Here is a 144,179-nt window from a genome sequence, read left to right on the forward strand (position 1 = left end):
CAGGCCCTGCCACTTGGAATTCTTTGCATTGGCCATGGTCAGGACGTGCCGTTTGGCCCCAACAATGGCAACATTGATTTTAGCGCCATGAGAATTTTGGTTGAGCTGTAAAAACTGGGACCGGGGGGGAAACACCGATCTTTGCCTTTCCCAGGAGGGAGTTTGCGGGGTGGGGGAAGGTGAGTCACTGGCAGCCAATGGGCTCCAGGGCTCTGACCCGCTGGACCTCTGGCCTGATTCAATCAGCCCAACCGTCATTAGCCCATCATTATCAGACATTATCTCCCAGGCTAGGCAGGACAGTTATCCCATGCCAATATGGAAATAAAGAGCAATACACACTTCCTGCTTCCTTTTGCCCGCCTATATACCACAAGTGGAGACTGATATAATTTGCGCCGTTGTCCCGCCACAATCGGGCCTTGTTTACGCGCATCATTTTAACAGGGTGGGCCGGTGTTTTGGGGAACTGATGTTACATTGATGTCTTGTTGCTATGGGGCTGGGGCTGAGGCCGTGGCATAAAGTCATGACCTTCCTATTTGGCTGCATAGTAACTTATTGAGTTGATACAAATTACCCTGCTTTTCTATCTACCAATTTAGCCGCTGCTTACTGGGCAGGGGTCAAACCGAGCCCTTTCATGTGGCCGTCTTTTGAAGTGGCTGCAGACCACTGTGAGACTTTAGCACCGAGCTTCTTGATGCAGGGGGAGGGAATGCAAAGGGAGGAGAGGGTCAGTCACGAACAATGGGTCCCCCTTAGAAAAGCCTCTAAGTCTCGGTAGCTAACTTCAAAAGAGCCCCCGGTGTCAAAGCCTGTGTTGTGGCTGGAGCTGGACACGCTGTTTCCCTGGATATAAATGTTTTATTAGAGGGCACACCTCCTCAGGCTCACCCCGTCACTGTCAGAGGTGGGAGGAACAAGGAGACACTGTGTAGCCCTGAGAGCGACATCAAACATAATGGGATCGCATGCATACACACAGCCAACTAAACGTTATTCATCAAACACTAGAATATGTGGACAGATCTTGCCAGAAGTGTCGCTTTGCCCATAGAGAGGAACTATTTTAAAAATCCTGCAGTATTAATGCGAGGGATGTGCAGGATTTGACACAAGTGATCAGACACAAATAATGTGTGTGTGCCAACAGGAACATCATTCAAAAGCCTTCTCTTAATTAGAGTGCGTGTGGAAACGAAAGTCGTGACAGTTTTTTTTTTGTTTTTTTTTTGGGGTCAAATATCAAATCCAAGCATAATGAGGAAATGAGTAAAAATGATCACTCACTACATGCTCACACTGATGATTTGAGTATGTAATATTCAGCATCACGTTGCCAGACAAATATCATGATTTACTAAAAGTATACATAATTCATCGCCAATCAGTCTTATCACGGCTCCCTATGCAGGCTCCAGTGTTATCCCAGAGAAGATGGATGTGGGAGCAGAGCCCTTTGAGATCCAGATGGTACATTCCCAACAATAAGGTTTGGGCTTCCTTTGGAAAATGATCCTTTTCCTGTGTGTGACACTAATGTATCATCGTCAGCCAGTAATGAGACGACGCCCCGACACGAAAATCTCCAAAATACATTTCCTTAGTTCAAATGAAAAGCAACAATGTCTCAGTTTAGATTACTTTTTGCACTTTCTTTTTTTTTTTAGAGCTTTTTGCTTTTGCTGACCTGCACATAATCGGATCATGCGACACGCTGCATGACCTTGGCACAGCAGTGACTTCTTTTCTACGAACATACGAAGAAATGGGGTGAAAAACTGAAATGTAGGTCAGATACTTCGCAGAATGCAGCAAACCCATTCTTTACGGTTAGATCACATTCTGTGTTACCAGGGAATGCTATGTACTATACATGCTTGCACAATGTTTAGCAAACACCAGTGTTCCAGCACACAGTTTCTTTGTATGCCGTGTGTCATTTACTAAAACATCGATTTTCACTGCACAAATATAATGGGTGGGGAGAAGAATGTGAGGCTTTTTTTATTTTATCAGCACTTACCAGTTAAAAACCATTTCAAAGAAATATTAAGACGCACAGTGTTCTCTTCTCTTGTCTGTTTGTTGCATCAATGGTTAATGGACCTGACTGTCCTTTTTCCCAAGTTCATTAGCAGTTTGATAACGATAGTCAGAACATCACTTGACCTCTTCTCTGCATCTCCTTTCTCCATTTATAAAGTAATATCACATAAAGATATAGCCATTACAAAAGTCTCACTACATACTGCATCTGCTGCCAGTAACAGTAAATTACAGCGGCACTTTCTACTCTCCTCCTCAGCAGAACGGTTTGGAAATTTCAAATTCTGCTCTCTTTTCCGGGGGCCTTTTTGACCCCTCTTATGCATGCTAGGGTTAAAGTCGGAGAGCGGAAAAGAAATTTAATTTGTTGACAATTGCCACCCATCTCCTTTAAACGGCTTTTAATTGATAACGGCAAGGGAGAGCGGTGAACTTTAAATAGACATTCTAATTATCGGCTTTAAGAAGCAGGGGCTTTTTGGGAAATGTTATGGCATTTGGAATGGGATTAATGGGCGAGTGAGGCGCTGGCCACCCCGCAGCTAAATGACATTAAAGAGGGAGATGAGTGGTGCTGCTGAAGGGAGCAAACCCACTAGTCACAGGAGCCAGGGCGCCCACTGCCTTGGGCACACACACCGTGGGGTAACGTGGAGGGGAGGAGGAGAGGAGGGGGTATTACATTATCCAGCTCTCCTAGACTCCACCGCACACATGCAGACACAGACAGACGGATAGGCCTCGCTTCTGCAGGGGGTTCGGTGGTAAAGTTGCAAGTGGGGTTGGTTTCAATTTCAATTTTTTTTTTCTGCAGATGAACAAAAGCCTGTTAGAAAGACTTCCTGACTTTAAAAAGTACTACAGATAGCAGTAGTAATTGTTACTTTTGGATGTCATGGAGAATTCATCAGAATTCATTATTAAAACTACAGAATGTCACCGTAGCACATTCAAAGTCAGTATTAATTCCCTTTTACCATGATTCCTTATTGCCAACAATCAGATTTAATTTTAGGAAAGACCTCTATGAAAACCTACATTTTTCTGATGGGCTTGTATTTTGGGAGAGTGCAATGAAGTCAATGAGTGCCATTAGCTATAAATCTGTACTTATATTTATTTATTTATTTAGATAGAAAATTAGTGACTTACAACTTACAACATGGGGTCCCATGCCCGTCCAACTGTCGTATTTCAAGAAATAAAATAGTCCTAAAAATATTTTTCTTGGTTGAATTTTACAACTTTGAGGTAAATTTAATCATCTTACATTTGTGGGATACCTGGGTGCTGCACTGTATCCAACATGTCAGAAATAAGGCATAAATCTATCATCAATCTATAAATACAAAAATACTGTATTACTGCACAAGAAGGCAGCCTGAATTTCCTCTAAATTCTACCTTGTCCTTCTATGCCATCTTGGCCAATGACAATGTATTTTCCAGTTGACAGTTTTTTTATGTTTTGTTGTTAATATCTTTATACATTTCTCATTTTTAACATTTTAAATGCAGCACACACACGGCCTTTACACAAAAAGGTTTATGATCATCGCTCTAATCAGCCAACATGCTGATGCTATCAAGTGCTAACTAACTAGCCAGACTTGATGAGGTCTTAATAAGTGTCTTAAGAACCATAATAACCCTAACTAATTTAGCCTGCCCGACTCTCAGTGGGTCTCAGCAGTCTCCAGACAGAGATCCCACTCCCCTGTGGTCCTAAACTGGAGGCCCTTGGTCTGGTTTTGGGGAGGTGGGAGGGGAGGTGGCTGGCAGCTCCAGCCTGGAGGTCTGATGGATCAGTCGAGGGCCGACTGTAGGGGATCGAGGCCGGGCCTGAGGGTTTAGCATGGTACAGGTTCAGGGAGGAGGAGGAGGAGGCAGTGGGATTGACAGTAATGCCGGTGAATGATCCAAGAGAGAAGGAGACATAGAGATACTGTATGTGCATAAAAAGTGGGAATGTGTGTGTGTGGGTGTGTGTGTGGGTGAGGGGGCACCCTCTCGTCCCAAAGAAGACAGAGGAGAACCTGAGGACAAGTTCGGGTCTCTGACGTGCGAAGGCCCCCAGATTGTTCTAAGTTAGTTCTCCTAATGTTGTGTCCTATCTTTTCAATCTTTTCAAACTTTTTATGTCTTATGTCTTTTTATGTCTGTTTTATGTGTCACATCAGCAAAACATTTTTTTCCCTGAATCCAAAATGATTCTATGGCATGTTGTGATGGCCAGTCAAACAAAATATGCCATGTGTTCTAGGCTTAACCTACTTACCTGCAGAATTTTACATTGCCCTTACCTTACTTTGCAGAGACTTTTTGAAGTCAGTGGCCCTGTAAATGCATACAACATGAGAATTACCCAACCTTCAGTTCTTTTACCATAAAAGCCATTTTAATCTTTAACCCTCCATTCCTGGAGGAATGAACAGAGAAGGGTCTATGCGTCTGTGCCCCCCCCCCTCTCTCTCTTCCCTGAGGACAGGTTAGGCTCTCAGGTTGGTACTTGGTTATTCCCCACTGTGAAGCCATAACCTGAGGCTCTGTGGAGAATGAGGCAAGAGCAGAGGGTGGCCAAAAACTCTTCAGGTTTGGCAGTTAATGTGAGCTGGCTAGTCAGTACAAACTGTTTAGGGGTTTGGAAGTAGAGGGCTGAGCAATGAGGAGAAAAATGTGATGGTGGACTATGGACTAAACATAAACTAAGACTTTAACTAAGTAAATCATGACTTCTTGGGTATTGTATCATCAGTATTATGCACTGTAAAAAAGAATGTTAGGCTATGTCAAAATCTTCAACTTCAGATTCTGAACTGTGTCAATACAGAAGAAAACTCTCATCCCACACGGAGGGGCGATAGAGGAGCCCAGTTTTGGTCCTGGGCTAAGAGGAAAGTTTCAAACAAGAAATAGGAAATTTCAAAATCACTGCTCAAAATCACACCTCATACTAAATTGCGTCAAAATAGTCCTCACATTGTTGACTAATGTTGACATGACTAATCTTTTCACGCTTTTAAACAAAGCCAACGGGGGTGGAGGGGTGGTGGTTGTGGTGGCTGTGGGGGGTGGGGGGGTTTGATGAAGGCCCAAATTTTGTGAGGGCCAGACTTGGCCTCCGGACCCCACTTTGCTCGGCCCCGGGCTAGAGGATGAGACCTGGGGAGAGTTGAGATGAGGCTGTCACACTTCCCACAGATCAGTCATTATCACTAATCCAGTCACAGCACTGGGATCAGCACCAGGCCCATTCATCTAGAACCGTCATTAAGGAGCTAAATGAGAGCTGCCTCCGCTAATGAGGTAATGAGAATTTCTGTGTGTGTGTGTGTGTGTGTGAGAGAGAGAGAGTGTGTGTGAGAGAGAGAGAAAGACAGACAGGAGAGACAAATAGAAGCAGAAATACAAGCGGGGACAGAGACAAAACTAAAATCAGTGAAAACGACACGCCACTTCAAAACAGAGACAAGGGACAGACAGACAGGCCGGCTGGTAGAGAGACAGACAAGCAGACAGACAGACAGACACATCTGAACCATCGTGAATCAGTTTGTGGCTCTCCCATCGGAGCAACTGTATCATTCTGTACCATTCAGTCTGTGTCGCATAAAACACCGACTGTGTATCCCTCACCCAGCTCTGTTTACCGCTCTCCCCCGCCGCACGTAAACAAAAGCCCGAGTTGTGCTTGTTCGCAATTGCTCTTTAATTCGAGACAGCCCTGCCCAAGCGGCGGATACACGTACGCAGCCCTTTTCTTCCGTTAATTGCAATACCGCCAGGGTAAACATTATTGTCCTCTCCGCATTTCTCAGCTATACTCCAGGCCGAACCAAAGCGCCGCCGGAGCCGTGTGAAGTGGGGATGTCGTGCTTTGCTGTGTAACATAAATCAATTATTTATGCCTATGAAGCTTCAAAATATTTATCTTGCCCCATGGTACACGGGGTAGAGGCCTCACAGAAAACAAATAAGAGTTTGTATCAAAGGCGCACGGGTGTAAACAGCGCAGTGGAAAGACAATGTACGACCACCCGAGGGAGGTGGTGACGCTGGTGAGAGACGTTTGGGGAAAAGCCTGTCATTGATTGGCAAACACACATCAAACAGAGAGCACATTACCTAATGCCTTACAGACCCACGTGTCATCACACAGAGGCTGGGGAGCAGCAGCAGAGATGCTGGTCAAAGGTTCAGATCTGATCCCCTCACACATAAGATCCCCATGCACATGCATCCTGGGTGATCGGATTGAATGTGCGATCACCCGAACTAGCAGCAGACACATGTGATCGCCAATCCACATTGATCCACAACTATGTAAACGGTAATAACATTTTGCACAGATCCAGTCAAGGAGCACATGCAAATCAGACGGACAGCAGGCAACTCAGATACTAACATACTGGTCAAAATGGATATACAAGATACTTGTGGTTGGTGAAAAAGCAATACAAGGTGTTTATTGTCAGGTTTAAACAACATTAATATTACGAGAGTAAGCAATGTCAGATGTGCAGTCTTCATATTGGTGAAGAAAAGAGAGAAATGGGATTTCAGTGTGTATCCCAGAGATGCATTTTAATGCCAGGTGCAGAAGTGATCCACCTAAATCACATCTGGACATTGTCAGGATACAAGGCACACGCTAATGCCAGGTGTGAAAGGGGTCTAAGGTTCTTGTTTGAAAGGGATAAATGAATGCACATGCATACATGCATGTAAACACGTATACACACACTCGCACATACACAAACATTCTCATTATCATTCAACACACAGTCAGCCTCAAACACACGATGTCCCTCAGATTCCCTTACACCTTGTTGGTACACACACACACACACACACTCTCCAGTTCTCTCAGGTCTTGAGGACTTCTTAGTATGTCAGACACATGCTCCTAGGAATACAAACACAGGCTGCTGCCAGGCTGTTAATTGTATCTCGCCGTGTTGAAGTGAACGGTGTAAGACAAGAGGAGAGTAAACAGACAACAGTAGTAGTCTATGGGGAGCATAATGATAATGAGGTTCTCTCAGTCTGTCCCACTAATCCAGGGATCAAACCCACACAGCACTATCACCTCCTCTCCCTCTCTCTCTGTCTCCCTCTCTCTCTCTATCTATCTATCAACTAATCTATCAACTCTCTACACCTTTCACACACTTACACAGAAACACACTCACACACTGGCAAACTCCCACCTATAACATCAATGTGAAACCATACATACATGCAAACACGCACATACGCATACGCAGGCACAAATACACAAATATATACACACATTTAAATTGAAGAAATTCTCCAATTTCCTTGCTGTGTTTCCTGGAATGTAGATCATGGAAAATGTTGCCTGAGCTGCTGGTTCCACCTACTAAACAATTGCTTTAAGTGGATAAATTGATTTCCGTGGGCAAGTTACTGTGAAATTGACATTAAAACAATAGATACAAAGTGCTCTGAGTGTGTATAGCACATTGTGTGTCTGTATCTGTTTGCTTTGTCTATAATGAAATTGGTGGAAGTCTGCGTCAATGAGCATGCTCACCCACAAACCCTTTACCTGCCTCCTGCCCTGCCTCAACGCATTATAAGGCTAAGCGAAAGCAGAACGTAAGCTAGCGCCTCATCTCCACACTAAGTGTTTACAAATTGTTTTTTTCCCCCCGCCCATAAGCGGGCCGGAGGGGAGCTGCTGTTGATCTCTGCGTGACACGCCGCCCTTATGGTGTTGCACATGGCCCGCCATTAATAAACAAATGAAGGGCTCACCCTGGAGGTCAAGGGAGCTCAGCTGGCCCATTTGCGGCCACGATCTCCCCGGCTCACGGGGATCCAAAATGGCCGCCGCCGCGTCTGCCTGTCAGACGGCTGCTAACCTTGTCTTTGGGGATGGGCCGGGGGGGGGGGGGGGGAGGTAGGGGGAGGTACACACAAAACGGGGAATGCAGTCAGTGCCCTCCCTCCCCGTGCAGCAGCGGCCCTCCGCTGATTAGTGTGAGTGACAAAGTGGAGCAGAGAGTCCACTCAGGCCTTCATAATAAATCTATCAGGGAGTAATAGAATTCCATCAATCCTCGCCCCTCGCTCTCCCTGCCCTCCCTCCTGCTCCCCACCCCCCCGGGGGGTCACCATGTCGGGGTGTGTGTCTGTGTGGTGGTGGTGGTGGTGGTGGGGGTCCAATCCTCTGGGATTGTACAACTGTTATTATTCAATTACGCTCCCTTTTCTTCTCAGTTAAAAGACCATGATATCATTATCACTTAATGAATATATATAATTGGATCTTGGCTGCCGCTTCCCCCTGGTCTGATGAATACCGCTCACTATTCATTCGGCCCCTGCTCATCCTCCTCTTCCCTGCATTCATTACAGCGGGCTGTGGAGCTGGAGATGATGATGATGGTGATGATGATGGTGATGATGACAGAGGGAATTTGAAATTAGCTCAGTGTTCATTCAATGCTTAGTTAAACACAAAGGATAATAAAAATGAAACTCCAGAGTTTCTGGACGAGTTGTATCGGCAGTATTTTGGGCTAGCTGCGGGATTATAAACTCTTAGATGGACAGAGAGAGAAAGAGAGGCGCTGGGAGATCAGATGCTAAAATGACATGCCAGATGGACCAATAAAGACGGGACAGAGAGAGAGAGATTCAGGCTTCTAGATATTCTAAACGTTGAACTAAAGGTAACTAAATGTTTGTAGATAACCCTCATGCACTTACAATAACTGCTTTGTCCATGCTACTATTGCAATTTACATGTTTTGCCTAATAACCCCAATGCCAATTTACAATGCAATCATTTGCAGAAACTCATTAGTCCCTGGATAGGGTTTGTGTTTCATCTCTTTCTCCTTGATGGCTGCACAAGAGGAAATTGTTTGGGAAAATCCTGCAGTGCTATTGCAGAATAGATGGAGGATGGAGGGATTTCTACAATGGCTACCACCATAGAAGGCACCTATTTAAATCACTAATGTGCCTCCTGGTTAGCATGAGTCTGAACAAACTCCCAGTGGACATTAGGAGAAGAGGGGAAACCATGATAGCCACAGTCATGGCCATCAATACCCACTCAATCTGCCAGGAAACAATGAGAGAGGGGGGGATAAAGATGGTGATGAGCAACACTGAAAACATTGATTTAGCATTTGTCCACTTCATTTGAAGTGAGACAAGGGGGTGACAGGGAGGGGAGGGCTGGGGGTCTTTGAAGAGGCAAAAGCGGGGAGTGTTTAGCCTCCTCCCATTCAGATGTTGCCCTCTTGTTGGAAACCAAAAGCAACTGTCCCTCCCCTCCGCATTGTTGAGGGTAAATGTGGCATGGCGGGGGCCGAGCATGTGTGTGTGTGTGTGTGTGGTGTGTGTAAATCAGAGACGGAGAGAGAGTGTGTGTGTGTGTGTGTGTGTAAATCAGAGATGGAGAGAGAGTGTGTGTGTGTGTGTGCACGTTGGGGGGGGCACATACATGGATGAGTATGGGGCGTACATCGTCATTAATCCTGCTTAAGGAGACAGTGTTGGCAGCGTGGCAGCGCCCCAATCCAGCTGCTCCCCCCCATAGAGACACTTCAGACCCCCCCCAAACCCACCCCGCTCCACCCCCCCGACCCCGCTACACCCCCCCTACCCCTCCTCGTCCCACCTCGCCCCTCCATCCCCGACCCCTTCAGCCGTTCCGGCGACGGCGACTCCGCTCCCGCCCCCCAATTTCCCACCCCTCCAAAACCCAGAACCCCCCCCCCCCTCTCACTCACTCACCCCATTCCTGCCATACATCACTCCAAATTAAATTTACATTAGGCCCTCCTCTATCAAGGAACCAGAAAAAGAGAGAGAGAGAGAGAGAGAGAGAGAGAGAGAGAGAGGGAGAGAGAGAGAGGGGCTGACATCATTACCCGGCAGCATAGCACATGACCGTCATCTATTAAACCCTTTTATACACATGTCTCTGGATTTTACCAAAGTTCATGCATACCTAAGTGCAAGTTTGTGTTAAAAATTAAAGGCTCTTTTAGGAGGACAAAGGAGTTTCTGAACTGTTGACTTTGAGAGGGGCTTCATTACCCCCAACCGTGGGTGTCTGGCGTCGCTATAGACACTCCCTGACTCTCTCCTCTCGTTCTCAGCCTCTCTCTCTCTCTCTCTCCCTCCTACCTCTGTCTTCCCCCTGCCTCTTCTCTCTTCATTAGGTGGCATTGGGCAGACGGTCTGAATATTAGTAGACTTAAAGGAAACATTTTTGTGTCGGTATTGAGGCCATCCTGGTAGCTCAATGGGCATCTGCTTACATGTGACCTTCCGGGTTTGAAACTGGCTTATTGCCTTTGTGGCATGTCATGTCTCTTCATGGTGTATTCTCCAATACATTTAGAAATTATACAGAAAAAGTCTTTAGAAAATCAGAAATGACATAATAAGGCCTACAAACATCAGAAATGACATAAAAATAGTAGGAAAATTCTGGGATCCACATATTCCAATCTTTCAATCAGTGTCTCAAAAGAAGCCATGGCTCTTTAGCATCAAGAGTTTGGACCGTTGGGTGAAACAATACAATATTCAGTTTCTTTCTAGAAAGATTTTGCACAGCAATTACACCGAACACTTGGTGAATCTGTGTTTTGCTGTGATTTGGTGTAATGTAGTCTTGTGTTACCTTTTTACTGTCAAATATTGAACACTATCATTTGTGCCGTGTTGCAGTTTTATGGTGTGTTGTGTTGTGGTGTGTTGTGTTGTGTTGTGTTGTGTTGTGTTGTGTTGTGCTGTGTTGTCGTGTTGTGTCATATTGTGTTGCACCACATCGTGTTGCGTTCTCTCCACTCAGTCTCTATGAGTGATATATTAGCAGAGAGTGTTTCCTCCCCTCACCGTTGGGGATATATTTGCGTTGGAGCGTCTGAAAGCAGCTGGAGTGAACCGGCTCAGTAAAGGCACCTGAGTGCTGAGCGCTTACTCTTTAATTGCTTCATTATCGTCTGCGCTAATCCCTCTCCAATTTCGACACTCTCATTTTCCACACTAATTTGTCCCGGTCCCTCTCCGGCTCTCTCCTCTCGCAGTCCGCAGCGCTATGGCACCTATTTGCTTTCCAAGGCAATGATAACAATTAATGCAGCAGTCGGCAGCGCTTGTTTCATATAAACCTGTTTTAGTCGGCTAAACAAGGGGCTGCTGATAAACAGACTCCGGAGCCAAGGTGCAGAGCATCACAGCACCATTTGTCTCTCTAATTATGCTTTAATTACAACTGTGTATGCTAATACACTAAACATTTGCATAGAACATTCACACAACTTTCTGCTTCTCTTTAGGAGTGCTGTAGAAGGAGGAGAGAAAAATAGGACCCGTGCTTATTGAGAAAGGCCTGCATTGTGTTAAATTGCATAGGGGAATTGCTTAGAATTAAAAACAATGCCACACTGTTTTCTGACAAATTGTTTATTTTATAATGTTAGGTAACAGCAACAGTAGTAATGATTCCAGAATTAGGTGGCAAATGTGTCATTTCTTAACTGTGCCTCTGACAGACTTACATGGGAATGTTTTGTCAAATCAACCCCACTGCATTACGATGTCAAGCCCCATCCTTAACACCATAAGGCACCTATTTACTCAATTAGCAGGTTCACAGAAACGTGTGATGTTACACACTGCATATGTCACAACAGTGTTATACATGATGTGATCAGAAATTACAACGACCAATCAGCCGGTTGTGGTCTAGAAAATATTCGCCTGACTAACAGCTTTTTGTTTTTTGTCATGAAAATTTAAATTGCTTAATTTTCCACATATCCCTTCTCAAATCATAAATTCCCTTTGTCCATTCCATTCTATTCTATTCTATTCTATTCTATTCTATTCCTTTGACTGTATAGACCCCACTCTTCGCTCCAGTGAGGCGTTCAGCCACACACCTAACTTAACTACATGTCATTGAGTCATTAACATACAAATGACCTGCACTTATCCTGTGATCAGGACGCCCAAATGCCACCAAATGCTAAGGATCCACCATTCACAGATAAGTAACCCAGTGAGTGCTGGTAGGAAACTCCTTGCCGTGCCATTTTGGCTAAAATCAAGGCATTTAATTAGCTATTATGAGAGGTCTTCGACAGTTAGGGTTAGTGGTAGAGGTGGTGGTAGTGATGATGATGGGGGTAGAGTGGTGTAAAATGAGGGTTCACACTGAGAGGAAACACACACACACACACACACACACACTTGCACTAGTGGCAAATATGACACATAGCCCACTGCCCTGTTTTGTAATTGGGGTGGTCAGTCCTCCTTTATATAGGATGATCTCATAGCCACTCTGTGACTCAGTCGCCCCTCAACAACACTGTCACATGAGACCCTGACCACTGTTTCTGGGAAGAAAGCACATACACAACAGCCCTATAGCTTATAACTTACAGGAAGGCAGTGGGGAATTACACTGACACTGTTGCTGGGCATGAACGGTTTCATTCTAAAATGTTATTCATCTTGAAAAACAAAAAATACTTGTTTCTATTTTATTTGAAAGTCAGAGCTGAATTCAAAAATATAATTCCATTGTCAAAAAACGCCATCATATTATAAGCAAAGATCTTGAAACAGCAAACAATTAATATTCCACAATGAGTTTTGTGCCAGCAATTATCAATCATCTTCTAAGACGTCAAGTTGAATATAAGTTTGTTGAATTGGTGGAATTTGTGTTTTTGGAATAAAACCCATAAAATTTACTGAAAAGCACTTCTATATCCCATTTTTTTTATATGCATTGCACATGGTGTTACTGACTGCACATCAGCACATGTATTCATCACAGAGAAACAAGCATAGCTAATCTAGATATTTAGATACTGAGGACATTCGCACCCATGTATTTAATTTCACAGCTGATTGACTATCAAATTGAATGCGGACTGGTCACATCCACAGCAAATACCTCCGAGCTCTATGGCTCATCAGCATTAAAGTGCATATACTGTACATGATATTGTGAGTTTGAGTCAAACTGCCACCCTACTGTTGGCAATAAAGCAGGATTTCTATAAGAATAATCTTTTAAAAATTGTATGGCTTAAAAAATAAATCCTTGCCCCAACATGTACCTCATGCACAGTCTTTTATTGTGTATTTTTTGGCACCAGTGCCCCCACACGAGTCTCCATGGGACATTGTGTGTGACACTTGGATCAATATCTATTTGGTGACCTAACCCCTCTGTCTGTCCAAGCAGGAAATGTACCAGCTACAAAGTATTTCATCTGGGCCGGACCGTGCCCTCTGACCCTGAGTGCAGCGAAGGCCCCCTTCTCTCCACGGGGCTCAGAGCTCCACAGCAGTAAACACTGACAGGAAGTTGTTGCACACTTGTCACAATGTTGGTGGCAATTGTCACCTACCTCTCTCTTTCTCTCTTTCTCTCTCTCTGCCTTCTCTGTCTGAAACGTACTGCACATGCCCCTTGTTGCTTTAATACAGAGCCTAGTGGAAATGTAGCAGCAGTTTTCCTTAACTGTATTGATGTCTGATTTAAGCACAATAAGTTACATTGCATTGGTTTGAAAAGTCTACATGTCTTCTGGTCTTCTGGTGCGTTCAGATGCTGGGTGGAAGCTCCGACATCCGGGATTTCAAAATCAATATTAAAACATAGGCATTGTGAAGAGGATGATGTGGATTTGGCTTCTTCTTCTTGCTTTATTAAAGTTATGATAGTTAATCTGGCTAACTACCAAGTAGGAAATTTGTTTTTCCAATTTATCAATAGCACCTGAATGCATCATTCCTCTCTGTCAGAGAGAACAGAATGTTCATCTTCGCCAGAGAAAAGTCACTGAAGAAATTTTTGTTTTATGAACTGGCTAAATTCAAACATCCAAGACTTCTAAACCTGGGCACGAATGTTAGCTGGAGCAGCAGAGAATTTTAAGGTAGGTTTATCACCTGAATGTTTGAATTTAAAAAAAAAATAGGGAAATCAAATACATATTCAAAAATTTAAAAAACATGCAGTGTAGTAAATGGTATACTAAGAATCAAGGGTGCAAATAATTCCTCTTGTGTGTGGAGCACAACAGCAGCACAGCAAGCATATTGGTCTACTTTGGCTACATCTGTATGTTGTGTCATCAGAATTGAGATAGCAACACTGAGGAGGACAAGACAAAAACAACAGTGAAAACCGCACAAATAATATTTCCCCCTCACATCATCTGTCTGACAGAAGGCAGCAAAAGGAAAGGCGAAAAGGGAGAAAAAACAGGAAAAATCTTGGCCGGCCCGCCAATCTTTCATTCGCTCAGCGCTCATCCATCCCGAGTGCACCTCTTAATTTGGTCCTGCCACAGACTAGGAAACAGAGACCTTCAGCCATTGGAAACAAATGATCCGACCAGGGAGGGGCAACAACTCACGGCCAACAGTTCCCACTGCAGCACAACTCAACTGTTGGGGTTTACTTTGTGTTATAGCGGTGGTTTTTAAACTTTTCCTCAGAGGAACCACATTTTTCTGCCGGTCCAAAACCAATTTTCCAGGCAACTGTGCAGACCAACAAAGATCTGACTGTCTTCTGACCATTAACCTACTAGATCATAATGTTTATTCGGTCTTTATAAAGGAACTGGCGAGATTCCGTAGCTAATAACTTACCAATTTCGCCAGGATAATTTAGGACCGCTTTAATCAACGAGCCATGGGTCTTGTCTCAGACTCTCATAAACTGTGCTACTCAGCTTCGAGGTGAATGATAGGTGGATGCTTTGAGAGAGAGAGAGAGAGAGAGAGAGAGAGAGAGACCCTAGTCAAGTTTTGGTTGGTTCGGTACAGTATGTGCTGTGTATTGTGGTGTAGTGCTGGGTGGGCAAACGGTGACATTTGTGACTCGACCGATGTCAACCTAATTTTACAGTGAAACCAGAAGCCGGCGTGTCATCCTCATGTGAGAGTTGAGTAAGAGGCCTAGAATACACTGGAGAGCTGATACGGGACACACACACACACACACACACACTCTCACACACACACACAGGAAAAGGGAAAATCAAAATAAAGGGATAAGGGGATAAGGGTATATATAAGGATAGATACAATCCGCAGAGCCACACACAAAGGTGCATAGGGATGGGACTGTATCTACACACACACACACACACACACACAGCCAGATAGTTCTCCTGGGATTACAGTGTTGTAGATCATGCCATACACCATACGGACACCAGCCCACGGTGAACTTTGTGGCTCTGAGGGATCATGGGACAGATGCCAACTGAATGGACCATGTCAGAGCGAGCAGCGTGAGGACGTATGAGTCCCCAGTGGACATTTGGGACTTGAGACTCTTCAAATGGACGGGACTTTTGCATTGACACAGGCATAGCCATTGTAGCCACTCCAACCACTGCATCTATCCTGCATTAGTGCTGTTCACACTATTCTTCAGTGCAGCAAGCATGTAAAAAGTGTGAAGATGATCTGTATAGTAACTTCAAGTTGGTCTTTTTTTTCTGTAGAGTTTGTGTTTTCACATAGAGCTGACTATCTGTTCCTTTTGTCTCTTACCTCTTTGCTGGTAAATTCAGATTTCGCTGTAGATGAGACATAAAATCAAACTACAATCTTGTACTTCATGACAGCTCTGTTCACTGCCAATTGAATTTCAGCTTAAATTGAAATTAAGACTAGCGACACAGACTTTTAACACAACAAAGACAAACAAACAGGTCTTTCGAGACCTGTAGAGTCTTTTGTGCAAAAGCAGTCGCAGCCTGACAACCTCTATTCAATTCTTCCAGTTTTAGCCTCAGCCGGGATAATCGCATTTGCTTAACTGTTTAGCCAGTGATAAATAAGTTGGGTCCCGAATTAATGCATCGCTGTAAAATGTCACTGATCTGCAAACACAACTGGCTGCCCATCATGTGATTGGATGAGAGCCGCAGTAGGCCATTTTACACGGCCGCTCGCCTCTCAGATGTCATGGTGCTGGTGCAACGATAACTCGATTGTATTAGAGTTTTGTTTGGACAGCAACCTATAGAGGAATTCCTGTCAGATGACTCGGGTTTCAGGCAAATACAATTTAAGATAACTGGAAGCTTCTTTGAAATAAATCAAATGTTTACGGAGCGCCTAATGTGGTAAATGGCGAGGTCTCTCAGGACAATAACGCGGGTCACGGAAGTTTGTGCACACTAGGTTCACTGTACATGGAACTGAACTCTGTGAAGTGGCCCGTCGTCGTTTGAAGTAGGTCAATGAGGAGTTATAGCAGTGAGGGGCATTTTCACTTGGCTAGATAAACTAATCGGGTTGAACTCTCACTTTGACCTTTCTGAACTTACTGACTGCTTGCTGACATGCTGTTTTAAAGTCGGCTATATATGTTGAGTCTGCTGGGGGGGTGAGAATTTGTGTACTTGTGTATCCAAGCACCAACTGTATGAAGTCAAATTCCTCATGATATATAGATATAACCAACTTCTTCCAGGTTCTAATGCACTCTTGTTTGTGTAGGTTTGTCTGTTGAAAGTGTAGTACCACTTGGTTTAAGAATGCATATGTCATTCCTAAAGACACATGATTTAAAATGTATGCACATGAATCACTGCCTCCCAGAGCTATGGGCACCAGATTTTCCTGGGATTCATTTAACATCACTACACTTATATGGGTCCACAAAAACATCCCATTCATCACATTATAGAGGTTTTATATCTTGATGACATGATGATGTTTGTTCTTAGTTATGAGATTTCCGACGCAGATAACTGTAAATGTTCACAATTAAACACAGTGTCTTTGGAAATCTTTTTTGCATGCCTGACTGAAACTCATGTGGTTACATATTCAAGGAAAGCAATCGTCATAATTAATATGGTTATAAATTGATAAGCTAAACCATGCTGCGGTGATACAGAGATGAAGTGATGGATATGGAATAAAACACATATTCACAAGTAGAATGAACAAGCTAGTGATAAGCTCATGTACTATTCTGATATAGAAATGATGAATTAGCCACAGGACCACTGGTTGGGTTGAATCAGATTTTTTTTTTCTTTATTATTCATTGTTAATTGTTAACCATGGATAGAGAGCTCTCTTAGTTTCCCTCTCTCCATTCAGTTGACATTCCTGATGGGGAAAATCCAGAATTCCTAATGAAGTGCAAAACATGACATATGCAGGGAGAAATTTTGGATAGCTCGCAGCTACAGTCCGGCTGTGTCCGCTGCAAGAGTCTGTACCGACTGCTCAGGCACCAAAAGAGCGCGGAACAGGAATGACATAGGCTGCGAAACTTGAAATGTATGTAACTTCCTCAATATTATCCTTGACTGGCTTGCTTTGTCTCAAATGTGTGTCCAAACCATGTACACAGATGAATGACCCAGCAAAGGAATTCCTGCTGCAACTCAATGAAATGGCTTATGCGGGGCAAATTTAATATGTGGTTTTGCTCAGACAATACCGGGGTTTGAGCGGCTCTGCTATGCCCCGGGGCCGGGTGATGAAGAAGAGCAACACAGAGGAGAATGGGGCCTTTGTGAGCTTCCGAAAGTTTGAAGGCCCCTCGCAGGATGCAGGAAAACAGGACCCGAGAAGACGAGACCCTGTGGGGGAAATAACTAGGGTAACCGTGGCATAAGTAAGACAGAACACAATGTAACAACAGATCCAATTACTGAGAAACAACATCATCTACTCCTGGAGAAATGAACGTTACATGCAGCCGTTGCAGAAGTCACGCACTTCTTTTTTACAAGCTTGCTGCACTGCTGCTGCACCGTCGTTCCACACCCAATGAGGAATTGTTCAGAAAAATGCCACAACACTAAAGCACCATAGAAACAGGGTGAGATGTTGGAGTGGATTTTGTCAATGGCTAACACTGTACACAACCACAAAGATGTATGAGGCAAGGTACAGTACATAAGTATTCAAGGTTTTACATCCACAAGCGTTATAATGTATATCGTCATTATTATTTTGTGCCCATGATGTTATCGTTTATATCCTGAAAGAGAAAGGAAGGTCCCACTGTAGCCTCTACCTTACCTTATTGAAATGAAATAAAAAACACATTCCAGAAGCTTCAACCTGAGCTTTGTGTAACTAACCAAACAACTGTGTTGTACAGGCTGTTTTATGTTTTGCCGTAGTACACATCATTCCCCTTTGAGCATGAGCTTGAACTTCTACTGTGTTGCAAAATTATGCTAAAAGTGTAGTTTTGCACATTAGACAACAACAGTGAGACAAACACAGAATGCAGTTAGTGGTGAACCAAGAGGCTTATATAGTAATAACCATTGCAGAATCCCCCCCATCATATATCTATTGTATCAATCTTGCATTAGTACTGCAGAGGCCACAGCTTTCTATTGTTTCTCAATTGTTGTAAAGTAAAACTCAATAGGCATATTGTCTCTCAAACAACTTGTCTCTCTCAAAAAAGATATGGTGATATTGATTAAAAAAAAAAAAAAAAAAGCAGAAGAGATTTATGTTCAAGACTGGCATCATTTATTTTCCCATTTGATCTTAAATGTGCATTAATAAAATCCTACAAATGTCACAAGCTTGATAAAAGCATCATGTAACAACATGGCAAGCAAACTGTACATGCAAATGCATGTGCACACCAACTCTAATGTCCCATACAAACATCTTGTTGTTTCATCTGCTCAGGCGGCCTTTGATTCAACGCTTGGTACCCATGGTGCATCAACAAGACACCCTAGGGAAAAACGCTGGGTGCTGACGCCGGCGCAGAATTACCAATGGATTCTCTGATTGCATTTTAGCACATTAAGCTCTTTGTAAACATTTGATAACATTCAAAGAAGGCGTACGGTTGTTCCAAATTAGATTAGCCCCACTAACGCAAGTCATCTGACAGGAATACCTCTAATTTCTAGTATAGATTGTTTTCATGCAGAATTCTAACATGATAATTGAATTTGCTGTTCTGAGCTCCTTTTTCAAGTCTTGTCACATGGCCCCATTAGCCGTTTAGCCGGCCCTTTGGTTCACTCTTCTTGAGTTGTAAGATTACAGGCCAGGGGAAAGCGGGCCAAATAACTATTTGCCACCACACTTTGATGATTTTATAACATGTTTAAATAATACAATTGCCTTGATTCTCCATGAGTTCCTGCAGCTAACCAGAAGCCACTGGCTGGAAACAAAGTCAGGCAGATGTATATTTACAGTCATTCACAAAGTTTAAAGGAACATGCTGGAATTTATTTGACCACTTTAAGTATTTACATACATTCTTTAACAGTGTTACTTGTAGATGGATTCCATAGCTTCAATATACACATCAAACCCATGTTCAGCTGTCACATATCCTCCTCATATCGAAAAAATAAGACAAGAAATGTCAGAGTGAAACAACGTCTTAAATCAAATAAATCACTAAGCAAACAAAGTCAGTAGTGGGATGACAGTGTTTCAATAGGGAACAGCATGCCGCAATTATGGATTGGGCCTTGAACAAGGCACTGTTGACAAAGCTGAGGCACAGAAACAGTTGCATACATCATGTTCTCTGAATTGGGAATGCAGTAACTGCTATCTTAAATGAATTACCTCAATATGATCTGGTCTGTAGATGTCAGAATGTAATTGATAAAGGTACTGTATGTATATCCATGAAATGCATTAATACAAAAATGTGCCATAATATGATCTGTCGTTGATTAGAAGAAGCATACATCCTGTGCACAGACTCATAATTGTTTTCATTACCTGTTTTAGCCAACAGATGGCATATGACAATGAGCTCAGCACAACAGATGCAGATTCCAGGACAGTGGCACACACACACACACACAGATGTGTAAGTTTGAACATGTCCCACTGTTGCATGCTTGCTGCTCTGCTGTACTAACACAGAATGGATGTATGGGAACTTCTACAATGGCTCCCACTGTCTATGAAGATCTTAACATGTGACTAACATGTTAACACTACACTAACTACTTAACATGTGATCTAAAGAGTTGTGAATGGGCTATATAGATTAATTCATACTTACCACTATAAGAGAATGCTATGATATGTAGCCTGCTATATCTGTCCACACCAAAGCAGGCCCTAGACAGATGAACAGAAAAAATAGATGAATAATAGAGAAACAAAACAGTACTCAAAGACTTTGTTGTTTATTCTGGAGACAGTCAGTTTATCATATTCGATGTAGATGCTTAATTAATTCAGCTTCCTGTTTGATGTTAAATGTGTATTCATAAAATTGTAAAAAATCATAAACACTTTAGAAATGCATCATGTAAAATTGTGCACACCACACACACACACATACTGGGCTCTGCAGAGGAAATCAATCTAAGGTTACCAATTACCACATGTCAATACCTTTAAAGGGGAAATCCACACTAAATTAACTACTGGTGTTTCATCTCTGTATCTCTATCTCTGATCCTGCCTGACTCTCTCTCTCTCTCTCTCTCTCTCTTTCTCTTCTACACACACACACACACACGCTGTGGCTTTTGTCTCTCTCATTCTCTGGATCGGTGTGCAGCGTGCCAATGTTGAGTTGGCCAAGTGACCAGCGGAATGATATCCAATGTGAGCCCGCTGTCAGGTGTCATTACCCTTCCCCATCCAGCAGAGAGAAGCAGTCACACGTGCCACCATCTGTTTCCAGGATGCACAGGCCAGCTCGCCGCAGTGTCCTTTCACTTTATGTTGTCATCATCGCGCATAATTCAGGGGCTGTGATGTGTGTGTGTGTGTGTATGTGTGTGTATGAAGGGGGTTTATATTATAGTCACCTATCTACCTAATTTCCTTTGAGATACTATGCATACAATGGAGGCCAGAGCACACCCACCTTCTCTATTGTCCCTACACCATTGCATGAGAGAGTGGCATACAGTTAACTAGGGAGTTAAATTTGATGGAAGACAACACTTAACCTCCTTAGCAGCCTGTTGTTAAATATATGCACAAATTAATATCTGTGTGTAATAAGCATTGTAATGGCACACCACATCAGAATAGTCTGAGTGGGACATGATTTCAGAGCTGTAAGTGTATTTCCAATGAGCTTGTCCTTTACAGGAGGAAAGTGCAAATATGCTGGGGAATGAGAAAACTGAGAGGCTTGCAAGTTCTGTGCGGGAAAGCCTCATAACAGATGCACATCCCCCATTTAGTCTGTAATACATTCAGAGGTATAAAAAGGCTATAGATTACCATTTGAACTTATCAGGGCACAATAGCCCACAGTTCTGCATGCAGAAGGCTAATGGTACATTTTGACGCCGATTCATATGCAAAAAAGGGACGGATTTTATTTTAGTCCAGCATTCCCATAACACTCTGAACATTGTGGCCCCTGTGCAACATATTCCAAACAGCCGCCCCCTTCACTCTCATGCCAGCTCTGATTCATTCTAATTTAGACATCCAAGCAACAAGACCCCCCGTTTCCTCCGACAACAGTATCTGCTTATGATCTGCCTGGTGGACAAGCACACAGTCCCCCCCCCCCCTCCCCCCCCAAAAAAAAAAAAGTCACGGAGCACCATTTGAAAACGCAGCGTCTCAGTGTGTGGTGAAACCCCCCCATTGTGTGCCAGTGGGTTGGACTGGGCCGGGTGTCCTCTCCGTCAAATCAAAGGCGCTTCCTCCGGCACTGTGGCAGAGCCCCACTGCCTCTGGAGCCACTCATTATTACATGCGAGGGGGGACTTGTGATCTTTTTAATTATTCTGCACTTCATTTCTATCCCACCATTCAAAACGCAACACGAGAATTGATTGCCTTGAAGATCCATCTTTATAATCTCCCCCCAGGCCCATAAATTATCCAACTTTGGGGCAGGGTGGACGAGGCATGCAGGCACAAGCAGATCCCTTTCACAGCAGCGAGTGGAGCCACACTGCAGTGTGTTGGGGGGCTAATTGAATGGACTGCTCTTTGGGAGCTGAAAAGGGGAGGGAAAAAAAGTACACTTGTTATCTTGTGAACCCTCAAACATGTAAGATAGGAATCTCTTGAATGTCAGCGGCAGAAATGGAATTAACAAGAGATCTTTTTATTGTCACAGAAGGTCATTAGGCTGCCAATCGGGGTAATTATGGAAATGATCTCCCCGGCTCTTTGGAATGTTTTCCCGCTTCCATAAGGACTCGAGAGCGTTCAATCAGCCTCTCTCGTGGGAAAGTTCAGCCATAACTGCAAGTGTACCAGCAAAATCAAATTAAGCAAAGAGATTTCATTAGTATTTATAGCCCCGAGGCATTTGTAAAAGTACGGAGCAGCGAAGTTATGTGGGACTGTGGAGGGGAGAATTATTGGTTAATGACAAAGGCCATACCTAGAAGACATACACATGGATAATGAATAGGAGGCATTGATTGCATCTTTAAAGAGAATTCTTCAGGGGATGTAAAATATTGATGCTCTGACGCCTGACTTTGGACTCCAAACATGGTGTTAACTTTGTTTGGGTGTTAACACTGTTTGGCTGTTAACTTTATTACTCAGAAATGTTTTATCTTGCAGGTACGGGTATAAGTAAACACAATAATGTGGGCAAAATGACCTAAATTAAAATTACATTAAACTAAAATCATCAAGACTCTATATGCTGAATATATAATCTTTGGTGTCTGAGGCAGCGTATTAATATGACATTTGTAACCCTTGTCAAAATGTATATGTTTTTATAGGTGTCGAAATGTGTGATTTAGAAAATAATTATGGATTATTTGTGGCCAATTGTAGTATTTTTCATTTGTAGCCTATAACAAAAACGCACACCATTCTTTGTGAGAGATTCAGACCAAAATGAAATCAAGGCAAATAGCTGTGTGCAGTAAATTATAACACCTGATTTGAATCAGTAGGCCCATTCAGTCCACTTAACCTCAGAGTAATTGACAATTTAAAGGTCCATTCCTTAATTTCAAGAGACAGCACAACCACTTTGATTAGGCTGTGGGACATGCACTTCCCATTGGAATAACAGACAAGGACACTTTAAATAACATGAATAACGAATAGGATGCAAGCTATACATTAAGGTAAAGGGAGAAATATTATTATGGTTTGCAATGATTTAAGTCCCTTTTCATAAGGTAATAACATTAAGCCTGCGTGAAGATCAGCAGATAATCGTGACATATTATGGGATATTTTTGATATTATGTTGATATTTTTTATCTGTGGAGCATTTCAGAATATATTGTGAAATAGGCTCGGTTATAAACTTTTTTTTTCATAGACATAGCCTAGATTTCAGTCAACCATATAGGATCAAAACCACACTCTTTTCCAAGTCTAAAGATTTTCCCTCATCATCATCATCATCATCATCATCTTCCGCAATTCCTACAATTGGGTTCGGGGAGAGGTAAAGTGTTTCTGTGAAGAACTTGACAGATTAGGGGAAGGAATATTATGGGCTTGGCAGGCACCAGGATATGGAAGGTAATTTGCTGTGATGTTACATATATGTATGCATCAATAGGCAAGAGGAGATTGAGTTCAGGGGTCACGCAGAATGACAGTTTCCTTTCATGTGAATTACAAGAAATGCTGCCTCAAATGCAAACATTAAGATTGGCGCTGGGCATTCACAACATGAGAGCAAACGCGATCAAACGGTATTTTCAAACTGGACACCACTTTGGGAAACCATATCGTGACAGTTTTCCTTACAGTTTTTCTGTCTCTATGTTTTTCTGTGTCTATTTGCGTATATTCTCTGTCTCTATTTGGGTCGTCAATTCGCTATATCAATGTCCCTGTATCTAACATCACAAAATCTTCCAAGCCTGGTAATATCCATTAAATTTAAATTAAGTGACAATTAAGTGACAATTACTGATGACTGACATGATCTTTTTTTATATTATTTGATGTAATTCAGCAAACTATCTTAGACATAGGCTACAGGGAAATATTTGGTCCTGATTGTGATTTTTAGATATGTCTTCCAAACTAATTTCTGTCGATTTTTGCTTGATCCTGTCCTCCATTATAGTGATAAAAAAAATACACGATAGGCCTAAATATGGACTCACAAACTAGGCTAAGGTATAGTAAATGACATACTTTGCCACAACCAATTGACACCCATGGCTGTTACCTATTACACAGTTTACTGGCATTGGATATAGACAATTGTTTGGTGCAAAGAAGGGCTGCATGTGTTTGGAAATCGTGTTAAATGCCTACTAGGGCCAATTTGCACTGTTTACAGCCCAAATCACTTGTACTCAAATAACACTTCCCGTCGTGATGTACTACTAATGTGCAACTTTCAGCCCTATCTAAATGACAATAAAGCCTACAAACTGGGTGACATTGCACATACTTAACAAGTACACATTAGCATGGTAATCCGGCTCACATTTAGCTGGAGGTGTCAATTTCCCACCCCGGCACCAGCGCCACCACCGTCCCCGGGCTCATGCAGCCTCCCTGGGGCTTCCCACTGACGGACAGCCTCGGACTGGACGGAGGGACGGATGTCTTGTGGAGAGACGCTCAGTGTCTTTAATAACAGTTTACTGAAGATAAATAAATACATGAAATAAATAAGCAAACATGGGATTGGGAAAAACATTTATTTGCTTTGTGATATTTAGGCTACGGAAAATTAATATCCTATCCTAATAATGATCAAACTTCACTTCACCTCAGGTCTTAGCCAAATGAGATCAAAACGAATTCATAAGCAATGAGTCAATTCGATTGGAAATCAGTCAGTAGAAATCAAACAGAGGCTATGTGACCTTACTTCATCAAAACCACAATCCTGGATTTGGTGAGTAGCCAATATGAATTATTGGAAAATTACTGGAAAAACAGCAGCATGAACACTTATTCTTTACTGATGGAAAATTACTTTTCACAACCTTCTCGTTCTATATTGTAGAACAAAATATTGGGCTTTTTTTCCTCGTTGGTTTACAAACAATAGAAATCAAACCTTACAGATTCATAACTGGCCACATAATGTAACTGCCATTCTTAGTATCCAGAGAACTGTCAAATAATTGTCAGTAAGAGAAAAACCGACATTTTCAATTTCTTGTTTGTAAATCTTTAGTGGGGCCTTTAAATTCCTGTTTCATTCGTTTAAGTTCGCAGACAAATGGGTTGATTCTCTTATTTTAGTCTCTATATTCGATAATTTAGGTTTCGCCTTGCACCACAAAAGCCTTTCCAGTCCAGATGTCCTGTTAATAGACAGCCTATAGGCTCTGTTCATAATTCCAAGGATTTGGATTGCTAAAATGATGGAGAAAATTGGCCAAAACAAAACTTCTGAATAATTCCATGGTGAAACGTCTAAAGAGCAGAAAGGGGCCTGACAAGCCTGGAGACTTGAGGCTAACACATTCTATTTGTGCATGAAAGGAAAGCATTATTAGTTCAGAAAATACAGATTACAGAAGCAAAGTCTCCACCATACCACTGATATGGTCCCAATAGCCTCCAAGCCCTGGTATTGCTTTAGTAAGGGTAACTGGAAATCAAATACCAATAGATATACTGTATGTATATGCTTATAGTTATATATACAGTAGGCTATATCATATTGTGTCACTGGCAATGCTTCCAGTCATCTCCTATTTGAGGTGTAAATAATAAGGTGAGTAAATTATGACCTCCAGCATATTAGGAAAACAACCACCAATATATATAAAATCAATTATTTTCAGAAAAGCACCAATTTATGGTTTTTTTTTTCCTTTTAAAGATGCCATCATCATATAATTCCTACCAGTGGTAATACTTACTATGATGTGTATGCTAGCTACTATGAATTTAGGTCCTAAAGATTTATGCCGCCTTAAAAAGGTGATAAACAAACGTCGAAAAGCTGCAAACGAAAAGCTTGGTAAACTGAGTTAAGGTGAGTTTACCCTCCATTACATCCCAGTCTGTGTATCGCCTGCCTAAGCAATTGTGTCGTTATATGCAGGCGCATCGAATGGATGGGACACCCAACACACACCACACCCACGCACGCGCGCGCGCACACGCACACACACACACACATACGCACACACACACATACGCACACACACACACAGTGTCTTGTATTTTGGCCCCTTTGTGCCTTGTTGTGACGGAGGTTTCTGGCTGCTGGACTGATCCTGCAGCGGGGAGGGTTAAAATGAGCTCCATCATATTGTTTGACAGAAACTCGCAGGTTGATAGAGTGGATTCTCCGAGAGGGGGTGAAAATGGTGATTTCCAAAAAGAAAAAAAAAGAGGATCAGCTGAGATCTTCAAGCCTGCCTGGTGGGTCTGTAGCCTTCAGAGAATCACAGCGCCGACCATGAAAAATCCAATTAGAGAGGAACATTTCAATGAGAAGTCTTGTTTTTTGTATTCCTGGGCGGTGTGACGCGCTGCCTCCCGAAGATGGGAGGCAAAGCAGTTTTCCGGAGAATAGCTCGTTTTTATTAAATCTGACATGCCGATCATTTGGCTACTGATGTAAAATAATTAACATAATAGCCGTAATTAAAAGCGCGCTAACAATGCCATTAATTTATCATACCGTTTTACTAGCTGCTGCCCCCGACTGCTCCCTCACCTAATTAATTAAATGAGTTGCCTTTCAAAAATCTGTTTTTCCAAACACCTGATTTCGTTTCATTTGCAAAAAAAAATGCCAGTTTTGCACGGTGCGATTTATTTTGGATTTGTATTTTTCACGCCATTCACCTCATGTCTTTCCAATATGTTTGTATTTTGTGCACCTGCTCTTACTGAGAGGATTTGGCATATGATAGAAAATAAAATAATCACTGAGCCTGTATTATTAATTTGAATGAAATGTCAACACTGGGCGCTTTCACAACACCTATTTTCAAGTTAATAGGGATGCATTGTAAATTTTGCCTTCTATTCCTGGTGGGGCGTTTCTGCATTGACGTGATAGAATACCAAAAATCAAAGAATCCCCGAAAGGTCAAATGAGGGATGGAACGATCCAGAGTGCAGAGTCTCACTGAACTACTCGTACTGAGAAACTTGTGCAACATACCAAGTGCAGGTCTTTTTTTTTTTTACATAACTTCTTTGCTAAGATTGAAAGGTCTAGAAAGGTGAGGGAGCGCGGAATCACCACTAAAGTACGATTAGGTGCAAACGCTTGGCTGAAAAGAGCATCGTCCGCGTCTCCAAAGAGCTGTTTTTAGTCCAAAATGCATCTTCTGCTTGGTGTTATTATCTCTTCCTCCCCAGACAGTGATACCTGGAAATGTACCAGGCGCTGTTGCTGTGCGGCATATGTATTAAGGCTATACGTGTTAATATGTGCGCACTTTTACAGCCATCTTTCCCATCCCCATGTTTTCTCACCTAAAGCCCTGTACCTCACACACAGAAACGCACTGCAAAAAATCTCCATAACAAGTCATTCAGTCTCATATTCATATTCTCTCATATCCAGCCTTAAAATCGTATTTTTCTGAAAACAAGTGAAAAATTCCATAAGTCCTCCCTGTTTATATTTTCTTGAAATAAGCAGCATCAATATAGCGTCACTTGATTGAAGAAAATTTTTGAAACAAGTCGGTTTGCATTGGAAACAAGTGAAATTATCTCATCGCCATTGGCACATTTTTCCTACTAATTACTAGAAGATGGATATTTTTTCAGTGCTCTCTCTCTCTCTCTCTCTCTCTCTCTCTCCCTCTCTCTCTCTCTCTCTCTCTCTCTCTCACACTCAACCTTTCCCACCCTTTCTGCAGTTTTATTTAGTGGCCAATTACACTAGGCAGAAAAGACATTCAATTGGCCTATGCCTATCTGGGCAGGTGGCCTGCTGGACAAACAGAAACCGTCCTTCAGCCGGAGAACGCGGGTTCAAATCCCCATGTCAGCAAGCCTCCGCCCTGCTGACGTGTCCTTGAGCAAGACACTGAACCCCCCCACCAGCTCCAGAGTGTGCGTTCTGTCTCTGACCCTGACCTCTGACCTCCCAGGGGGGCACGAGAAAAGAGAATTTCCCTACAGGAATCAATAGAGCATCACATTATTATGATGATAATTATTTGTTTCGTGACCTTGCTGGTAGTGACCTTGCTGGTAGTTTGCAGTGATCACATGCGGTGACTGTATCCTCTCCATCACCTGTGCTGCCGTGCCCCCCCCCCCAAATGGTTTCATGCCGGAGAGAGTTGGCTTATTATACTAAAAGGTTTTGTCGGGCTAAGCCGTGCATGTGTGCTTAAAACGTACATTTCATTAACAAACTGCGGAGGTATAAAAGCGGATTTATGAGGCTTCAAAAGATCACAGGAAGGACGGGTTTGAAACCCCCTCTTGGTGCTGTTGCAGGCAGGTTATATCAGCAGTTACGCCGCCTTTCACACAACACTGCAACTCTGGGATTTTTAAAGGCGAAGGAGGCTGGCTGCACCTGTCTCCACACACACACACACGCACACACCAACACACGCACACACACACAGAGAGAGAGAGAGAGAGAGAGACAGAGAGAGAGAGGAGAGAGGGAGAGAGAGAGAGAAGGGTTCTTTGGTTAGTGAAGTAGCTCTATATAGAACCGTAATGACCGTTTCATTCGTTAAAATAAGAAAACTGGCAAATCAGAATAAAGAACCCAGTGTGGTTCTTAAAACGAATATTAATATTGCTGATTTGAAATATTCCATACATTCTTAAAAGGTTCTTTGTAGCACCAAAGATGGGTTTTGCTGTGGTGCAAAGATAAAGAACAATTTTATGAAGCCTTTTTGTTAAGAGTGTGGAGCCTGCCATCCTGCCACCCTTAACAGAAAGGGTTCTAATACCAGAAAATGGTTCTTTAGGCTTGTACCATAGCAAAAACCATTTCTGGTACCTTTAGGAAATGTTCCAAATCAGCAGTGTTAAAAGAACTTTTTAAGAACCACATTAGGGTATTTAACACTATTTCCAGTTTTCTATTTTAACACTATCCCAACCAAAGAACCTTCGAAAAAAAAAGCTAATTTTCCTGGGTGTGAAATACTGACATGTGGACTGAAAGAGCCTGAAAATAGAGAAAATGTGCCTGTTATGAGCCTAAATAGACATGTGCATTCCTAAATACACGTGCGCCATGCGTAAAAGGATAAAAGTTGATCTCGAGCCCAGTTTCCTCTGGTTTCATCTGCTAAGTAGCTCGTATCGATGGACCTCAGATCACACAGGTCACCGAGAGATTAACACAAGGCAAATCTAATCGGAAGCCATGTTTCCCTCTTCTCACCCAGACGCGCCATTATTAATGATATCATTTGATTAATCCGACTTTTATCCCAGAGAAAAAGGAGCGGAGGTGTCAGAGGTGGCGCAGAGGAGCCCCCTTTACAGCGCCAGGGGCAATTAAAGGATCAGATTTACCCCCAAAACTCTTTCATTTCATTTAAATGACTTCGAAAACACAAAAATAAAATTTGTGTATTTTTAAAGCGAAAAAATATCAAAATAAGATAAGAGATAATGTAGAGATAAGAGATAATGTAATTAATCAAATTACATTAGACTTATAATATAGATACATTACAGTGTACATAATTATAATAATATTATTATTATTAATAATAATAATAGTCTAATAATAATGATAATATTGTATTATTATATTGTGGTCAGAACTGGCAAAATGGTACATCAGATTTAGTTGGACAGAAAAAAATGACATTGTAAATGACACATCCTAAATTAAAATGTAGTCTGCTGCTACAACTCCAAACTGTAAAGCCTGCTGTGCGTTTTTAATGGAGACGAAAAGAGAAGCTTTTAACTGAACAAAAGGCATTATTTTTAGTCATTAACTGCATCAGATTCCCATTTGTAATTAATTCATATTTTTATTTGTTCTAGCAAAGGCTTGTTAGAAATTGGCTAATTGACTGTTGTCGATTAAATATATTTTCATTAGCCTACCAAAGGGATTCCGATAAAAAAAAATCAATTGAATGTTACACTGTTTGTGGCTCAACGGAATATATCTAGGTTGAAATTCATTTTTATAAATTACACATTTCCTAGAAGATAGCATAGTATATTATTTGAATGTTAGCCAAAATATGAATGACAATTCTTTTTTCAGCCTTCCCAAGTGGGATGGAGCAACATTTTCTCACACGACGCAGGAAACCTTTCTGGAGCTCTGTATCGGATTCGACATCCTCTCCTTGAGAACAGCCCACATACACGGCTCACCTTCATGCTTGTGAATGAATGGTCTCTTTGCATTCGCCCGCTGCCGCATTTCCTACTTTTTTCAAATGCTAAAAACATGCAATGATTGGGGTCGTTAGCACCTCTTCCAAACTCTTAAAGAAACGCTTTATTCCCTCCATTCATTGTTGCTGCTGCCGCTGCTCAATATTCTTCCCACCTTCGGCTAATCCTGCAGGAATAAATAGACTTGAATTCATGCTTTGCATTCGCAACTTGGATTTGCACGGTAGCCTGTAGGGCTGGAAGTATCAAGCCATACATTTCAGCACCAAATAAACGAAGTAAAAATTAAAAATCCTTAAGCAGCGTCTCCAAAGTACGCACAGCTGAAGGCTGCACCATGCCGGGCCACTGCAAATGAAATGTAAAAAAAAATCCCCTATCATGTTGCATGCAAAATGTAAAAAAAAAAATAAAAATGAATAACCACATAAAACAACTAAAAAAGAGGATTCAATTAACTTAGCTGTCGTCGTTTTCATTCTGCAGCTTTCAACACAGTTTGTATTAGCAAAGTTAAGGTTTGGATTTTTTACGCAGCCGTGTTAATGCGCATCAGATCTTTCAATCATGCAGGCCAATTTTCTCTCTCCCCCCTCCTCCTCCCTCTGCCACCGTTAAATGGTCTATGACGGACGAACACAGAAATCAGCGGAAAGCAGCATTGCTGTTGTCCCATTGTTGACAAATCCATGAAACAACTCCAGTTTGCATGCTTTAACAGAGAAGAGAGGAGGGTGGAGGGCGGTAGGAGGGGGGGCATCTGGCGTCACCAAACCACGTGTCCTGCACCGATAGTATATCTTATACTGAGAAAAGTAATCTATCAGACAGTCCTTTTAAAAGCTCCGGCCTTTAAAAGCATGTGTCATCTCGACTTGGCACTCCAAATATCACTCCTATAGGAAATATACGGACTCGGGACATCGGAGCGCAAAAGCCGCAGCACTCACCGTCTCCAAAACAACTCCAAGGCAAGACGCGTCGCTTTAAGGCCTGCTATACTCACTGAGTGGAGAAATATTTGTAGAAGTTGAAGTTTCTCTCTGGCTCGACTGGCTGGCTACCGGCTCCGCTGACCTGCATTTAGATTTTGGGCGACATCCGATCTCTTGACAGGGGCGAACTGCGATCCTCCAGAGCCGCCGTGTGTGCGCACAGACCGCACTGGACTCACCTACCCATCACACCCGGTTGCTCGGTTGTTTTGGCTCCGGTAGACTTAAAAAAAAAAGTGTAGGTAAGCCGTGAGATGACCCTGTCTGGAGGCAGCGACAGAGCCAGCGACATGTCCGGCCAAACTGTGCTCACAGCGGAGGACGTGGATATCGACGTGGTGGGCGAAGGCGACGAGGAGGGCATGGAGAGAGGGGACAGCGACTGCGACAGCCCGGGGGGAGGCATCCTGCACGACCTCCGGGGAGGAGGAGGCGGCGGCGACGAGGAGGTGGAAGAGGAGATCGAAGTGGAGAAGGAGGAGATGACGTCCGGCGGAGGGAGCCCGTGCTGCGAGAGCTCCGGGGAAGGGGAGACGGGCACCGGGAAGGGAGAGGGTCACGAGAGCGCAGCGTCGGGGGGCGCGATCCAGAAGCCCAAAAACAGCCTGGTGAAGCCGCCTTACTCCTACATCGCCCTCATCACCATGGCCATCCTCCAGAGCCCGCAGAAGAAGCTCACCCTGAGCGGGATCTGCGAGTTCATCAGCAATCGCTTCCCGTACTACCGGGAGAAGTTCCCGGCGTGGCAAAACTCCATCCGCCACAACTTGTCCCTCAACGACTGCTTCGTGAAAATCCCCCGGGAGCCCGGCAACCCCGGCAAGGGCAACTACTGGACCCTGGACCCGCAGTCGGAGGACATGTTCGACAACGGCAGCTTCCTCAGGAGGAGGAAACGGTTCAAGCGGCACCAGCCGGACGTGCTCAGGGACCAGACGGCGCTCATGATGCAAAGTTTCGGGGCGTACAGCCTCGGGAGCCCCTACGGGCGGCACTACGGGATCCACCCGGCCGCGTATGCCCATCCCGCCGCGTTGCAGTACCCTTACATCCCCCCCGTGGGTCCCATGCTGCCCCCGGCCGTCCCCCTGCTGCCCTCGGCGGAGCTGAACAGAAAGGCGTTCAACTCCCAGCTGAGCCCGAGCCTTCAGCTCCAGCTCAACAGTCTGAGCACGGCGTCCATGATCAAATCAGAGCCGTCGAGCAGACCGTCGTTCAGTATAGAGAACATCATCGGGGTGTCCAGCGCGTCGTCGTCCACACCGGGCGCTCAGACTTTCCTGCGGCCTCCGGTGACCGTTCAGTCGGCCTTGCTGAGCGCGCAGTCCCTCTCCCTGACCCGGACCTCAGCCGCTATTGCGCCCATCCTCAGCGTGCCGTCAAATATCATATCTGGACAGTTTTTACCCTCAGCCACGGCAGCAGTGTCCAAATGGCCTTCTCAGTAACTTCAAACATAAAAATATAAACTCTTATTTTTATATAGAGACATTATTACTGGGGGAAGACTGAACAGCACGAATCAATAGGCAGCACTGGACTCTGTAGCCATGTAAAGACTATTAAAAAAAGACAGAAAAAAAGAAAAGGAGATATTTCTGTACAGGTAATATTTGTAAATATTTGTAAAAAAAAATAATTTTACCTGTTTGACTTTTACCTGTTTCTTTTTTTGTTCTTGTTGTTTGAGATGTAACATCTGTGATAATTATTTTACATTTTCTTTTTGTATTGGAAGCTCATTACAAGTGGACTAAATAACCGACACAGTTTTTTGCTTCCTTTTCATACAAGACACAAAAAGCTCTGAAGAAATAGACTGTTTATAAAATAATAATAAAATATATGTAATTCTATGTAGCTATATTGTGTTGTAAACTGAATTCATTTGTAAATAAATCTAAGAAAGAATTTACATCTATTTTCATTAACATTCTTAAATGTTTGCTAACAGATTTCATGAGAATTACATTTTTGAAAATAGGTTTGTTTATAAATAATGTGACACGCCATGTACAAAAAGGGAAACCAAGGAAATTAAATTTAGACAACCAGAAGTATATCTTTTAAAAAAATATATAGATTAAAAATAGGCATAATAGTATTAAAGGTAGTCTGTCTTCTAAATATCATATAAATTGAGTCAACCATTATCAGGCTTACCAATTATTATTATCAGCCACTTAGCCCACGATGTCATTACCTATCTTTTTAAAACTGTCGTTGATTTTGATTTGTAGTAATATGATTATAATTATATTTTCCGAGGAACATATTGAGAAATGAAATTATATTTCCACGGCAGCAATTATAGCCTAAACTAAGCCAGTCAACCAAGGCTGGACTATTTAGCTTGCATTGGATTTTGGCCTGTATTATAACTTTATCATGTGATCTTATAGGTTTTGGAATTACTTTTTAAAATGTAGACTATTTAGAATTGCCATCAAGGGACTAAATAATCACTAGGAATTAAATAAATAAAAAAAACATTGAGAGGCTATATCCCATCGATTCAAAATGTAAAGCCCCCAAAACGAAGGTGCAGAGGGAAGAGGGCTTATTATGTAAAATGAAAGACAAGTCATATCCATGGATGGAGAGTGAACTCACCTAAACTCAGTATACACACACATTTATTTGCGGAATGTTTACCCAGCTTTTACGCTGACATAAATCTGTCTGGCATAAATTCGTAGCAGGCCGATTATTATTAGAAAGTAAAGTCAACTCGGTGTAAGTGATGTAAACCTAGAAAAACAAAATCATACATTAACGCTTTTCCAGAAAGCCTAATGTTTTTCTGTTCATATTGGTGCTTGCTCGCCTCATGCTGATCCCTGACTGGAGGTCACGCTTTAGCCACCTTTTAATTTCCCATTACATCACTGCTCGTATCGTTTTACAAGATATTCGACTTGCTCGGCTACTATAAAAGTAACACTTAGTTTCGCAGTTGTGTCTGGCTAATCACTTTTACACAAACAGCAAATGGTGATCAGGCTGGTGTGTCTGCGGTCTGTGTGTGTGTGTGTGTGTGTGTCTGTGTGTGAGGGGGGTTAGGGTCTATATTTATCTGATCCCCATGGGAAAAGAGAAAGGGGCCCTCTCTCTCTTCTTGAATTCACTTTCAGACACCGAAGAAGGTGCTGATGCTGCAAAAGCCTTCTCCAATGTCACCGTGGCCATTCCGCGACTGACTACAGACATATTGTTTATTATTATGATTAGTATTATTAGTAGCCTATTATTATTATTATTATTATTATTATTATTATTATTATTATCATCGCCATTAATATGACTGTAGTAATAATTTAAAGCATTTTCATGATTCATTTCATCAGTATTATTATTCCTTCATGTTTGGCACTGCAGCCTATCTGCTGTCGTTGATTCCAGGTGTATAAAAATAGAAATTGGACGCTCTTTTATAGCCTCTTGATATTTTCTTTCATTGTTTTTTTTTTTCTCCGCTTCTGACTCTTAATTTGGAAGCATGCGCTGGGATTATGTATGCTTGAGCTAATTCATATATGGAAGTGAACGCAAAAGGAATTAATTGAGTTGGAATTAAGGAGATATTTTTATATGCCTTTGCTAATAATGATTCAAATCAAATATTCACTCTTATTCCTACTGAGAGTTTAAAATGTTTTATGTCAGTGGTTGCCAGAGTGGGGTCCGGGGACCAGCAGTGGTCCTGGAGGGGATTTCAGCTAGGGTACAGGTTTAGAATTTTGTATAAAGTCATATCTAACAGCAGTAGTCTTTTCATATGGGGTTCATCTGGGTGCAGTATCACCAAATGAGGGTCTGTGGTCCCGTCTATCTATTTGGAGTCGCTGTCATATAACAGTTTAGGAATCTCTGCCCTAATAATATTCAAAGTAAAGCAAACTCCAAACCACAGGAAACAGCAGAAGACAACATATTATTGTACTTGTTCTTCGTTAAAAGATAATTTTCTAATCAGCTTTTTCACCTTTTATTCTTGGTATAGCAGGTTGACCCAGTGGTTAGAGACTGTCCTGTAATTGGAAGGTCTCAGGTTCAATCCCCACAACAGTCAAATTGCCTTTGAGCAAAACACTGAACCCCCTACCTGCTCACATATTGTGTAAGAAAATCACATGAATGCTTAGCTGTAATTGTACCTAAAGTGTGCTCACCAGTGATGTTGCAGGCTGACAAACAGCTCCTCGAAGGAGAAAATATTCAAGCCGCTAGGGGGCGTTTATTGACACCTTGGGTCTTCATTACAGGAGAAAAAAATACTAATACTTTACATAGGAAAACCTCAGGTGGAGGGTAAAACCCACGTTGAATCAGTTTATCCCCTTCACTTGCAGAATAGAGTTTATCCACCTTTTCAGGCTGATATACATATTTACAATTTAAATTCATGCTACTTCATATCAAACTGATATGAGTAGCCTATAGGCACTTTAAAGAGGGGGGGAAGCAAAAATTTATTATTTTCTGAAAATCTAATTCTGATTTCACTAGTGATAGTTTGCCTTATGATGATCATCAACTGCAGGTCTTAGTTTACCCACTTTTTAATTTACCACTACGCCACTGATCACAATACGTCCACGCGGCTATATGAGTGCTTATGTGGGCTTAGATATTATTTATCCTGGAGTAGGGACACTGTGAAATTGCTGAGATTCGTCGGGTTTTAATGACGGGTCTATTTTAGCAGCAGCGGGTGGGAAAGACTCGACTCTAACCGAGTGCAAGGTTACAATAGATCCCTGCTTAAATACACCTGACGCCAAGTAGACAAAACACTGATTGGGCATTCATAAACTGAAAACAGTGCGTCGCTATTATAAAAGACCAATTCACATGTAGGTAATGACTATTAAATTACAGAATTTTGTAAAGAACTCCCTTAATTTAATTGGTTAAGTATGCCCAAGTGCAATTTAAAGCAACATATACTTATTACTTTCCTCCCACAGATATAGCCCACAGAAAATATAGCCTACATTTAAGATAACTGTTCAAATTTATAATGAATTCATGCCTTGGTTTATTTGATCAAAGTGGATTATATTTGGATGTGGCGATAGCAGTGAGACAGTTTGTACTAAACTGTAATAATCATCTTAAATCGATATCGAAAACGAATGAATTTTGTGGCGTTTTAGTTTTTTTATCGCTGGCATTGATGTCTTACAAGTTGCTGATTGCGCGAACACACTCATCTGCGGAGCCCCCCCCCCCCCCCCCCCCCCCCCACACACACACACACACACACACACACACGATAATGACCTGCACCTGCTTTTGCACAGGTGGGGAGCAGCCTGGATTGTGGTTGCGGTTCCCACAGCTCTGTTGGCAGCCAGCCTATATTAGTTTCAAGTGATAGTCTGTACCATTATAATCTATAGGCCTACTTTGTGTATGTGATTATTGACTTGAACTACAAACTGAATTTATGAGCAGATACAGAGCGCGCGTTTGCGAAAATGTCTTTGGTGAATCAATTTGACGATTCTGGTTTTGATTGAAAGTGTTTCTCAAATTAAACTTGAAAAGGAAATATGAATGTAGGCGAAAACAAGATCATGAGCATTTTAACATAAGATAAAAAAAACATAATTTTGTCATATCCAATAAATACATATAGGCTAATAGCCTATTAATAAATTTGTATCACAGTCAAACGGAGACAGACTGGACCTAAATGCTGCAAATACAATGTGGCCAGGAGTGGTTCCTTGTATGCAGTTAGTACAGATTTTAATATCGTAAACCCACTTATCTGGTCCTAAATATTGTTAACTTGTACTGGATGGCAGGGTCACAGTCTATACCTCCCAGCCACCTGTTCAGCTAGGTATAATTCAGTGTGCATCTATCAGTCTAATTGCACTCAACACTTCAGGACAAAAGCCCAATGCTGTTGCCCTTGATAAACCAGGCATATGATTTTTTTTTTATAGAAAGTTACCAAGCGATGGAGAATTTGGAGGCTTGATATGAGGATTTCAAGCTTCAGAAGAACTATATCTACAACACTAAAAAAAACTCAATCAGTTGCAGGTAGCTGATACAAAGTGAGGCAAATATGGCCTTCCATAGGATTATTTTTGCCATCCAAAGGGCATCATTTGCTCTTTGATTAACTGCTGCTTATTATCTGAGTTGTGATTTTGCGATAACAAATGTATGCTAACAAAACTATTGATGATACAAGACTTGGAAGGCTATTATTTATTGGAGACATTTGTAAATAATCAATGTGCAGTGGTGTTTTGCCAGCTTGCACCACACCACCCATGCTGTATTTCAGCTCCCTGCCATGCAATGCTGTACACCAGATGTAAGTACAACTGCATGGAATGGTGAAGAGGCAAAACCTTTTCTTATACACAAAGTTTACCAGGGTGAAGAATTCCATATACTTTGCTAACAATGCCAGCTCCCTTCAGATTTCAGCCTTGTTTTTACTGTAACAGAAGATATGCTGTGGCAACAAATGTCACCTCTCAGATACAGTTACTAAAATGGATTCACTTCTGCATATCTCCGGGAGCATCACTGGCAACATTTTCATTATGCCCAACCCAAGTGAAAAGTAGAGGCAAAATTCAGCTGTTTATGCAAGAACATTACAATTGCTGTGGTTAAATACAGCCGAATAATCTCTCAGTGTGATTCATTTACTCTCATTGCAAATGAAATGATCTCATACAAACAATTCAGCCAAATTGAAGGAACCCGCTTGGGAATTGAAACTTCAAAGTGATTGTGTTTACCTGTAGGCTCTAATTGGATTATCTGCCCAACCTGACTAAAATGCAATCAAAGAGTCAGCGGTTTACATGCTTGAGTGTGTTTGGGCAACTATTTATAATCAGAATCAGCTGCCTTTTGAAGTGGGCAGTGCTTCCCCTGTCTTTTTTATAATTATCATTCTGCAGGCCGAAATTGGTGCATGACACCCATGCACACGCTGGAGGGCATCTAAGAATGAACAGGGCTTGTTTGGGAACGTTGCTTTCATCAAGACGAATAACGCTATCTAAATCAAATCTCTTGCTCTCCATTCATAAACATAATACTAACTCGTAACCAAACACCCTTTTTTTATCTGAAATGTTATTGTCACAGGCATACAGTCACCGGCAGTGTGGATTGTTAGGCTGACTATGTTCACCTGTGGCCAAATAATCCATCAATAAACCTAATCTACCCATATACATTTATTTATTATCTGTTTCCGCTGCAGTGTCCAAGTGTCATAGTATCAGTGTGTAGTGCAGATTCACACTCAGGTATGCCATGCAGGAAATTAAACATCTACCATTTGGCTATAGGGTAATGCTTCCTCACAAGGGAAAATATTTCAGTTTATCATATCTGCTACCTTTGACCTCCCCCCTCAGGGAAAGTCATCCCCATTTTCAGACTCACTGTAACAGACTGGATTTGAATCTCAGTCACCAAACGTCCCTGGCCAAAGAAGAAATTAGAGCTCACAAAGCTTCAGACACCGCTGATAGTCTAGTGCTGTCTGAAGCTTTGTACAGCACTGGTAATCTAGTGGTAACTGCTGTAGAAGTCTTCCCACCCTGGAACTGCACTGGATTAATTTTCCAAATAATTAATCGCTGATCTAAGAGCGTCTCTGCAGTGAAGAAGTAGAAGTGGGACTTCTACGATGGCTGCGTCTCTTGGATTCATAAACTAGATTACACACAGATGGATGTCAGTGTAAGATTAGAAACCCTCCTTGATTTTTCAGTGAAAAGCTATCTTGTGGTTATAGGTCTTTACTGGTCCTCATGTTAAACAGTGTTAAAAGAATGGCAAAACAGCAAAAACATTAACTTTGGCTTGCTGCACCAAACTTGCCATTTTGACTGCAGGTAGATATGATAGACTACAGTGGCATTGGCGAGCAAGGCCTGAGCCTCCATTATAACTAGGTCATCCTCCACCACAAGCTATAGCCTGGGCCTTCTCCTGGGCGCAGATCACAGACAGTAAATGTAGGTACAGCAGTTACTGAATATTTAAAAAGGCATAGAGATGAAGCAATAAATGACAAAGTAAAGCTGGCGTGCCCGGGCATTAATAACTAATGGCCGCCAGTGAGTTATAGGCCGCTCTCGTCGTAATGAAAGTGTCATTGCAAATCAGCAGTTGTCCAAGGTTATTATTATTTATACATAATTGATGCCGGAACCACAAGGAACGTGTCTCACCCAACAACTCCCAACACCTTGGGAACAAAGACGGTCGGTGTCAACAGAAGAAAAGGTCACAGAGGAGAATGCGCCCCTGGGCTGAGATTTACATGAGGGGAGGGGAGGAGACGCTGCTGGAACCACAGATCTGAATAAGCAGGGTTACAACAAACTAGTTACACATAAGCCCACTGACACTCTATTGTTGTCTGTACGCAGTGGATGCTGCTATGTCAGTTGCCACAAAGATAATGCATAGATGACACATTTAAAATTAGGAATTAAGTGAATGAAGTGGCCAGATAACATCTTGGGGATTCCAGAATGTCTTATGTTTTGGGCTAATAGTCCGGATATATAGCTATATCATTATTATTATATTATAGAAGATGGATGTAAATACAAAAGTTGACCCATAATCCCTGAATTCAAATGCACCTAAGGCCTGACAGACTAAGGCCACATATTTACAATACTGCTGTGATAATTGGAAATTGGAGAAATTTTCCACCAATGACAAAAAGAATGGTATTCATAGTGGAGGACTAAACTGAAAGGTTCCATACCATTTCAGTCCATGGTCTATCTGTAGGCTATGACTTTTAACAATATTAGCCTATGCTGTCTCTGCTTTATTTTCTCACATTAGATTGTAAGTAATGTGATGATGGAATGCTCATTTGTAGTTAAATAAAAAAAACACTTCTACAACTTTCAATCTATGAATTCAGCATCAGAACCTATTTTGTCCCTTTTACGTTATTGTTGTATTATTGGAAATATAGACCATCAAAAAATAATGCATGACATCCATCAATCCATCATCAATATTAACTGAACTGACAATGCATTCGATGTAACTGGGTATTTAGAGCAATCAATTTCAAGTTGCAACTATAAACGAAACGCGAACAGTGTTGTAACTAAACGTTTATTTGGAGCTTAAACGTTATGTTAAGACTGATGATATGATAACGCTGTCCTCTCCTCAGGTATGAAGCCATCGTTCTCTGATGTGGAAATTTCCCCCTCCAAGTTTCCCTGAACGCCTCATGTCGCTCCGACGTAACGTAAATGCCCAGTAACCAATAGGAGCCCGCTACGGGGCCTTTGTCGATGACGTATTCAGGAAATGTAAACAACCGTCCAAACTGTCAATGAACAGATTTTAGCTTTTCTTTGCCAGCAAATAAAGCGCAACTCTAAAGGCATGGAAACCTGGAGTCTCGTATCAATTTGCGTTTTGCTTGGTCTTACCGTGAGATGGGGCGTTTCACTAAATTCTTATTCAGGTAGGAAGTGTGTGCAGCATAGCGTTAGCATGTTGCACCATTCAGAGACTCGCTGAAGGCTTTTTGATACATCACTCCTTGTTTCCCTGCAGCTCGTCTGATTTTTTCTTATCATAAAGTAATGAAGGCAAGTTTGCACCGTGCTTGCTAGAGTGCAGACGGTAGCATCCAGGCTTGTGTGGTGTGTGACTGCAGACGTCGGTTACCGTGATAGTAGACATGTCCAGCTAACTTGGTTGGTCGTATGGATTCTCATGATGTTCATTAGTTTCCCATTCAAAAACACTAACATTTGAATGTGTTTTTTCTCCAGGGGCAGGAAAACCACCCATGTTCGGTGACTATGAAGCCCAAAGGCACTGGCAAGAAGTAACCTACAATCTCCCTGTTCAGGAATGGTCAGTCTAATCCTCCATGCACCTTCTGTTCAGTCAAGACAAATATTGAAATATTGTCTTGCTGTGGGTCTCATATTTGAGAAGTCAAAGTTCACCCAGGTATCCAAGTAGGCCTACCTCAAAATGTATTGTGGGAACCCACCAGAAGCATTATGACCCTTGAGGTGGGGAATGTTGTAGTAGTGGCCAGACCCAACACACACAAATGCAAATCTAAAGCTGATAAAGGCACAAATTAGTGATTTAATCATGTCAGATGTCATTTTTGAAGTCTTTGCACTATAGAGCATCATGCTAGAGCCTAGGTACGCAATTCCAGGTTTTTGTGCCTCCCCGGTGGTTAATGAGCTCATTAACTATCCTGGAGGAACAAAAACCTGCAGGACGCCAGACCACGAGGACCAGAATTGAGTACTTTTGCACATCCAGAGTATCCTGGTCCTCGGGACTCAGAGCCCTGCTGATTTTCATTCTAGCCAACTAATCAGTGGCTGATTTACACCTGGGATGCCAGGTGAATACAATTAACTGCAATTAACTACCTGGTAGGATAGAAAACCAGCAGTACTCTGGGTCCTGAGGACCAGGATTAAGAACCACTGGTCTAGAGCATCAAAGCTATCCAGCTAGTCACTGTCTGTGGGGCAGTGTAGCCCAGTCTGAGACCATGTAAGCCAAAATATCTTCATTGGGCCTCGGACAGTGCCCCCTTTGCTGAGTAAATGTTACATTTGTATTCCTCCAGGTACGTCAACACTACTGACAATGACTTGAACTACTGGGGTCTTGACTACCCTCCACTGACCGCCTACCACAGCCTGCTCTGTGCTCATGTGTAAGTCCTTATCATGGACTCAACCTTATCATGTTAGCCTCACTCATGTCAAAAAGGAATTGAAATCAGATTATAGATCATTATTGACCTCTTGGCAGCCAGAAGAATTAAAGGATCAATAATTTTGAGATAAATGAATAAATACATTGTGTACTTATGTACCAGTGTGTACATGTCCTCTTATCATAATGTGTCAGTAGTCATTTTGATGATTCAGGTTCATCACAGCTCGATAACGCAGCCCCAGGGCTGAGATCCCCAAAAGCAGCAGCGAGGCTAAATATATGCAGGCATAAGAACCACAGTACCCTCTTCCTCAGCCTAAGTATATTGAAATATATTGGTTAGTCACAGTCTCAGTCACAGCTCAGTCTTTCCTTTAGCAGGGTCATGGTTGTTTTATGGTGGTATCTCTCTCTGTCCTTACCCTCCTGGCTGCACATGGCATCTGAAAACATTTAAAAACTAGTGAAATGCTGCAGGACGGTGTATTACATGTTCTCCTTTGACAGAAAAGGAGAAAAACTCCATGCCACACTGCTTGAAACCACTGCTTTTCATTTTACGATCTTTCTCAGTTAGGATCAAATGCAGTCTTCCTGATTCTGGTGTCTGTGTTTTCCTGCAGAGGCAAACTGATCAACCCTGAATGGGTGGAGTTACACAAATCTAGAGGTCATGAAAGCCTGGCACACAAGTTATTCATGAGAGCCACAGGTACAGTATGATATTGATAATTCACTTGTATAGTATTACTTGTATATATCACTTGTATATTTGTTAAACATGGTGTCAAAAGCATTAACACTTGCTTACATGATTGATGTATGGATTGATGTTTAGCCGATTTATTTGGTGTCATGCATCCATAGGTTCAGCCATATAGGCTCATATGATGCTATTTTTCATAAAAAAATATCAGAACTATCAGGAAGATGTTAGTATGATATTAATGTATTATGCATCATGAACAGCATAGTGATCTTTTGCCATACACAAAGGATTCAGTATGATTTGCTTCTTTTCTCTGTCTCAGTCCTTGTTGCAGATTTGTTGATCTACATCCCTGCTGTGGTTTTATACTGTTTTTACCTAACTGATGGTTCCTCTAGGAAGAAGGTAAGACTGATGTCTAGTATTGCAGTGGATCTTAAATTGTTTTCAACCGGAGACCCAAATGAGCATTTTATTTCTCTCACCCTGGGACCCAGGCTCGTTAAAACAGATTAGAAACGCTCATCATGTGGAGACTCAGCAGCAATGGACATGTGATCCATTTTTGGTCCTCACTCATAGTTAAGGACACCAGGCTGCACTGCATCTGAAACTTACGAACAGATGCATACTCTCGACTAATCAAGTATTATTATTGGTAATAATTTGTTTTTACCTTGAGACCTCAGGAACTGGACACCACTGTCATTCTTAACAGAACCACATATTTCATAGGCTTCTCATGTCTATCCTGCACTGTACAATCTCATTGAGATGTATTGAGGGGATGTAGCAACTGATAATATCATAAAATGTCCCTCTCAATGGGTCAAAAATGTAATAAAAACTATTCATGTAATAACTTCCTGGATAATGTAATAACATCCCATTATTACATTAATCGGCCATTATGATAGTGGCTGATTAATGTAATAATGTGATGTTTTTACATAATCCAGGAAGTTCAACAGGTCTTACTAAATTTTCAACCAGGGGACATTTTCTTACATTTTCTTATATTATCAGACAGTTATTACATTATCAATTGCTACATCAGACCATATCATCTTTGTTTACTAAAAGGCAGAACTAGAACAGTTATGAGAAATATTGTTAAATATCTTTATTCACAATCTGAGAAACACATTGTATAAAATATAGAACAATATTTGCTATCAATGCAATTTAACAACAAAAGATCTCTCTTTTACCATCACAACATGTGCAACAGTTCACGGGCTGCACAGACTTTTGAGCATGATGTTATATCAATTATAACACTGGACTGTAATTAGATTGGAGCTAGCTGCTTAGCATCAACTAACCAAAACGTTCTTCCCCAGGTTTGCAATCTCCTCTGCTTCCTGCTCTACCCAGGGCTAATTCTCATTGACTATGGGCATTTCCAGTATCCTTTATAAACAGATACAAGTTATATTATGTATTATGTGTCATATCATTATTGTAGTTTGCAGTGATGAAGTTGTGCTAAATACTGGTGTTCAGAGTTGCAGCTATTGACTTTAAAGGCCCAGTCCTAATAGAAGCTGTCCCCCATAATGCATCTAAACTATATTTTCTTACAGCCTTTAATGTAATTCATTCTCCAAGAAAGATTTATTTAATTTGGTATTCAGTTGTAATGCTTTGATTTGATTTGAATTCATTGGAACTGTAGTACATTAGTAAGCACATAAAACAAATTACTAACTTTATTTCTGCCACCATATCCTTCTGAAAGGCTATAATAGCTTTTGTCATTTCATTAGTTTATTGCACCAGCAAGCCATCTACATAGAAACACCCTTGGTCCGATATTGACCTTAACCCTGTCAGGTACAATGGGGTGAGCCTGGGCTTGGCCCTGTGGGGGGTGCTGGCTCTGGGTCTGGGCTGGGATGTTCTGGGCTCCCTGGCCTTTTCCCTGGCTCTCAACTATAAACAGATGGAGCTCTACCATGCCCTGCCCTTCTTCTGCTACCTGCTGGGCAAGAGTGTCAAACTGGGCCTGGGGCGAGGGTGAGTTTGGTTGTTTGTTTGTTTGTTCTTTATTTCTCTGTCTTTTCTCTGTTGTTGCCTTTCTTTCCTTGTTTCTTTCTTTCTTTGGCAGACACACTTGTTCAGAGCAACTTGTAATCATGTGAGAGAGACAAATTAACGAAATAAAATAACAGAGGATAGGTAGATGGGATTTATTTGTTATTTGTTTATTTGTATTTATTTTTATGTTTTTCAATGTATAGTAGAAGGCAGCAGGTTTTCTAAGTATTCTTTTGTACAGCCAGTGATATTGATAACTCATGTTTCAATCAAACTGATTAACTATTATAACATTCACTGGTACAAAATATCCCAAGCCAGCATCCAGCCTGACATATGAATCTAGGGGTTTTATGCTTTTCTCTATTCAATCATACTTATTCAGCAGTGTTGTGTTTTTTTTTTATTTTTGGTTATATTGTTAGTCATTCTGCATTGGAGTGTCAGCCAAATGGTCAAACTGTAAATGTAATGAAATCTGTAAGAGAGCACCGTCCCCAGGCGAGCCACAGAGTTACTGAGGTAATCAGATTGGATGCCGTTACTAGTGTGTCCAGTGTCTGTTTATCTAGTAACAATGTACCAAGGGCATTTAGTAGCAAATGGAGAGCTGGATTAGAAGGGCCAGGGGGAAGATATGTCCAGATGACACTCTCGCCATGCCCAAACTCCTCAGCTATTCCTGTGTGTGCAACTTAACCAGCAGCTTCACAGTTACAGCTGACAACATACCCTGACCTACACTAAAGACTTTCAGCTGATGCATGGCTTTCACTGCATTCCTCAACAGACGGTCAAATCCCCAATTTAGGACATGCAGACAGAACATATTAATTGTTCATGCAATATCAGTAGACATAGACATGTAAGCTGCGTGCTATTGTCAACGTTTGGCATTTTAGAAAGTCCTCTGTAATGCGTTCCTCTCTGTGTGTCCCTCTTCTCTTCCACCATGCAGGCTGTTCCTGCTGGTGAGGGTTGCAGTAACAGTGTTGGTGACTTTTGCCCTCTGCTGGCTGCCCTTCCTGTCTGACCCCAGCCAGGCCTTGCAGGTTGTCAGGAGGATCTTTCCCGTGGCTCGGGGGCTGTTTGAGGTACAGCAGACGTCCTTAAATGTCAACTCAGCCTGGCACCCAAAGCTTAGTCTCCCCCCTTATCCCATTCTTCTCCTAGTTTTATGAAAAAAAAAACCCATTTGTACTCTTGTTCCATCAACATAGAATAAAAAAGGGTTGTTAGTCAGGCATTTTGACAACCTAAGCCTAAACTCAGTCCTATCAATTAATGTTGTGATTAAACTTTGATATGTTTCTGGACTCCCATCAAGAAATATGAAGCATGAGGCAGTATTGGGCATCAATGAGTAACTTTCTTCTTATTGACATCTGTTTGTGGTAGCTCTTTTGGCATGGAAGATTGTTGTGTGCATGCTAACCAAGTGCAATGCACAATTGGTCTTTGAAGTCAGTGTTTTGCTCATCAAAGCTCAGGCTGGAAATCACCACAGCCCTCCTGATATGATCGTATCACACAATAATCGCATAATCCGATAATAATTTGATGCTTACTGTGTGACTCACTGTGAAGTATCAGAGTGTCTTTAAAAGATGAATGCAAGAGGCCGTAAGCAGTGCTTACTGAAAGCGAGGCACAATCTATGTGGCTCTCCTCTTGCACTCCGTGTGGCCTATACACTGTCCCATACTCTCTCTGGGGTAAACACCCTTCCACCCTCCAGTGCTTAGCCAATTGGAAATGGATACCCCGCAGGATCAAAGAAAACAGAGGAATAAAATGGTGAAAGGTCAGGAGATCAGTTTCACTCTATCTCTGGGAGGTGTTGGGGTTCGGGATGTAGGAGGATATAGATAAATCTAACTAATTTATGGCCTGGGTGTTTTCAGCACTTCATAGCACAGCCGTGTTCTAGCTGTATGGGATGATGAGTGGTGCCAACTCGCACTTTAGGCATATCTGAGCACATCCGACAACTGTTGGCTGCAACCAGTCATGTCTTTGTAGAGTGAACATGTATGTGTATGTTAGACGGTGCACACACAGTTGTACACTGTGGTCAATCAGTCGGTTTCTGACAGAAAAGGGGAGTATTGGAGTATGAAAGGACAGTGAACAGTGAGAGAGAGAGTGCCATTGCAACACTTCCTGCAGCCGGCAATGTTGAAAGGTTGTCATGGAGGCAGAAGGAAAGTAACACTGTGTGTGTGTGTGTGTGTGTGTGTGTGTGTGTGTGTGTGTGTGTGTGTGTGTGTGTGTGTGTGTGTGTGTGTGTGTGTGTGTGTGTGTGTGTGTGTGTGTGTGTGTGTGTGTGTGTGTGTGTGTGTGTGTGTGTGTGTGTGTGTGTGTGTGTGTGTGTGTGTGTGTGTGTGTGTGTGTGTGTGTGTGTGTGTGTGCGTGTGTGCGCTCGCGCGTGTGCTCGCGCGTGTGCTCGTGTGACAGACAGCTCTGAGGCCAAGGTTTGCGGCTCGCGTTTCTGAAACCCCGTAACCCCTCTCTTGTCCTGTTCCCCAAGGTGGCACCCACCACAAGGTGTCATGGATGTGAGAAGTAATTGAAAATTCTACCAGGGGAGCGGACGGCAGTATGCGCTGTGGCAGTATTTGTTCAATGAAATGATGCAAACATAATACACAGGGTGTGAGAGACACTATACTCCCCGGTGACGATAGTGCGAGAGGCTGCCCGGGCAAGTCGTCCTGAACTAATTGTGAAATTGTGCACGTAAGCAGAAGCCTGGACAAGCGGACAGGGGTGAGAAGGGGTGGTGGGGAAGTAGAGGACTGGTGACTGGTGGTGAGGAAGGGTGGTGGTGGGTTAGGGGAGTAGGGGCTGGGGAGGGGGAATTGTAAGTTTACCCACTGAGCTGCATTCTGCCGTCTCAGGTTGCTGCCTGCTCACAAAAATGGCACCAAATGCTTCTGCCTGTGAAATTCCACGCTAGCTTATAGGTGAAGGAGCTGCACCGCTCTCGCCCTTGCATTTGCCGATGCGGCACCCCCCCCTCCCCTGCCCCCCCCAAATCCCCCAATCCCCGTTCATGTGTTGCCCTCAGGCGGCATCCAGGAACATTCCGGTAGTGGTTATTTGGAGCGGGGCGGCAGAGAGGAGAGGGAGAGAGAGAGGGAGATGGGGCAGAGACGAAACAACACGACACTGGGCGGCCCGGTGCTGACTAGGCTGCCATTAAGATCCACACAGCTGTGTTGCGAGCAGCTGTGGCATGGAGGAGAGAGAGAACGCCAGAAATAGGCTTTCTAGACAGGGCCACACACTCGAAAGATCCACAGTGGAACGATGAAGCCGATCTAGGCATGCTACCTCTGTGTTTTGCGGTATCACAGTGCACAGAGGCGGCTTGGGCCTTAATATCATTTGATCCCTGCACAACTGCTTAAGCGCTTAAATCAACTGAATCACACAGCAACGCCCTCCTCATCTCATCTCTCAGCTTATAAACCGCAAGTCCTTTTAGGATGACGTTGTGGATGCTTTTTCTTGGGGTTGTAACTTATCATCCATGTCATGCAGAAACCTTGTAGATCTAATTTTGTCTTGGATTTGACTGTGTTCACCATGAGAGAAAATGTTTTATGATCTTTGCATTGAAGATGCACTATAAACCGCCAAAAATGCCTGGGTTTTTCTTGGATAATGAAACCTTTCTACTCCTCAATTCCTGAAAAACCGAATTATATGGAGTATAGGAATATATATGGAATTGTACAACACATTGACATTATATATGTGTATGCAGTATGCAGTGTTGTTCTATGTGTGGTCTGTATCCGCTGGCTGTGCAGAAACTACTCTGTCTCAACACTTAACCCCGTGTCCCCAAGTTTACAAATAAGTCCCTCGCTTTTTTTGACATCCAGGCTCTCTGACAGGGGAGTGGATTTATGCTGGAGGGGTGCTGCCCCCCCCTCCAAGCTCTCCTGTACAAATGCCTCTTTGGAATGTCCCAAGGAATTTTTATTGCACTCTCAGTAGGGAAATGATTACTTAGAGCAATGCTACTTATTTGCTTTCTCTTCAAAACGGAATGCTTTTTAAAGAAGCCATTGCTATATTTTTGGAGTCTTTAAATTTGAAATGCTTATAATGTGATTTTTAAGCCACGAGTGAACTATAATTGTAGTATTGATACACATGTAGTCCAGACCATTAGTAATTTGATCAGTAGTTTGTTTTTTATTACGTAGGCATCAAGGCATCTGTTGAACTACAAAATGTGTTTTCACCTGACACCATTCCTTATTTACCTAACTGAGTGTGTGTATGTGTGTGTGTGTGTGTGTGTGTACAGGACAAGGTGGCAAACACATGGTGCAGCTTAAACATCCTGATAAAGATCAGATCCATCCTGTCCACTGACTCCCAGCTCTACCTCAGGTAATCTCTCTAGCTATCTATCTAGCTGGCTTTCATCTTGCTCTCTCCCATCTTTTGTTGTTTCGTTCTTTCTTTCGTTCTTTCATTCCTTTGTCCCTTTCCTCCCTCTTTCCTTCCTTCTCTCTCTCTTTCTGTCGCTTGTATTCACTCCTGTTATTTCCCAGGCAAGCCACAGAGCTCGCCCCGGGAAAATGGCAAGCTCTGTGGCTGTGATCAAATACGGTGTGATCAAGCACGGTGAAAATAAGATCATCCCTTATAATAACATCTTGTGTGGAGCTTCTGAATGCGGCGTCACAGCTGTTTTTGGAAATCTGGTGACTAGACTGGCCCGAGGAATGCCCCAAGGAACTACTGAAGCCTGCATGTTATACAGAGATAGCAGCTACGTTCGCCAGATAGCAAGATTCTCACCTTTTCTTCAATAATATGTTTTGATGGTATGTGTGCTTTATTAGATGATGTTATAAGATAACGTGAGCAAGAGAGATGGGGGAGTGGGGGAGAAGACGTGTAGTAAAACCTTGAGTGCTGGACTCAAACTCACATTAAAGTCATATGGTGTGTGTCTCTGCCCGCTGCTCCACAGAGCATCCCAGGATGCATTTGGATATGATATGTTATTTCAGCCAAAGTTGTTTCCCCCCCTGAAGGCCTGTCTGATCAGAGTGAAGGGAAAAAAGTCGAGGCGGGGACGCAACAGTCATGTCATCATGGTGGAGCCCGCTTAAATAACCTGGCAGGCTAAATTTAGGCCTCCTGTGTTCGCAACATGGACACGTTTCTGCCAGACTGCTAAGTCCAGGGATTAAGTTGGACTTCTTTGACTGCAATGCATTTCAAACAAATGAAAAACACTCTTGTCTTTTTGGCAGCGGGGGTGGATTGCTAAATGCTCGGGTGTGGGTCTACTGTGTACATAGAATGAATCAGCTGTGAAAAGTGATCCGTGTCCTTCCGGACCGCAAAACCCTGCCCTACACATAACACATATGCTCAACACAACTCACACACACACACACACACACACACACACACACACACACACACACACACACTCTCTCTCTCTCAGCTCTATGTACATATCTATCTTGATATATAAATGTACTACTTTATATATTCTACTGTATATATTCTACTCTCTCTCTCTCTCTCTTACAAATCACAGTACGAACTATGTGTGTGTGTATTTGTGTGTGTGTGTGTGTGTGTGTATGTGTGTGTGTGGCTGTTCTGATCCACCCCTAGCACTCCCCAGGGAGCCTTTAGGCCCTAATGGAGCCTTGTGACATGGCTGCCCTCACACCTCTCACTCACTGGCTTCCCTACCCTTCAGCACACACACACATACACACAGTACACACATACACGCTGACACACACGCATACACACGCTCGCAGCCTCTTCCGGTGCCTCTACCCCCAGCAAGTGACAATTGAAGGGTTAAACTAATGCTGGGTTGCCCTAAGCAGGGGCCAGTATTTCTACATTTCCCACATAGCTGGGGTCTTATGTGCGGAGCAAGCGGTGTCTAAAAAAGAGCGAGCTGGTTGCATAGCTTAGTTCTGTGGACTGAGGGTTAGGTTTCTGGGCTCGACGCACATCCTGTTCTAGAAAAGTTTCACTAGTTTTAAAGTAGGTCTGCATCCGCACATAAAGGTCTACCAAAAGTTTATTATATTCATCCACATTGAAAAGTTGTTTGTATAATTAACTTTTGGTGGAGCAGAATTCTGTGTGCGGATCTACTTTAAAATTATATTATACTTTTTCCTTGCTGTATCCTATCACTTTTTACTGCTTAGCTTAAGAATATTAGAATTCTTATGCATTTGACTGTATTTCTAACTGTGCTGATGTGAGGTTATCTGAATGCTCATCTGCCCTTTCTTTCAGCTTAGCCTCCACTCTCCTGGCAGTCCTACCTTCCTCCATCAGGCTTCTGACAAAGCCCACCTTCTGGCAGTTCAAACTGGCCTTGGTGAGTGTTTTTGGCTTGGGTGAACAAGCCAATCCAACCGATTTAAAGACAACTGTGAGCTGAACATATTGATCGTCCCCTAACAGAGAGGCAATGACTGTCTTTCAATCTGAATACTTCCATATTTCTGAGTATCCAAGTCAATCCAATCAAATCAAAGAAAGGAACATAAAAACCTTTGGTATCTGGTGCTGAAACTTGGAGTTTTTGCAAATTTCAGATGAGATTTTCATGTTATAAACAGTAATCTATCTATTACTTCACATTTTTTAACTCCACATATCCCACTGAAACACATTGATGTAATTTACACACACGTGTACATTAATATGATCTGGGTTACCTGGGTCAAACATCAGATATTTCCTTTATTTCTATGTAAATCCAGACCTTTCTACATTTCACTATCTTTCACAGTCACTTTCTAACACAATATGAGATAAATATGAGATAATTATAATGTTGGCATTATTGATGTTGCTGCTCATTTAAATATAATAGTTATTTGTATTGCCTCCATTAAAAAACTAATATTAAGTATTATAGTTCAGTAACAATTGCATTTGTTATACTTAATGTTAATCTCAATGTCACTTTTAGGTGAATTCTTCTCTGGCCTTTTTCCTCTTCTCCTACCAAGTCCATGAGAAGTCCATCCTGTTGGCTTCCCTGTGAGTAGAGCTCGTAACTGTACCTTCTCGGGGGTTATGTCCCACTGGGCATTTGGTGAAATTTAACAACAGGAATGGCTCGAAGGTAAATGGTACTTTTCCATCTCCTTGTACCTGAAATATTCAGTGGGATAGATTTAATTTTTGCTCACAAAGAAGCCATTCCCCTTACCCCCCCCCCTCCAAATCTCCCACAGGTTATGTCCTGCAGATTGTTCATGACTTGAATACATCTGCATTTTGTCGAAATGACATCATGCTCCTGCTGTACTCCCAGAGTTGCAGAGTAAAGATCTATTTAAGTACAGACTTGCTAACTGAGGGGTTATGCTCCTCTGTCATCATACTCAGTGCCACACAGACACAAAAACACCCCCCCAGCCCCCATTTGCATTGATTGATATGTCCTATGGCGTGTGTCAAAGGCGGGCCATATTTAACCCACTGATAGATTGAATGCAGTATATGCACACGTGAGCACGAGGATGTGTGTGTGTGTGTGTGTGTGGTTCATAACCATTTACCTCAACATAACCTATATGTATAAAGCTTTGGCGGCTGTAGGTGGAGTGTGAGGCCTGGGCTAGATTTGACAGCATGGGATTTGGTTCCCAGATCTGGGCTCATCTATTAATCTAGATTAGGCTAGATTGTTGCTTTATTAACTATTGAGTTATATCTCCCACCTGTCCCCCTGAATCAATCAGTAATGCATGTCCAGGGATTAGGAAAGAATGGCAGGCGGCAGCTCGGGGCGTTGTTTGCGGAGGATCAATTATTGGGCTGTAACAGGATCGCCAAAGAGCACCGGCTGTAATTATGGGCTCAGGGACCGGTGGAAAGTGCCCCCCTCGGAGCGGAGTGTACAACTAGCTGGCTAGCACTGAAGCAGGCGGCCAGGTTTAGGTTAATGTTACATTGTTACATTACACACGCGCACACATACGCAAATATGGCCATTAAGATTTTGAAGCACAGTAAATATCTGGGCCTTTATTGGAAGCTTTACAGTAGCGTACATGCCAGTTCTGTTAAATGCCATATACTGATATTCAACTGTTGTCTGTCTGACTCAACAAATGCCGACTGTCCTGTCAGGAATCGATTGTGCGCGGGTGTCTCGGTGGATCAGCAGCTTTTTTACTGTACACACATGATGTCAGTTCAAATCCAGCTCTGACCTCACATACCCCCTCTTCACATCTTGCTGTAAAATATTCTTTAATGCTAGTTACTCTGTTGAACAGTAAGTATATCAAACTTTGAACTTTTCCAGGCCAGTCTGCCTCCTGCTGAATGACCTCCCCTTGATGGCTATTTGGTTCCTACAGGCCTCTACATTCAGGTAAGGCTATGTTTAGGAAAGACCACCGCCACATTAAAACAGTGAATTAAATACATGTGATAGATGAATAAAAACTGGTTATCCTTATTTAGTATTCTTTATATCAGGGGTTCTTTAACTTTTCCGTTTAGTCAAGGAAACCAAGCTTCATACTATTATTTAGCCAAGATAAAGTCTATGCAGACCATTTTGGATAAAAATGGCGCTGCAATATGGGTTGAAGTGAGGAGTGTGAATGGAAAGGACTGGTAGTGCTGCCTACGCTCTCTCTAACTTTCACCAGCTGTTGGTAAATTCTTCCGGCAGCACTAATTGTTGTGCGCGTGGTTTAGTATAAGGATATCTGTGGATTACACGGCATAGTCTGCATGCCTGCTGTCTAAGCGTGCGTTGTATAGGGACAGGAGGTCATTCTGTAGCTGTTTCCCAGTACAGTCTGACATGGACTTCCACATAATCTGCATCCTCTACACACCCCATCATTAAAAAAAAATACATCTTTTGTTAGCATAATTGGTTGAATGAATGCTCAAGCACAGTAATTGTAAGAGGACTGAATGCACCCGGTCTGTTTAAATTGATGAAGTATGTATTTCTAAAATGCCTAACATTTATCTACTGAATAGAGCTGGTTTTGTTGGACTTAAAATGAGAATCACTGGTTTGTTGTGAATGGTTAGGTTTATATCAGCCGGGGTAATATGCGATTTACTAAGAGTCAACTGTTGTTCTTGTCCATGCCCCTCTGCTAAACTAAGATAAGCATAGTATGAATGTGAGACCCATCCCTCCCCAGGGGACGTACAGCTTGTGTAGGCCTGCTCTTAGATAAAAGCTATGCAGTTTACTATTGGCCTTGTCTTAACGAACACAATACTGAATGTATATGAAAATCTACTATGTGTGTCGTCCATCAAGATATCTTTGAAACAGATGAAGATAGAGCTGTGAAAAAACAAAACAAAACAGAATGCTCATTGTGGCTATGGGATAAAATTGAATCCATGACCATGACCTAGAAGGGATTAGGTGTTGGCAGGCGCGTGGGGTGTTGCAGTCGCTTGACTGGCTTGTGATGTTTTGTACTATCCCTTTTTTGCAATTTATGTCCTGTACATTCACCCTTGTACCATGTACTGTATATCACTGTTGTGTAATTGTGTATCAAAGCTCCAGCTACACCTAGCCAAATTCTGTATGCATGTAATGCACTAGATGGGGAAAGGTGATGCAGACTTTCTTTGTCCCTCTCTCTGTGCAGGAAGCATGTAAAAAGTGGGACTTGTGCAATGCCTAGATCTGTGCATCTGCTTACTCTGTTTGGAGTCATTGTACATTTCTCCGGACAATTACGCCGGGCTAAATGACTAAATTGTAAACTGTAAATGCAGCATTGTTGTTGTCCTTGTCCCTCCGTGCAGCATGCTGCCTCTGTTTCTGAAGGACGGACTGCTGGTGCCCTACGTGGTGACCTCCCTGGCCTTCGTCTTCCTCAGCACATATCTGCTCTCCGCCCTGGAGCACAGCTCAGAGGACGAGCTGAGGCTAGGAGGCTACCACAGGCTACTCTTCTGCCTACCCAGACTGGACCTGGCCTGTATAGTACGATGGAAGGTAAGTGTGGTCTAAGTGTTGGTACAACCAGGCTAGGGCCAAATAGGTGTTGACTCAAGATTTAAGATTCAAATTGTCCTCCATAAACAGACAGAATTCCCAGAAATGGGAATTTTTAAAGGGCAGAAATGGCTGTTAAAAAGGACATTAAGTAATCGACGTCTATCGACAACTAAGAGGAACTGCAACAACACTGATAGAAGTTATCTCCTGCTACATAAACACTTGGCTTTCTTGATAAGATAAGAGATCAGATATCATAAGATATCATAAGATATTTATGTAATATTGTAGGTTTGCTTCAGGTCACGTGGTCAAGCAAATGTTCAATGAGTCACAGTAAATAAAGCACAGATATTATAGCTTGGTCACACTGATAATTCATATGTGCTCCTGTACATGGGGGGATGTGGCTGATGCATTTGTGATTAGAAGGGCGCTGGTTTCAGGACCCCAGGTGGTCCATACTTTGAGAGTGGCACTTGACCTAAATTGCATCAGTGTGAGAAGATATACCCAACTGTATAAATAAAGATCATGTGCCGCTGTAAGCTGTGTAAGCTGTCCAGGGATGAAAGCCACTGCCAACCAACGAATTATTTATCACTTATTTAAGTTTCCGCAGCGTCTGAAGTGGCTGCGCCGCCAGCCCCTTAGCGACAGGGGCACCAGTAGTGTCAGAGATTGAGAGAAGGTGTCTTTTTATAGCGCGTGTCATTAACACAGGTTTGCCTAGATATATTTATTTACACAAGCGGCATAAATAACGAGCCCAAGTGATGGCGATAGGGTTTCATGGGTTGGGGGTAGTGGGATGGGGATGGGCAGTGCTGCATAAGGTGTTTCCTCCATCTCACTCACTGACTTCGCTCTGGGTCATAGAACTCAAATACACATGAATGATCCTTATGGCAGGCTGCTTTGCCATTTATTTCCTAAAGTGCTTTTTAGTCACTATTCCGTCAGCAACTAGTTGCTATCGTAATTTTACTTGTTGCTATATACTAATAGATACTAGTTCTAACTTAATAGATACTAGTGACTAATTTAGTTACTTTTCTATTTTTACTAGTAACAATTTAATAGGCTAAGTACTAGTTCTTATTTTATAGTTACTACAACATAATGGCACACTAAAAGGCACTAGTCACTAAAATTTAAGCACTAGTAGTTTTTTTAGTTACTAGTCACTATTCTGCCAATTAAAAGGCACTAGTCACTATAATTTGGCACTAGTAATTTTTTTTAGTTCTAGTCAGTATTATGCTAGTGTAAAGGCACTGCATCTAGTTTTTACTAGTCATTGTCATTTGTCAAGTATTTAAAAAAAAGTCTAGTAATAATAAAAATGTTGATATCTTCATTAAGAATAAAAACTAGAAGTTGTCAAAATACTATGAGTCACTATTTAATAGCTGCTAGTAACAGCAGCATAGTGACTAGTAGAAATTAGAATAAGAACTAGTGATGAATAAATATCTACTAGTAACTGCTTAATAACTTGTAGAATTAGGTTAGAGACTAGTGCTAATTATAATAGTGAGTAATGAAAAGTCGTGTAGCCCCATAGGATTCAACTTAAAAAAAATCCTAGTAAGGGCATAAAAGTGACTGGCAAAAGCAAATTTAGTCACTAGTAACTTAAGTACTAGTGTTTATTAAATTGTTACTTGTAAAAATAGAAAAGTGACTAGTAAAAACTAGTCACTAGTACCTATTAAATTAGAACTAGTATCTATTATATGGCAACTAGTAAGACTACAATCACGACTAGTGACTAGCAAAATGGTGACAAAAAAATAAGCACTACTGGGTAATTTTTAGCAACTAGTGTATTTCAGGGAATAAATGAGAAAAAGGTCCGTCACATGATCCCACTCTCACCACCAGTTCTCTGTTTGCGGCTCTGCAGCAGGGCGAAGAGGTTTTGTAGGGCTGGGTTCAAATTGTCTGCTCTGTAATGAGTCTGTTCTGTAATGCAATATTGCAAGCCTCCATCTTTTTTACAGCAGTTCTCAAATGGCCAATTTTATTTCAGTCATAGTTATAAATATGCAACGTGATTTGAGAGAAGTCTTTTAAATGAAATCATTCATTGATCTCATATTATGGTTTCACTTGGAATTGAATTAAGCGAAAAGCCAACAGTTTGTTCTTAGCCTGAGGTACCCAGTATTTTCATCATCTTCTAGGATGGCAATATGCCCATCAACTGTGAGTGGTCATCCAGGTGATTTGAAGATAATGACAATGATTTTAGCCAAAGCCCTTTCAATAACCAGATATCATCCAAATTGAGAACTTATGGGAGATTCTGAAATCAGCAGTTTCCACTGTGATAAAGACTGACGGTCCAGATGATCACTCAAAATTGTTATATTAGCAATGATTAGCATTGAGTTTGTCCTTTCTGATGACGAACTGACCAAAACAAAAAACAGTGTGCTGCACTATCTATTATATAGCAACTAGGAAGTTTACTATGTTAACATTAATGAGAACATAAAATTACGATTTAATTTTCTCATTAAAATCAACTGATTCCCACCCCATCTCTCTGTGTTGCAGTTCTACATCAGCATGGTAGTCATGGTTGGTTTGAGCATCACAACCGTAGCGCTGGTCCCTCCACCGCGACTCCCCGATCTGTTTCCTGTGTTGGTGTCCATCTTTGCTTTCCTACACTTCCTGGGAACTCTCATCTACTTCAACATTGTCCAGTTCAGCGGGCCACCCAGCAGAAAGAGCCAGAAGAAGAGTAACTGAAATGGTGCCAAAGGTGGGCATGTACACTACAAGATGTTTTGAACTAATGTTGCTCCAGGAAAGACAGTGTTACAAGCTTGGCATGTTTAGTCTTAATTTGTGTGGGATGGCTTCTTTCACTCGTTCCCTCTGTGTCCACTTGATGTGGCCGGACTCAGGTTAAAGGCGGCTTCGCTTTCTAGGCTCAATTGGGGCTTTATCTGGTCAGCATCTTGTAGTGTATGTCCACTGCTGTTCACCAAACCAGGACCAATAGAGTAGGACTTGGTAACATGCTGTTCACACAACAATAATGGTTTCTCATTGCCTATTCATATGAACTATGAAGTGTTTTATATTTTGTACCATCATTAAAATTATTTTGTACAAATAGTTTTTTCTTAAAATAAATAAAACTTCTCAGATGACCTGAAATGAACATCAGTTTTATCGCTGCATTGTAGAATGATTTGATTTGAAGCTGCTTCATATAAACTGTCTACCTTCACCAAGTAGTCAGCTAAATCACCCATAATAGTGTGGCAGAGACAAAGGCAATAATTGGACACAAACTACATCTTTCAAAGCTTTTACTCAACATCATTAAATATTCATTACAACTCCTAGATACTACAAGGGTTCTGCACAAAAGACCTGTACATTTAAAACAAAACCAGCGACGGGACAGGCCTTAAAAGAGATGATGGAAGGTGACATATCTGAACATAATGCCATAAAGTTGAAATACCACAGAAAAAAGGTACAAGCAATCTCTCTCCCCACTCTCTCTGCGAGTTAATGACAGGCATTAAAAAAATCCATTACAACTATAAATGTTATCAGGTCAGCGAGGGCTGCCTGTGCATCTGTGGCTCCAGGCCCTGCCTGCAGCCAATAACGGGCCAGAGGGAAAGGAAACTGAGATCTGAGCCGCACAATTACTACACTGGGACATGAACACAAGGGGCCGATTGGAGGGGGCATGAGAGGTGCCGGCTTCCCCGCTGTTATTACATGTGTTGATATAACATTAAGCCAATTCTTTTAGAAAAATGTGTGGGAAAACAAGAAATGACCTGCCCACTTCTGAAATTTGAACAAGTAACATAATACAGGTAAACAACTAATGAATATAGTATATGGAGTAAAATAATCATCCAAAGAACATCTCATAGTATTACAACAATGTAATGTTATGTTGTTTGTTAACAAACTGAATATTTGACAGCATATTCCCATTTCTGCAGCAACAAAGGATAATAATCAGGGAAGCAACAAGCTGTCCTCTCTGGCCTGTTGTCACTGTCAGGTTGCAAATGTTTTGAGAGCGATTATGGTTCGTAACATAAAAGTCACATTTAAAAAAAAATCAGCCTTTGATAAAGAATCAGGTTGATATGCTCCCTTTGCTGTTAATACAATTTGTTACACCACTACCATAGCAATTTTTTTTTTTTCAAAGCCACGGTGAAAATAAGGCCTCTGTCATCACCCAAGCACTGACTAATTATGGAGGACTCTGAACCTAAATGAAAGCTTTAGTCTCACCCAGGAACCCAGGACCATTAAACATCTTATTACTCTTGTCATGTGGGGACCTACTAGACAAAGCACTGCCACCAGTTTTGGATCCTGACCCAGAGTTTTGAGAACCACCGCAATAGGCGACGGCGTGCTAGAGGTGAAAGTGCTGCAACAGGAGCGGGAGGGGCATTAAGAACACCAAGGGCCCTTCTCCCAATCTCCAGAGAGGCCTGTATCAAAACATTAGTTTTGTTTATGGGCGCACTGGCTTTGTCCTTCACGTGGCCTCTAAGGGTGATAAAGTGAGAGTTACACGATCCACCTTAGGCAGAAATAGGAAATGTTGCTGTGAACACCAGCTGCTGCTTAGGTCGACTCGGGCAGCAAGAGGCCTTGGCCTTCCCAGGCACTGCCAAATAAAGAGACTACTGTGTCTCGTGTGTGTGTGTGTGTGTGTGCGTGTGCGTACGAGTGTGTTTGCCTCACCCTCTCTCACACCCCCTCCTCTCTCCTTAGTTTCCCAAGGTGTGAAACTGCTCAGGTGGGGAGGATTGCATAGTTTCAGACGTAATGGGGATGAGGGTTGCCTTCTGAAAGAACATTATTTTCACAGCGCTCTAGCATGGCGGTTATTGTAGAATCAACATTTGTCAGCCGCGAGGCAGAGGCTCCACCAGGTAGACGGGGGCCCAATGTAAACGTGTCCGAGGCTTCGCTCTCGCCGCCGCTGACACCCCCCCCCCCCCAATGAATGACGGCTTCCGAGACATCTCTGCCTCACAACTGACAGCACGGATTCCACATTCATCTCCTGTCTTATCTCCCCGGGATCATACGCACATTGCTACACAAGAGGGGAAGAGCAATTCCATTAGCTGTCAACAGCCAAGATGCCTTGCTAACAAAAACCTGGGGAATATGGGAGAGGAAAACATGAGTGTAACCCCACTGGCACCCAGTGATATTACACACACTACAGTCAACATCAAGATTGAATGGCACTCTGTTCACAAAGAAGAGAGTTAACATGAGGCATATTTTCCACAAATCTTAGTAAACCAAGGTGTATGACAATGGATTTCAGTCTTTACATTTAATCCAAACTCAGAGTTGAAGTGGTTTTGTACCTCAGCAGCTCAACCCATAATGGACTTCAGGAACTCATAGGAACTCCCCGTCTTTGTGCCACCTAAAAAGAGAAATGATGAAATCTCAAGTCAAACATTTATTGATTGGTAACAGTGCTTCTTTAGATAAATAAAATATATAATAAAAATATTATAGATAAATAAATACATAATATTCAAATGATCTGGGATGTGATCAGGGCAACACAAAAAGCAGGATATTACAGTGAGCAAAAGATGGGAAAAACAATGACTGGGAGAAGAGTATTCAAAAACTGAAATCAGGGGAAAAAACTTCTCATATCCCTGAATAATATGAATTGGTGTTTTCACCCAGCCCTCAACTGTATTTGGTTATTTGAAAATAATTATTTGCTTGCTGCAGTAATATTTAAATGTAAGACGAAGCATATTATCTGCATCCTAAGGTGAAATTCAATGACCTAGTCAGAAATCATGGGCTGAAAAGATTGCATACTCTGCAACCCACGGTGTCGATCGAAGGCCACTGGCTCCAGTTTGACCAAAACAGCCTAATATACAGCTCCCCCCTTTAATTGCGACTGTGTGTTTAATCAAAAAGCATAAAACTCCCGGTGGGTAGGTGGCATCTGTCCGTGAGGCCTCCCAGGATTGATGTGCCAGAGTCGAGGAACCGCCTGGGCCTGCAGCCCGCGACCTGCGACACAGCCCCATCACTTTTATGACATCTTAAGGAATCTTCTTTTTAATACAGCCCATTACTGCTGACATACAAATCTTCCCCAACATGCACCCATCTATGGCCTGATCAATTTTTATACTGCTGAGCCGTCCCCTTTCCCCTCATTTCGTCATCTCAAAATTCATATTATATAGGATTTTCTTATGGGAGAAATTGCAATAAAAATACGTTACCGGCCTGAAGATGTGCACAAGTCAGTACTTGGCTGTGACTAAAAAGCTTCGGAGAAAATAAAATTTGTTTCTGTAGTAAGCAGAACTGTTTAAATGTTATTTATTTTTATGCTCCTAAGAAAATATATTGTGAAGTGCAACATTGATTTAGAACATAACCATGTCGTGGTATGGGTTGGAGGGGCAGAATTTATGAATCCTTTGCACAACTCCTTTAATTGAATTTTCCAAATCTCTCACTACACACAAATAATCAATACCCGCTGCTGAGGGAAACTTGCCTCAGAATTATTATGGCCTTTCTTTTTCAATTCTGTAGTCATCAGCACATACAGGCGCCGCGGGTATTTGTAATGCCTGGACTATACCCAGAGGATTTATGCTCGCCCCAAGCCTGATGGCTCACCAAAAGTGACTTCTCTAGAATGCTTACTGAAACTTTTGTTAACCTTAAAGGACAGTCGTAAGCGCTTCTTAACACGGCGCTCTCACTCTGAGAAAAGAAGTAGCTTTAAAGCGAGACAGCATTATCACAGTGTAAGGCAGAAAAGGGGATGACAAGGCAGGAAAGAGGGAAAGGAAGAGGGAAGAAGACACAGGAGAAGTGGGGAAGTGGGGTCGGAGGATTGGCCGTCAAGGTTTAAATGTCCTCATGGATTTACTCAGCTGCCTTGGCAGGGTGCAGGTGCTGGAGGCTTGGCACCCGACACAGAGGGAGAGCCCAGGGTACAGAGCCTGAACACAGAGAGGGCGCTTCCTGGTGCGTAATAAGACGGCTTCCATGGAAATTTTAAAATGTATGGAAAATGAGCATAGCTTCCTGTGCAGAATTGCAGTGTTTAAAGGTACACCATTATACATTATCATTATCACCATACAGCCATTATCAACATCCTATGGTAACCTTCTTAAGTGCACCAGCTATACACAAATTTTGATTTGAATGTGAGCAACCTGTCTATATATTTGAGTATTGTGGCCTAAGCTTACGTCATGCCAGCCCGGCACAGCCTTGGAATCATGCTGCGTATTTGCTCACTTCAGTAAATGAGCCCAGGGGAACAGCCATTGCAAGTCTGGTGCATTTGTTTACCATGGATTTGCTTTGTGGCAGGCGATCAGGTAACTCAGAGGTGAACCTAGGGTGCCTCAAACCAGCTCTGTAGAGACTTGAAGAAGCTAGAAAGAGTTGTGTCAAACACAACATGCCCCTAACCCCTCCACCTCATTCGTTTTAAGTTCAATGCTATGGATTTCTTTTACAGCAGCTCCTCTGCTTTACCTGAATAGTGATTGTAGAACAATCCAATTTGAAAATTAGATTTGTATTACACTGTATCTAGAGTACTGAGTATATGAGTGCCGCACAGTTAATTAAAATGATCTATAAATCAATCACTAGTGTGTACTTCAGAAAAACCTTGTGTGGTGGTGAAATTGGGTCAAATCCATATATCTATTGGTGCTTCACTGTAGTTTATCAATCTGCCTATGGAAAAAAACTGTAGGGCCATAGTACTTTTTGAGGCAATATACCTCTATGTTGATTTTGTTCCAGTTATGGCATTTCTATGCCAGTAGCCTAACATCAATGTATGATCAGTCTGTCATCAGACAAGCACAGAAAATACTGATCCTAATCCTAAATACTGATCCATCCCATGTTCTCCACTCTGAGTACCAGCTCCTTCCCTCTGGCAGATGTTACAGAGTCCCTCATTGTGAACTCAACTGCTTTAAAAATTAATTTGAAATTTTAAAACTATATCTTATCGTATTATCTTATCACTGGTTCAAAATGTTCCCACAGGATCGGCCGTGCACACAGGCCTATTTCAGCCTGTATGTTCACTTACAAACTAACAGTAAACCTTTGTTACTGTAGTCTTTCACTCTTCTCTCCGAGAAGTGTTGCTGGCCCATTAATCCCAAGTTTTCTATGGATTGTGTGTTGCACAAACAGTTCCAGAACTTATTGATTTTCAAGAAGTACTCCATACTGTGAATCGGAGAGGCTAGAATTATTTCTACAGCACACAAGGGCCACAATTTTTCATTTGTTAGTCACGTCTGCTGGATGAGCCAGAGTAATTGTGCCTATACAGCATATGATGTCAGTGTGGACATGGTTGGGAGAGTGAACCGCACAGTTAGTCCCAAGTCCTCATAAAGCACTTGCCCTTTTCAGCAGAACTCCTTACACTCCCCCATGCATTCAGCACATGGACCCAAAGCCTGCAGGCCATAGCAGCGAATCTAAACAAACATTTTACACTACAGCAGGATCATGCTTCATGATACCATCAACATCATCTGTCTGGATTTCACGCTCCCTGCAGATATAGGCCAGAACTCTTCTGTAGCTTTGAATAACAGTTTGTTTACTTAAAATGTGTGTCTCAAAACACAAATAGGGCCGATTCTCTCCATGAGCAATCTGCCTTGACATTGTGAAGTCTGTTGTTGTAAGGAGGTTTATGCACAACTGATAAATTTCACGGCTCCCACCATGTGACAAAAAATGTGACATTCCTGTGGCGTGGATCCACAATGCAACATGTATGTTAGGCTCCCTCACTGGAACTAATTAAAACAATTTTTAACAACCTTATCGGAAAACAAGCTTGACTTCTGACAATACCCCCTATTCATATTCCACAAGTCACCATTATGTGATTGGATCACAAGAATTGCTTTGCTGGAGGCATAATATGTGCCTAAAATAATCTAATTAATTCTTTCCCTGGGAAATCTACTCATTGACTTGTTTGTGTAACCATAACAAAATGTTGTTTTTCTCCTAAGTTCACAGAGCACACAATTATCTGAACAACTCAGACAAGCACCCATTGACACTGTTATCGCTTAAATAGCTTAGAAGAAGGAGGAAGCAAATCAAATCAAATAGTAGATGGATGTCCCTGGATATCAACCAGGCCTTGTGACCATATTCTCTTCCTGCTCATCCTGAAATCAATCAGTTTACACAAACAAGTGGAACAAAAAATGTTTTCTTATAATCCTTTCATTTCAAGACCAAGGGACAAAGTCACAATCACAACAATATAAATTGAGGCATTTGGTGAAGGCCGTTGCATGTCGAGAGATATCACAGCCAAAACATTATGATATCTGGAAACCATGGAGCTATTGGCCCTCTGTGTGGAGACTGGAGACTCACTATAAAATTGGTGAACTGGTGAAACATACAACTTGTCATCCAGGCAAAATTTTCAAGATCAAGGTGCACCAATAAAAACCTTTGAGAAAACAGGTGTTGAATTTCCACACCAATCTTCTAAATTTGTGTGTGGGAGCCTAACTGCCAGTAAACCTTCACAAAATCTTGTAGTGTACTCAGCTCTACTTAGCAGTTTTGTGTCTTAAACTCCATTATTTTGGTCATAAAACTATTCAATGATCAACATAATAAAATTCCAGCAATGCTAAGTGGGTGTGTTTTTCTTGATGGCGAGAAGCATAATAGAACATGACTGTGTATATAAAACATTGTTTACTCTGACACTGTGTAAAGTTTATTACATTCATTAGCAGGCCAATTACCTTGAAAGGGGTTCTGGCGAGCATCATTTCCTTCCAAAGAGGACTCTACTCTTGATGCTGAAAACACAAAAATGCAATTATTTTAAAAGTGGGAACAAATAGTGAGTCCTATGCTGGTGTCAAAGGGATTCAAAATTTGGGTTTTTTCTTTTTTGCCATTAATTACTGCTACCAAAATATAACTTATAACGAATTCAAGTAGTTCTCACCCTGAAAGCCAGTTGGTTCATTAAGAAATAAGCCGATAACTCTCATTCAAACTCACTTTTGACTTTATAACATGGTCGTACTCAACAGTGTCGGTCACTTTGCCTACTTACTCAGCTCTCTGTGTCTCTTCAGTTCAGTCTTCAAGTCAACAGAACCTCTAGTGAAGAAACTCCTCAGTTTGCTGCTGCCCTCTGCTGACTAATCAAAATACAGGCTCAGGGACGTAATTAGGAGAACACAAAAAACAGCAATATATAGTAATTGGGGGGAAAGGACAAAAGCAGAAATCTCAATTGGAAATGAATGAAAAAAAAGAAAAAAATTCACATCCCTTTTGGCTATTTTAAAAGCCAAAACCTATATCACGAGTGAGTATTCAGTATCCAAAGACGACCATCATCCCTCAATCTGAAGATAAGATGGAGACTCCACATTTCCGCTTTCTGTGAAGATGAAGACCAAAGAAAAAGTCTCACTCACGACTATTTCCTCAAGCTCTTTCCTGGCCTTGATGAATGCATCCTCTGATCCTTCCAGTTTAGATCTCAGGGAGTCCAGTCTGGTAAAGGCAAAAGAGAGTGGTGTGAACCGTCAGGCAGCTTTGAAATGCTGAGGGGTTCAAAATTCTTTCTGTAATATTCTATGACAGTGTGATCTACTGAATAAGTCACTGACTACAATATAAATACCTAAATAGATGTCTCTTAAAAAGACTACGCTATTAAAATGAACACATATCCAAAGCAGAGAATGAAAATCACATGGAAAGGCTGGTAATTCAAAAGGGATGGTGCATATAATAAACAATACAATACAATGTCTGAAGAAGAGCTTGATAACATTTTTTCATGGCTTACCCCAATTAATGTTCCTTTCAGCTGAAAATGCTAATTGCCAATTGCAACATTTTCCAACTACAACTGACTTTTATTTTGAAATTTACAATACATCAAAACACTGTTTGAGTGCTATGTCGCAAATCACACTAGTATTACATAACCAAATGAGAGGACTGAATCAGTGCTCATGGATGTGCCATGTAGCTGTTATGATGCCCTTCAGAACTTATGAATGCATTGTAAACCACAGTTCATGTAAAGTGTTACTGACAGCACCATAAAATTCAAAACTAATACTTGTCTTGATGGATAGGCCAGACACCAAATGTCTGCCTTGGCTAAGGAAATGGCTCTTGTGTTAAAGTGCTGTTATACAACTATTTTTAGTGCTATGTAAATCACTGATAATTTGGCCAATGATGAATTGCCCTCATTCCGTGTCTCCTGTCATTAAATTCTGATATGTCATTATGACCATCAGGAAAGTGTGGCAATTGAAATATATCAACTAATAAAAGGGAGAGTTCTCTGTAACCCTTTACATTCATACTTTAATGTACTGCCCTTTACTTTCTGTGAATTTGTGCACAGTTGTTACCAGTGAAAATAGAAATTAACATACAGCCTAATAACAATTTACATGATTGATGAGTCTAAATCGAAAGAAATGTGAAATCTGTGACTTCAGTACTCACTTCTCTCTATCCGTCTGTGGGACCTTCTGTTTATGCGTGGTGGCTTGGGCATGGCCTGTTGATTAAGAACAACACACTCAATAACACAATCTAGAGCACATCGACATATACATATAAGTTGCTGTTGCTCAAAAAGGGGACTGCTTTATTTACCATAGAACAGAGGGATTATAAAACAAACATAATACACACAATATGACTTCAATAAAAAGGCATAGTCTAAATAGTCTAAAAGAATGTCCTTTTCAGGAAAGGACAACATGTAGCCAGACTCTTTTAATGCAAACAGTGAGTCCAGAATATGCATTCCACTGTGTCATTTCCAGGGATGGAGTTTGTGGATTATGAGCAGCGCAATTTCGCCAATCTCAATAGTGGAGGGTTAAAATGTTATTCTCTGAGAGAAGAGACTATAGGTGTTCATCAAATCCAAGACTGCCAAGTCGATACTAATGTCCTTGAGGACAATGTTCTTCCCAAGTTGTCTTGGAAAGAGAAGCATCCTCATATTTTGAGATGCTGTGTGCTTGAGGTCACACGCACAATCAGTTAAGACGTTCATTTCAAGACTTTCCTTCCAAAATGCTAGCCTATATATCCATTTAAGAAAAACAATATCACCTGAAGTTCATCATTCAATATCCTTAAAATAGAGAAGATCCAGCCAGTAAAAATGTTACAGTTTTCTCAACTAAAGACTTAAGTTACCTACTATCCTTTCAAAAGTGCCACAGCCTACCTTAAGTTCAGTCATTTTGCAAGAGTAGGCGTCCCTTTTTCAAATGGTGGATATCTAATTTTGGGATGAAAGTCTTCGTTTTTACATTTTTAACTGGATTTGTACTAGACTGTTGAGCTGTTTGGCCGTGATATGTCATTCTCGCGATGAACCTTGGTGCTTCTAATCCTTTCTCATTGGTCAAGTCAGCATCCTTGGTTGGCAAGTACACTTCTAAAATCTTTACCCATACTACCCTTTTTTCTTTTTTGCTTTGGAATTGTGCTTCATTCCATTAGTTATTACGTCAAACATCATCATGGTGGACACAAGGACGCGAGAAGAGAAGAGGAACGGAGAGATACTCTCGATACCATAGAGACAGACATCTCCATTCAAATTCTTGCAAGCAAGGACAGTTTTGCACAAGCACGGACACAGCAGACACGGCCTAATAGACTAGTAAAAATGTATCCCTTGTTTCAATGTGTAGCTAATGGTTTGGAGATTTCCTCTTCTTTTGTTGCATGATGTGCTGGACATTTCTTCAGAAGACTATAATGATAGTTGTCAACACACCTGGTGGAAGACTTGCAGTGCCAGTCAAGGGAGAGTAGTTTCTGTCAGGTGCAGGTATTTTGGAAGGTGTATGCTGTTCAGGACAGAAAAGACAAATATCAAAGATATCATTATGACAACATGAAAACATCTTAAATCATTTGAGTGTTCAGACAAAAATGTTTGGAAACCACGGACAGCCTAAAGCCATTCTTTGACACAGAAATTAGAAAGCAGCATGTTAGCTAAGGGCGAGCAACAAACTGATTACAGTGACAGTGTGGCTGGCTGTAGGGACAATTAAAATTTATTTACTCACACTTTGGGTATTATCCATGCGAAGAGCTCTTTTGACACTATTAGAAAAACACAGTGAAGTTAGACTAGACATTGGCCAAGTCTAAACAAAGTCCTCTTGGGGTCAATGAAGGGCACAAAGTCATTCTTAGCTACTTGGCGCATAAGTAAATACAGCATACCAGTGACAATAGAGTGAACCCACAAAAAAAGATGCAATATATCATAAAATTGCTGGTACAGGAAGGTCGCGTGTGATTCTGCTGTTTGAGCAAACAATATTCAACACTAACAATCAACATTAAGTTAACAAGTAAGTAAGCAAACCCATCTGTCAGCATTTCCCACTCCGATTTTAGTCAATATGGCCTATTGTGGGAATATTTTAGTGATAACATAGGAGATATAAAAAAAATTAGCATCAACTACAATAGGCCACAATAAACTCAACCTTTAGTGCAACAGACATACTATAAAGCCTTATATGAATGATATGGTGATTTTTCGTTAGGGGTAAATGTACTCGTGTAAAAATTCAATAACTTAGTTTGCTCTAAGTTAATACATTTCCGTGTTATATGATCTGTCAAAATGAGCCAAGATCTCAATTTTGTTTTTATCTTTGTAAGCGCAAGGGGTCTATTTTTTTTTTTGTTATAATGTCTTTTACGTGCAACTGACACAGTAAATATGCGAGGCGCGAGCAAAAACACCTGATATCTGTATTATTAAATAGCGCTTGAGATACACAGCCTCTGACAGGGAGGGAAGCCTCGATTCGTCCGTTCTGCCACGGAAGATTTTGTTCTCTTTCTGTCCAAAAGTATTTCTGAAGCAGCCTTTCAAAGTCCAACCTTTATTTTATGCCAGAAGTTTCAACTTAATAGACAATACAACAGACAAGCAGAAGGACATGGCTACTCACGGCATTTTCAGCTATCAAATTTCCAACGGGCTCAGCAGCAGGTTTGTTTGCCACAAATGAAACTGGCGCGCATGCAACACTCGATCCGTCCCTCTGCAACATGACCTGACCTATACATAGTTCCCCCAGACGTCTCCTTATTGTAAAAACTATTCAACCAACCCTTAACACATTATAATACTTAAAAGTCCGCATCGACATATTCTAAACATAGTATTTATTTTTGTTAATGGAGTAGTTATTGGAGTACAGCATCAGAATATAATGAATACGACGGAACAGCCGAAGTCATTTGTTTCTTCAGTGTGCTTTTTGTTGCGCACCGATATTTTTGTTTACCTAGCAACAGCAAACAGCAGTGGCGTTTTACAACTTCATGTGCCATTGCTAACAGGTGCTTGTTTCAGCAAAAGGTAAATCGTATGCTCTGGGGTGTTTATTTCGGTGTATTTACTATGATGAATCGGAGAGAGAACGAGAATAACAGATGTTTCACTCAGCTAACGTTAACTGTCATACCTTCCTGTCGTCTGGTTTCTAAGTTGGTAAACCAGCCAAAATGAGCTAACCAGGTCGATCTCTTCTCCCTAGGATGTCTTTTCAAGCGGCTTCTCAACCCTGCGGGCTGCAGATGTGTCGCGCTCCTGATGACGAGGAGACTTTCTACATGCAGTGCAGAGCTGCCTACCTAGCTGTGTTCAGATCTAGTTTGACAAATATCGCCTCCAAACATCAGTTATGTCGTGGTAAGCTATAGTAACACCATCCAGTGGTTTAGCTAACTAACTGTTAGCTAGGCTGTCATGTTACTAATACTGCCAATTTAACTTTCCCAGTAATCAGTGGCACAGACGTCCCTAAGCGCCTGTTTGCAGGAAATTTATAATGTCTGAATAATGTACACATTAAAAAATCAGTCTGTTAGAAAATCAATCAATCAATCAATCAACATTTAGCCTAAGTGAAGAGGTGATGCAGGAAGACCTTAACCAGCAGCACAACACGTTGGTGATGGTTGTCGTGTCATTGTCGTTGATTGTCATCATCCTTTGCTGCTTATAGATTCAAGGCTTTTCCCATTTATCCCATTCAGTTCTCCAGCAGGCCGGTAGAAATCCATCCCATGCAACTCTCAATAAATACTGGACCCCAAGAACGTCCAAACTGAACTTTGATGATTTCTGTGAGATCCTGAAGTGTGAGAAGCAGACAGAGGAAAATGAGCTGATGAGGGCTTTCAAAAAGATGGACGTGAATGGTGATGGCTACATCTCACACAGTGAACTGGAGAAGGCCCTTACTACTGTGAGTAGCCTAAAACATTTTGCCTGAGGCAGGTTTGTACCACATTGGCTACTATTTGATCGATGATGGAATGTAGTTGTTAAAGCTTTTTTCGTTATTATAGTGTGTAGGCTGGGTCTATGAAGACTTCTATTTTTGTATTCTGTGGTAAGCAGAGCAAGTCTGGGATACAGTTGGAGATAGATTCAGTTACTTTTCAGTGAATTGATTAATCTAGTACAATCAGCCAACTAGATTCTCTCAGAAATTGAGAATCCACCAATGTTGCATTCAAGGTGTAGACTGCTTAAAGCAAAAGATTCAGTACCTGAAATGCTTAAAATAGGTGATTGGCTCAGGCCTGACCAAAAGTAAGATATACTGTATTTTGTTGTGATATTTTCACTAATAAAGGAAACATGTTGATTTTTCCAGAGAGGAGATAAAATGACCGCTGAAGAGGTGAATGCCATTTTCTCAATAGCTGACACCAACAAAGATGGCAAGTTGGACTATGCAGAGGTAAGTTTGGAAAAGTGTAATGGGACTTTTTTTTCTCATTGCTTCTTACTTTCTCTGTTATCACTGTGTTCTACATAAGCCTGACACACAACATTGGACAGATCCACATATTTTTCCAAAACCTTGGAAAAATCTATTTTAAGTAAGTTTTGCCCCAGTTTATCAGTGTATATCAGTCATTCAAACATTTCATTTATTCGCTAAACCTCACTCCTTACGGTTTCAGATCATCCAAACTCTAACAAGTAAGCAAGAACAATGGCTGTTATGCTGAGAATTGAGTAGCAAAAACTTTCAGCTACAGTCAAACTATACCAACAATTGGCTGATGGCATGAAATTCCCAAATGCTCCAACCCTATTTTACTACCTGCCACAACAAATGGACAATGTTATGACGTAGTGTAGTTAGGGCACTTTACCTTAAAGTACGAAAGTGCCTTTGCTTTTGTCTCATCTGTTTGCAAATTCTTTTTTTAAAATTGAAGTTTCACAAGAGGACAACATAAGCCCTCCAAACCTGTCTTGGTTTCATCTCAGTTGTTTATCTCCATCCAAGCTGTAGGCAATACCCCCCTCTCCACTGCCTCAAAGCTGTGCTCATGCATCATCCCCCTTACTACTGGTTCCTGTTGCTGTCAGTTCTGCAGATTGCTGGTGTCTACAGTAGAGCAGTGTCAGGTGGCTGCTCTGGAGAGGCTAGAGGCTGATGCCAAGCTGAAGAGACAGAACTTTGGCAGCCAGTCAGAAAGCCCTCCGAAGAGCTCCGTGTCGTCATCATCATCATCATCTTCAGCACCAGCAGCAGCAGCAGCTACTCTCCCCCAGCCTCCAGAAACACCTAGGACAGAATCAGACACTGCACTGAAGAAAGGTACAGGATGTGGCTTCCCAGAGCATTTCTAACATAAAGGAGACTGCCACTCTGTTGTTTTTTTATGTTGTGAGAATGTTCAGTTTACATTACCAAACGTTCACTTCTATCCCCTGTCACCAGTCATAAGAGACAAGACTTTATCCTGGAACTGGTGATGTCACTTTGGTGTAGAAACATTTGCTTTTTCACTTCTTCATAGGTGAGGAAACAGAATTTATTACATGAGATGGTTTTGAGATTTAATTAAGAGATAATGTAGTTTGGCAAAACACTTTCAGCCCTACTAAAGGCTACAAACTCAAACCAAACCAATTTCCCTTTGATTCTACTGACATCACTTGAATGTCATGTACACTGGTAGCCGTAGTAGAAGTCCCCCATCAGGATTCTGCTGCTCCTATTCACCATTAACACCAAGGTGGCTGCTTTTTTTTCATTCTGTTTTTCAAATGACTGATTGCTAGACCATTCCTTGTGTCTTCTGACTCTGAAAACAGAACATAATAAGGATTTTCCAAAAGATTTGGGGATGGAGTGACTGTTCAGCAGTAGCTCACAAGTCATTGCATGCAGTTAAAACTGTGTCTATAATGATAATACCATCCTGCTTGTGTGGACATTGATATTGTATTCGTTGGGTCTGTATATTTGTCACAACGTTTCAAAATATGGCTATAAAAAAAACCAATGCTCTGTGGGGCCATTGGAGAAAATGAATCCATGACCTTATAAGGGAGTGGCCAATCTAAAAAATAATTCCACGTCAGTTTGTTGTTGCTCATGTTGTATAGAGGCAAGGAACCATTTCAGCAAAGACAAAAAAATACAAAAATGTTCCTTTTTAATCCGCTCATTGAAATTCATCACATTTTGCACACATGTTCAGGGGCCAAGTATTAGTCAAATTGTATAAGTAAAAGTATGGTTTAAGTCCTATTATGAGATACAATGGCTTAGGTATTGGCTGGAACACAGGATGCTGCAGGGAAGGCACACAGGATGTTGAACATGCATAATGCTAATGTTAATATTTGCACAGTACTGACTATATGTAGGTCCAAACTAGCAGCCTATAGAGGCTGTAGGCATACTCCAGATTCCCATTTGTACACACACACACACACACACACACACGCGTACACACACATTGCCCCTATACGCCTCACAGATTAGTTTTGAGGAATAAGTAATAGCTCTGTTATTGATCGATTTTTCACTCCCGTGACAAATCACCTCATTAAGACACTCCATACATCATAATCGCCACACAATTAGGGCAGCGTGTTTGGAGGGAGGAGACTGTAAAGCGTCGTCATTTGGGTAATCATGTCTGCCATTAAGAGGTTGACAAAAGCCCTTTCTACACTAGTGAAAAATGCTGCCTTTCAACTCTGGCTTTGGAGAGAGCACCAGCCAAAGAGATATGTTTTCATAGCGTAAACAAGCAGGGGCTGGCTTTCAGTCCAGCTTCAGCCCACTGCCAGCAGAGGGAACGAACCAACACCAGATTAGAAGTCAGATTTCTCCTGTGATACACAACAGGATTATGTGTCTCTTCGGCCAGGATGTGAAAAGCCACTTTTAGCGCTGGGTCACAATGGAACCAGGGTGTTGAGGAGAAGACCAGCAGCGATCCCCGATGAGAGAGCCAGGGACAGGCAGCAGTGGGAAGATAGAGTGGGTTGCTTTAAGTGGTCAGTCCGTGTTCATGTTATTGATTTGGAGGATTCCAGCGCTGCTCACTGGGGAGATGATGAGGGATTAGGCGGTGTTCTGGGGGAGAGCCCGGCCGACCACCACTGCAAAAACAAATGAGCTCTGAGATAGTGGCGGGGATTATCACATTATTGTGCCTCTCCCACATATTGATTTATACCCGTTACATTTTAACAGGGTTCTGACATGAGCTGCTACGTGACCGCACATGTTGAATGGGCTTTTCTTAGGGCTCAAAAAATGTTTTGACTGCTCATTTGGTCCTAGATTTGTCAGTATAAGACACTGCTTCCCTGAGATTTTTTTTGTACGGGGGCATGTGGGTAATTTTGGCTCTGAGATTCGGGTTCATTGTGGTTTTATTGGCATTCTCACTTCCACAATCTGTTGCTTTTCGACAGCTCTTTGGATTATGTGATGAGATATGGACTAATTATGTAATCGCCCTATTGCTGTTTGTTTTTTGGTGAACAGTAAGACCAGTGGATGAACTTTCATGGTGTTTTCCTGATAGTGGATCTGTTTATTTCAATTCCAGCAGTAGGGAGCTGCCAATGCTGAATGAATGCAGGGCGAACTCTGCTCGAAAATCCAATATGAACTCACACTGCAGCTTTTGTTAGGCCACATTTCAGTGCATCTTTGTCCACATTCACAAAACAGTTACAATTTGGCCCTCTAGATTAAAATACTGTCATCAATACAAATTAGATCCATGACAAATACCTTGATAGTGGGTCTATTTATTTCCCTGCTATGGTAATTTGCTTTTTAGCCCATCACATTACTTTGCATCTTGATTTCCCGGTCTTGGAAACAATCAGGCCCCTCATTATTGAATTGATATTTTCTGGCTTCAATTAGTGTTCAGGGGGAAAAAGTTGTGCAAGATAATGGATTTGAGGGGCTCTGGTTATGCCATTTGTAATTTACAATGCCTCCATAATTAATTAAAGGGGGTTGAACTTGAGATCACACTTTCTCCGAATCCAAATGCAAAGTAGTCGTTTTCACTTGAACTTAGCAATGGACGTCTGATAAGACAGATTACAGTGTCACCCATGTTGTGCTCCTCATCTCTCTTTTGATTGTGTGTTTATTGTGTGGAGAAGGAAGGGCTGCACTTAATCTGTCAATCAGTCAGTCTGTCTGTCTGTTATATTGTAGCAGTGTTACAAGTTAATTGATTTATTATAATTATGTAACGTGTATTTGTGGGAATGAGCATGTGTGTTTTTGTGCTTGCATTTGTGCTCGTGTTTTTATGTGTTTTCATGTTTGTGTGTGTGTGTGTGTGTATTTGTGTGTGTCTCAGACAGCCGATCATCCTCCCGTCCCTCCTCAGCCCGTAGCAGACGGTCGTCCCTGTCTAACGCCATCACTATGACATCCAGCAGCACTAAGGCCAGCAAAATGCCAGAGCCCACAAGTTTACAGGTACCTCACTCTACAGTCCAAACCCTGCCCTTTTAGACCAGGGTTTTTAGACATCCAAACAGATAGGCATGCAGCCATGGACCTTATGCAAATATAATTTGCATTGTGCTTCTAACTAGTAAATGTAATAATTATAAAATCTAACTATTCTTAATTTTTCTGGGCCCTCATGAAAGACCCAGTTTGAGAACCACTGTCTGGCAAAACAGAGTTAATAAAATAAAGCACAGTTGCAAACTCAAGATCACATTTTAATTTGTCTTTTACATGGAAATCAGCTGACATTGGAGTACATGCCCTGGTGCAGCATTTCTTAAACTAGGGCTGGCCTTGTTTCTGCTGGGTCCCCAGATGATAACATTCGTTATGTGGCTTGGGTCCAAGAGTTGAATTTGGGTTTCAGACTGAAAACTGCTTTAGATTACACGTTATTAACAATGCTCTCTCTACCAATGCTTGTGTATCTTGTTTTGAATAAATGACACTTGATGACAGAAATGAAATGAAATGTAATAAAATTATTTATGAAAGTATCAAGTCATCCATGAAAAGATTTATACACTCATTCTCTTCTGAAAACATCATGGGTGATTGACATGATTTATTATGAATCTGAAAAATCTACTATCAGTACCATCAGTAACATGGGAATCTGTGAGAGACCAGGGCCTTGCAACTCCACTACTTTCCTATTGTCATTGTCACCAAGCCTTTTGATGCGAATTTGGCCCTGGGTGGATAGCTATACACTGTATTGATCCCGCGCTCTTTGTTTGTACTCTTTTTGGCTTAACCTCAGCTGGTTTTCTTTACAGCGGCAAAAAAAGGTAAATAAATAAATATATAAAAATAACAACCCTTGCTGCATCTCTCAGGTCCAAGCTGTTGAGATTGGAAAGGGCCAGACGTCGTCGAGGTAAAAGTATGTGTGTCCAGAGATTACCTCTGAGGGAAGTTCCTCTCACTGTATTGGCTTCTATATTGCCAGGGGCTGATAATTGGTGGAGGGGGGTGGGTGGGTCGAGGCAGGCTGTGTTTTGGTAGCAGTGTGTGTATGTATGTGTATGGAGCGTGTGGCTGTTTTCACCACCTTGGGGATCCAAATGTGTCTTCAAGAATAGAAATCAGAAAACTGAAACAGGATTATTCTTAATTAAATTTAGGATTTAGGTTTAGACATTGGTTAGAATTAGAGATAGGTTAAGGTTACAGTCAGTGTAATGTGTGTGTGTGTGTGGTTGTAGTCTGCGGAGCAGTAAATCAGACCCGTGGCCTGAGTAGGTGACAGCGGCCTGTATTAGTCTGCTGGCTGACCCTCTCTCTATGGGGGCATTATTTCTGAGGTCTTTAAGTAGTGGACGGCTGCCCGCGGCAATTTCCCTCATTTAATATCGTCTGGACAAACCACTGAAGTGTTATGGTTTGATCTTTTATGCTTCTCACAGCCCAAGATAAATACTTTGAGAAAATGGCTTTTCTCCGCAGGAGTGACATGCTCCGTGTTTATGGTACTTTGTTTCTTTGTTTAACTTGGTGATTTATTTGTCCACTAAAAGGATATATAGCCTATTCCAGACTTGCTCGGCCCTCAATGTCCTCTTATTGTATGTCCGCATCAACTGTGTTTTCATTTAATGTGTCTCCAATGAGCTGAATGAAAACTTCCTTGTTTTGATGTTCTTGTTCAATTTCAAATTATTACCTCATTTCAGCTGTGCTGGTAGACGAAGGAACAACAGGATTTCGAAATGAGAGAAATATTAGGATTCATAAATATCGCCAAAGTAGCCTCTTGATATTTTTGAATGACTGCTGGCCTAAGATTGAAAAGGCTATATTTATCAAAGTTAAATGCACTCCAATTTGCCATATCAGGTTCTAGTAGGAGATTTACTTCAGCCTTTATCTGAAATGTAGTGTAACACTGTTGCCCTCTTCTGGATACGTGTGAGTATAACAAGTGTTTATATGTTGCTGAACTGACATGCACCATGGAATTATGAATATGCCCCCTGAAGGTTGGAGTGATGTTAATTATCACAACAGCAGTTTCAGTTAAAGTCAATCAAGTGAGTAACCTCATTGCAATGATTGACTGCTTAATTCACTTCTTGCTTGCCAAAATATACTTCCCCTGTCACAAGATCAATTCTCCTTTTAATAAGAACTGCAAATTAGTTTTGCTTTCTATTGAATGAGTAAATGCATTTTCATGACAAGTAGTTTCCAAAAGGCTTTGTTGGGATTGTATTGGAATCCAAACTGAGTCCATACATCACAAGAGTGCTTGGATGTTTTAAAGGGCTTGAGTACTGGGGTAAGGTGAGGTGAAACAAATTGGGCCTAGGTCTGTAAAGTTCAAGAACCATTCCTTTTTTCAGGATTATTGGACACTCTAGTCAGTTGGTGTGAATGCCGAGTGCCGTCAGTTAAGCAGTCATTGTCCGCTGTTCCAGGAGTGGCATCACAGTTACATGAAGGGCTGTTTCTTCCTGGAAGATGATGGGAGTATCAGCTCTCTGCAGTACCAGCTCCACCTGCCTCAGACAACCAGCGTCTACCTCACCATCCAACCACTCAACCTCAGCCACAGACCCGGTACTGGAACTGTTTCATATTATGTACAGATCAAACCATAAGAATAGTCATAAGGCCATACTTTATTGATTGCTGTAGGGAAATTCTCTTGTTGCTCGCTCCTCTCCAGAGGGAGGTCAGAGGTCAGGGACAGCTACAGAACAGCAGTCCTGGAGCTCAAGGACAAGTGTCTTGCTCAAGGACTCTCCAGTAGAGTAGCTGTTTGCCAACACTGGGTTTGAACCCGGGTCCTCCAGTTGAAGTACATATTTCTCACCACTAGGCCACCCAAAGTAACATCATGGATGTCCCATTTTTGATATGCTTGAGGCACTGCTGCTGCACCGCAGCTTCACCATTGTTTTGAAGAAATGAGACCACCCAAAAGATTGACAGTCTTTACCGGCCTCTATATTGTATTTTACATTGTTTGGCACTGGGTCGGCTTTTGCAGGAAATCTGCTGGAACGTGACTGTGAAATCCAAATTTGAACCGTGTTTTCCTCTGCTCTTTTCCTGTCTTTCAGAGAAGTCGTCATCCTGGATGAACATGGACACAGCACTTTTTGTCATGTCAGCAGGTGAAACCAAAGAGGACTCAACTTTAGTGTGTTTCACTGAGTCAAGAGACAAAGAGGTACGATTTTGGGACCGACTACCTTCTGGAAGAAAATGCTGCAATATGATACTGCATCATGTGTTTTTTCCTCCACCCCTAACTATTACTCCCACTGCAACTGCGTTGTTGTTTCCACAGAAGTATGTGTGGAAGGGAGAGCTGAGTACTGGGACTTACTACCTGCTGCCCTTCACCAGCGGCTGCAGGTTGAGGAAGAAGAGCAAGAAAAGCCTTTCTAATAAACCAGTTGAGTTGGTCTACAGGACTGACACCGGAGAACTTGACCTCACCAGGGAGTTCAGGTGTGTGTGTGCACACATATTTGCCTGCTTCATGTCATCGGCAGTAGTATTGAAATCCACCAGCAATATTTTGTTAAGTCCATAGGTTATGATGCATAAGTGGGCTATAGATATCTAAAATACAATGGAAAAAATAAGATTGGTAATGTTGGAAATGTTGATAAAATTGTCAGTGTCAGCACCTTCAAGTTTGAGACCATGCTTCTGTTCCAGAAAAAGGTGGCCTGTCCTGTCCAGGTGAGGGGGAGGATGGATGGATGTTATATCTACACCTCTAATGTTTTTCTGTGTTTCTGCCACAGGGAGGTGCTGTCTGATATCTTTGAGGTGATAGACCTGGATGGGAATGGTTTGCTCAGTCTGGAGGAGTACAATTTCTTTGAGCTGAGGACCAGTGGAGAGAAGTGTGACAAGGAAGCCTGGGCCGTCTGCAAAGGTAATCATGCTCATTAAGGCACCGATACATAGGATGGTCAATGATACATTTGGAGGCAACATTAGTGGGCAAGTGCTTCTTGGCAATACATTTTATACTGTTGGAAAGCCTGTTTATTTCCCTTTTAAATGGTGCCTCATTTGTAAGGAACATGCATTTGTGGGATGAGCAGCACAGCTGAGTATATGGGTTGCGCTCATGTAAAATTTGTCAAATCTTCTCTGCCAATGCCAAACAGCTTATTCTGCTGTTGCTATTGACGCTTGTTTGGTGGATTGGATGATTGAAGTCTATTAGTAACAAGGAAGAAACAAGACATATTGGCAATTTTACAATTTATTCATTTAACAAACAGTCAGGAGCCTCAGTAGCATGTGGAAGAACCATACACAGCCACAACAGCCTGGCACCTCCTCCTCATGCTGGTCACCAGCCTGGTCACACACCGCTGTGGGATGGCATTCCACTCCTCAACCAGGATTTGTCGCAGGTCAGCCAACGTGGTTGTGTCGGTCACTCTAGCACGAACAGCACGCCCAAGCTGATCCCATAAGTGTTCAATTGGGTTGAGGTCAGGACTGTTGGCAGGCCATTCCATTCTCTCTACTCCCAAATTCTGGAGGTAGTCTCTGATAAACCCCGCTCTGTGGGGGGAGCGTTGTCATCTTGGAGGATGGAGTTCGGTCCCAGACTGTGGAGATATGGGATCGCCACTGGTTGCAGAATCTCATCTCGATATCTCTCTGCATTGAAATCGCCTCCAATGATGACAAGCCTCGTTTTTCCAGTGATGGAGATGCCGCCCCACACCATCACACTGCCTCCACCAAAAGGTGTTACTCTATCGGTGCAGCAATCAGCATAGCGTTCTCCCCGTCTTCTCCACACTTTGACCCTACGATCCAACTTCTGTAGGCAGAATCTGGACTCATCGCTGAACATAACGTTCCTCCACATGTTCAGGTTCCAGTGCAGGTGCCAATCAGGTACCTGATTGTCAGCACCTGGGGGTACCGGAAGCTCAACAGCAGAATAAGCTGTTTGGCATTGGCAGAGAAGATTTGGCAAATTTTTCATGAGCGCAACCCACATACTCAGCTGTGCTGCTCATCCCACAAATGCATGTTCCTTACAAATGAGGCACCATTTAAAAGGGAAATAGACAGGCCTTCCAACGGTATAAAATGTATTGCCAAGAAGCATTGTTACAACAGAGAAATAATCTACCAAACACAAAGTTCCGAACTTTTTGTTCGATGTTTATAAATACCTTACAGCCCACTCTTACTGCATATCTGCATTGACTCATTTGCCAATCCAGTCTGGATTACTTTAAAATGTTGCCCACCATGTGAATAAGTGTGTGTAACAAAAGTCAATACATCAGTCACATATTTGTAAAACATATTATGGAGGCACCCTCTCTCATGGTAAGCATCATAAACTCTGTGGCAGTTTATGATGCTAACCATCAAATTGTTACAAGCTCATTTGTGAAAGGCAGAGGTTACAGAGAAAACATGATTTGTTGTTGTGATTGCATTGCAAAGCAAATTAAGGGATTATTGTGTCTCCAGCAGAGAACAATGTATGTTGTATTTGTGTACATTCTGCAAAATTAATGGAAAAATCCACCCTAAAACCACTACTAAAAACAGCTATTTGCAATGTTCCATTTTGTTGTTTGGTGTATTTTTCATATTCTTCTGGATAACTGGCCAAACATAGGCAATGTGACGAAACGTTGAGATATTTCCAGCGCAGCTACAATGGAGTTGGACTGTCAACAATCTAAAACAAACTGTAAATGTCAGGTTTGGGTGTCTGACCCTCAGAATCAAAGAGCAAGGGCTTCTTTCTAGACTAATCATTTTCCACTGATGTTCAACAATCATGCAGGGAGAAAGCCATCATAGAAGAGGCAGAGATACCAAGTTCTTCACCCACCATAGCCTCAACAGACCATAATGCAATGTAGCCGTGAGACTTGTTGCGTTTTGATTAAGGGGGACGACTCCTTTTTCTGGACTGGAAAAACTCGCTTCATCACAAAATAACTCCTGGAATGCGCTGAACATCACAGACTGATGATATCTGACAGTGTAAAAGTGTCTGAGGGTGGAATTTTTCTTTAACACTGTATTCCTAAGCAAGTTGCAGTGGAGCCAGCATTAGAAGAGCATAACTGTTCAAACGAGCAAACAAACCTACCATAGGTAAATACAGGTTTAAAAGACCTTGCTGTGGGCATTGTAGTGGCGTTATGGACTAAAGCACATATCACACACTTCAGGTATTGGTTTGACTCACAACCTATTTTAACCAATTTTGTAATGAACTAGGTGTAAACCTAGTGTAGATACATGGTACTGTAGATGAGTCTAGTTCTGATCAGTGTGTGTGTGTGTGTGTGTGTATGTGTATGTGTATGTAATGAATTTGGTTTGCATTTGGTTGTTTGTTTTAGAAGAAAATAGATCTCATGTTTGTTTTTTGGGGCACACAGAAAACTTTGACACGAGGAGAAACCAGCTGACGCGGCAGGGCTTCATGGAGCTGAACCTGATGGAGGCCACCGAGAAAGATGGAGACCCCACAGACCTGTGGGTCACCCTGGAAGCCATGGGCTACAACCGTGCCCTGGAGCTGGTGGAGGTGGGGTCACACAATGGAAAACACATCTAGACCTTAAATAACTCACTCGACCCAACTAGCAACTGAATTAAATCCCATCCCCATTCCTTCCACTTGCTTTCCAAGAACAAAGCCTCAGCGAGCAAACGTGATGTCCTGATACTACACCGGGAGACACACGCACGCACACACACACACACACACATACTCACACGCACACACGCACGTACACACAAAGAAACACATCCAGACCTTGAATAACTCACCTAAACCCTACTAACTGGTTGTATAAACTCCTCCATCCCACACACCCCGTCAGGCTTGTCCGTTCCAGATAGATGTACACTGTGAAGGCACACAGCCGTCCGTCCAGCCGCTCAGCATGGATTCAGGCTCCAGGCTGCTGAACCAGGCCCTCCAGAAGTCCATCGTAGCCAGGGCAGAGGCCAGGCCGCTGAGGGGACAAGACAGCGTCCTCCTCTACACCTACAGAGGAGAGCACAGGATCTCCTCCCTCGTAGCCAACAAGGTACACAACAAACATACCAACCAACCACTGTGCATTGGAAGAGTTTCATTCCAAACTGAGATAGAAACCATTTGGGGGAAAAATATTTTTTTGAAGCATAGTGAGTCTTAAGTCTCTTTAGAGATCCTCTATATTTAAAGGATACTGAATGCTAAATGTCAGGCAATGATTTTTTCCAAAATTGATTTATAGTGTTGTAGAATAGGACTGTCCAATTCCTCTTCTTCTTCTTCTTCTTCTTCTGCTTCTTCGTCTTCTTCTTCTCCTTACCAGGGACCATTCACACAGCTTGTAATTGATATGCAACCTTCGTGTCCATTCTCATAGCAACAGGGGCTACTCTAAAAGAATGGCCAAACAACATAAGGGAACTACCAAATCGGGGAAATAGTTCAATTAGCAGGCAAAGAGTTTACCAAATAATTTTAGAGTGTTTTTTTGTTGTTTTATATCATTTTAATGATTTTATGTTTGCCTATTGCCTTATAATTTAACAACAATGACATTTTCAGCTGTTGGGGGAGGTGAGTGGGATGCAAGTGGCTTCCTGTAAAGAGAGCATTTACCTACAGTTCTGGCCAGAAATAGCAATAATTTTGTACATGGAGATTGAGTTCTCCTGAGATTAGCACAATGTTCTCTGTTCTTTTATAGCTTTTACATAGATAATGCCCACAGATTATATTGTTTTATGACTGAGAAAAAAAGAAAAAGAGTCTCTTGTTCTAGACTTTGCTAATGTTTCCAATATTTTTTTTGCTAAAATGTATCTGTTGCAGCCAATTTCCTCATTTTCCTTAATTATAAGCATAGAAAGCTGACCAGTGCATGTGACCTTTTGTGTTGCAGACCAACCAGAAAGTGACAGTCCACGTGAACAACGAGCAGAGCAGGAACTGCTGCAGCAGCAGAGGCATGAGTGTGTTCGCTGTGGAGGTGCCAGCCAGGACCAAGATGGTGAGAAAGTCTTCCATGATACTCTCTGAGAATGCCCTCTAGGATAATATTACCATCCTGAAATTGTAAATGCTTACATTCTGCTGCTTTGCTTTCAAATTCTCAGTTAAGTCATTCGTTCTCAATAAGAAAGTGCAGAAAGCAAATATCCATGAGGCTGAACAAACAACTTGGCCAACTGTGAAATTGATGATTGTGGGTGAGGTTGATTCTGGGTTCAGAGAATTATAGCAAATGCTGTTATTTGGAGACATTAGTATCAGCATTACTAATAAAAGAAAATGTGCAAAACAGAGCAAACATCTTCACACATCACCAAGAGGCAGAAAATCAGCAGCATTATGATCTTTCAACACACTTGAAGCCTAAATCTGGTCATCTAGTCATCCAACAGCATGAAAGTAGTCACTGCGCTTCATTATGTACAGAACTAGTGCAGAACCATTCCTGCAGTAACCTAGTCTACCTTTCTTAAGTAAAGAGAACAAGAAAGCCAGGAACTGAATATAAAGAAGGGAGCAATAGAATGATTATATGATGTTGGGAATGCCAATACAGATCTGTGTCCCTCCACTAGGTGTGCCAACACGTCCTGCCCACCAACGACAAACAGGACTGGACCTACTGCTGTGTGGAGAGCATGCTTCCCTGCCAGTAACACTGTACTCCCAAAAAGGGTTGGAAACTATGCTATGCTAACACAGAGTAGTAGTGGGCCAAACTCTATTCATAAGCCAGTGGTTTCTGGGCTCACAGTAGCACATATATCCTCCAAATAGGAATAGAAACTGTTCTATACCAACTGGCCAGTATCTATTCATATAAGAAATTTCTGAGTTGACTCTCTCTCTAATGTGCCTTTGTACGCATAACAGTTGTTTTAACTGAATTATAGGAAATTTCATAATTCTTTTAACATATTTTTTTTAAATGTATAGATATTAGATTTAGAAGAAGGTATCAAGGATTAAATTGCCAGCATGAAGGGTGCTTTTCATTCATAATTTTAAATGCATTTCCATGATATATTTACTGTCGATTTGATCATTTTCCAGAAAAAACTTCTCTGATGAATTATTTTATCGTGTGCCTGGTGTTGTAGAACCAATAAATTACATACAAGCCTTTTGTTGTAGCAACTGCATTAAATTAAATTGGTTCAAAATAAAGTGCAATTTACTGTATGTGCTAATGATTTCCAATTCATTCTCAATGATTTCATTATAGATATGATGTGAGGACACCCCGTCATTGGATTTTTTATTTATTGTTTTATTTAAAGGGCCCTTATAATAAGAATTTAAATTTCCCTAGGTATGTGATCAGAGATAATGAATGAAGACACTTGTTGACAGGTACTGCGTTGCATTCTTACAGGCAGTTTCAGATTAGCTCCATGCATCACAACTGAGTTTGGTCTTGAACAGCTGTAAACCTTTCTAATCAGGCAGGTCCAGACCCATCTGGAATGACTCCATGACAGGTTTGTATCCTTTAGATCAGGGAATCTGGTTATTGCCTGCTAATCAGGTTCAAATATGGTGACTCTTTGATGTGTGTGAGGCCTCATTCTTCAAATTCATTCAAGAAATACCCAATTCACCCAACAAATTCATGAAGTGTATTATCTGGAAACTTTAAAGAATATCCTCTCCTTCAAATGGCTTAATTGAAAGGCTTGACCCCATTCCTGCTCTTAACTGATAGACTGATAGACTTAGAGTCATAGAGTCAGACTTAGAGTTGTGTTTGTGGTTGTGTTTACATGCAGATAGCAATTACATGCAGGTAATATAGGTCTAATAGGCTCTTAATCCAATTCTCTCATATCAACGCTTCAACCTGACTACAATAGGTTAACTGACCCTGATCTGATTGAAACTCAACATGATGAAGATAGCCTTGCCCTTATAAACAGTCTAATGCAGTGGTTCTCAAAGTGGGGTCCGGGGACCCCCAGGGGTCCTTGAGGGGGTTCCAGGGGGTCCCCAGCAAAAAGGGGAATAATTTATTTTCACTATAATTCCATCCATAAGTAACACAATGACAGAATGTGTGACTATTTTGGTCATGGGTTTCATACACTTTCTGTAATAAAACATCTGAAAGCAAAAATCCTATCAGATGGGGGACCCTGGGACAAAATCTTATCAAATGGGGGTCCGTGGTCTAATTTGTGTCAGTTTAGGGGTCCTTGATGTGAAAAAGTTTGAGAACCACTGGTCTAATGTGTTAGTTCAACTGCTACTTGCTGTGTTTTCAGTCCAGTTGCAGCCTGTATGTAAACACGGTCACTGTGATGGCTGTTGGTCACCACTCTTAATGTAGGCTGGCTGGCTGGGAATATGGGGATATTGAGTTGGCAGTGAAACACATTCCTCTGCATTGCGCTCAGGTCTAAACTTTATTCGCCCTTGGCCTTTCCAGCTGACAGCAGTCTTGACCTCCTATTTATATCTCTAAGGCCATTATCTTGCCCTTTGACTTTCTCTGCTGAAACAGTAGAGCCAGTTAACTAAATGTCACATGACATGTGAGATGTATTTAATCTCCCGCGCCCCTGTCTGCTCTTCCTTTCTCAACGCAGAGCACAGAGCTTGCCTGGTTGGGACAGTTTGTATGAGTTTAGGAAGGGCTGAGTCCCAGGGTTGTGGGTCAGTTTGAATAACTACTTTGTGAGACTGTCCTTAAGTTTTGCAATTTTTTATTCTTTCAGAATTTGTTTTAAATACGATTTAATTTGTTTGTTGTTTAGTAGCACTCTGTAACTTTGTTTCAGGCACTGGATTTTCTTCCAAATTCCCAAAATTGAAATCAACATGTGCCATAAAACGGATCTTAGAATCAATAGTGACAAAAATGTGAAAGAAGAATCAATCATCTGTCAATAGATTGCTGTTTTACTTAAAATGGAATTGATTGAATTGAGAGTGAATTGACTCATTGTCCGTGCTGTGTACTACTGTGCATCTTCTAGCTCTTTAGGCTATTGAGAAATAAATTTAAAAAATGCTTTTGACATTGTACATTCTCAGCTATGCCAATTGAAGCTTGTGTTGAATGAATGTGTTGAGATTATCTATAACCTTGGAAATGTTTGGGGTTTTTTGTGAAAAGCAATTTGTTGCTGCCTTGGCCTCCTTAGGAGATCCTTGATCTCAAAATGAGTAACTAGGATAAATGAAGGACAACTAGATAGACAGACAGACAGACAGACAGACAGACAGATAGATACTGTAGATCTTTTTCTCTCACAGCATGTTACTAGAAATTCAGTCAGACAGGAACACCATGACAGGTCTGATGTTAAACCTTGTTCTACTTAAGGTGGGTATCAAACACACTGTGATGCAATAGGCAAACAGCAGTGGCCTGCACTGAACTATTTCACAACATCTCTCTGTGTTATTCTGCATTTTGCCCTCTCACTGTAATAGAATAATGGGAGTATTTCAAAATCACAAAGTATTTTTTTAATGTTAACTTTGCAAAATTGAAATGCCATGGAGATAAATGGTACGCCTGTAACCACATCACATCATTGAGAAAGGGTGGAGAATTACTTAATCACTTTTCTGTCCAGATTTTCCTGGCTGGTGTATGGATATTTAGGCTACCACCACCTCTCAGAGTGCAAGGCCAGCTACTTCACTCTTGCCCTGGATCATGTGGGGCTTCAGTGCCTTGCTCAAGGACTCACAAGGCTTGAACCATTTCCAGTGGTCTTTTTAACCACCAGGCCATCCTGCTGCCAAATTATTACCCCCCTTGTTTTAAAAATGAAGGGAAACTGCAACAACCTGACATTCATGATGTTGAATGTAAACGAATCCCCCTATGCTTGCCCTTTAAACGGAGAGTGGGCGGGTCTATGAGGGGGGAGTTGCCCGGTGTGTACGTGTGGCTGCTCTGCTATTGCATTCGCCTGCACCGAACCAGACTGCGGATCACACGGGGCGGCTAGCAGCGTATTGGGGGGAAAATGGTGAAAATAACAGTTGTGAAAACCAAGCCCTACCTGGACCAAAAGCCCGGCACGAGCGGCTTGAGGAAGAGGGTGACGGTGTTCCAACAGAACCAGCACTATGCGGAAAACTTCATTCAGAGCACAATCTCTGTCATCGAGCCTGCCGAGCGCCAGGCGGCCAGTCTGGTGGTGGGAGGAGATGGGAGGTTTTTCATGAAAGACGCGATTCAGTTGATCGTCCAGATTGCTGCTGCCAACGGGGTCAGTAGGAAAAGGCTTTATTGTCCACCTTTGGTCCTGCCCTGGTGTGTGTTGCTATGAGAACTCCCCCTGTCCTAGTCTCCTCTCCCCCCGCTTAGCATGTCACCTAGCAAGCTAACGTCTTGCTAGCTGTCAAGGAAGGCAACTTTCTGTCACATCTTCAGTGACAGCTAGCTACACTGTTGCACTCTTGATAGTTTAGCAATGAGCCACGAGAGATCCAGGGACTTAATGCTTTTATAAAACGGCGGCAACAGAACATTTTATTCAAGAAAGAACATACATATTACTTTAAATAAATCATAATTGTCACGAAGTAAACCGTACTCTTCTACCAAACTGAACAGTTGCTAAATACAGTCGTTGCTAGGCGACGCGAGTAGTCTACCGGTATGAGTGGTGATTTTCAGTCATTAGTTTTAAATTAGCCTAAGTTTTATCACAGGTGTGCGTTTATCAGGTAATTAACGGCTTCGAACATCACTCAACCAATCGGAGCTGAGACCGGAACTATCCATTCTATTATGGCAGTGATACAATGTTACAAACGTTTATTGCTTATCTAATGCGATACATTATTTAATCCTTTATGACCTTCAGCTTCATGTCGTTGCAAGCTTTCCTCGATATTTTGCTTTTGGTAGGGTATGACGAGTAGCACAGTGTTAAAACGGGGATGGCGTGTGTGCTTTGCTTGTCGTCTTTTACATGTTTACTTTATTCATTTAGCCTGCTTTTGCGAGAAAATACTCGACGTTTTGCATAACGTCCAGAGCAGCAGACTCTTGTGAATGTTAACGTGATAGGTGTCACCAGAGTTTTCCTAGTGCCAACTTGACCGCGGTGATATTTTCGGTACACCGAGTACGGAGGTCACTTGCATGTAAATCGGTTACCTTTGGCATTTCACGCTCTGACGCTTCCTGACACTTTCTCCTTCAGATTAGAAGCTCATCCTTTATTTCAAAGGGATTCACTCCTCTTAAGTCTTGCACAATTTCACAAACGAGCAACAACAGTTTTTCCGCAGTCAGGGTTATTGTTGCAATAGGAAGTATTATAGCCTAACGTTGTGTTGTTTCATAATGAGCTGTGGTGTGTGTGATGCCACTGGCTCCCTTGCTTCCCTTTACCATCAGGCGAAAGGGGGGCGTGACGTGCAACGTGCAGCCAGTCACGTTGCCCTGCATATGGTGGTCTGACACTGTAGCAGAGATGGGGACTGCATGTTCAAATACAGAAATGAATGAATAGTGCCTACATTTGCATCTTACTGTACATTTTTTGGGCATTTAACACTTTGTTGCTCATATAGCAACTGACTTATTTGGCAAGCAGGTAGGGATTTCACTGTCTTGCACTTGCACTGCCAAGAACATTTGAACAGGACATATGGCCACTGCAGAGATTGAACCCTAACCCTTATGACATGGCCACTCTGCCTCTGTCTTGACAACAGCAGGACAACCGATGACAAATGCAGGTTCAAATAGTCTTGTTCATAGGCGATGAGAGTAGGGTGAAGTTGCCCAAAGATGACTGATCTGGGTTAGTTTTTGCAATTTTCCCCACTAGTGGTTGAGGTTAGGAAATGGAGCAAAAGGGAAGCTGAACTGCAGCCAAGAGTGCACAAAGAGAGCCACTGCATACTCATATGTGTACACAGAGAGATAGGCATTGCATGTTCAAATAGACAGAAAGATTCCCTTGCAATACTAATAGGATATTCAAAGTAGAAGCCATCTACACACATGCTACTCATATGTAACTTTGTTTTATTTCATGTCTGGCATTTTTCTTGTTTGACTTATCAACTTTTATTAGACATTTTCACCTACATATCCCAAATCACTGATGGCAATATAATCTAACATAACAACACAATGTAAGAGTTTTTGGATTAACATATTGTACCATCCCTCCCTCTTTCTCTCTCCTGTATTTGCATTTGTGGGTATGTGTGTGTGCGCGCATGTGTGTGTCAATCTGTGTGTGCCTGTGCATGTGTGTGTGTATATGTGTTTGTCTGTGTTTTTTTGCCTACAGATTGGCCACCTGGTGATTGGTCAGAATGGCATCATGTCCACCCCAGCAGTCTCCTGTGTGATCCGCAAGATCAAGGCGGTGGGTGGCATCATCCTCACAGCCAGCCACAACCCAGGAGGCCCCAACGGAGACTTCGGCATCAAGTACAACATCTCCAGTGGAGGTGAGTGCTGTAGCCAAAGGGGTGAAAGTGATTTTCTGGTGGCTATACTGTGTCTATATCTAAGTAAAAAGTCTGTAATCCCTAACCCTCCCCTCTACCTTGTTGTTTTGTCCTCAGGACCTGCCCCAGAGGGCATCACAAACAAAATCTTTGACATCAGCAAAGGCCTTCAGGAATATCACATCTGCCCAGAGCTGAAAGTGGACCTGTCCAAGATTGGCAAGCAGACCTTTGAGGTGGACACTTTCAAGCCCTTCACAGGTACAGTGGCATGAACTGTCCTGCCTTCAGTTGAATGAGAAACTTTTCAGGAATCAATATTGTAAAAGTGTAAAGATGATCTGTTTATCTGGCTGTCTATCTCTCTGTATATCTGTCTTATCTGTCTGTCTCTGCTTACTTGTGTGTTTTTTATTCATATTTCTCCTTTATCTTAACAGGGAAGACGCACCTTTTTGCAAAGTCACCCTTTAATTGTTATAGAGTAAATTGTGCATAGAGTTTAGTGTTCATGATATAAAGTCTCAGTTTATGATGTTGAGTTTATGCGTTGTTTAGAGTGGAAAACTAACACCAGTTCCCAGCAACATGGTGGCAAATTTTGGCCATGCCTCGAGATTTTTGTCAATTCTTTTAGGCAATATACAGATGGCATAGGTATTTTCTATTCTTAAACCTAATTTGGTCTCTGAAATGACGTTGGAGAATTGAGTCCTTAAGCCATCATGACCATCGTGACCATGAAAAACGTTAGCTTCCTCCCCCAAAATGTTTTATCTTACCATCTCCTGCTAGCTTAATTGTGTTCTGTTTCCTCTTTGCCTTGTCTCAGTGGAGATTGTGGACTCTGTGGAGGCTTATGCTGAGATGCTGAGGGACATCTTTGACTTTGCTGCGCTGAAGGAGCTTCTCTCTGGAGCCAATCACATTAACGTCCGCCTGGATGCTATGCACGGAGGTATGGAACAGCACAACTTCAGCCAATGTAATAGTTAAATTAGATAAGTTCAGATTAGATTGGTTCAGGACCTAAAGGTCAGGTGGTGGAAACTGGGTCCCCAATTTAGTCTAAAGAAATTGGTATCTAGAGACACTCGCTACAAATAGCACAAATTGGTGTGCTACATATATTTAAAGTATTCACTCTTATCCAGGTTCAGTGTCAACCACCAGATTTTTGGAGCATCACAGTGTGCAGTGCTTATGACATGCTTTGATTTTATGCTTTGATACTAAGGGAAACAGTGGAGCAGTGTGCATTCGCTTTTCACCTCCAACAAAGTGTGATTGCCACTTTTAATGACACTTTCCCCCCTTTTTCCAGTGGTTGGTCCTTATGTGAAAAAGATAGTCTGTGAAGAGCTGGGTTCTCCTGCCAACTCAGCAGTCAACTGTGTCCCCCAGGAGGACTTTGGGGGCCACCACCCTGACCCCAACCTGACCTACGCTGCCGACCTGGTCAACACCATGAAGGGAGGAGAGTATGACTTTGGAGCCGCCTTCGATGGTGATGGCGTAAGTCAGCTTTTCTTTCTTGAGAAGATAATTTTACAACATCTTGACCCACTGTCAACCACAGTTTGAGAACCTAGGTCTTAAAGGCTACAAATCATGAATACCTTTGATATACCTGTGATTGCTGACTCCTCTCTTTGCCACTTCTGTTCCCTCCTCTTCAGGATCGCAACATGGTGCTGGGTAAGCACGGCTTCTTTGTGAACCCCTCAGACTCAGTGGCCGTCATCGCAGCCAACATCACCAGCATCCCTTACTTCCAGAAGACTGGCGTCAAAGGACTGGCCCGCAGCATGCCCACCAGTGGAGCCCTCGACAAGTAAAACACACATTGCATATCAGCTAGTCCAGTGTTTCTCAAGCTATGGGTTGAAACCCAGAGTTGGGTGTGGGCTTTTTTTCTGGTCAGTCCCCCAAATAAATTGTAGTTTTAATGAACTTTTTCTTATATGTTTCTGTGTGTGTCCCAGTGTGGCTAAAGCCCTGCAGATGCAGCTGTACGAGACTCCCACCGGCTGGAAGTTCTTTGGGAATCTGATGGACGCTGGCAAACTCTCGCTATGTGGAGAGGAGAGCTTCGGCACTGGTGAGTGAAACTCATACCAGGTTTATATCCTCAAAACTCCAGTAGTAGAAAATGTCATAACTCATCTGCACACTGCCTTTGTCAGGTTTATTTTAAAATGACCAGTAACTGCAAGTTGTGTACCACTCGTGGAATGAAGCCTTGCTGCAGCACATATTGCAATGATAGTGTAGTACTTCACATAACTGTGGCCCTGTAGGGAGGGAAGTCAGTGTTTTTGATTCGTAACAGGCAGTTAGACAACTTATTGTGGTGAGGCTTGCTTGCTTGCACATGTCTGTAACCACCTCTCTCCCTCTCTCCCTCTCTGCCTCTCTCACACACACACACTATCTCACCCTCTGCTCACCAAACAGGCTCTGATCATATCCGTGAGAAGGACGGCCTGTGGGCGGTGCTTGCGTGGCTGTCAATCTTGGCCACCAGGAAGCAGAGCGTGGAGGAGATCATGAAGGATCACTGGCAGAAGTTTGGCAGGAACTTCTTCACCAGGTCAGCACAGATCCCTATTGTAGGCTTCCATAAACTCGGGGCTGAGATGCAAAATGGGGGATATTTCAGGAGGGTTGCCACTCCCAAGAGTACCGCTACTGTTTGTTTTTTTTTCATCATTTTTTCTATCATTTTGTCCATCGTCCCAGGACTAAATTTGGGTTCAGTTGAAAAGGTTTTAAGAACACCCACTCACAAGATGTACTGTAGGGATTTGGATCAGTTCAGTCTACTGATGGTACTGTGGCTCCGTCTAGTGGTAACTTACAGAAATGCAGTAAATGAAAGCCTTGGGATGATTTGTATTCATACAGCTGCCCAACACTATCCCATTAGAAAATGATTTTTGTGATGTAATAGCAAGGCAATTTGTGGTAGAGAAAATTGCAAATATCTCTGAAAATGAGAGAATTTATGCAGGATAAGTGTAATGTTTGATAAAATTGCAAGCCCATGCTTTAACTGTTGATATTGCAACAAATCCTCAAAAATGGCAAATTCCTGGAGGTAGTTTAAGTGCTGATGGAGGGTCATTAGGCCCTTGACCATGAATTAATTATCTTCTGGAGAGAAAACTGATCGAAGATAAGCACTCCTACTCTGAGATGCTACTGCCCCTTGACAGTGTGAGCTCCAATAAGAGGGTGTAGTTCACACAATGCAAAAGACAATGTTTAGTTTGACTTTTTAAATACATTTTATTTGCACTGGATTTCATTTGTTGTTTTTGCTTGAACTCTTATGCCAAAATGTGAGCATTTCCATCCCTGGTCATCCAACTTAAAAAATAATAATTAACAAATTATATTTTGCCTCAGCCTTGTTCAACCATCCATTCCCCACCAGGTATGATTATGAGGAGGTTGATTCAGACGCTGCCAACAAGATGATCAAGGATCTGGAGACCACTATGTTCGACCCAGCCTTTGTGGGAAAGAAGTTCTCATCGGGGGACAAGACGTATGAGGTGGCTATCGCTGACAACTTTGCCTACACAGACCCTGTGGACGCAAGTGTGTCCAAGAACCAGGTGAGAGCCTGCAGAGCACAACCCATTGCAATTTGATATTGTTTTCTATCCTCCTTCCATCCTCTTTCCATCTAAATCTGTCAGCACTTTTTGTTTTACAGTGTTCTGCCCAGATTCACTTGAGGGGGTTCTGTTCAGTCCACTTTCAATTCAGTTAATAAAGGAAGTCACTAACAATCTACAAAATGTAAAGAAGAATTTTAGAACAAAAGTTTTAAATCGTTCAGTTAAATACTAAGTAATTTAGCATTACATGATGGTCCTAGTTGGAATTTACACATTGAATTGATTCCAAGATAAGTATGTTGAAAGTAGAGTTTTAATAGAAATGGCGTTATTCATAAAATGACTGAATCTGTAACAAAATCATATCCCTGTACTAGATTACGGGTTATGCATAATTATCAGCATGCAGCAGCGTAAGTGTTAATGCACCTCATACGTTCTACCTCCACATTTTTCTTTCCCCTTGCATTTACATCCATCTTCTTCTTTCGTCTCTCTCTCTCTGTCTCTCTCTCTCTGTCTCTCTCTCTCTCTCTCTGTCTCAGGGCCTGAGGATCATCTTCTCTGACGGCTCAAGGATTATTTTCCGTCTCAGCGGTACAGGCAGTGCCGGGGCAACCATCAGGCTCTACATAGACAGCTATGAGAAGGACCCCCAGAAGATTTACCTGGACCCACAGGTCAGGACAAGAGCTAAACTCAGTCAGCTAGAACCACTGAGAGACAGACCAGACAATGATGTCATCAGATTGAGGAGAATAAACAGTTCATGAGATGCAGAATTTTGTTTCCGCCCTGAAATGCTTGACTAAACTTGACTAAGCTCTGTATTCGTCAGCCAGTATGGACTTATGAAGGGTGCTATGCAGGGAAGATAAGAAACAAAATTAAATCTTCTGTAATGTCTTGAGGCATGAAAGTGCAGCAGATAAGTATGTGTCAAAGCAGGTGAGGGTCTTGAGTAGTAGCCCAGCAATCATTGGAGTTGACGGCTGCATATGAAAGTGATAGTGAGGGAGCTGTTGAACTTGTCATGTTGCCTCCATGTGAGCTGAAGCATTCCTGCTCTGGTACGGTCCAAGTTCTGTTCTGCTGCCGAAGGCGATGGGCCTCAAAAGGCTTCAGCCTGGCTGGAAGGATCCCTCAACTCCGGGCCAGCCAACTTGTTGTGGGTGCAACTCTCCAAATACGAGTTCCAGAAGGGGGGGGGGGGGGGGGATGTTTGGCTAAGACTTGAGTTATGGCTGCTTATCAGAGCCAGTATGAAGAGAAGGAAAACAGCCTCAGGGAAAAATAAGATTGAGAGCTCCAACTTGACACTTCATAAAGTGACTGATAGACGGGGAAGTGATGGAGTGCAAGAAAGAAAGAAGAGAGAGAAAAAAGTGACAAACTTATACTCAAGTCCCATTTACTTTGCGTCATCCTCCTCAATGCTTACACACCTTCCATGACTAGATAAGCAAAGAAGTATTGCTTCAGAATCTTAACTGGATAGATGAATGGGCCATGGGCTCGCGGATCAGTTGGCTGACTTTGGGTAGGTTTGATTTACAGACCAGGTGGGTTACGTTTAGATATGAACAGGTCTAGAGGTGAAGGGGAAAAGCTTCTTTTCATATTCCACATAAGCACCCAATTTGTAAATCCGACATGTTCTGCTCATTCCTGCTTCATCATACTGACATGGTCATTATATATAGTGCTTTGGTGTAAACTCAGTCCCAAAGTTGAGAACCACTACTAGAGAATAATCCCTTTCTGGTGGCAGACCTCTAGGCCATTTCAGATCTCAGGCCAGGATATTTGATGTTTTTCATGTATTTGAGTATAGAAGTTCCTAAGTCTGAAACTTAGATTACCTGATGTTTCCAGCTCAACACAAATGCATAACCAGCTCTGTTTCACATGATTAGAACATACACATTATGACCATTTTGCTGACGCTCTTATCCAGATTGACTTACAGAAAGTGAAATAGTGTAGTAGAGTGAGCCCACAGTCACGAATCACCATAATTACAAGTAGCCAAAATGGGCAGTAATACAATGCCAAGAGCTACACAAAAAAAACATTTTTAGTTTAGTAAAAAATCTTAAATCATATTTGTGAAAAAACTGCCAAGGGAGGTGAGATAATTCCACTGGTTTCCAATGCAAATCAACTTGTTTCAAGAATGTTATTGAATCAAGTGACATTATCTTGAACCTAGTACAGTCATCCGTCTTTTCGTTTCAAAACACCCTCATTTGTATCTCAAAACAAGTGAAACTGTTGGAACCAAGTTAAATTATCTCACCTCTTCTTCTTTTTCACATGCTTTAAGGAAAACACGATTTTAAGACGCCGTACTCTACACTAAATGGCTTGTTGAGATGGGTACTTTTTCGCAGTGTAGGGATACAAGGGCACAATAAAGTGCAGGTAGTGGAGGAGGTGGGGGGCGTGGCATAGCCTGAACAGTAAATAAACAAAATGTTCTGTGTGTGTGTGTGCAGGTGATGCTGGCTCCCCTGGTAGACATCGCTCTGAAGGTCTCTCAGCTGCAGGAGAGGACCGGACGCACCGGCCCCACTGTCATCACATGATTCCTCTGCCGCACTGCCACCGCTCACCCCCAGCAACAGGATACCTCCGTCCTCTCCGGGGTGAAGCCGCCCTTGAATGCTGACTTGGCTCCAGCTCCCCTGGTCCTCTTACCAACCAGAGCTGGACGAAACAGCAGTGCAATGCATGTTGAATACAAGAAAATACATAAGGAGCTCTTGATTTGTCTTACACTGAAAGAAAAAAATCCATCTTGACAAGTCGTTCAGTCTAGTGTTGGGTCTTTAAATGTTACTTTTTCTTAAAACAAGTGAGAGGATCTGCCAGAGGGGTGAGATAAATTGTCTTGACTTTAGTGGATTAGTGGGATTTCCTTTATTTCAAGATATTGTCACTTGTTTCAGAATAATGCGCAAAACAGGTGAAACTGCATTGGAAACAAGTGAAATTTTCTCACCACATTAGCTTACTTTCTTCATGCGTTGTAAGGAAAACAAAATGTAAAGACTCAAAACTAGGCTAAATAACTTAAGATGGGTATTTTTTGCAGTGTATTTCCCTTTTGAGGCTGATTCAGCATCTGGCAAATTAAATTAAGTGTGCTTCATGTATTATCTGAAACCATATTTAACTATGTTATCGTCCAGGTCTGTTGCTAAACTTTACAAGTGGAGAAACTGCCAAACTGACCACAAATCAGCACCTAGGGGCAACTTCACCCCTCTCCTCTCTGTCCCACTTACTGACCGGGTGCCTTCCCTCCCTCCACCCTCCAAAATCACCAAACAGCCTCACAGCCTGAACCATGAAGCCACACCTAAAGCCTTGAGAACTAACACACCCACCATGAATAAAACAACCGTACATAAAATACTCATTGTGCTGATGTTTTTAAATCTGTGATATAATTGTTTTTCTGTCTTTTTTATTTCTGGTTGCACAGTATTCAATGGCAAACTAATACAAAAACAAGCAAACAGTAAACATGCTGTCCCCCATCAGTGATGTAGTTCCACCCTTGGCTCAGTCAGTGATTGCTGAGTGGACTTGAAATATGAGTGAAATTGTATAAACATTTTCGTATGGGACAATGAAAGGACAGATTGACCATATTTCTGTTGCCTACTCTCCTCAGAATTAGGCTTACAAGTGATATCTTGAAATATAGTAACTGTAATTGTCCTGTTATTACTCAATACAGTACAAAATATACAGTAAGAACTACAATGCGCAATAAATACAATCCGTACATTACACAATGTACACTACAATACAATTTATAATACAATATACAGTACAATATAACATACAACACCAGGAGCGTGAGTGTTATGAATAATATAAATGCTAAATGATAAGTGATATATGGTATTGCACAGTAGGAAAGTGGTAATATGATATAAGTAGTCAACACTGACGGCACAGTGGTAGTGCAGTGATGATGCAATAACAGTACAACAGTCCAACAACTGTACAATAACTACAGTGTCTTGTGGTTAGAGGTTTGCCCAAAAATTCTCCATTGACTCTCACTTCAACACATCAACCCAGTCTGATGTCTCTAAGTGTGTAGCGTGTGTAGACTATTATGTTACCTATGATGACTTTAACTGTATTGCTTTACCACTGTCCCCATTCATTGTACCCCACATTGTATGATAACTTTAACTGTATGACCTGCTTTACCACTGAGTCCCCATTCATTGTCAATGCTGCCCCCTAGCGGCACAAAGTCAACGTTACAGTGTGACTAACTAACGAATTAACTAACTAACGGACGGAGACGGATCCATAGTCCCCCCTTTCGTGGGGGACAACTATTTCTATTCATACATAGACACATATATCCTCATAGGCATACACACACACACACACACACACACACACACACACACACACACTACTCACAGGTACTTAAAGTAAAGATATACCTTTCCTGCAAGCAACGGGGGTGCTTGACTAAGTGTTCAAGCCAGCTGTAATTGCCTTAGCAGACTTTGGTCAGAAAACTGAGCACTCACAAGAGAGACGGAAACAAGAGTGTGGGAGTGTATTAATGATAGCTTCCTTTCAGCCGGGAAATTATTCTAGATAAACGCAGAGATCACTAGTATCCTCCAGCAACAAACAAGCCAAGTCGCAGCGCAGGCTTCCAGGAGACCGAGCGCCTCTAATGCCTCTCCGAAGACATTCCTGAGGCTAGCAGGGAAGCACAAACTGAAATGAATTCTCTTCCTCCCTTGCAAGTATGCCTGTGTAATGAGATAGTCACTGTAATCCTGATTAACGATTTAGAGTTATAAAGTGTCAGGAGGTCGGGGGATCCCACAGGCTGCATCCCCAGCCAAACAGACAAGAGCTGAAACAGACAGATTTTTTTTGGAAACAGTTGGAATTGCAGTTTGTTTTTTTCAGGAGGGGGAATGGGGGGAAGAATGTGTGCAAAGCAAAGAGGAGGCTTGGGCTTTTCTTCAGACTCTTTACCGGTAGTGGATTGGCGTCAGCTTTTTTCTTCACACAACTCCCATCTCTCTGGACTTAAATTGCCTACAATTTAGTTAATAGCAGCGAGGGTGGAAAATCAGGTGCACCCACGCATGGGGAGTGCTCCATGTTTCTCCCTGAACATGGAAAGGGAAAGGAAAATTGCCCTCAATCACAGATGGCACATTTTCCACCAATTTCTGTCATGTAGGCTATGTCAGTGTCATTCATGCTGACCGCAACGCCAACACAATCAACCCTACCTGTTTGAGTTAATCCCTTCCAAAACACAAGTTAAAGAGCTAAAGACCCAATTTGGAATGTATTTGATCATTCAAGTTGTATTTTCTCAGATATCTGAAGAGTTTGACTTCACAAAATGACATTTTGCATTATTCAGGACCCACAGTAGCTCAAGATACAGCTCCCTTTTAATGCAATGCATTACAAATGTAAGCTTTGAAAGCCACATTTCTAATGACACACTATTGTCCATTATTAAGAGCTAGCACAGCTGGTTTTAGAATTTAATAAATCCAATCCCTGAACTGTGTTTGGGTCTGTAAGGCCCATTGCCACCCATCAAAGGTACAGGCTGTGGCAGGTGGGATGTGTAACTGCCCTAAACAGTTCCTCTCCGTTCCCATGGGGGTAAGAATAATAGGGTGGAAACTTTTTCATGCTGCCGGCCGGGGTCTTGCATTGTTCAGACCCTGTCGTGCTGACACGGTGCGATGCATAATGTGTTCCCCTTGTTTGGCCCGTAATCGCTTACAGGCTGTATTTGGATTGGCTGTCATTACGTCAGGTAATCACAATAAGGCTTACATTAAGCTGGCCCGGTCCACAGCTATTAGATGTCCAAATGGCTTTCTCTGGAGCTGGCAGGGAGCCTTGTGTTTTTAAGGCGGCCTGTTCGCTGCTCTCCTGCAGGAACAGGGCAACGCGGCTGACAAAGACATCATTCTCAAAGTCCTCCAACAAGGAAAGCATATGGCTCTGCACTGTGGAATCAAGTTTGACTCCTCTACTTCTTGTGTCTTCCTGTAGGCCTCTTTTCCTCTCTTTCTCTTCTGCAGGTTTTTTTTTTTACTCATTGGTGACACAATACCATACTTTGTGCCAATTAATTATTCAATTTATAGCGACATTAAGGATAAAACTGACCAAGGATATTATGATAATATATGATGAAATATTAGCAATATCATCTTTTGTTAACTCTTATTTTATATGGAACATTTTATATTCATAGATGTAAATGGTCTAGAGAAATCCCCAGATTTGTAGCATTGAAAGTAGAATGACAATATTATAAGTTACTGCAAAAATATTTGTCTATGATTGTATGAAATGCTTGTCACACCAATCCACTTTTTGCTGTAACTGTGACTGTCTATGCTTTCTTTAAATAAAGATATTGAACCTGGGAAAAAAACAGTCTGTTTTGTTTTTTGTCATGACGTCATGTCCTCTTCACTTCAACGAGAATCAGCCATACGGGTGAGTGCCAAAACTTTATCGTTTTGTTTAGATGCCGACAACGAATATTATAATTACAATGAGTTATAAAATCGTTAGCATTTTGTGACTTTTATGCGTTGCCGGTTTTGCACTGCCAACCGTGTTTTGGTTTTGATAACTAGCTAGCTGCTAGCCCCCATCCATTCAGAACTTTACGGAAACCATGTTTGCGGCACTTTGACTTAATGTGGACAAGGTTTCCAGACCGAAATTTGCCAATTTGATAAGCTTTCTGAAATCCTTGAATCCTTTTGTGTTACACCCGTAAAACATATTGTTTGAAAATATTTGCAGTAGGGTATAAAATCTCTCCTTTGTGTGGCTTGTCCTAGTCCCGTTGGGACTGGCACTACACTGCGTGGCTGTTCCATTAAAAACCGCTCTGAAAACATTCTGTGCTGCACTTTGACTTCATTGAGGCGTTCAGGTTTCCAGACCGAAATTTGCCAATCTGACAAGCTTTTTGACGTCATTGAACGCGTTTCCGTTACATGAGTAAAACACATTGTTTGAAAGTATTTGCAATAAAGTACAACATTTTCTCCTTTGTGTGTGATGTGGCTTATTCCAGTTGTTTTCATATGGATGTCTAAAAATGGCTGGCACTCTTCTTCTATGCCTCTTTCCTGTGCGGCAAGCTGGCAAACGTGCTCTTTGCTGCCAACTTGTTCGTTTTGTCGCTCATTAAACTAAACGAACCTGATTAAACAAATAGACACAGTGCGGAGCGCGTCATACTTCGAAAGCCACGCGCACCGTGGGGGAAATAATATCACTAACAAACCGGCAAAAGCGGCGGTCGGGAGGAAATCTTTTCAGATACGGACAGCCTGACAAGGTTTTTCCTGTTTTCAAGTAGACGAGTATGTCAAAGAATTGTTTCGCCGCACTGCCTCCAACAGAGAGGGAAATGTACATTGAAAAAATTAACTTAATTGTGTCCTTTTTCATTACACCAATAAAGCTGGATAAATTATCCCACACAGTGGCCTGAAGTGAAATACTTCGACATTTACCACTACTTAATTTAATCATCAGGTATGATAATAAGTTGACCTTGAATAGTTTCACTTAATATTTAAAAATCTGAAATACAGCTATGCTTTTCAGACTATAAGTTTGAGCGACGCTGACGTGACATTGGTTGTTAAAGTGGATTGTTGCTATATTAACTATCTTATGTTAGCTAACAAATCAGTGAGATTTCTTATTACTTTTGTACCCTGGAATGGCAGTCAATACAGAGCAAAATATCCTGAGACCCACACATGAACACACAACTCACGTATTTTATGTACTGTCTCTATAGTCACTTACAGCTTATCTTTATTTTTTTTGTCAGTTACAAAACAATGGAAGAGGCAGAGAGTTGCACAACGATGGAAGAGGCAGAGCCCGAGCTACTTGACACCAATCGAAGATGCATTAATTGCCACAAGGAGTTCGAGAGATGCACAAAAGGTTATTATAGAAGAGCCGTGTTGAGTATTGTCAGTCCAGAAACATCGAGACTTGTTTTCCCGAACTTCACCCCAAAAGAAAAACAATTCCTTTGTAGGGAATGTATCTCCATTCTAATGAAGAAAACAGTACCACCAGATAAAGACGCTTGGCCTGATTGCAAAAGAAAATATAGGCTCATCTCTTCTCCTGACAAAGAAATAAATAGTCCACAAACAATACCTCCTGTTGCTGAAATTACAGTCACCATTGACCCAGTACATGCCTCTGCAGCCAAGCCACCAAGATCTCCTCCTGCTAAGAGGAAAGTCTTCATTGACCCAGTACATGCCACTGCAGCTCGGCCCCCTCCAGGAGGCGTACCTTTGGCCACCAGTAATCCTCCAAGTCAAAGAGAGAGACGTCATAGAAGACCATTAGCAAAGGCATTAAAGTACTTGGCTCGTGGTAATTATGACTATGTCTTCAAACAGATAATAGGGACTGAGAAGGGGAAAGCTGCCTTTTTGAGGGTATGCTCAGCGGTCATCAATAGAGAGGTAATACTAGCAGTAGGTGAAATATTAATGAAATACTACTACTGCTAATACTGCTACTACTAAAAACAACAATAACAATAACAATAATATCAATAACAATATAATTGACATGATCGTGATTCATATTATTGCTATGATATACATTAGATGATTTATATTTAATTTAAGGAATAAAGTGTCACTTAACAGTGAATTTTTTCATTTAGAGGAAAGAACTTATGTCAGACAAAGATGGACCTTTCTGTAAAAAGCCAGGCCCAGAGGTCTTGGAGTCCTTCTCCTGGGCAAAAACTGTGGAATGGGGAGAGGAAAAGGCGCCAGTCACGCTCAATTTCCTGAAGGCTATTTTCCCTGGACCACATAAGATAAAAGATGACCACCAAGTGATGGATGAGCAAACAAGGTATGTAACCTAAACGTAATTTGTGTTAACAGTACAAATAAAATTGCTATATAAACAAGGCTTGTTTTCCGATTTTTAGAGAAATGACAGAGGAAGAGGCCAAGGACCTATTGGAAAAGAGACTGGGTGTGGTATTGTCCATTGCCCTCTACACAGCATGCCATACAAAAATGAATTTTGTTCAAACATGTACCGGCATAGAGATGTGGAGGCAGGGATGCTCCCAGAAGCTGCTCTCCTCAATGAATGGTCTTGGAGTAACTTTGAAATCAGTCAAAAGTCAAGTCGACAGAATGCTCTTGGATCAGGATAAAGAAGTGAAACAATGGAAAGGAGAGGTGGAGGTAAGGGAAAACACAATGTCAGTTTTATTTCCTTAAGTTTGCTTTGTTTCATGGTTTGTGACCAGCATAACAAGCATGTAATAATGTGTATATATAACCCTAAAAGTTACTATGCACAGTATTTAAAGAAACACATACTTGCAGAATTAATTTGAATAAATGGTAATATTCAAATGACAATTTTTTTTCACTGTATTTTGTACAATAACAGTATATCCTCAACTGCTACTTTATTTATTGCTCAGACTGCACCTGCAAAGAGAAGACCGATCCAGAGGAGAATGTCTTATTCTGTTGCATGGGACAATGTCCAGGTAAGAAAGACGTTTACAGTACTGCAAGTTTTCTGTTCTTTCGTACTAAATTACTAAGAAATAAAAAATCCTCCTTTAAATATTCATGGTGAAAAGAATACACTTTTTCTATGCAGCACTTTTTCTGAAGGCGAAACAAAAACATCTCTGTATAAAGAGGTCATGTTGAGGTTCCTCATCCCAAAATTTATGACACTGCTTTCAGCCTAAGTACAGTGCAGGAGGGAGTAATTATTCTCTCCCAAGTTAGTACCTACTTGCCTATAAACACCACAGGGACATTAACTTTTGACAAGGCACTTGTTCAAAGTAGATGATTTGGGTCTACATACAACTTCTTTGCAGATGATGCCTAATGTGAAACGCCGAAGCCAGGAACATGCCAACAAGCATCTTCTGTGGGCATTACCGTTTGCTCACAGAAACAAGGTGAACTTCAGCCACCTCCGGGGGCCTTCACAAAAAGCAGTTGACGTGTCTCCTCTCCGCATCCTCCCATCTCCACAGGTAGTTGTATAGCTGACAACTAAATGGAAAGAACCTAGATATTAGTTTTTCTTTCAATCAGAAATATCCAAACCCTGCTATGATTTTCTATGACTTGGCTATTCCTTTTTTATCATCACTCAGGCTTACACCTCGTTGCGGAACCGTATGGTCGTAATGGTAATGAGAATTCTGGCAGACAACTTATCTGTACTCAAGGGACCCAAGAAAAAGGTTGAGAGACACATCCCTCATATGCACACAAATGAGATGAAAGCGAAAAGCACCATAGTAAGTACACATGTTGTAATAACACAATGTGCTCTATGTGACATTTGGTCACTTGATATAGAAGGAGTTCATTTTATGTTACACTGGTTCTTTCAATTGTTCAGATCCGTCTTGGTGTAGTGACTGCAAACCCCAGTACCATGGTTGGCGTTTTGGAGATCATGGATGGTCTCCATTCATATGTGCCGACAGTCGACGACAGACCATATGAAATCCTGTGCTGTGGTGATGGCCTCAGCCTTGAGCGAATGGCTCCTGTTCGCCATTCACGGCGCAATGAAAGTACTGCTGCTGCAAGGCTTGAGGGGCTCATAGAAGCCCCACAGGAATTTGACAAGGATATAATACTTCTGCAGGTATATGATGTTTGGAGTTTAAATTTTTGCATTTTAGGACATTTTATTTTTTTCATTTGCTTGGATGAATTCAAACTGGTAGTGATATTTTCTTTTGTTTGTTAATTATGTAATATTTTATTATTTTCAGGACAGTATGAACCTCCTGTTCACTCAGAAGAGCGAGTCTGCTCGAGGGACACTGTCTCAAATACAGACATACTTTGAACACAAATTCATACGGAAAGGCGTAAAGGAAAACATTCAGCACACTTGGGACTTCTTTGAGGTATGAGACAGATTAAATTCATGTCCATTCATTGCCATTTAGAGATTCTAGATTTTTCATTAAAAACATCTTAATTTTAACCCATTACCATTCCACAGTTTGCAACAGCAGCATATGTTACCCTGCTTGCTGCCAACCTGTGCAGCATCACAAGTGTAGAGCAGACTCCTGCAGACTACCCTGAAGACCCCGAGGCACAAATGGTGTGGTTGACTGCTCTTTCACAGAAGGTGGTGGACTGGGCCTGGCTGGCCCCTGATGCACAGGACATAAAGACTGCTGCTGCTGCTGCAGCGGCTTCCACTGCCACAGATGGTGCAAAATATCTGTTCTGTTCCTGTGAAGAAGGTAGAGTCATTGAGATTTCTCCGATTCATAGTTGTTTAGTAAGAAAAACACAACACACTATGATCTAAACATACACTGAGGTTTGGATTGCACAAGTAGGGTATTTATTTTGGAGATATGTAATCTGAGCCTATGTTATTTCACCGTATGGTTCTTCAAAGCAAAAACAGAAAATGAAAACAATTAGAAACTAGAAACTGTGCTCAGTGGAGAACAGATCTCCGCCATGTCTGACAACACCCCGCAAGGCTTCACCCAGGGACATAAATAAAATTTAGTAGTGATACTTGAATTTGTTCAGAAGTTACGTACCTTTTGGTGATAGGCCACGCCTCCTTTTGGCCAATCCACGTAAAAAGTTACACAGTTGTTCCTTGGGCCTTGTCCACACTAACCCGGGTAAATGAAAGTGCATCTTTACTTCGTATTGTAGTGTGGATGGGGAGTCAGGCGGTAGTCAAACGGTCTATATTCTCGATGGCTTTGGCAGTCTTGTAGATGTTGGTACTTTCAAAAGCAGCTCAACTTCGTCGCCTGTCCAGACTAAGAAGTCTTGCTTGCTTTTGTCCATCTTTTATCGTGATTTGGACATTTGGACCATTTTCCTATCTTTTTTAGCATATCAGTATGGATGGGAAACTTTTAGAAATCGGCCTGACACAAAATCGATGTTTTCAAATGTATCTGGATTAGTGTGGACATGGTCTTGCCCTGTGACAAGCACACTACCACCACCACCACGGTGTAAGTGCCTAAATGACTACCGCCCTGTAGCACTTACACCGATCATCATGAAGTGCTTCGAGTGGCTAGTCAAAGCCTCCATCACCTCATCCCTTCCCCACACACTGGACCCACTGCAGTTTGCCTATAGGCCAAATATATCAACAGATGACGCCATTGCCCTCACCCTCCACACTGCCCTCCCACCTGGACCAGAGGAGCACATACGTGAGACTGCTGTTCATCGACTTCAGTTCAGCATTCAACACGATTGTGCCCTCTAGACTGGTCACAAAGCTCAGGGATCTAAGTCTCAACTCCACCATCATAGGCCTGATCTCTGATAACGATGAGTCAGCCTTCAGAGACGAGGTGGGAGCCCTGACAGCATGGTGTCAAGAAAACAACCTCCACAACATCAGCAAGACTTAGGAGCTGATAGTGGACTACAGGAAGCAGCTGGGAAGAGGACACACCCCTATCCACATCGACGGGGCTGCAGTGGAGAGAGTCAGCAGCTTCAGGTTCCTCAGAGTGAACATCAGCGAGGACCTGTCCTGGACCCGGCACACCGGTGTCATCATCAAAACGGCAAGGCAGCGGCTCTTCTTCCTATGCAGGCTGAGGAGGTTCGGCATGGACAGCAGGATACGCTGTAACTTCTACAGATTCACCATCGAGAGTATCCTGGCTGGTTGCATCACCGCCTGGTATGGCAGCTGCACCTGCCCTGGAGCCTGGAGTGTAACCCCAGAACTACACAGCACGCATTCCGTTTGCGTATCCAGACTTGTTGCGACCCAGTTGCAGCTCAGCAGTTTAAGCTGCTACACCAGCTCAGTTATTGTTCCGTCCGCGGTCTGCCTGTTCTGTTGCGCGTAACTAGGTTTTTATCTATGGGTAAGTGAACACAGTTATCTAGTTTTGCTTATTGTTCCATAAACAACTCAAGTTGTACCGTGAGGAACATTAATGTACCATACAGGAGTACTTATGTCACTTCTTTTGAGAGTGTAGGCGTACTGTCATCAAATAGAAGCTTCTCATCAGCTTTCCGTGGATAACCTTATCTCCAACATTTATTTAAGCGACACTGGTTCATGTATTCTCTATTTTGTTAACTGACATGGTGATAAATATCTACAATAAGCAAAATATTGGCATTTATATACATTTATATGGCTAAAATATGGAACAGATAGATGCGTAGTCTGTCAAAAATAGAAGTCTTGCGTATCTCCAGAGTTGCGGCTCCGGTCCGGCTCCGTCAGCAGATCCGTCAACGTGCTGCAGCTGCAGCCAGTGCAGCAGGTTGCATTGAAGTTAATGGCTGCGTATCTGATCCGACCCTTGCACCCCAAACGGATGGAACAGAAACACAACTGGTGTAGCTATGCTGTAAGGCTCTACAGAGGGTGGTAAAAACAGTGCCTTTCTCTCCCTGACTCATATTCCACTGGTTTAGACTTTTGAATGATCCCTCACTGCATTATGTCCCGCCCCAAAATCCTGTTTCATAGGAAATGTGTCAAATCCAGGAAGTAAAGATGCAATTTCATGGGGCCTTTAACGCAGTAATACCCTCAAAATATATATTTCAATAAAAACCACTAATGTACTTGTCCAAGCATCCATAGACATGGAATGTTCAGAAAAAATGCCTTTTATAAAAGAATCTTATCCTTATCAATATTGTTCCCCCTATTTTTTTTTCTCTTGAAATAGACAAAGAGGAGGAAATGGTCCAATGTTGCAGCAACCTCTGTGCCAATCAACGTTTCCACCTGTCATGTGTCCAACTTGAAACTTCACCCAGTGATGACTGGTATTGCAGCGAGGAGTGTGAGCTTGATGACAGCTACATTTACTGTTTCTGTCACGAAAAGAAAGGTTTAGAGATGGTCCAGTGCTCCCTCCAAGATGACTGCAGGTGCCGTCAGTGGTACCACATACAGTGCTTAAGCCCTGAGGAACAGTCCAGGGCCACACAAGGTAAGCATATTCATCGCAGTTTTAAACTACAGCCTAGTAGCATGTTCGTCACTGTAGCTGTAGATTGAACAGTTGTACTATTAATTAGTCCCTCCAAGATTCCGCGGGAAAAAAATCCCAAATTCCGCGGTAATTCTGCGGCTAGAAATCATTATTCTGCGATATTCCGCGGACATCAGGAAAAACAGCTAAAACAGCTAAAAATGATTAATTATTCTGAAAAATATATATTTATTCATCAATCCAGTTAAAAGGGATCTGTAATAAATTCATAAAATAAACATGCTCCTTCTAAACTCCTACTGTACAAATAAGAGGGTTGAACCTCCACATGTGTAAACATTACCAAGATGGAATGAAAAAATGAACCACTGTAAAATAAATATATTGGAGCAGTGACAGCAATGTGCAGTGTTCTCTTTCTTAAATACTTCAGCTCTACTTCACACCAGCAGCTGCTAAAAAGTTTGTGGGACGTGCGTATGGTCATCTTCTCTTCATCATGATAAACTGAATCAAATCAGATAGAAACTGCTGTTTATGGCGCCGTCTGCTTTTATGAATCGCTTTCACAATATGTAAATGATCGAACGGTAATGCAAATAACATCCCGGTATTTCACGTTTATGAATGAGAAAACACCACACCAACATCTGCCCCTAACGTCACACTAAACCTGCCGGTAAGTTTTATGAATGAGCCCCATAATATAAAGTTATGCAAATGAGGTGATGACAGCTGACGAGCAGAAACTAAAACTAAAACTCACCTTCATAATCGAAGAGGGAACTTGTAGCCTTTTCTCTAGTTTAGATCCAGGAGTCAATAAAAATAGTCTTTGTACTTCACCAATGTTAATGTTGTGCAGGTTGTGGAGCGATTTAGCGAAGGCCAGAGCTGGCAACAGGAAGTTGTAATGCACCTGTTTCTCAATTCGGAAGCTATTACCATGACAATGTGAAAAGGGCCTATACCCTAGTGATACCTAGTGGTCATTTTGAAAAATTCTTGTTTTCGAGAATGAATGCTGCTTTTTCCGCGGATTAACACATATTCCACGGGTGGACCTATTTTCCACAGTAAATTCTGCGATCGCGGAATCACAGAATCCTGGAGGGTCTAATTAATATGCGGGTGCAGAAATAATCCAGGAACAGATCCGAGAGTCCAATAGGATTCAAGAACTGTGAATTATATTATGTGTTTGCATGTATGTTTCACAGCCACATGGTACTGCTCAGAGAGTTGCTTGCATGGAGCGGAACATGAGGACCATGTCCAAAACTACTCCAAAGCAATGATCTGGGAGGGTTTGCAGCACCTGGCACGGAGAGATGCAGTTCAGGAGGGTGATGGAGAGGCCATGACAGAATTCTGGAAAATGAACATGATCCAGTTCTGGGACAGAAAGCATCCAAAATATTTCATGATTGCCTTTCGAATGCTAGCAGGTAAAGCATGTGACGTTAATCTTTTGCATTATTTATTACCATTTATCTAATGCTACAGTAACACAACTTTACTGGATATTAGGAATCGAGGGTTTTTACCCTGAAAGAATTCAGCAGGACCTGAAATGGAACCGGGTGGCAAACCTCCAGGGGAAAGCGGGAGGCAACATTGCCCTTGATTTGGTCAACGAAATCCTCAATAATGAAGTCAAAGGTGTGTTCATAGGCTTCATTATTTTTTGTGTAAAAATACACTTTTTAAAAAAAAATATTCTAAACGCTTATAATATTCTAAAATTTTTTAATTCTGGCAGGTTTTCAGGAATTTGAAATCGAAGCCTTTTAATGTTGAGTTATTGACCTGCGTAACAAAGATTTTGCAATTTCAGAAATGGCCCACCGCTCCCGAGGGATGTACACTGACAGGCAGATACAGCGCTGTGCTGAGACGTCGGGTGCATTCGGAAAAGATCTGGACCGCATATTTGCAGTCGCGGGCATCGGTAACTCTGTGTCCCCCCAGTTTTCCTCTGGATCTGCACACAGGCGCAGGCAAGAAGACGTGGCACAGTTTGTGTCAGAGTATGGGAAGGATGGCTTGTTTGCCTTCCTCCCTGGCAGGTCCCACCAGGGATTCGAAGAATTTACTTACCCAAGAAACATCAGGGATCCACAGAGGATGGGAGAGCTGATGAAGAGCTTTGCGAAGGACATGGATCTGTGGAGAGACAATGGAGATTCCCTCCCTGTTTCAGCCACATAGAAGTGCTCCTGTGTGGTCCTCCTGAGACACTTCTTACCAGAGGCTGAGGCTCGGCAAGTGACCTCCCTCATCCTCTCTGCCACCTGGTTGGTGCTGACAGAATGTGGATAAATGTACATAATGCACCCCCCCCCCCCCCCCCCCCCCCCTCAGCACTGCTCCGATGATGTAGTGAAAATAATTTATTTGTTGTGAACAAAACTGATAAACCAAAAATAATAAAGAAAGCATCATCTTGCTAATTATCTGTACATTTTCACAAAAACGTTCACAATGCAATTTTTCCTTTCAGAATCAGCAAAACTTTTGTTATGTAATGAGACTTGCCTTCAGTCAATGATGCATTTCCTTGCATGTCTTTCATTTCCCTGACTAGCCAAGCAACCTCCTTGACCAAGTCAGATGTTCGACATTTTGTAATTGCCATATGGATATTGGGTCTTTTTTCTGGAGAACAATAAATGTATAAGTTTGACACAAAATGTTAAATAATAACAAACGTTATGTGCATAAATTGTTGGAATCTTGATTGAAGATATTAAAAACTAAGTAAAATATCTGTAGAGTTTGCATTTTATGTTCTATGAAGGCTCTTGCCTGATGTCTCCACATTTAAATAACCACTGTTTGTTACATAAATACTACATTTGTTAAATAAGCCCTTTTTTTTTCAATAAATCTTCAACTTTTTTTGCAGTAACGGCATTGTGATTTTTCTCATTTTACACCCACAGATAACGGAATTTTGCTGTAATAAATACAGTGATACGTACAGACAGTAGCAGTACTGTAAGTCATAATACGGTGTGCAAAAAGTAACTGGTTAGTTTGACAGTACTTTTAATAATACTGTAATTCATTATACAGTATGCTACTGTAGTTAATTCTACAGTAATTTTACCATGGTATATACATATACAGCAACATGCTGGCTAATTAAGATAAGCTGGAATTTTATTGTCCCCTAACATGTCCACTTAAAGCTGCAGTAGGTAACCTTTATGGATTAACATTAATTTAGAAGTAAAAGATAAATTCCTGCATTTGGTGGCCAAAGACGAGCAGGATAATATGTCAGAATCTCAAAAACAGTGGTAGCTCCATTCCTCTGCTTTTTTAATTTTCAAGTGAATGGAAACCCATCCAACCAATGAGGACAGGTCTGAGGTAGAAGGCGTGGTGACTCCATCCTGTCAATCACTCTTTCTGTCACTCACTAGTGGGAGTGATCCTTGTGTTGGTTTGAATTTCTGAAGGTTGGATCTCTTCATCCTGAATGTATCTACAGCAGCTTTAAAACAAGGCAGTATAAAATAGAGGGATCCTAATTAAGCAAAGAGTGTCCTTTTGTGTTCAAGTCCCTGCCCTTCAAAATTTCCATGGATATTCTTGCCACTGGGCATGTAATGTAATAGGACCATAAAGACCCATTCATATCTAGAACGATATCTATAAAGATAACTATAACTACTACAAAAGATTTTATCAATCGAACTACATAGAATGCCTGTGTTCCCACTACAACAATCACTAAAAAAAACACCCAAAACAGTAACTATATTTCAATATCAAAGCAATTGTTTGGATGCAGAGACAACAATAAAAAATTTTCATCCAATCAAATTAAAGTTCTAAGAAAGAAGGGGGCAGAAGAATTCAGTAGCTCACTGCAGTGACAGCTTCGTTTGCTGAGGTCACTGAGGTCCTTACCTCAGATATCATTGTAGTGTGAATGCTTGAGCAACAATGTATCATTATAGTTTGTAGTTATCTTTGTAGTTCTAGTTCTGGATGTGAATGGGCCTTTTGAAATCCTAATTAAAAGCAAATGCCACTGAGTGTCAGAATTCCTTAGTTGGTTTTGGACTCTCCAAACAGTATTTGTGAACATGAATCATGCTAAGCCGCAGCTAGAAAGTGGGGAACCAAAACTCCAATTTGTGTTGTTGTAGCAATGTATAGCCTGTAGCTTGTCCATTGGCAGTGAATGAGCTTTGACAAGGCATGTGAGGTTAACAAAGTGCCAGATGATCAAGAACAACAGAACCACGGTATTAGTGCATGTAGAACATCGCCATGAATCATCATCACCTTTTCACCCCCAATTTCCCGCGTCTGGAGCTGAAGTTTACAGGATGATCTGTGAGGCCATAAAACTGTTTGGCGGCGAGAGGAGATGAATAGGAGTGTTTCTGACCACACAGCTCAACAGAACAGGGGCTGGATCGTGTCCACAGACCGCTCCATGTTCCCTCATCCACTCTTCTGTCTGGCTCCCAGTCAACACACACTGAGGAGACACCAGACTTCTGAAGCCCATTGTCCTCCAGAGTGTATTTTTGATTGGGGGGACTTTTTGAATCATTTTTAGGATTGAAGAGAGGAGAAGAAGAGAGAGACAGAGGGTACTGAAGATGTGTACCGTACCAGAAATACTCGCATTTGTCTACATCTGCAGTATTCAACACAGTATGTAGTCAATGGTGTAAGTGTTGTTGTTGCTCATCTTTTTGCGCAATTTAATCGAAAACAACAAAAAAGACACTATCCTGGATCAGCTTACCAATACTAGCACTTTTGACTGTTTTTCACAATGCTTTATAGTCACCTGAACAGAGAACATTCCTTAGTTTTGAAGCTACAGGACTGCATAGGATGGAAGAACCACCCTGCATGTTCTGACTAACTGGTTTCCACAATTTGGGAGGCAATGGCCTGGAAAATTGAACACAAGAATCCCCATTTATGCGCTGCTGGGCTTGACAAATTATTCCAAACAGATATTAATTTTCTAAAACAATCTCTCAAACAGTGTTCCTCTGTGCAAAACGGCATCAAAGAAACGCTTCCAGTCAAGGCGCCAGAGCCAATGGTTTAGAAATTCTGCGTGTTTCCATTGTTCTTTGTGCGTTTTCTGTCTGCATGCATTCTACTCTAGTAAAGGGATTGGTAGGGGCAGAAATTTATTCACATACATTCTCATAAAAAGTGCAGCTTGTCCAGTCTCTGTTGACACACATTGAGAAAATCACCATAAAATGAAAACTAAAGACATGGTTTATAAATGACCCAGAGGCTTTCCAGTTTGATGTGCTTTCATTTGTTTCCGGAGGCTGTACAAGTCCGCCTTCCTTCAGCAATCCCTCAATGCACACACAGTGACGATACACAGGAGAGGAGGGAAAGAGAAATGTGATGGAATAGTATGAGCCAGACACCGATGAATTTGCAATACATACAGTTGAAATGTAAAGAGTAAGAGTCTTTTCAAGAGTAGGTTAAAGTTGGACATTTATTCTGTTGCCATTGTTTTAATGTGGTTTACCATGGAGGCAAATATAGACTTAAGAGGTTCAGTCAGCTGCACTAGAGCACTCACTGTGTGTTCTACAGCTTGTTTATCTAATGTCACATCCACAGCACTGGACATGTGCTGTCAGTCAAAGACAAGTAAATCTTTTGGCACAGAAGTGACAGAACAGTTAATAAAAGACAGGGACCACCCAGAGGTAATACACCACTCACCTCCAAAAACACACACTGCTGTTATAACCTTGTGACTGCAATTTTGGTTTTCATGGTTTTATAGTTTACATGCTCCCTTATGGATAAGCTGAATAAGTTGCGTGATCCAAGTACCAGCTAGAAACCATGCTACCTATCATGTTTTCCTGTGCTACCATAGAAAACCCAGTCAAGCAGCCAGTGATGGTGTTGCAGTTAAGACCCCTGTTTCTGCAATCCACATGTACCGCTACTCTGTATCCGTCTCAGCTTTCCTCCTCTCAGGCTCAATGAAAATAAAAAAAATTACTAAGGGAAGAGGAGTGCACACTCAAACCCAGTAAAACCCAATGATGCATTGCACGTTTAACTGCAAACAATTATTGCTGTGCACTGCAAAACTCCCCAAATCTGGAGGCTGATTATTCATGAAAGAATGGCAAAATGTATGCTAGCACCTCTGCTTATTAGTGTAATCTCCACTTTACATATAGAACTGCCTGAACGTATAAATGCACCTATTTTCTTCAGTTCCTGAAAAGTTCTGGTGATAACTCTTTGGAGATTTGATTTTGTTTTTGCAGAATACACAATGTTTGGTCTCCCATCACTCTTGTTCAAACACATGGGTATTACCTGCTGCCAAGTGAAGACTTAGACCAGTCTACTGTACCATGTTGGCCACTGGAAAACTTTCCTCCTCCCTGCATTTGTTGTATATTAGCACTGACTGCAGTGTGTTCCAAACAGCTCCTCATGGGGATGGAGTAAAGAGTGCAACGGGCCTGTAAAAAGCAAGTCATGTAACTCAGAGTTTGATGGGAATGGGGGGCAGGGTGGGAGTGGATGGAAGGGTGGGCAGAGGATGCAGTGAGGTCAGTGTGTTCTCTGTCAGCCATTTAATGATGTCTAAACTGGGGCGGAAACTGTCTTGAGTTATCCCCTGATTGAAGAATGCGCAAAGTGCTAACACATTTTCAGAGGGATGCAAGGCACAACGGATAGATGGACAGATGCTGTGATTAGAGTCATCTGAGGATCTGAAGAAACAGAGAGAGGGAGAGAGAGAGAAAGGTCTGGAGAAAAATAAAGAGAGAGGACATAGCAGATAGATTTGAAAGGCCGTCATCACCCTCATCCCCTCGGTCCCTTCCACTGACTGACACATCGCTGGCAGCTTGGTAACAAGAGCTTCCCTGTCCATCTGCTGTGGGCACAGCAGAAAGCCTGAGGGATCTGCTCTTCAAAGAAACCTTCAAGACCCTAATCCACTCCCCTTTGAAAGCTAGATGAGTTTCGCCGTGCATGGTTGCAATTTTAATAATCATATCCTACTTTAGGCAAAATGAAGCAGATAGACATCAAGGAGAAATGTCATAACTATTCTCGCTACTTGATCGGTCCTATGGTGAGGTCTTCTCCCTTTTAAAATGCTTCCCCTCCTTTGAGACTCTGAGAAAACCACCTAAATACGGCTTAGTTCAAATTCATTTTGCTGCTTAAACAGCAATTTTAAAAGGGCGCTTCAGTGAAAAACAAGGCTGAAATGTGATGTACATCACCTCACACATATCTCCAAACTGTAATCAGTCATGCGCAATTTCATTCGGTTTGACAGTCATTTAGAGTTATTCCGTTTGAATTTGTTCTTCATGTGATGTCATTGGAGGACACAAGTCCTTTGTTGTGTTAATTGGAATGATATGTGAAATTGTGCACACACACACACACTTATGGAGTCCTTCTGTCTTTCTGTCGTCCAAAAAAAGTTCAGTCAGTCACATTCTCCCGAAATGCCTCCATGGCAATGAGGTATGAGTGTGTGATGAGTGTGTTGGGGCCCTCAACCCACTATAAGTCCTAACCTAGAGTTTAAACCAGGGCCCTGGACACACTTCACTTTCAATTCAATTAATTAAGGAGGAGGATATTCCTAAAAATTCCAGTTTCTTAAAACACAACTTCTGGCATGAGAAGGTTGCCATGTCCAACCTATTAAGAAAGAAAAAGTGAGACTGAATGCTCGATCATCATTAGCAAATGAGCTGCAGTCTCTATTTACATGTTGAATTGCTTGAATTGACCGCAGCCCTGGTTTTGATCAGAGCTTCTGGCAGCTATTGCAGCCTGCTGCCATGTATCCCTCAACCCTCATAATCACTCTATCCTTCATTTCTTCAGCCACTCCAGCAACAGCGGACCAGGGACACTGTGCAGAATGCTTGAGATATATCACAGTAATTCTTATATAACATGAATTAGCACAGGCTATCAGCCAAGATTTGGAATTATGCACAAAATAATCTGTCAACTGTATAAATCCAGACTTTTATTCCCTACAAACACACACTCAGACACACCCTTTTCTATCTCAGTGTCCACAGGAAGCTCAGGCAGCGTTATCTCCTCTTCTCCAGTTAACAGCGTCTCTCCGGGGACGAGTCTTTGAGCGTGTGGGGAGGAGAGGGAAGGAAGGTTTTGATCAGGAGCGCCTCGGGAGGCAGCCGTGGGCCCGGGCCTCGCGTCCCGGGCCTGACGAGGAGCAGGGAAATAAGAGGTGAAGCCCTGACGCTGGTGAGCCATCCCAGTGCCGTTAACCAGCCGCCCTCCCCCCTCTCTCTGTACTTCAATCGAAAATAATCTGGTCGAAAGCATTATTCATACATGCTGTTCCTCTAATCTGTAACAGTTAAATCAAAACATATTTTAGGGGGGATGATATTTCCTTCTAATGAGCAGGGGTAGGTCACAGTACGGGAGAACCGGAGATGCTAAATTGCTACCATTCTTTTCCCGCCCCAGAAAGGCCAGTGTTGGGCTTTCAAAGTGCTCTGTGTGTGCTGACACACATGCAGAGACAAAGTACGTGTCAAAAGCCAGAAGTGAAGAGAGTAAAATGAAACAAGGTGTGGAGTTATGGAGGAGAAGGTGAGGTGGCTTGATACTGTAAGGCTCTGGAATTAATAATTGTACCTAAATGTGTGTGTGTGTGTGTGTGTGTGTGTGTGTGTGTGTCTGTACCTGTGGTTAACAGGTCTGTAGGCGTATTGTTCAAGGCACAGAAACCTTTTTCTCTCCTCTTTATCCCCTCTCTCTCTCTCTTTTCCCCCATTCATCATGTCTTGCTCCTTGTACAAATAATGCACGGATGGAAAACAAATCAAGTTCAGTGTGTGTAAAACATTTGGATATGGTTTGGATATGGTGGATGATAGATTTATTCAGTTATTATATAAAAAAAAGTAGAGTCTGCCCACTGCAATGTAAAGTCATCACCGCCACATGTGATCTTTGGAGCACCAGCTGGATCAACTTCAGCTGATCCAGAGATATAAATTCAGAGCCATTAACAACTGCCTGCTAATCCATACCAGTCTATTAGCATTGTGTATATTGGACTGTTTGACATCTGAATTGCAACTTAGTAAAATGGAGTAAGGGGTTATTAAACTTTTTTCAGCCCAAACCTCAAAAGATGAAGGAAACAGGCTTCTTTTCACAGGCTGTACTGTTCCAGGAGTGGCAGTCAATGTGATGAGAGGCAGTGCATTAATAAATTCTCTGTCTCTTGTTGCTTGGGGACCCACAACAAGTTGGCCTATGACCCATTTAGGTCCTGATCCACAGTTTAATAAACCAGGGGATGCACTGTAAAAAAAACGAGGTACACCGTTGCACTTTTTGAAATGTACAGCTTAGTGGCAAAAGGCACAGCAGTGTACTTTTTCTTCTGACAGCCCTTGCAAAAAATAACTATGGTTATACTATAATTAATTTTGGATGCTGTACAAATAGCACAACAAAACTATACATCTGTATAGGAATATTATGATACCATATGAGATAAAAGTATGATATGGCCATTATGAACTCACTTTGAACTTTTAGTATCACAGACACACTACAAGTCCCTATAGTAATATTACTGGCATATTATAGTGATTTTTCATTAGGGAACAGTGTTTTTTCTTTCTTTCTGTTTTCAGGGCCTGGGGTTCTATTTACTATCAATTCAGTTAATCAAGGGAGTGTATATTTCCCAACATCAAATCATGAAAAACCTCTGGCGTGAGAAGCTTGTCATATCGACCTTATTTGGAGTAACTAAGCATGGATTCTCTGTATTTATTTAGCATATGTACTGCAGTTACCAGCTCTATTAGTGGTGAGTGGACTGGCAGTTCACATAATGAACACAAGGTGGCGACACATGGCGTCCTAATCAGAGCCATGTGGCTCCTCTGTGCGCCAGTCTCCCAGTGAAGTTTGTTGGGAGCGTTGCGCTCACATCGAGAGAGAGAGAGGGAGAGAGAGAGGGGGGGAAAGTGAACTGGGCTGGAGTGAGGAGGGAAGAGAGAGAAACAAGGAGAGACGGAGAAAACTCGCTTCCACACACGCTCACAGTTTTCACCGAGAGGGTTTTGGTGCGCCTTAAAAGTGCGTCGAAAAAAAAAAAGCGCACCCGATAAAGCAACGCAGATATTGTGGTTCATTTATTTTTTGGGGGTCCCGAAATCACGTTTTTGAGTATAGTGGATGTGAAAAGGGGACTAAGGTTTTTAGCACAGAGCCGGAGGAATGTATCCAACTCGTCTGCGGAGATGTCCAGCCTGCGCTGTCTGGACCGTCCTGCTGCTCCAGACTGCACTGCTGGACCTGAGCGCGTCCGGTGAGTAGCCCATTATGTCTGTTTCATTCACTCGGAAAGCATTCCCGTTCATGCCCGCTGTTTCCTACTCCTCTGCTGGCTTCTGCGTTTGTTTCCACACGCGTCAATTCAGCGATGTAACCTATCAACTCTAACCCCTCACCAAAAACCACTATAACATTCCTATTGGGACCTGCAGTGCGTTTGTGGTGCTCAATAGTGAGTTTATAGTGACTTTAACGCACTTTATGGTATGTTTAACTCCTACGCCATCACTCTGAATTTCCCATGATACACCAATAGGGACTTATAACTCATTTTTGTAAGGGAAACGCATCTCCTAAATGTCCCCAAACTGTTGTTCCGTGCATGTAAGCTGGGCTGTTTGCCATCATGCAGCCTCCCCTCTCATGTAAATGATCTTTGGTTTTCAGATGATCTTTCTATTGTCTTTCTGAAGGCTCTGCATGCGGAGAGATTATTCAAAGAGGCTTGACTCCATTGGAAGACAATAGGGGCCCTTAACTAGTATTGATGGATAACCAGCCCTCTCTCAGCTGGATAGCTATTGTGGTATCCCCCCCTTAACATTCAAAGTCAATTTAAAGATAAGCAAGTCATACGGTTTTATTTAAGTTAACAGACAAACAACTAGTGGATTCAACTTTTTATTTAAACATCATCAGGAAGAGTTAGACTGATGGTGAGTCAGATTTATTGCTTGGAATATTGATTTCACAATCAAACAATCAGATAGTGTCCTATATTAGGCAATAAACTGACCATGCGTGGGCAATTTTGGGGAAAAATGGACCAAATTACTGTGAAGAGTGGCCTGTAAGGAACAACAAGAACAACAAATCTAAAAGGCCTTAGTATATTTCCCTGTACATTGTAGTGTGTAATCTGTAGCAGTTTGGATTTCAGCGCCACATGCTGCCTTTGCCATGCTGAGTGTGCAGTATCTCATTTTGTGATTTAAAAAGAAGTGATGACCTGAGAGTGTATATAGCTGGTTATTAGTTGAGTTATTTAAGTATGATTGAATTCAGTTTGAATTAAGTTTGAATTGTTGTTTTTTGTCATCTGGCTTTTGGGTGTATTATAGATATGAAAAAAAAATCCTCCCCTCCCAGATGGGTGGTGATGAATTATCTTCCGGAAGATTTTACAGGGTTTGTTTGGATTATGTGGGTCCTCCCTAAATGCTTGTGGCTGTTATTTACAGTGGAGGTGTATATGCTGGAGAGACCGGGCTGAACGTAAAGCTTTCTGCTATGGCCCTTGTCTTGCTATCTCTCCACTCTCTCTTCCTTCCTCTCTCTCTCTCTCTCTCTCTCTCTCTCTCTCTCTCTCTCTCTCTCGCTCTCTCTGAGGCAGGGAGCAGGAATGTTAATCCACAATACTCGACTGGAGGAGTTATAACATCTTCAAATGGAGTTTCATGATCGAATATGGAGGGGGAAAGAGCCGAGCCCTTGTAACTATTAGTATCTGGAAAAAGACGAGTGGAAACAACTGCATCCTCTGCCATGTTCAGCTTACAATTTAAAGGCAAAGTCTCTAAAAATGAATGTGCATATGCTACACTGTGATCCAAGGCAGTTGTCAATTATGGACAAAAAAATGAAACCCATTAAGATCCCATGTTCTGCCACTGCATCCGCAAAGTTGACCACCCATTCAGAGGCAATGAAGCAGCTCCAGGACATGTCTGCAGTCTAGATGCTGCACATCGAGAGTCTTGTCTCTCTTGTACAGTGGAGAAACAACAGTGCAGTGTGGTTCCACTGTAATCAAACATGTGAAGGCAAGAGTGCAGTACCATGTGATCAGTGCCCAGTGACTATGAATATTGTGGAGGCAACAGAAAAAACATGACATGAAAGAACTGTCTTGCAGTTTGGTGATGGAGGCAGATGGAGCCTATCAGCTGCTTACGTTGCGTGAAATCCCGTCTCCTCTTTGTTGTGATTGATTGGCTGACAAAAACACACGGTCCACGTTTTGTATGCTCCTCTAAGTCAAACTTTTCTCAACTTTAGAAAGAGAAGCAAGGCGCAGCATCTTTTCAAAGGCGGCTGCTATCCCTCCACCTTGCAGCCACTGTCCTTTAGCTTTGAAGTAATAATCTGCAACACTTTTACATAAAATGTAAACTCTTTAGGCTGAATTGTCCCAAAAAAAAAAAAAAAAGGAATTATATATTGTCAATGTCCTGCACAAGGCCATATCTCCAATTTTGCTTTTTTTGTTTCTGCACATTTTACATTTTAGACACATGCTCTTATCCAGAGTGACTTACAATGAGTGCAACAGCAGAATAAGCTCATGTTCCTAGATCACCAAAGTTACAGTACAAGCTACGACTGGTAAGGAGTGCTTGGGTCAGACAGTATTCCCGATCAAGGAAAGATCATGTAAGAGGGAAGTGCTAGGAAAAGAAATTAAATAAAATGTCAAAAAAACGCGGACATCAAAACATTCTGAATTGTTTTGAACATGCCAGGTCTCGGCACGACTGCGGCTCAATGTGATTTCTGTTTAGAGGTTGCGTTTTGCCTTTTAATAACATTCAGGAAGGCTATAAATCATGTTGGGTGGAACTGCCTCAGCGCGGATTTCAACAGGACACACTGTTGACACTATAGGCACTTCACCTCTGGAAAAAATAAATCCTCGGCACTACAGGCTGAGTCTGTAGGAGCTTGTCCGTCCCTCCCTTCTCCGGTGCAGTCGATATTGTACAGTTGGAAAGTAAGAGGTCTGGTACTTTTATAGAAATATGAAAGATGAGAACAGATGTGACACCTCTTGGTAGCACTTTTTTGTTTCGCATGCATCTTTGTTAAATTTGTGCAAATCAACCACTGGCCCTAGTGATATTCTGTGTGTTTTTCTTTCATATGCAATATCAGCTACAAATCAGAATATCGCTGTGATTTGAGCTTTATGTCCGACAATATTTAGTTCATCAGCATTTAGTCAAGATGCTCTGGGAGCTGTCGGGGCCCGCCGTGGTTTGGGTGGCACAAGCCCTTCAGACAGATGGCCCTGCTCTGTTTAAAGCTGGACTCCCACTCTGCGCAGCGCATGCTACACTAACTCAGGCATCAAGTGGTGTGCATCCCTAAAAGCTTTTGGCAGACACAGAAGAATGTAGGCAGGAACTGTATGTGTGAAACAGATGTATGGTCTTTTTCTGGGAGGATGGGGGGGGTTTGTGACAGTTCGACTCCATTTTGAGCGTGTGAAACGGGAGGGAAGTCGTACGCGTTCATTTCACCAGCGCGTCGGCCATAAATCATACGCTCAAACTCTGCTCTGTGTCACTGATTTAAAACATCGGCGTGTAAACCATGTCATGCACTGGCAATTACCTACTTCCCACTCGTTGTTATTAAGCACATGTGTTTGCCAAGGCTCAGTGTGGTTCAGCGTTGCCAGACTGGTTTGAGGATGCTGCGTGCTAATTGTTTAATTGATGTACAACCAGTGGGCGATTTTGCTTTACATTTCTCAATGGGGAAGATGGGCAGGCAAGTGTACGCTCAATATGGGAGAGTAGACTTGACTCGATACACTCAAATTAAGCTTTAAACATAATGATATTCTGTTTGTGTAGAAACAACAATTTAAAAATGTCACAATTACAAAGTGTAAAATAATATAATTTGGATGGTGAAATTGTGATGGGCAAGCTGTCTCATTTGTGATTACTACAGCAGAATAAAGTGGCACTAATATCATGATTCATTTTTCTGCTCCACGATACGCATTCTCACATTTTTGTATTGCGATATATTGAATTTCGATATATCCCACATGTCCCATCCCTAGAAATGGCGTAGCTGCAGAGTATAGCAGATGGTGATTATTATTAACGTCAAATTGGAGCTTCCCAAAGCAGGACTACCTCACTGGGCACTGCAGACATCACAAGGTGTGGGGTGTGTTTCCTCAAGATGTGTGCTGCCAGTAAATGGTACAATTGTTTTCCATTGAGTTGCTGGCTGGAATGTGCCGATAATATGGCCCCAATGCATGGCTGGCAGAGGAATTTTTGGAAGGAGACCCCGGTTTAGGTTTTCCTTCCTCGTCGAACAGGGCCGGCAAAAGCCTTGAAGTCTCCGTGAGCGGTTAAAAGCGCAAAATTTCCTGCGTTTGCATAATATTGGCAGAAAAGTGCTCTTATTTCCTCAAACCAGACTCGGTGCAGCACGCTTGTTTTAGCGGTCACAGGATCCCTGGGAGAAGGCGGCGTTTCATCAAGGGCTAAACGCAGCTCGCTCAGATCCTCGCTGGAGACGTTTGATAAAGTTTCTGCCACTGCAAACTGAAGCCAAGCATGAAAACCCCTTTCCTGCAATTTACTGTCTGCACAGGAGGTCAGTCCATTAAAGAGAGACAAATCTGTACAGGATACAGGGAATTGCAGCGCTGGATTAAGAAAAGGAACAAAAAAAAAAAAAAACACTGGTTCGGTTTTTGGTGCTGCAGTTGTAAAGCAAGTGTGTAGATGACAGTGTGGCACTTCAATTATTTTAACAGAGGAAAAATCTGAACTACGTTGCAGCAACATAACACTAATTTTATAATAGTGTTGGCCTCATTGATGGATTAACATGTATATTTACTCTTTTGTTATTGATGGACATGTACTATATGTGTCCAACTACAATATATATATATAGCTTTCAATACATTTTATTCAGTACTTTCCATGTTGTTGTCTTTTCACTGCTGTCTGGAAGACAAATTACCCCTGCGATCTAAAAAAAAAAGCATCTCTACTGTACTCTATACGCACAATACAATGACTCTTTTGCTGTAGTTGTAAGGCAAGCTTAAAGTGAGAAAGTGCGCTGATGACAGTGTGACACTTTAATGAGTCTAATGGAATACGCCACACATACTGAGTATCAATTTCCCACACGGACTTGGCATGGCTGAATGTGGAGTACTGTAGGGAATAGCGCCGCGTTAAAAGAGCTCTAAATTTCATTGAGACCACTTTTTCATTGCAGTTCCATCAAATTACTGCTTTCCCTCTGTCCTCCCTTAGTAACTTTGCCCCAGCTTAATATGAGGAGACCATGCTACATTGCGTTTAACAGAGGGCGGGATGAAACATGGCTTTTTAAATTCCCCCGTATTTGTCGGTGTAAATCTTTTTAAGCCCTGTTTGCATTGCATTAAGGACTTCAGAAACCCCCGCTGCATGCGGACGGGCCGATCGCTCTCCACCCACAATTAGGTCTTTGTACGCGCCACGCTCCCTCCAAGCTAATAAATACCCCAACCTTTACGGGCTCCTCAGCCAAAAAAGATCCATATTTATTTTTCAAAAAGTGCTCTTAACTTATCAGTCAATGGAGGGATTTTTTCCACCTCGTCAGCTAGCTTTTTTTTTTTTTTTTTCTTAGATGTGTCGCTGTCAGATTTCTGTCTATGTGAAGAAGGCTTTTATGCATTCATCACTTTTTCACACATCTTTCTCAGAACAGATTTCCCCAGCTAACAAAATCATTAACAGTGCGCGATGGCATGGGGCCCTACCTATTCTACGATATATTTTGAATTAATCTAAATGGAATGAGAAAGGGGACATCATATAAAAATTAGTTAATCGATAGGTGGCACTTATTACAACTTTGAAGAGTTAAATGATCTTGCGTTGTGATTGTGTGTGTATTTCTCCAGACTGTTTTATGGAGTATACAGAACTACTTTCTGTCTGACAGAGGATCTGAGAGGAGAGGTGACCCCCCCCCCCCACCCCCCTCCACACACACACACACACACACACACACATGACCCCACCACCATCAGCATGACATCAAAACTCCTTGGCGCTCCTCTTATCTGGCTGGCATGAGACAAACGCTGGCACTTTCTCCCCCCGTTTTTCCCTCTTTCATTCTTTTTCTTTGCTCTCTTTCTCTCTCTCTCTCTCTCTCTGGGCCTTGTGACGCACTCTCTCTCTCTCTCTCTCTCTGTCCCTCTCTCACACACGGTCCCTTTCCCCCCTCTCTTTCTCCTGTTCGTTTTGGCTGCGGTGCTCCTCCACTTGGCCGCTGTTGTCCGGCTGACTGGCAGGCCGCTCTTGGCTGCGCTGTGTGTGTTTACTCAACAGAATTATAACTGAGGGGGGAATGGCAGAAAGGAATGGAGGCTCCACACCGGCTCCTGTTCTCCGTAGAGACAGACTGATAAAGAGTTGCTTTTTTACTGATACTGATATTTAAGGAGCAAAATCGATGATCACCAATTAAACAGCTCATGTTGGCTTTTGATAATGATTTGTGATTACCTTGCAAGAAAGTTTGTGATGATAATTGATGTAGAAACACTTCATACACAGGCATTATGTGAGGCATATGATATTGTTTATGTGTATGAGCCAAAGCAGATAATGAATGAAATTTTTGGCTGTCTTGATATCGGTGTCTTGATATATCAGTCTGTAGCTCTGTTCTGTCGCCCACACAGCTCTGTGGTTATGCTGCGAAACCAATGGACCATCAGTTCCATTGAGATATGTGTACAAACTTATCACTCCACAGTTATTAATAGCACGTCATCACATGCCGTTTTCACAATGGTGCGTTTTCCCAAATTGTTCTTGGCGAGTCCCACGTTCATATCTTTCTTTTTCCTCTCTGTTTGTTATTTCTTTCTTTCTTCACACTCCCTCCCCCCCCCTTCCCCCACACACACAAATGATGGTAGGTAGCACTTTGCCCCTATAGTGCTGTGTAATGTGGAAAGCGCCTGGCGTACAAACTTCGCCTGCTCACACAATTATTAAAACAGAGATGTTTGGATTGCAGGAAATTGAATTTTACGGGGCATCTAATGATTTGTGTTCAGAGTAAGTTAACTCAATGCTTCCTCTTTTTGTGTATGTGTGTGTGTGTGTGTTACTGGTCAGGATTATTAGTGCTTTGATTCGTGCTTTGCCTTTCCCATTGAGCAGTGTGTTTGTTTAACATCCAGAGAAGTGTGTTTGGCTCTCTCTGGCCCTTTTATTGCTTGATAATTACGATCAGTAGCCATAGAAACTATAATCCTGTTGTAGTCTGAAGTCGGGGAATTCTTCTGTCTTTTGAAGATTAGTTCCTCTAAATGGGTTTAGGTCTAAGCCGCTGGTTTAACAAGCCTACCTCGGCCACCAAATAGATTTAGGGATGTAGGACAGCAATAACAACAGGATTTTGAGAGTCCAAGCCTTTTTCCATCCCATTGTTTTCAATGGGGAATTTAAATTCTAGATTTTTTTTTTCATCTTTTTTAGATTGTTTTGCTTTATTAGAGGTTATGCACTGGAGAGTGACGGGAAAAGTGGGTGAGGTGGCCGTGAGCTCCATTTGAACCCACAAATTGCAGTATTTTGATGAAAGGCAGTGTTTCTTATCTCTTGTAGACTGGCATCCCATCAAAAGAGCATTATGTTCATCATTCACAGATTTATGATGCTGACTCAATGAAAAGCCTGTTTGATTCTTCAGTGAATCAACTCTGGAATGATGACTGAGGTCTTCCTTCTTTCTCTCTCTGTCTGTCTCACTTCATCCACTTTCTCCCCCAGAGACACTAAGTCAGACTTCAGTTCAGGTTATGGGTGTAATAAATACACAATTATATGAGAGTATAAAAGAGAGGGGGAAGGGTCTGTCCTCACTGATGCAACAGATCTTGGGGTTGATGTTCCCTGCAAAAGCTGAAAGAAACAGTAAGGCGTTGGAGGGAGCTGGTTTGCTGTGGGCATTTATGTTGTGCAATATGTTTTTTTTTATGCTCTATTGAAAGATTTTGGCAGGCTATATTTTGTGTGTGTGTGTGTCTGGAGGGTATACTTTCGTACTTGTTTTTTTCTCACTATCATGTGAGATTTTTCAGTAATAATCATCCCATGTTCCTCATGTCCCTGTCTTTCTTTCTCTCTCTCATGACACTTCATCACTTGACGTTTTTCCTTTCCGTTTTATCCCTCTGTGTTTTTTCTGAAAATTTGGGATTTTAGCTCTGAAAAGCGCAAATTACACAAAATCTACCCTCTGAGGCATATAAATAGCCTCCAAGGTACTAATATACATCTTTTTTCAGCTGAACAGGTACAGTAGATGTGCTTTTTTTTTTTTTGTGAAGGTGCTGCCCCAGTGACAAGAAGGCATCTTTTATACCATGAGTGTATTTAAGCAGGGTGAGGAAGTGGTCTTTCCTAATTTCTAAAAAGAGACTTGAATTGAAACGGAGACAGAAAACTGTCTATCCGGGCGTCAATTGCGGTTTCAGTTTTGGGTGTGAACTGATTGAATTGGAAGCGAATCGACCCCGGCCCTGCCATTTAGATGGATGTGGGGGCCATTGTTCCCAGAGAGGGAGAGACTCCAGCATCCATTCTCTGAGCCGCTGTCCCGCCACGAGCCAGACTTTAGCCTGTTTGTTTAACCAAGGGCTTTGTCAGATTGTTCCCACAGCCGGCCCTCCATTAACCAGCAGCTAGTGTTTGCCCAGCCACTTCATTCACACACAAAAGACTCGAGAGGGGCTGCATTGCCTTGGTGGCTCAGTCGTCTAGACCAGAGGTTCCTTAACTTTGTCACAGAAAGACGCACTAGACCATGCAACCCCATTTGATAAGAGTTTTTGTCGTAAAAAGCTGTGTCTGTTCCTTAAGATTTCATGAGCTTCAGACAAGCAAACGCTGCCTGTTAACGTTGGAAAAGACAAATTAACGGACTGTTTCAAAACTCTGTCTATAAATTGTGATAATAGTGTCTCTGAACAAGATTTGTGACTAAAAACTAAAGTGACTGTTAGCATGAATTTACAATGACTTAGAATGAATAGAAAAGCCACCAAAAGACCATGTAAGAAAGTTGACTTAAATGGAAATACCCTCTCTATCCATTTTAGTCCTGTGTTGACCACACTGACCGAGGAATCCGGAGTTAAAAGGTCTCACTGGGTCTAATTCTGAGGGATTGTTGTCTTAGTGCCCATCCAACAAACCACCGCTGGTTAGCCGTCTGCCTAGCCGAGTGCCAACGGGGAAACCGCTGCCCTTGTGTGGCATTAGGCGCGGGCACTATTGTCTCATCCAGTTAGATTCGGCAAAATGTCAATCTCTTTTCAGTCGAAGCTGGTATAACACGCCTCTCTCGTTATTCAAACTTCTGACTGGACATGGAAAAACCATCCGCTTCGTGTTTTTCCTCCTTGGAATAATGAGAGTCAGTGGATTACGGCACGCTCAACACCAAGAGCCTTGGCGAACCCTCAAAGCCTTTCCTCAGCATCTTGGGGGGAAAAACATTTGACCCAGACTCTAGCATATCCACACAGTCTTAAATCCCCTTTGGCTTGATGGCCTCACCATACAGCAGCTCACTTGAGGACCGACTTCCAGCCGTACTGTCCGGACTGCGGGCGAAGGAGGAGGAAGCGAGAGAAAAAAGAATAGCGGGAACAGAAGGAGACAGACAGAGAGAGAAAGTCAGTCATTTCGCGCTACTGACTGTCCAGATGCGTTAAGCAGAGGCCGGTGGAGTCTTTGAGGGAGTCCTGCGGCGGCCGTTTGATGTCTGAGCGGCTGCGGGTTCGGTGGCGGAATGTGGCGGCGTGGTAATGGAAGGGTATGAAATAGTCATAGGGCAGGAATCCGTCTTTGTGTTACTGTGACAAAGTTATACTATCTTCTCCGTCTCTGTCTCTCTCGCGTTTAGTAGCAGAGTTTAGTTCATGTAGGGGAACTCTGTATTTAACCCCGGGCGGGCGGAAAGGAATCTCGTCGACTGGGACGTTCCCGACCAGGAATTCATACATTTATCCTGCGGGATGCCGAATGCCGCTCTCGGCCCTCCGCGGAATCTCTCCCTCTCCAAGGCGAATAAAAGAAAAAAACGATGGGAGTGTTGAGGGGAAAATTGAGTTTACCCGTTTAAGCGGCTCCCCCCGTTTTTCATATTTCCACTTTGAACAGTTATTTAATTTCCCGCTGGATGTTTATCAAAGCTGGCACCGACTTGGACGCAACCCAAGCTGAAGTTTACTTATTGGTGCGGTTGTGTCCTGCATGCCAACACTCCTCTCACACACTCACTCTTGTTCTCTCACTCTCTCTCTCTCTTCCTCTCTCTTCCCCCCCTCCTCTCAGAAAGCATTGATTTCAACAGGGCCGGAAATGAAACTGCATCGCCCTGCGACTCTCAGTAGGAGAGCGGGACCAAGAGAGTGAAAGAGGAAGAAGTGAAAAGTTAAAAAGGCTTGATGGTATGCGTTTTAGAGAGGAACGGAGAGATCGACGGTCGACAAAGCGAGGATAGGGATGGGCCCGGCCCGGCCAAGAGAAAGAGGAACTGATATTATGAGACGTGAAAATATTTTCCTAGAGCCGTTTGACTGACGGCGGGCTTAAAATAACCCAGAACCACTCGTATCAATCAAAAACCCAACTCTCATTCTTGGAGAGTGAGGGCAGAGAAATCCATACAAGAACATGATAGACAAGACAGAAACAAACAGCCACAGAGAGGCAAAGAGTTACAGAAGAAAGGGGGGTGGTGCTGGTGGAGGAGCGGCACCCCCCCCCTATCTTTGACACCTCCCCACCTTCATCCCTCTATCAGAAGTCAATGATCTGCTCCTCAGAGAGGCCTATATAAGAGGCTTAGGCCCGCGTGATCCCGCTGCCTGTTTGCTTAACCTCTGCGTGGCTGCTGTAACAGCGCTAAGCTTTCGCCCACAAGAGCTCATTACCTCTCAGTTACATTTACCCCGTCTCTCTTACGATTTCATCCAGCCATTGTGCAACTGGGATACAGATTTTTAAAGACATCAGCATCTGACTACATACAGAATTGAGACTTTCATGCAAAAATGTCTTTGAAAAATATGATACGTTCTCTTAAATTGTGAAAGCGCTATGGAATAATAATGAGGCTATTGGCCAGTCATGGCACCTCTGCTTGCAAAATAGTAACATTTTTAGGATGTAATGAGCTGTATTTTTGAAATATTGAGCAATGAATGCCAGACATTCTTTTCTACAGCATGGATATGTTCCACGTTGGAGTAAAAACCCTTAAGAGGCACATGGGACAAAAACAAATTCCTACCATTTCACTATCATATGGCGATCTTGTCATCGCAAATTAAACCTGTCATCTCAGCTGTCATTGCGCCCCTAATAGCAGACAGAGAGAGATAGAATAGCCTCAGTGTCTTTCCAGACCTTTTAGCCCCACAGGACCTTAGGTCCATTGCACTAAACACTAAACCAGACTATTTATTGAACGTTTCAGTGAGATGAACAACTGTTTATACACATGCATGCATTGTGTAATGATGTTTTGTAGCCAGGCGGAGTCCCGTCCCTCTAGATACAGTATATGTACTGAGGGGGGAAAAAGCCCCCTTTCCCTATTATGGGCATCAGGGCTTATTATTTCTGACATGCTCTGTTGAAGCGCTGATTTGAAGTGGGCCGGTGCCGATAATTCGGAGCGGGACAGAGCGCTGCGGCTGTGATTCATGGCTGATAGAAAGGGAGTCCAAACAATGGTCAAGTCGATCTGAAGTTTCCCCTGCTGGTACTGTTCAACTGTTTGGACTCGTCTCAGCTCACGGCAGGGACTTGTGGGAGAGTTTGGCAGGGCGAGAGCTTGTCTGAGCGTTCATACTTTCTTTTGCTCTTACCCTCTCTCTCTCACTAGCTTTTTCTCCCTCTCTCTCCCTTTCTGTCTCCATCGCCCTCCCTCCCTCCCTCTCCTCATCCTTGGAAAGTCCATCCAAAGCGGAGGGATTGTTATGAAAAGTTAGTGCTTGTATTCCAGCTATTCCAGTTATATCCTGGAGCATGTTCTGTTCTTGGCTCTGTGTTATTGTTACTGCCTTAGCTGTCTGTGTGTCCAGGGCCCACTGTGTTGTACAGCTGTGACCCACTGTCCCCCCCTGTCCTCGCCATGCACCCCAGGCTTCGTTAGCCCATTTACTCTCTAATTTAAACCCGATTTAGCTCCGGCCAGCTGGCATGCTAACTCTCTGCTCATGATAGCCTTGAGTGGGAATGGACATTGTCCTTTGTCTGCTTTTGGGATGGTGTGTGTGTGTGTGTGTGTGTACGCGCATGCACGTGGCCCTCAGCAAGTCGCTCTCCAACACCAACTAACAAATTACCAAGCAATCAGCGGGTCTTTGCCTGTTACTAAAAACGGCTGCCACAAACAATTCACACTTTTCCATTCACTTGCTCTCATGCAAACAGCGCTCCATTGGAGGTCCATCAAGTCCACAACCAGACATCTGAAGAGCATCACTCTCACATGAGCAGGGTGCAGTTGGATAGAGAATGAGAGGCATCCCTCTAATTGGTTCACATTTTTATAGACATCTTCCTTGTTAACTATAGACTTTAGTGAGAATGTATGGGGAAAGAAGCTGCCCACTGCTCTCCCTGTTAAATTGGCACAAATAACCCCATTGCTAATGAATGTACCTTGAGCTTGTAAAATGTGTTTAGGAAGCCACTCCACACTTTGTTGCTGGAGACGTCAAATGACATCACCCAGTGGTATCTTTGATAATATCTCCAGAAAGTCAGCTTTTCAGGAATTTAGACATGTGTGCATTTTTTGAAGTAATGCAATTGATTATAAATGGGTTTCCTTTGCCTTAGGGTCATGAAACTTAACCCGCACACGAAGGCTCATGTTAACTGTTCAAGCAAAAAAAAAAAGGAAAACGGCAAAACTAGAGTTATGAGGCTCTCGGACAATGGTAGCGAAGTGTTTTACTGCTGGTTACACAGCAGCCTACATGTTTGCCCTTAGCCCACGCTCACACACATAACGCAGCGAGAGTGTGTGATTGGTGGTGTGCGTTTGCATACGTGCACGCCCCATGTCACCCGTCTTGGTGGTCTTGGAAAGCCACCAAGATCGCCCCGGCTGCTCCGTAATGTGAAAGCAATTAGGAGCCAGCGGTTTTACACAGCGCCGGGATCTGTGTGGAATAACAAAGGCGAATGTAGGTCGGCTCAGAGCCATAGGTACACAGTTTGTTCGTTGCAGTTCTCAGGGGCAGCAGTGTTAACTCCAACAATTTTCCCAGAATTTCAAGCGTGTCACTGTGAAGATATCGAGGAGGGCATTGCTAGATCTTTGCAGATATATTAGATCTTTTCTGGCTGTTCGATTGGCTGCCCAATTGTGGTTAGCGCACCTTGAAGCGCCGTATGCAACAATGTAAGCGTGAGTCACACTGGCCTCGTAACAACTAGCAATAAAATTTCCTAAACAGATAAAGTAGAAGGTGTATCAAAATTCTGTTTGGATAAGGCACCAAGCCGCAACACAGATGTAAGAAAACCCACAGAAAGATTGGCGTGCGTGTTTTCCGAGCGTTCCAGCAACCTAGGAAAATCATTCTTCTGATTCTTGTTAGGTTTCATGTGGGAATGCCAGGCGTAAATGGGTTTGCAGAGAGTTTAAATCCGGCATTATCCAGCCACCTACGGGCCTCTTTGATGCCTTCGCCCTCCGTTTACTTCAGCTGACATTCATTTGAATGAGACGGACGTTCCCCGTGATAGGGATCTGCCTCTGACTTATGCAGGCATACAGTAAATGGCTGCCACACACATATACACATTTGGGTTCGGGTTGAGTCACCTCTGTGTGTGTGTGTGTGTGTGTGTGTGTGTGTGTGTATGTGTGTTTACAGTGCATGAGCGGAGTGCGTGCCCTCTGTCACATCTGGCAGCCTGTGGTTTTTTTCATGGTCTGCTAAATTAGGGGGAAAATACTCCCAGCTGCCCTCAAAAAAACTCACCTGGTCTAGAGCAGTCCAAGTTCCTTTCTCTCTTTCTCTCTCTCTCTGCCTCTCTACCTCTCTCTCGCTCTCTCTCTCTCTCTCTCTCTCTCTCTCTCTCTCTCTCTCCCATATCTCTGTATTTCTCCCTCTTTCACCTTACACACATACACTCACATAAACAGTCTTTTTCTTGAAGAGGACTGCAGTGTTGTTTGCATTTTTCCCCCTGTCTCTTGCCACCCTCATCACAATCCTCCGCCTTTCTAGCTCAGCCAAGAACACACACACACACACACGCACGTATACACACACACACACACACCTGACCTGGCCTGAAACATAAATTCCAGCCAAATATCTCCTCAAATGAGATCTTCTCTAAATACGTCCCGGGATAACCTCAGAAGTCAGATGAAGACAAGAAGACAAGAAGGGCAGTTTGGCAGGGCAGCATGCGTAGCGGGAGCGACCGCAGCCTCCTCACCAGGTAAAGTCATTTTCACTTCGGCCCCCCCCCCCCCAAACCCCGACCCAAGCATATTTCAGCTGTCCAAAGGGACCACAGCAGGGAGATATCAGCCTCGAGAGCTGAAAAGCAGCTTTTTGTCTGAAGCGACCCTCCGAGACCTCGGCCTGCCCGCTCTATCAGCAAATCATAAACTATACAGCGCAACTGGAAACACAGGAGTGCACCAAGAGGGGGGAAAAAAAGAAGAGAAGAAGAAAAACAAAAGGGGAGGGGAGGTTGGGGGGGGGGGAGAAAGTGCAAAGTGAACAAGATGAAAGACGTGAAATGCAAAGCAAACAAAGCTGCAGATCAAACGCTAACCGTCATGTATGAAGCGACGCACTTTTTGTATGTAGAGCAGCAATAACCTTGACATGTCAGTGTGATAAGTTGTCGGGGTTTTGGGCTGTGTGTGTGTGTGTGTGTGTGTGTGCGTGTAGCAGGAGTGGGAGAGACAGAACGAGAGAGGGAGGATTACAAATTGTTTTCACTTCTCAAATAAGTATTCAGACTGGGCAAAGCGTTCCAACTAGATAAAAAGGAAAAGTTAATGGGTTTTTTGTGTGCATCAGGTGTCTCCCATTCCCTCTGCTCTCCTTGTCCTCCTTTGTCAGCACAATGACAAACTGCAGTTTCCAATGGCATTCATGCAGTTTCCAATGGCATTCATGCATATTTGACATTTTACAGCTGGTTACAAGCTGGGTTCCAGCGTCAAGAAACACTTTTTTTAACATGCAGGACAATGTCAGATGTTAATTCTAGTGAAAGATTAGATGAGATGTGAGATCAACACACACAGACACATGATATGTTATCAATTGTAACTCTGTGGCCTGGACTGTATCATTTTGCTCTGACATCCAGAAATGGTAGCGTCTATCAGCAACTATCAGCACCCTTCAATCTCCCCTCTCTACAAAACAAACCTCAATGGTAGTCAACTTTTTCTTCCTTTGCTAGTGCACTCCACCTCTTATTTTTTCTCTTCTCCTTTCTTCCTGTGCCCCTGTTTCATTCCACAACTTTGTCCCGCTTTCATTTCATATTATTGCATTCTCTCTCCTTTCACTGACTCAACTGTCTTTTCCTCCTCTTTCAGGCTTGCCTTTTTTTGCACAACTTTTTTTTTTTTTTAACTTTTAATTTCCTTTCTCATCGCTCCCTCTCCCTCTCTCTCCTGCCCGGACAGGAAGAAAGCTACCTTAGTCGGGGAGTAATTTCAGGCACAGTGTCTATCAAAGCAGGGCTCAGCGCTGAGCTTTGTGAGGCTTACCGCCTCTCGCTCTCACCCCTTCATTTCAGGATATCCAGTTTTCACACCAGTTCGCCACTGGATAAACAAGGGAACGGTGTCGCAGTTGACAGCATTTCAGCTACTGTTTGTAGGAGAACTAGACGACAATTTAACCTCATTGAGTGTGTATACATGCACGCATATATCCTATTTCTATTAGTGAAACTCTATTATTCCATTTTTAGAGTTGACACATACTCCATACAATAACTGGGCTAAGTTCTTATTCTGATTATGAGAAAAACAAATAAGATGCTGGGGATATATCAACAACAACATATCCACTTACTGAGGATATTAATAATTTATGTGCCAGAGTCCTTGTTCAGACCTGTTTATGTTGAAATGTCAAGAGAACTGAAAAGAAAGAAATGACGATACAATTGAGTTTGCTACCCAGAGGCAAACTATGGTAACTGTTGTATTCTACTGCTAGGCCATAACCAACTGTACTATCTCATTGTAATTCAGAATTGACCCGTGGTTTTGGCCGCTTGGTTTAACCACAGGACCCGGGCTCAAGCCCCTCTGTCAGCAAAGCACCCGCCCCGCTTAAGTGTCTCTGAACAAGACGACGAACGTCTGCCAGCTCCAGCTCGTCTTCATGAGCCGACCCTGCACTCTGACGTCCCTGCGGAGGGGGGAAAGTGAAAAGAAAATGTCCCTACAGGGATCAATAAAGTATCCCATGCAAATCGTTGACTTCCTCAAAACCTGACTCGGCCTGCAGCCCCGCTGGTGCCATACGACCACCAGGCTTTCAGTCAGACCCGTCCCCTACTAACCTCTGTTCAACCTCGTGAACAAGAACCGTATCAAAATAGTGGCTCTGGAAGGGGAAATTCTGTGTGAAGAGTACCTCTTGTTAACCCCTCAGCTAAGTGCCAAATGTAATTACTGGACAATCTACTTTAAGCCTAATTTAAATCTTAACTTGTGTCTATTCAAATATTGTGGTTCTATTCTAGTTTGCATGCAACATTTGTATTATATGTCTGCCAGACATAGATGCCGCGTTGACTTGATCAACTTATTCTATATATTATTTTTTTGACGTCTTCTGTAAAATATTGATTAAATGTTCTGACCTTACTTTCACTTGTATATTGAATATTGTTGAATTCTATTAAGTTGTTACCTCAGTTTAACTCCCAGTAAAAAGGCTTTGCAGTAGGATGGACCATAGCTATTTTGGGAGTAGACAGGAGTCAAGAGGCCAAGAAACTAGTGTTGTTTAAAGAAGAAAACTGTGTTGGCTGAGCATAAATGGTCATAATTGTTGTCAAAATCGCCTGTCTACATCACTCCAATCTGTTACCTGTGTGTCCCGACCTTAATAGAGCTGTTTGGTGACCACATTTCATTCCCGTTAGTCTGTCAGATTCACCGTTCCCCTAAGGAGCGAGGGCTTTGCAACAGTAAGCGGGTATGATTTGTGTGATGTTGCTTGTCTTCAGTTTAACTTGGCACCTATGCTTTGACAAGAACTGTAACATACAGGTCCCCAGCTCCCACTAAACTTATACAGCTTCTTTTTTTTTTTTTTTTGGCCACTTCGGTGTTTTGAAGGGAAGAGGCGAGAGATTCACAGAACATTGAAAGCAGCTGCGCCGCTAGTCAGGCAATGATGCATAGAGAGGAAAAGAGCGAGGGAGTGATTGACGGCATGTAGTCAGCACTTTGTCTAGGTGTCTCGAGTTTGAACGGCATATTAAATAAAACACTGCTGGGAGAGCTACTGTATCACAGGCAGTTGAGGGTCAGTCACCCATCCAGCCGGCCACCTCGGAGAACCCGCATCATACATGTGCGTATGTCTTCATCCACTACCTGAAATAAGAACAGAAGCAGTGGGATGTGACGCGCAGGCCGGCTCTACATGGTGGAGTTTCCAGCTCTATCTTTAGTTATGACCCATGAATGGAAAGAAAGGAGGAGAGGCCTGCAGAGAGGGTAAAGAGGGGGCAAATGGAAAGAGGGGTGGCAGCCAGACAAGGAAGGGAAAGAGAAAGGGAGAGACTGTAATAATTGGCAATAATTTGAAAGTGTCACATGCATGTGCCGATGTGCTGCTGATGACTGGTTTAGAGGACCCCAGTAGATGAGGGCGAGAGAGATAGTTAGGGAGATAAAGAGAATGAGTAAGTGAGAGAAAAAGAGAGTGAGTGAGTGAATGAAAAAGGGTGAATGAACAAACAAGTGAGTGAAAGAGAGAGGGGTGGGGGTGGGGGGGTCAGTCTTTTATGAGGCATGGAGAGGGGGTGAAAAGGGGAGAGAGAGGAGGGGTCGATGCCTGTGGTGGGTCTGAATAGCGGAGCCCCATGTCCTCTTTAATGTCAAATGAATAACTCCTGACCTAACACAGGCCTTTGATTGGCATAACCACCAGTTGGATAGATGGGTGGGTTGGTGTGTGTGTGTGTGTGTGTGTGTGTGTGTAAGAAATGAATATTCATTGTGACATTATGAAAGCATGTGCTGGTAGATCATCTTGCTTCATCTATGTCTATATACGTATGTAGGTGTATGGAAGTGTATGTGCACACTTGTGTTGATGTACATTCTATAAGTTTGTGTCCTCAACTTTGTACACATGGACTGAAAGAGCATGAAATGAATGAGAAAGGCTGACCAAGTGACTGACTGTTTAGCTGGCTTACTGACTGGCTGGCTGGCTGGCTTGTGAGGCCCCAGCTCAGGCTATGAGGCCCTCACTGTTTGGGAAACGAAAGGAGCCCTGGGCCCGCGAGCCTGTGGGACGCCCTGCGCATGAATGGTGGGGCAGGAGAGGTGGAGGTGGGGAGGGGTGGATGGCTGAAAGAGGCAGCTCAAGCAGAAAGAGAGGGAGAAGGGGTTAAGTGGAGGCAGGTGTTCCATGACAAACCTTACAACCCCCCACCTCTCCTTTACTCAAGTTCCCTCCAACCCTGTTGAGAGTACGCCGGCAAAGCCAGCACAAGGACCTCACTGACACTGACACTAGCTGTGCGTCGTTTCCCTCTTCCCCTCTCTGACTATCGCTGTCTTTTGTTCCTCTCTATCCAGCCACCTTATCCATCTTATCTAATCTATCCTACCCTTTTGCGCCCTTTTCCTTACATTCCAGGATTTTTGCTCTGTGTGTTTTCCTCATCGCTGCGGGACCACCTGGCTTTGTGGTTTGAAATGGTATAAAACTCCTGTTGCCTTTAGCAGATGGACAGTTTTCCCCACCGCTCCCCTCTCCCTGACCCAGCTGGCAAATTAATTTAGATTGGATTGACGTAAAATCGCGAAGTTCTCTCATCGCGTTCCAGGAGTTCCTAAACTCCGGCTCAGACCGGAGCAAAATAGTACACAAATCCTGTTTTGATTGCTGGAAAAACAGGGAGCGCCTGATTTATGTCATCTTGTAATTTTGTTAAAATGAAACGAAATCGGGCCATGATTATAAAATTTTCCCCAGTCAAAGGTAATACAATTAGCTCCTTTTCCAACAGTTCTCTGTTCTGGCATGTAACTATCACTTTTTCTTGCTAGGGCCATTTGACATCTCTTTGCAGCCGATCACCAGGCGTGGAGGCTTTTTGCATTCCCCAAGTGTTCCATGACATTTAAAAGGTTGAGAATGCCTGGGCTTGAGATTGCGAAAAAGTGGCTGTTTGAGTGAGATCCCCTTTTCCAGTCTTCTAATGCAGCTCTTAAAGACTCGCCAGCAAAATGAGGAATCGTTTAATTTCACAGCCATTCTGTAGAAATTATCCCAATTAGAGAATGTGTAAGAATAACTATTCTAATCATAGGTTACTCTCTCACCACTATTTTCTCCCCACATACAGTTCTATACTAAATCAATGGCAGTAAAAATCTTCCCATGTGGGTTCTCCTCGGACAAAATCTTATCAAACTGCAGTATGTGGCTTAATGTGTGTGTGTGTGTCTGTTTGGAGGTTTGTGGCATGAAAACATTTGAGTTCCCCTGTTCTAATGTATTGAAACCAATAGAGGTCAGTCAGTCAGTCAGCTAAGAAAGCATAGCATTTTCATTGATTAAGTATCTCTTGCTTTCTTTTGATCCCTCCCCTTCAGGTGTGATTCACAAAGCCTCTATTGTGTGACTGGTGTGTGTGCGTGCGTGTATGTGTGTGTGTGTGTGTGTGTGTGTGTGCGTGTGTGTGCACTTACTGTAAATGGAATGCTTGGAACTTCTTATGACTAACAAGTATGTATCTTCTGCTCTGCCAAAACAGGATGTGTGTGTGCGTGTGTGTGTGTGCGTGGGGAGACAGAGATGATGAAGTTTTCATCTTTGAGGAGTTGTCAGTTCAAGTCCCACAGCGGCTGGTGTCTTCTTGTTGTGTCCTTCTGCAACCTCAAGCGGCGGCAGTTAGCCTCAGTGAAACATCTGGAGGAAAGACAAGCGGCTGTCTCTCTTTTTGGTGAAGTCTGAATCACCACGAAGTCATCACACACACACACACACACACACACACACACACACTCTCTCTCTCTCACACTTAAGTCATCAAGCCCCAACAGCATACCATACCCACAACCCACTGCTCGTATGCTTTCGCTTACTCACTTACAATTATTTTGGAAAGACGGGTGAATTTGAGTCTTGCAATCTCTCTCCCTCTCTCTCTCTCTCTCACACACTCTCTCTCTCACTCTCACTCTCACTCTGACACACACAAACAGTGAGTGAAGCACGTGTCCAGTGTGTGAGCAGCCACTCAGCACCCCAGTGTTGTCAGAGGCCCAGTAAGCCAGGCCACTCCAGAAGAGAGCGGCTCTGATACAGACAAATGGATAAGAGGCAGACCTAGAATAGCAACAACCCCAAGAAACCACTCCACTGGTACTGATTAAAGACTTAAAAAGGATTAAAAGTTCCCCTCTGGACAAGAAGCACAGTCTAGTGGTAGCAGGTTTTGTTTTTTTATTACGTGCGTGGTGTTTTTGATGGATCAGCGGGGGGGTGACGCATACAATTTACTCACAGCATTACAGGGTTAATCCAGTTTGTGAAGCTTGTTTGTATGTGATCCAATATCTCTAGACTATCAAAGTAAAATCACCATTAAAATATTCTTTTAGAAAAAGGAATTACAGGAAAAAAGTTCTTTACTAGTTACAGTAGGAACAAGATAAATGTGAACATTATTTACCAATGTTTCGGTATGTGTAAAACCAACATTTTAACCTTTAGGCACGATAGGCAGTATTGTTTGAGAAAGGTAAAGCTTCCGGAAATGTAATGTACTCTGACACACAAACACACACACACACACACGCACAATGTCTATCTACAAACTCAAATCAGACTCGGTGATAACAAGGTCTCCACACCATGGCTGGCCCACTACCTTAACTGGTGTGTATGTGTGATAAAGAGTAAAACCTTATCAATACCTTATCGCCCACAGGAAGAGGGACAGCATGCCAGACGGGGGGGGGGAGTTATTAATAAGGCCCACATGCATTGTAAAGACATCAATGATAATTCAAAGTCACAGTCTTTTTTCCTCTGTGGTCTTTCACTGTACATTGTACATTGCCTGGACTAAACATTTTCCACACCCCACAGAGCACATTGAAAGAGGAAGATGGCGATGGCAATGCTTGTGGCCAGATGGCTGTAGTTGAGTTTCAGGATAAAGTTGAAAAATTAGTACTACTTTCTGCTACTTATGTTACCAGCTGTCTAGTTTGTGGTACTTCTATAGCTAAGTGAGCAACTTGAAAAAGACGTCCTCCTTTGCCGGGAGACATACAACTTCCACAACACTCCTCCTTATGATTGCACTCCACTCCACAACATGCAGTCAGAGCCCAGTCAAGTCACCGCATAGTGAAGGGCATTGAGCTACATGCGGCAAAATTGCAAGTTGATAAAAGTTCATAAACAGATCACAGTAAACAAATTGCAACCAGTACCATTTCTTGGCTCTGGTTGGAGAACCACCTTTTATCAAACCTAACGAAGCTGTATAAAGCCCATGTATTTGGCAGGAAGTAGAGGCTCTGTGACTGTTTCGCCTCTCATCCCCCTATCCCTGACACATGGAGGTACTTTGAGACAGAGGGATGGAAGGAGGGAGGGAGAGAGCAGAATGAAAGAGTGGGGGAGAAGGAGAGACAGATGGAAATGGAGAGGCCAACAACAGCGACCCCTCAGCTGCCGACATTCATTAGGACACATTAGTTTGCCGTTGTGAAATAGATAAGCGGCTACGATGAAAAATGACTCGCCGTTCCCTCCCGAGTCTGCGGGCTTCAGTCTTGAGCCCGGACACACAGTGACTAAAACCAGAGAAGATGAGCGTGTGTGGTGTATTTTTAGGTGTGTCTGCATGCGACCATGCATGCCATGCGTGCATCGCCGTAGTCATAGATTGCATACTTGTGAGCATATGTGAATGCTTGCATTGCGTCTGTGCTTTTTATGTCTGTGCATCTGCCTAAGTCCTACAGCATGCGGGTCAATTGGTAATCCGTTACAATAATGACAGCGTTGTATGAAGCGGAGATGCAGAGATGGAGACAGAGAGAGAGGGGGAAGAGACAGACCCAGTAATGGAGACATAGTGACAGAGAGACAGACAGGGAGCGAGAGAGGCAGAGAAAGAAACAGGTGAAGGGGGTGAGAGAGAGAGAGAGAGAGCAAGGGGAAAACAGTGAGGGAAAGAGAAATGAGAGCGAGTGTGTAGGGCGAGTCTGATACAGAATTAGAGGAGAGAGAGAGAGAGAGAGAGAGAGAGAGAGAGAGAGAGAGAGAGAGAGAGAGAGAGGGAAAGCAGGGGGCAGGAGGTTATTGGATTGCTCCGGTCAGCTCCAGAAATGACTTTTCCATGACTCCAGGTATGTGATCCCGGCTGAGCCCGGGGATATCCTCTGTTTATGCTCAGGCAAAGACCCGCAGATTAGGCGGCCTGGTATTCGCCTGATTAAAATGACCTTCTTGTGTAAACTAAGCTGGCGAGCTGAGAGCAGTGCGCACACACAGGGGACCTTCTGGGACCCTGATGGTGTATGAACAAGTCTGTCCGTCTAATTAACACACACACTCGCTCTCACACACACACACACACACACAGAGTTAGGTGTGTTCATACCGCAGTGAGGCTAAAGCACCGTGGAGATCAAGGAGTAAAGCCCTATGGGAGAATCAGTGGTGCTAATAAAACTATTATCCACTCCCGGTATTAAATACAAAGAGCTAACCGCGAGAGGCCGGTGTGCCTTTGTCTGGACCACCAGTGCCGGAGTCGGTCCATCTTTGTTTGCAGCGCGGATGTTTGCGTGTCTTTTTTGTCTACCAATTTGTATAGTGTGTGTGTATGTGTGTGTGCTCAGTCGGAAAAGCCAGGTGAAAGGATTAGACGGAGATAGGTCAAGGCCCAAGGCCGCGCTCGTTTGGGATACTCCATCAATCATCCGTCCCCCCTCCTCCTCCTCTGCCTGTTCTCAAATTGTCTTTTGTCTTCGCCGACCTCTACCATGTTTCGTGTCTTTCTTTTTATCTGTCTTTCCCACTCCCCGTCTCTCTCTCTCTTTCTGTCTTCCTCGTACACTAGCATTAACCAGTTTTGCTGTATGCCTGTTTCATGCGGTGCGGTTGAGCAGCACGGTTACCCAGATTTCAGCCTCTATTAGATTAGAAAACTGAAACCCAGGATGTCAGACCTCTCTCCCTCCCTTCTAGTGCAACATGTGCTTTTCAGGTGTGTGTGTGTGTGTGTGTGTGTGTGTGTGTGCGTGAGCATGTGTAGGCTATATGAGCACATATCCCAGCTCTATCCTATGGTATATCACTGCTGACAGCTGTCATATTGTTATAGTATGACCCCTTCCCTGGGAGCAGCCGGTGCATATACCTGCGGTCTCCTTATCCCCCTTGCAGCAGTAAATCCTTGCTAGGCTGCACCATGCCACAGAACACATTACTAACAGGGTTAGCCTGTTAGCATCTTCCTGTAGCATGATACCCCCTGACGGCTGGATAGCTGGCTGTGGAGGAAACTTACAGGGTGCTTACACCTTGGACTCCATTATCAAGTTAGTTGACATCCTAGTCCAGCCTACAGAAACTTGTCTGCTATATGGAACAGCATACAACTGGCTAAAATTAGCTTAATAACAAGAAGCCAGCTAGCAGGATGGCTAGCTAATGCAGCTAATTCATGTAACACCCTTCATGAATAGTCATCACCATACTATGCATGGGAAAAACAAGATGCACCTGCTAAACAAAAGTGTCTGGGTCTCTCAATGCTATCAGTAGCTTACAAAGACCTTGAAGATTACACTGTTTGGCTAAATCAAATAAGACTCTTACAGGAAAAAAAAAGGACTTGGACTGGATGTGAGGCAAACTTATTGACTCCCAGCCAAAAAACAAAGTGGTCTAGTCCGCCTAACGGGATTGGAGTGAGGATGGAAGTATGCAGGAGTGAAACTTTGCCTGGATACTTTCTGCTGCTCACTGGAGAGGAGAGTGTATTTTTTTTTAAAAGATGAGCTCTGGTTTATTTCTAAGGTGAGAGAGAGAGAGGGAGGGTGTGTGTGTGTGTGTGTGTGTGTGTGTGCAGAAATGGTAAGTACAGTCTGTTGGCCTCTTTAGAGCACAAACCTTATATCATCTGTTCAGGGTTAGAGCACTGTAAATCCCTTTTGATAAAAATGTCCACCAAAATTGCATATTGCCTTCTGGGATGAAACCCTCATATCTCCAGAAGATGTACCTTTTCATGAATTGAAGATTCATTGACGCCCATATATATTATATTTTTTTTATTTATTTATATTATATATTTTTTCATATATTTTTAAAATTCTGCATTTGGCCAAGTGTTTTCAAAGGAAAAGAAAGTTGACAAATTAAAGACTGTGTAAACTTTCATTCCAAGTTAAAAATAAACACCAAAATTGGAGTTACAGGGTTATCACATGACAGCAACAATATGCTGGTCTTCCCCGCTGTGCCCTACTTCAACTGTAGCTGCCCTTAAGTTCTGACCAGGGATCAGCTTTCTTGCCCCCATACCGAACCCCATGGCAGGTAGTGGGGAGTCCAAAACTGACTCCAGATCAAAGTCGATGCAAGGGCAACTTCCCACTCTCCCCCTTTGAGCAGGGCTGCAGCTATGCAGGCAGGGTAACACTATCCAAATCCACATGCTGGTAGCCCACATTTTGGCTGTGGCTGGTAAGCTTGTATAAATCTACCATCCACTTTGGCCAGTAATGTTTTGATATTCTTTATAAAGTCTATTTTTTTCTTTTAGTCTTTTATTTTCTCCTAGTTTAGTTTGGATTCTATTTATTTTCTGAGTAAAACTCAGTTGCGTTTGGAAAAATAAAGAAAATCGCTGGTGGAGAATTTTCTAAATCTGAAACTTGGAGACGGAAAGGTTGTTTTTTTTTTTTTTCGGGTTGGACGCAGGGCCCGCAGAGGACACTGGGAGGAGTGGGAATGTCCAGACAAAGACGACCAGCGGAGAAGGAATGCCGGTGTCCTGCTGAGCTAATCCTAGCTGGAAGAAAAGAGAAAATGTGGAAAGGGAGCGAGAGAGGGAGGGAGGAGACGAGAGGATGGCAAAGGAAGGTGGGAGGGTTTGGGCAGAAATGGAAAAAGGGCTGCTTGAGAAAAATCCTCTTCCCATTCACTGGGCTCTCCCTGACGTTCACATGCTTTCTCTGTATTGCTTTAGGGTGTTCTCTTTTTCACTGGTGGTCCGGCTGGTCTCTGTTCAGTTATTGAGGCATTTGGAGTTAATGAGACAGCTGTACTATGCAAGAGGTGAACTGCTTTAGATCAGCATTTCTCAGTCTTTACAGACCAGCGATCAGTTGTCTTTTTAGCCCTGAGGAGGGCGAATGATGCCATTTTCACCCTCGAGGGCCATTTGTATTGAGACAAATGCCACCTCAGCCTGCATTGTTCATGACTGTATGGGTGAAAATTTTAGATTAGATCAGACTTTTAATTTAGAATTAATTAATTTAGAAGATTAATTGAATTTAGAAGACTGTGCCGAGAATCCCCAATGATGCTTTTTTCTGGGATATTTGCCCTGGACAGAAGCGACTGACGTTTACTTAGCTCTAGAAATCTTTGCACACCTGTCATGTGTGTACTCATCTGTGCATACACTTGCATATGGGCACACATATGCTGCAGTGTCGATATCGGCGTGCGTGTGCAGTTATGTTTTCAATCCATGCATGAGAGGGAGAGACGGGGTGAGTCTGAGCCTGATGATTCAAAGCAGATCTTCAAAGCCTCTGTATGAGTGCAGGAGAGGGCTGCAGCATTAGATTGACCCCCCCCCCAGATAGGAACCAGACCATTGGGGACCAGGGAAGCATGGGCTGGCGTAGATTTAAAATGAATAGAAAGGACATTCTCATGCTGCTGAACATGTTGGAAGGGTGATTTGGCTGGCAGACACTTCTGATAATGTCTTGAGACCTTAAAAGCTTATGGGTGATCATGGAAAGGCATCATTTTACGGACTTTTTCTGTGCCAGTTTGAGTCGAGCATTCCAATTTTCTGACTGTCACGCATTGCCCATACATGATGACGCCACGGTGCACCAGGAACCACCACATCTATCTCTTCCAGCTCTAGGGGAACTCGTACCATGTTGCCATACTGGCTGAATCTGAACCGTTTCCTGTCCGACTTCCTGCACCAGGCCTCCTGGTTTTGTCCCGTCTGGACCAAGCTTGAAGCAATTACCCCCGGCTCGGGGGAAATCACCTCCCTCCGCTGTGCGCTCCGGCTCATTTTTCACAACACCGCTGACTCTTTAAAGTGTTGACAAAGACATTAAACACGAAGGCCTTCGTCACTAACAAGAGGTTTTGTGGGACGTCTTTTAACCAGAGAAAGCCGTAGAGGGATTTGAAATGAGGGTTAGTCAAGGGTTAATCAAGTAGAGTCTTTAAAGAGGAGAAGATGGAGAAATGTAATTTAAGGGCAAATGACATTGAACATGTAGCTGTCTGTCATTAACAAGAATCTGTCTGTCTTTTAACCGATTTAAAGACGGGAGGACTGTGGAATGTCCAAAGTGGTAATATTGGGACAGGGAATTAAGTTGTTTTTGGCTAGTGTCGTTGTTTATACATTTTTTAACAATGAGGACATTATGTATTCATAATGACAAGCTGACAGCTGGTTCTTTGGCCTCATTTTGTTGTTTCCTGTGAAACACATATCTCACTATAGATGAGTCGA

The 144,179-nt window shown here is 42.4% G+C and overlaps 6 protein-coding genes across 6 annotated transcripts; 5 read left to right on the plus strand and 1 right to left on the minus strand.

Moving 5' to 3' along the window:
* Nucleotides 1–31,238: 31,238 nt before the first annotated feature.
* On the plus strand, nucleotides 31,239–33,194 carry foxd3 (forkhead box D3). The gene has a single exon (XM_071541044.1). The coding sequence runs from the start codon at nucleotides 31,573–31,575 to the stop codon at nucleotides 32,764–32,766; it is 1,194 nt and encodes a 397-aa protein (XP_071397145.1). The 5' UTR covers nucleotides 31,239–31,572; the 3' UTR covers nucleotides 32,767–33,194.
* Nucleotides 33,195–40,661: 7,467 nt separating this feature from the next.
* alg6 (ALG6 alpha-1,3-glucosyltransferase) lies at nucleotides 40,662–57,997 on the plus strand. Its single transcript, XM_071541042.1, has 14 exons — nucleotides 40,662–40,820; nucleotides 41,134–41,218; nucleotides 41,964–42,053; nucleotides 42,682–42,770; nucleotides 43,090–43,172; nucleotides 44,111–44,175; nucleotides 44,604–44,786; nucleotides 45,766–45,901; nucleotides 49,132–49,217; nucleotides 51,114–51,198; nucleotides 51,799–51,869; nucleotides 53,146–53,214; nucleotides 54,636–54,828; nucleotides 57,397–57,997. The coding sequence occupies exons 1-14, from the start codon at nucleotides 40,739–40,741 to the stop codon at nucleotides 57,592–57,594; spliced, it is 1,515 nt and encodes a 504-aa protein (XP_071397143.1). The 5' UTR covers nucleotides 40,662–40,738; the 3' UTR covers nucleotides 57,595–57,997.
* A 1,953-nt stretch (nucleotides 57,998–59,950) lies between these two features.
* On the minus strand, nucleotides 59,951–68,979 carry itgb3bp (integrin subunit beta 3 binding protein). Its single transcript, XM_071541032.1, has 8 exons — nucleotides 68,928–68,979; nucleotides 68,025–68,061; nucleotides 67,727–67,799; nucleotides 66,430–66,484; nucleotides 65,376–65,454; nucleotides 65,006–65,093; nucleotides 64,686–64,742; nucleotides 59,951–60,286 (listed from the first exon to the last, which is right to left on the minus strand). The coding sequence occupies exons 1-8, from the start codon at nucleotides 68,930–68,932 to the stop codon at nucleotides 60,234–60,236; spliced, it is 447 nt and encodes a 148-aa protein (XP_071397133.1). The 5' UTR covers nucleotides 68,933–68,979; the 3' UTR covers nucleotides 59,951–60,233.
* Nucleotides 68,980–69,561: 582 nt separating this feature from the next.
* efcab7 (EF-hand calcium binding domain 7) lies at nucleotides 69,562–83,902 on the plus strand. Its single transcript, XM_071541034.1, has 13 exons — nucleotides 69,562–69,673; nucleotides 70,021–70,232; nucleotides 70,647–70,733; nucleotides 71,375–71,606; nucleotides 74,641–74,762; nucleotides 77,219–77,360; nucleotides 77,867–77,976; nucleotides 78,097–78,260; nucleotides 78,563–78,696; nucleotides 81,203–81,351; nucleotides 81,650–81,859; nucleotides 82,709–82,816; nucleotides 83,394–83,902. The coding sequence occupies exons 1-13, from the start codon at nucleotides 69,595–69,597 to the stop codon at nucleotides 83,472–83,474; spliced, it is 1,830 nt and encodes a 609-aa protein (XP_071397135.1). The 5' UTR covers nucleotides 69,562–69,594; the 3' UTR covers nucleotides 83,475–83,902.
* A 2,853-nt stretch (nucleotides 83,903–86,755) lies between these two features.
* pgm1 (phosphoglucomutase 1) lies at nucleotides 86,756–97,032 on the plus strand. Its single transcript, XM_071541035.1, has 11 exons — nucleotides 86,756–87,044; nucleotides 89,091–89,253; nucleotides 89,371–89,514; nucleotides 90,086–90,211; nucleotides 90,578–90,768; nucleotides 90,933–91,087; nucleotides 91,239–91,354; nucleotides 91,711–91,846; nucleotides 92,693–92,876; nucleotides 93,428–93,562; nucleotides 95,381–97,032. The coding sequence occupies exons 1-11, from the start codon at nucleotides 86,799–86,801 to the stop codon at nucleotides 95,468–95,470; spliced, it is 1,686 nt and encodes a 561-aa protein (XP_071397136.1). The 5' UTR covers nucleotides 86,756–86,798; the 3' UTR covers nucleotides 95,471–97,032.
* A 2,350-nt stretch (nucleotides 97,033–99,382) lies between these two features.
* On the plus strand, nucleotides 99,383–109,780 carry LOC139662377 (uncharacterized). The gene is made up of 15 exons (XM_071541043.1): nucleotides 99,383–99,416; nucleotides 100,780–100,898; nucleotides 101,372–101,437; nucleotides 101,644–101,840; nucleotides 101,920–102,184; nucleotides 102,430–102,498; nucleotides 102,844–103,005; nucleotides 103,129–103,275; nucleotides 103,380–103,631; nucleotides 103,762–103,899; nucleotides 103,998–104,247; nucleotides 106,696–106,962; nucleotides 108,186–108,413; nucleotides 108,496–108,627; nucleotides 108,803–109,780. Exons 4-15 carry the CDS (start codon nucleotides 101,656–101,658, stop codon nucleotides 109,174–109,176), a joined length of 2,469 nt encoding a protein of 822 aa, XP_071397144.1. The 5' UTR covers nucleotides 99,383–99,416; nucleotides 100,780–100,898; nucleotides 101,372–101,437; nucleotides 101,644–101,655; the 3' UTR covers nucleotides 109,177–109,780.
* The last annotated feature ends 34,399 nt before the right edge of the window (nucleotides 109,781–144,179 follow it).

Source organism: Centroberyx affinis, unplaced genomic scaffold, assembly GCF_046629955.1.
Source record: "Centroberyx affinis isolate AG114_WGS23_722 - 3 ecotype Tasmania unplaced genomic scaffold, CSIRO-AGI_Caff_v1 ptg003779l_1, whole genome shotgun sequence".
In the NCBI taxonomy this organism is placed as follows: Eukaryota; Metazoa; Chordata; class Actinopteri; order Beryciformes; family Berycidae; genus Centroberyx; species Centroberyx affinis.

Excerpts from the sequence above, each read along its gene's own strand:
- foxd3 (XM_071541044.1), top strand. The coding sequence starts at position 31,573 with ATGACCCTGTCTGGAGGCAGCGACAGAGCCAGCGACATGTCCGGCCAA.
- alg6 (XM_071541042.1), top strand. The coding sequence starts at position 40,739 with ATGGAAACCTGGAGTCTCGTATCAATTTGCGTTTTGCTTGGTCTTACC. Across the intron at positions 41,219-41,963 it reads AATCTCCCTGTTCAGGAATG|GTACGTCAACACTACTGACA; the intron begins GTCAGTCTAATC and ends GTATTCCTCCAG. Across the intron at positions 49,218-51,113 it reads GACTCCCAGCTCTACCTCAG|CTTAGCCTCCACTCTCCTGG; the intron begins GTAATCTCTCTA and ends CCTTTCTTTCAG.
- itgb3bp (XM_071541032.1), bottom strand. Across the intron at positions 67,800-68,024 it reads GCATGGATAATACCCAAAGT|CATACACCTTCCAAAATACC; the intron begins GTGAGTAAATAA and ends TGTCCTGAACAG. Across the intron at positions 66,485-67,726 it reads CACTGCAAGTCTTCCACCAG|GCCATGCCCAAGCCACCACG; the intron begins GTGTGTTGACAA and ends CTTAATCAACAG.
- efcab7 (XM_071541034.1), top strand. The coding sequence starts at position 69,595 with ATGCAGTGCAGAGCTGCCTACCTAGCTGTGTTCAGATCTAGTTTGACA. Across the intron at positions 78,261-78,562 it reads GACCTCACCAGGGAGTTCAG|GGAGGTGCTGTCTGATATCT; the intron begins GTGTGTGTGTGC and ends TTTCTGCCACAG. Across the intron at positions 81,352-81,649 it reads GTGCCCTGGAGCTGGTGGAG|GCTTGTCCGTTCCAGATAGA; the intron begins GTGGGGTCACAC and ends ACACCCCGTCAG.
- pgm1 (XM_071541035.1), top strand. The coding sequence starts at position 86,799 with ATGGTGAAAATAACAGTTGTGAAAACCAAGCCCTACCTGGACCAAAAG. Across the intron at positions 87,045-89,090 it reads AGATTGCTGCTGCCAACGGG|ATTGGCCACCTGGTGATTGG; the intron begins GTCAGTAGGAAA and ends TTTTGCCTACAG. Across the intron at positions 90,769-90,932 it reads CCGCCTTCGATGGTGATGGC|GATCGCAACATGGTGCTGGG; the intron begins GTAAGTCAGCTT and ends CCTCCTCTTCAG.
- LOC139662377 (XM_071541043.1), top strand. The coding sequence starts at position 101,656 with ATGTCAGACAAAGATGGACCTTTCTGTAAAAAGCCAGGCCCAGAGGTC. Across the intron at positions 102,185-102,429 it reads AATGGAAAGGAGAGGTGGAG|ACTGCACCTGCAAAGAGAAG; the intron begins GTAAGGGAAAAC and ends TTTATTGCTCAG. Across the intron at positions 104,248-106,695 it reads GTTCTGTTCCTGTGAAGAAG|ACAAAGAGGAGGAAATGGTC; the intron begins GTAGAGTCATTG and ends CTCTTGAAATAG.